The 144,179-nt window shown below is 45.4% G+C and overlaps 2 protein-coding genes across 5 annotated transcripts; one reads left to right on the plus strand and one right to left on the minus strand.

Moving 5' to 3' along the window:
* Nucleotides 1-18,892: 18,892 nt before the first annotated feature.
* Nucleotides 18,893-32,578, plus strand: Ecrg4 (ECRG4 augurin precursor). Its single transcript, XM_057751809.1, has 4 exons — nucleotides 18,893-19,193; nucleotides 26,296-26,343; nucleotides 27,640-27,797; nucleotides 32,258-32,578. Exons 1-4 carry the CDS (start codon nucleotides 19,115-19,117, stop codon nucleotides 32,417-32,419), a joined length of 447 nt encoding a protein of 148 aa, XP_057607792.1. The 5' UTR covers nucleotides 18,893-19,114; the 3' UTR covers nucleotides 32,420-32,578.
* A 17,913-nt stretch (nucleotides 32,579-50,491) lies between these two features.
* Uxs1 (UDP-glucuronate decarboxylase 1) lies at nucleotides 50,492-116,158 on the minus strand. Of its 4 annotated transcripts, none has more exons than XM_057751813.1 (15): nucleotides 115,996-116,158; nucleotides 98,622-98,649; nucleotides 96,807-96,855; nucleotides 96,501-96,544; nucleotides 86,375-86,435; nucleotides 81,472-81,652; nucleotides 73,035-73,139; nucleotides 71,687-71,746; nucleotides 68,846-68,967; nucleotides 65,939-66,058; nucleotides 61,180-61,223; nucleotides 57,743-57,803; nucleotides 56,460-56,517; nucleotides 54,703-54,806; nucleotides 50,492-51,306 (listed from the first exon to the last, which is right to left on the minus strand). In XM_057751813.1, the coding sequence occupies exons 1-15, from the start codon at nucleotides 116,087-116,089 to the stop codon at nucleotides 51,175-51,177; spliced, it is 1,263 nt and encodes a 420-aa protein (XP_057607796.1). In that variant the 5' UTR covers nucleotides 116,090-116,158; the 3' UTR covers nucleotides 50,492-51,174. The 4 variants fall into 4 exon arrangements, with proteins under 4 accessions (XP_057607796.1, XP_057607795.1, XP_057607799.1 ...); XM_057751812.1 differs by having other exon boundaries at nucleotides 96,807-96,870; XM_057751816.1 differs by having other exon boundaries at nucleotides 96,807-96,878; nucleotides 115,996-116,082.
* Nucleotides 116,159-144,179: the final 28,021 nt, after the last annotated feature.

Consider the following 144,179-nt stretch of genomic DNA (forward strand, 5'->3'; position numbering starts at 1 on the left):
ATGGGTGACAAAAGCCAGGGACGATGCTGCCGATCCAGGGAGGCCAATAGAGAAGATTCTAAACGGAACCAATGCTGCGCTGTGAGGTCTCTTTCCACCCGGGGACCCGGGCTTTCCATTCAGTTATTCTCTGTAATCTTTGCTTTTGCTTTTCAAAACTTTCCCAGAACTTCTTGGTAAACTTCATACAATGCAGTGTCAAATGAGTCTTCAAGAGTAACTAGAGCTCCGGCCCGGGTGCTGCTCCAGCTCTTAGAGACATTTGAGGCTGCTCCAGGTGTGCATCGGCTCCCCAGCCCGCTCGCGGCGTTTGAGTGAACTTGGCAAGGGCGATCTACTGCAGAGATAGGAGCAGCCTGACATTTTCCTCAGAGGAGAGCAATCTCAGCTTGACCTTTCCGAAGACGGAGGCTGCCTGAGGGTGGAGAACCTTCTGGGACTTCACAGACGTTGGACTGAAGTGATTGCTGCTGTGGATGGTCATACATGCCTGGTGCTACGTTGTTAATCTCCCCATCTCCACTCGCATTTCCTGGCATCATGTCCTTTGGAGGCTTCAGGAGGTGTCAAAAAGGGTTAGTGCAATTCAGACTAGGTTCAAAAAGAATTTAAAGTCCAGTTAAATTGCTTAAAAGCATGATTCTATATGCAACAGTGGGGGACCAGGCTGGGAATGGAAGACCTGATTAATTTTATGCGTGCCCTGACTGTGGGGCTCGGAGCCTCGGGTCCTTGCTTGGTGGAAAGACATGTCTAATTTCCATATTCACTGTAGAAAGTCAATTAGAGAATACACTTCCCAGGGCCTTATACTGTGACGGGGCCCACAGTAGAGGACCTAGGTCCTTTACCCCCCTCTTTCGCCTTTCCCCCTCCCTTGATTGCTTTCCTGCCTCCATCATTTTCTCTAATATTGACATGAATTATGCATGTGAACTCAGATGATTTCTCATTTGGTCAAACACGTGGCTGGCATATCTGATTTGCACATGTCAGAGTAACAATAACTAATATGTATACCATGTTGTCTGATCTAACATGGACTTGCAAACAATTATCTATGTTTATTATATAAACCCACATAAAAATTTCAGCATCACCTCATATCAAGCCCCCTCTTGAGAACTCTGCTGTGTGAATTAAAACCAGTCCCCATCTTTATGGATGGCACCAGGGAGTGGAATAAGAATGCGCCCCCCCCCCCCCGCCCCGCTCATAGATTTGAATGCGTAGCCACCAGAGAATGGCACCGTTGAAAGGATTATAAAGATTAGGAAGTGTGGCCGGGCTGTAGAAAGTGTGCCTCTGGTCGTGGGCTTTAAGGTTTCAAAAGTCCACAGCAGCCAGTCTCTCTCTGTGCCTCAGGATCAGGATGTCGCTCTCAGCTACTGCTCCAGCATGTGTCTGTGTGCCTCCATGCTCCTCTTTATGATGATGATAAACTAAATCTGTGAAACTGTAAACAAGACTCCAGTTAAATGCTTTCAAGTCAGACTTAAAGTTCAGTTCATCAGCACTGAGCTTTCCCAACTTTCCCAATATGTCTTCTTGGCTCAGGACAGAATGCCCTGACTCCCAGCAGACCCAGTGTGGCGAAATTTGTCTCTGTGCCCTTTAGTTCACTCCTGTATGAATCTCTCTATTCTGTGTCTGGAGAAGAAATAAGAGGTAGACACATTTGTGCTGGACTCGGTAGCCTAAATGTTAGTTCTTGCAAGGTGATTGTCTATCTCTGCCTCTTAGCCTTCTGTCTGGGGGAATTCAGAGTATAATTATGGGACTGTTCTTCATGCTTACTTTTTACTTATTTTTAGTTAACATTTTTATTAATACCTTGAGAATTGTATACATTGTATTTTGGTAGTATTCATCCACTCCTCTGGCTCCTCCTGGTTCATCACCTGCCCACCCAAACTCACACTCTTTCTTTCTCACCCTCCATTTTGCTCTCTCCCTCCCTCTCTTTTGAACACATAGAGTCCCATTAGTGTTGGCATGAGCCCTAGCCTCCAGTGTGGTTGAGAAACCAGGACTCACACCAATAGAGAAAACTGGCTTTCCATCTCCTGGTGGCTATCAAATACCAGTATCTCCTTGGTTCCTAGTGGACTTCCTAGCCAACTCCCCTCACCAATGCTGGGATTTCTGTCTGCCTTGAGCTCACGCTGGCCTCGTGTGTGCTGTCATAATCACTGAGTTCCTGCGTGCACTTTCCCAGTTGGGTCAGGAAAACGTTGTTCTGTTGAGAGCATCCACCACCTCTGGCTCTCGTAATCTTTCCACCCCTCTTCTGGGAAGGTCCCTAAGCCTCGACGAGAGGGACATGATGCAGACATCCCACTTAGGGTTGAGCCCTGTGAAATTTCCTATTCTCTGCACATTGACCAGTTGTGGGTCTCTGTGTTAATCATCATCTACTGTAAGGAGAAGCTTCTCTGATGAGGGCTGAGACATAGGTGCTCTGATCTTGAGTTCGGGTTTGGACTCAACATGTTTCCGGTTCTGCTTCCTAATTCTTTTTTTTTTTAAGATTTATTTATTATGTACACAGTATTCTGCACACCAGAAGACGACATCACATCTCATTATAGAGGGTTGTGAGCCCCCATGTGGTTGCTGGGAATTTGAACTCAGGACCTCTGGAAGAGCAGCCAGTGCTCTTAACCTCTGAGCCACCTCTCCAGCCCCTGCTTCCTAATTCTTCACCTCTTGTTCTGCAGTCCCAATTCCTCGGCCCCTCCTTTACACCATTTCCTACTTGGCGGGGTTTTGGATTTTTTTTCTAATAGAGTAGATTAGTGTTTGCTTGAATCTTCCTTTATTTCTCTGAGGATATAAATTTCATTTATCTAAAGCGCTGCTCTGTTTATTATCTCAGCTGCCCTGTGTGAGTTTTTCTGTTAAGTTTGATATCTCTCCTGGCGACAATCCCTTTCAAATTTCTGAAACTCTTTGATTGTAGAACAAATTTTGCCCCTGGGTTCCTTGCCGGATTGTTCTCTAGCAGGGAGAACGGGTAGACAATATGAGTTACACGTGTTTAGTGGAAAGAGGAGGGTGGCCTTGAGCTAGGGTGACCTGTCCTGGAAGGCTTCCCCAGACACCAAGTGAGATGCTTGTCTTTTAGACCCCATCACTCTACACACGATCATGCTGCTGCCAAGCTCATGCCCGGGAATGTGATGTCCCAGGGTAGGCCTGCTGACTGTTTCAGCTGCCAATCCCTAGCACACCTCCCTGGGCCTCCTCCCAGTCCACCCTCCAAGCCACAAGTTCCCCACACCTTGTTTGGACTCTTCATCATCTTAATATTTCTGAAGAACAGAGCTGTTTGATTTTAATGGACTCCGAGACACCATCCACTTTTCCCTAATGGTGATAACTTTTGCCTACTATCTAAAACGTCTTCTGTGTGTTCAAATGTCCTGAGAAAATTTTCACAGTTTATTTTATATTTTTAAAGATTTATTTATTTTTATTTATGTGGCTTGTGCATCTATACATGTGTGTGCATTTCCACAAAGGTCAAAGGTGTTATCCATTTATGTGTCTCTGTTTGTGTGCATCTATACATGTGTGTGCCTTTCCACAGAGGTCAGAGGCGTTGTCCTTTTTAAATTGTTGCTGCCTTTTAAGTTAGGACTATCCTAGTCAGCAACTGAAACTCCACTACTACCCCATAGCAGTTTGGTCCCAAGAGCCACAGCTTGAGAAAATTCTATTCCCTCGGGCACTGACTCTTTCAAAGCTACAAAAGGAGCTTATCTATTTCTCTGTCTCTCTGTGGCTCTGAAGAACTCAAGATTCAAAGGTTGAGGTAGAATCCTGTTCCCCAGAGAGGCTGAATAGCAAGCAGCTCTCCTAGCTCACCTCCCCGTGTCTCCCAAGAAGTCCTCCTGCTTCTCCTTGCCCCTCAAAAACTCTCATCCCTACAACTTCCTGTCAGTTGCTGAGTCAGCCTCCCAACTGCAGGTAAATTTTATTTAATCAAGCACATCTTTGTATATTAAACAAATGTTTCAGAGCATAAACAAAAGTAGCACATCTTAAAATAATATTCTACCTCACAGGGAAGGGCATCGGAACCCTTGGAGCTGCAGTTACATGCACTTGTGAGTGACTGGATGTGGATGCTGGGAACTGGACTCAGGTTGTCTACAAGAGCAATATAGGATGCCAACCACTGAACGGTCTCTCCAGCCCCCTAATATTTTAATTGCTTTACTCATGACTATAATCTACTTTAGGGCAACTGAAGTATTCACACACTCATACATACATGCATAGACACTCATGCACACATGCTACCAAGAACCAATTACTTACTGTGGAGTCATTTGTTAAAGAAAAAATTGCCACTTTTCTTCTCCCCGTTGAATTATCTCCACATCTTTCACACACCTCTGTTGCCTGATTCCAGATGCTGGTTTTGTTGTTTTTTTTTTTTTTTTTTTTTTTTTTGCCACTGATCTCATGGCTGCTCAGACACCAGCAACACAGTCTTGCTTGCTACAGTGTTGAGAAGCATCCTAGACTCAGGTGGAGCACATGATCTTTTGCAGAATTGTGTTGGTCGTCTGGATTGCACACATTGCTTTATCACTTTGGAGTCAGCTTACCGATATCCAGGGGGAAACCTCTGGGGCTTTTCTGGGAAGGGTTGCACTAGGGATCAGAAAGAGCGTGGTACTCTCTCAGTGCTACAGTTCCGTCCCTCTCCCCACTGTACGGACTGTTTATTTTTTTTATGTTAACACCTGAGCTTAAGCTCGGCAGTACCATCATTTTCATGATGAACTGAAAACTTTCTTTGGGGAAAAACTTGTTAAATAGTTTTGCTTTTTAATATTTGGCTCTTTTGCTCTTTGGTGGGGGCCTGCCACCCAGCTTCTAAATCATGACACATATGGAGTTCTATTCTTTTTTATAAATGCCTGGCCTTGTTTCTAACTACCTTTTCTTAAATTATCACGTCTATCTTTTGCCTCTGGGCTTTCACGCTTCTTCTGTATATCTTACTTTGACTCTTATTCTATGTTACTTGTAACTTGTGAGGCTGGGCAGCTGGCCCCTTCTTTTCTTGCTCCTGCTCTCCTTGTTCTCTCTTGCCTCCTCTTCACTGATTTCTTCTCCTATTTATTCTCTCTGCCTGCCAGCCCCACCTGTCCTTTCTTCTGCCTCGCTGTTGGTCGTTCATCTCGTTATTAGCCCATTAGGTGTTTTAGGCAAGGTATCACAGCTTCACAGAGTTAAACAAATGCAGCATAAAAGGTTACAACACATCTTTGCATCACTTAAACACATGTTCCACAGGATAAACTAATGTAACACACCTTAAACTAATATTCTACAACAAAAGAGATAATATATTTGCTTACTTCCTTTTTCTGGTGCCTTTTATTCCTTTTTACTGGTCTGGAATTAATTCTTAAAAATCTGAATGCTCTTTCTTAACACTTCTCAATAAAACATCTCAGCACTTGTTCATCTGTAGTGAACAGTGTCTGGATTTTGTTATCTTCTTTTAAAGAGCTTTGTGCTCTATTTTGACAAGCAATGAAGTTCCTTGCAAACTAATTAGATGGAAGCATCTTCAACAGAAAAGTTTGTTTTGCTTTGTTTTTAAGCATCTGTAGTCTAGAGTAGCCACTATGCTGGGGGTCATTTTAGTCTCCCACGGACAGGACCACTCTGTGGTGATTCTGGTGACTTTAGTCTCCTCCTTGCTGGGAATCCTCTGGGAATCCCATGTTCAGTGATCTCTCCCCATCTTTGCCTGCTCAGAGGGCACGTCCTTTTGTAGCCTGTACAAGCCCAGTGTTTTCCAGCGTGCATCTTCCTGTATCTCCCGGCATAGTCCATAGATGCTCACTTTCCATGTATACTACATATTCTGGGAGACTCGAAAGGACCTGTCCCCCACGTGGAGCCCTGTCAGGCTTTTCAATTTGTAGCTCCTACCTCTGAGGGCTTATCCTCCTGCCAGTGAGGTGGCCATCCTCTGTGGGGCTCTCCCCACTCCCCACTCAGGAAATGCCTCCAAACAGACAGTCAGAGTGGCAGCAGGCCTCCCCCACTTTACCGCTCTCATCTGCTGCTGGCTGTGGCCCTGTGTCTGGAAATAGTGGCCTGTCTTATTGTGTCCAGTTTTCCAGTTATTTTTGGCCCCTACCCCTAGTTCCATTTGAATGGAAACTAAGCATGAAACGGTTACTAAGGATTCCCAGGGAGGAGCAGCGCTTACTTTCTTTAGAGTTAGGCCTGCGTGTAGCTCGAGGCAGATGGGGTGCCCTGGTGGCTGAGTGCATTGTTAAGAGGGGATATATGTGTAGCTCAAGCCAAACATAGTCTCTGACTGCCATTCTTTCCTTGGGCATGCCTACCTCACCTCTAGATCGATAATTGTTTAGTACGTGCGTGTAAAATAAAATTTCACTGTGGTACACCCTCTGTCCTCACCACACTCTGTCCAGATCAGTTCGCGCTGCAGCTGAAGTTCGGATGGCCTACATCTCGTCACCTGATGACCATTTATCAATTCACAATCTTTGTCCCACACTGTTCATCCCTTAAGCTTTTGCTTTGGTCTTTTTCTTTATTATTTTTTTTATTATTTACGTTCTAATTTTATTCATAGTCATTTCTTTGGGGGGGGTCACTTTTGTAATACTGCCTGCTTTTGTTGCTCTTTCTCCAGTTTAAGTCCCACCATGTTTGGGTGTGGCTGAAAATATTTATTCGTTGCCTACTCTCTGTGTGTCCCTAGACTCTAATTCCATCTCCCCTGAGCTGGTCACCGGGAAAATAGATGAGTCAGCCCACTTCCCATCTCCTTGCCACACTCTTCTTCCTGAGACAGTCTTGCTTTGCGACTCTTTTTGGGACCCCCCTTTGAGTTCAGGCCTCTGACTGGACCTAAGCCACAGTCTTTTCTTCAGTCCTTCCTCTCTCATCTCTACCAAAGCTAAGCGCTATGTTCTTGTTGCCAGCTGAAATATCACCAGAGAAAGCTAGACAGACTTCACAGGGTGGTGACAGGGGGTGGGTTCCTGTAAACCTCTAGGTGTGTAGCTGGTTGAAGAGGAAGAGTCAGGGTATAAGAGGACCAAGAAAACAGAACCTAGTTAGTGAGGACCTGGGTTTCACTGTGAGGACTGTTAATTCTCGGAGCTTCTTTATTCCCGCTTCATCTTGCTTTATATATATACACCCCCTCCATCTTAGTGATGAGTTCAATAACCAACCAAGCCAGGGTGAGCTCCTGGGATGAATACAGGAATTCTAACAGTATGTCTGAATACTCAAAACGGATGTCCTCCAAATGGCTTAATATTTTTACGATTCTAAACCCTTGGCTCACTTGTTGCACATGAGGCTGCTTACATCAGGGAACACTCTTTAGATGTATCATTTCTCCAGGCAGGGGGTTTCTCTGTACAGTGCAGCCGGCAGAGCTTCCACAGCTGAAGTTCAGTCTCCCAATCATTTGCATGCATAATGGCTTGGAGGGGGTGGGGAAGCAGAAGGCTTTGCCTTGGTAGCGGTAGCCATAGTGGTCAGACACGTAGGGATGGATGACTAATGCCTTCTAGTGTGGGATTTTGGCATATTTGCCATCATTGGGAATTTTGATGACAAAACAGAAGTTTATCCACAAAGGAAATAATTGCAACAATGCTTTGTCAGAATGATTGGTCTTACTCAGATGCATGAGTGCTATTTAGTCAAAGGCCTTTTTATCAATCTGCCCTGAGCCAGCTAAGCCCTTGGCCCACATAAACGGTGGTCTTCTGTAGAACTAAAGTCAATTCTCTTAAATACAGCAAGTTGTAGCTGGTATATTTTTCTATAAAATCACCCCAGATGTTTTTGTGTTAGTTCCCCCCTATTCCCACCTCATACCAGAGGTAAGGGTGACTCAGGGCGCTGCTGGAGGACTTGAGAAAGCGTTTATCATCATCTGGAATAGTCTTATTCACACCATCTCTGCATACTTATGACCTTTGATTTTTACTGTGCTATGCAAAATATGACTAGCTCCGTATAACAGGCATCTACGAAGCTTAAGACTATCCTCATGAGCTGCTCAGATTTGAACCTCCAAGGAGACAGAACCGCTGATTATATTCACATCAGACCATGACCTTGACCATATAGATCTGGGTATTGTGGAGGGGGGGGCAGGAGATGAGGACAATACGGGGAAGAAAGAAGTCTCCTTGTTGGGTGCAGAGGGCATTAATGTTAAAACTGTATGAAGACCCTTGTCGTTCAATGAGAGCCTTGTTGCTCCTTATTAGCAGAAATGGTTGCTCTGTTTTTCCCCCAGCCAGATTCCAGCATTGCTGTCCGAACACTATTCAAAATATCTGAACCCTTCCAGATGCCAGTCCCTGTGGGTGTAAGACAGGAAATGCAAAGCGGTTTTGGTCCAGGCACAAAAATGTGGAGCAGAACAGAGAGTCTTCTGTGGGATGACCTCCATTAGTTTTGTGTCATTTCGGTCTAGGTGTTGACCAAGAGTGACTGGTTCCTGTGGAGGTTTTGGTAGGCCTCTTGTGCTAACTTCAGCAAGGACGTGACTTAATCGGAAATAGTGGCTGGTCACAGCAAACTCATCAGAACCCACCCAGATCGCTAACACCAGCTTCTGCAGCTCCACCATGACATCATTCTTGTCATGGTGTAGGTGCTTTTTCCATGTGGTGCTGAAGGGGGAATGCCCCCCTGCTCAACTTTGGCCACGCTGAGTCAGGTCAGAAAGAAAAACTAGTCACTATGTGTGGAACATAGGATTTGCCTCCCTCTGCGCTATTAATACAATTCCGGTAGGTCGCAAGCTTCCTGCGCCCCCTGATCTATCGCCATTTACACGGCCATCAGTTAATGGTCATGCTAAGGGCTGTGTTAGCCAGCTTTCTATCGGTGTGACTAGATACCTGAACTAAGGTTTATTATCTTGATTGCTTGACCACAGATCTTTTATGCATGGGACAAGGTACAACATCATGGGGAACACGTGACAGAGGAAACTATTCTTCCCATAAAGATCAAGAATCAAAGGGAAAGAAGAGGGGCTATATTCCATTATCCTTTTCATGGGCATGTCTCTCATGATATGACTTCCCCACAAAGCCCCATCTCCACCAGGTTCTGACTTCTTCCAGTAGGACCATGGCTAGTGGCCAACGCTTTAATGTGGTGACTTGGTGGCGGGGGGAGGGGGGACACATTCAAATCATAACAATTGTTAAAACATAGAAGACAGCAAGCAATATCCTACCCCATTGTAGATTTACTCTTCTCATCACTGTGGCAGGAAAGGGAAGGGAAGAAAGATTTGTTTGGGTTCCTAATTTGGGGGTTCATCAGCCCACCCTGGTCGGGAAGGCGTGGTTGGCAGCATGAGCTCAGCTTGTGGCATGGCTTCTTACTTTTTGGAAAATCATGAATCAAAAGGAAGGGAGCAGAAACAAGGTTCAGCTATCACCTAAACTCTTGCTTTTTAGCCTGCATCCACCAGCTATGCCTGATATCCAAGATCAACCCCACCACTAAGAACCAAGAGTTCATGTACACGGGCCTGCTGATGATGTTCAGAGTCAACTTTCATTCACCTGTGCTTCCTCTACTCTGGAACAAATAGAAATTTTTTATGGCTTTGTAGCATATTTTCCCATAGTCTCCCAAAGTAGAGACATGGCAAAAAGCATCTAAAATCTAGAATGCATGATTGCTCATCACAGGACAGAAGACTCATTTATCATGTGCTCCCTAACAATGTCCTGAATATCTAGATACCTTACAAACTTTTGGGAAAAAATGCTGTCAGGTATTGAAATCATGAAGGCAATGCAGATGCAGCACTTGGGGGGTAGAAAAGGGAACAGATGGTCAAACCCCAGAATAAGGATGCATATGGTCTGGAGTCACTGTGCCAAGAGACTCTTATATGGGGCCATGAGTAAAAGACTTTCCAAGCAAATCTGGAGCTGTGCACATGGACCAAACACCTGTAGGCATAGGGAATGTGTTTGTGGTTTGAATGCTCTGAGGTTCTGGAAATTTTATTGGATTTCTTTGAGTTCTCATAAGTGGTAACTCTATGAAAAGCAAGTCTGATACCCACGGTTGTGCTCTGACCTCCTCACATGTGTCCATAATCACATATATGAATGTACACACATATGCACATGCACATATACATGCTCACAAATGTAAATGCCAATATACATAAAATTCACCATATCCAAGAAGCTAGTGTCCACTGTCATGAGTTATATAGCTTCACACATGAAAATTCCTGCTCCCCTGAGATTGAGAGGTAGACCAGTTGTTAAGAGTGTTTGTCTAGCATGTCATGCCCAGCACTATGAGAAACTACAGTGGCACTACAGCCTATAATCCTGAAAATCAGAAATCAGAAGCAGGAGGTTCAGAAGTTTAAGGTTCTCCTCGGGTACTTTGTGAGTTTGAAGCTAACCTGAGTTATATGAAACTCTAGCTCAAAAGGGTGGGGCGGAGGTGGTGGTGGAAGGAGTTTCCAACAACGTTCATTAGCTAAAGGTATCTGCTGCCAAACTGGATGATCCAAGAGTGAGTCCCCAGGACCCTATGGGGGAAGGAGAGAACCAGCTCCTGAAAGTTGTCCTCTGACCGTCACACGTATCATGTCACCTTCCCTGCTCCCCCAGAAATAAATGTGAAGAAAATTCTACCAACAATACTCATAGACCCCTTCGTTCTGCTACAAGTTGCCATAGAGGTTTGCCTGGACGGACTCCTGCTTGGTTCTTTCCCTGCACACTGCTCAAGCAGGCTCAGGTCCTTCATTCGTTGAGCCTTCATATTCTAATGCTGGTGGGAGATGGTCTGGAGCCTTTAAGATGTAAGCCTGGGGGTGGGCTTCAAGGTAATTGGAGCGTGCCATTGGAAGGGGTGCTTCCTTGGCTTGACCAAGTGACCCCTCTCTCCTGCACACACGCTCTCAGCATTGCCAGCTGCCAGGTGGTGACAGCAAACCTCAGCCTGGCCCGCAATGTTTGGACTTTCAGACTCCAGAATTGTAAGCTCATAAATCTTCTTTTCTTGACAAAGTTAGTCTGCTTTGGGTATTTTATTATAGCAAAGAGAACCATACTGGCATAGTCCCTATTGCTTTTTCTTGCTCCTGTTTAATTATCTCTCCCCACCCCCACTCATTCTGTGTGTCTTCTTCCTAGGATCCTGCCTCACAGATGATCCACGGATACCCCGAGCCTAGAGCACAGCCTAGTCCTTGGTGGACTCAGCCCAGAAAAGGGCACAGTTGAGGCCACCTCCGACTACATAACAGAGGCATAGACAATGACAACTCATCGTTTTCTGTAACTTCCTGCACTGGGCAGTTCTGCTGGAAGATTTTCTTGTTGGACTCAGTCCAGCGGTGTCCTTAGCTGAGGCTTCGCTGGAGCGGTGGCACCCGTGAGGCCTCTTTTTCTGTGTTGCTCCCTCTGGAAGGCCAGTGGAACTTCTCACATGGTAGCTGCCCAAGGACGGAGTAAGCTGTTTGTGCTCAGGACCTGGGCTGGGAGGTCTCGGGGTGTTGTTTCTTCTGCATCCTGTTCTCACGGTAGCAGACTTTTTTCTGTAATGACCAGACAATATTTTAGCTTTGAGAGCTATGTAGTCTCTGTCCTGATACTCATCAGAACCAAAGAGAAGTAAAAACACTCACAGGTACACAGATGAGAGTAATTGAGTTCATGATCCTAGATACTCCAGTAAGTCTGCTTGAAACACGCAGGGTTAGTGTGCTGGTCCTCCCATGGGTCAAAGTTGCCCAGAGGGCAGCCTGTAGTTGAGGGGAGGAATGGTGCAAGCATGTCCTAAGGAAAGGATCTGATTGTGACTGTATGCAGTACAAGCCATGGGGACTTTGGACCAACAAAAGACAGAGGATGAGCCAAAATCCACCACAGCGCTGGGGTTTTGTGGTCTTGTAGATGCACTGTGTTGTTGGAGATGGGGCTGGAAAGGAGGGAGAGCTGACTTTTGTGCATCTTTGGTATCGTAACTCCACCAATAAGGGTGAAGGAGAGACGCCACGCCCAAAAGAAGCCTTGCCTGCCTCTGAGGCAACTGTGTCCCCAGCTGCAGATCCCTCCAACAACCCTGAGAACACATGCGTTGCATGCTGTGGAGGGAGGGTGGGCCCTGCACTGAGGGGCCATACAGACATGGTTTATGGGAGCCTCTGTGCAGCATCTCTCCTTCTACGTGTGGACATTCTTGTTTGTGAAGTGCTAAGCCAGCAGGTGCAGGAAGGCAAGGATTCACTGATTTGCCTGCCTCCTGGGAACTATTAACACACATTTACGAATGGGTAGATACCCCCCCCACATCTTCATTATCATTAAAGAGTTTTAAAATGCAGATAAACAAAAACTACTACATGATTCTGCTGCCACCCTCTTAGGGATCCACTGAAGAAATGTCTCCACACAAGGACTCGGATATACATATTTACCCCTGCTTTATTCATTAAAACCAAAACATATGCAGTAACTGGTGACTAGATAGACAAGTTGTGCTTGTCCATACGATACTGTCACCAGTGACACTCATTAAAAAAGAAGACGTGACTGACACAGCATGGAAAAATTTGAGGACATTATATACAAAGATATGAAATATAAAAGAGAACACACTGTGTGCTTCTGTTTGCGGGAGTTCCAGAAGACACAAGCTATACTGGTAGGAAGCAAGAGGTGAGGGACGCTACAAAAGGAACCAGGAAACTTTAGGGGTGACGGAGGCATCTGTCTGCAGTTGTGGTGACTGCAGCTGCCGACATCCGTTGAGTCACATAGCTTAAGAGCACACAGTTGGTCACACCTCTGTTCCACCTCAGTAATGGAACTGGAACATGTAGATGCGATTAGGTAGAGTCTTCAAGCTTGGGGCAGTGGAGAAGGCAAATCTGTATGTAAGTATCTCTTGCATGATCAGGGGATCTCTACAGACCTCCTCCAAGGGCTTATGTTTCCCTGACAACGGGTTAGTGACTGGTGCTCCGGCTCCATCCTGCAAGAAGGGAGAGAGAGAGCTGTGGGATTGCACACGCTCAACAAGTGACTGTGTCTTAAGGCAGCTGCCATTCATTCCTGCCTTGTTGCAGGGGCTCCTCTGCTCCTTCAAATAGAGTTGATAGGAAGAACCTCCGCAGCTGCCCCTGTGACACGTTATCTCCAGCTACTGGGGAGACCCGTCCCTTCCTTCATCACCAGGCAACTGTCTGAGGATGAGAAACATCAGCTAGGTAGTAAGGAGTGGCTCAAGTAATTCCGTGTGCATATCCACAGCCAGCAACTCCCGCAAATGCTACATGAAAAATGATTGTCTTTCTCAGCAGTACCCAGGGTAGAGAAACAGAACAGGGGCTAAATCTACTGAAGGCAGGGGTTGAACCATTTAGAATGATTTAGAAGTCTTTTGTCATTCTGGACTGAATGGCACTGTAACAGCCAACAGGAGAGAGAGTTCCTGAGTTAGTATCCCGGGTGAGATGCTTGGCAGTCTGAAATGGACAGGCATGTTTCAGTCTCAGTTCAGAACCATGTCTGAAGTAATGAAGTCTCTCCAAGACCCCGCATAGACTGTCGAATGGTTTTATAAGTCTTTGTCACTCTTATTTAAAATGGTGCTAATCCTGCTTTTTGGAGTCCTTAGCTTACACATTCTTGGGAGGTTTTCAAAGAGTTTGCAAAAGGTAATTACATGTTTGGTTTATGTGCTAATCCTCTGTAGAAGGTCAGCCCCCAGAGGACAGAGCCAAACCAGGGGCTGGCATCATTGAGCCTGCGTCTGAGGTTAACACAAAAATACAGACTGGGTTGATAAAGGTTTGCCTAGAAGGGAGAAACACTGGGTGAAGTCAGACTCTTCAGATGCTGGGAAAACTTGAGCGACAGGCAAGCCTGGACCCTGGGAGTTCCTATGTATAAATGGGGCTCTATCTTACCTGGGTGTTAAAGTGGAAATCATAAAGTGTTGATTAAATTATTAGCATTAGATTTCAGGGGCAGCCGTGGCCTCTTGTGGACCTGTGGGTCATTATGGATGCACTTGATGTAAGCGATGCTTCCATTGCCTCCCGCTCCAGAATTCTACTGTTGCATTAGCAAATTATGGAAGTGTCCTCTTATGTATCGCCTCTCATTCCTCATCTTAGTCACTCACCATCAACCGAGACTCAAAAAGATTACCTGGAAACATTCAGAAAGAAACGATGCATAGTAATTGGACGCCGATCTGATGAAATCTCGAGACATCCTATCCCATCCAGCCTAGGATCTGAGTCATCTCTGTCTAATGGATCTTGTCAGCCATTTGGTAGCTGTCTGGGTGATACCCTTACTGTTGTGACATCTCAGAGCTTATCATTTTTTTCAACCTTCATTTTGCTTAATACAAGCCCTCAGAGTACAAGAGTAGCAAATGCCGGCAAATCAGAGAAGCTGAAGAAGCCCTAAAGTATGTCCTGTAAGGGACGGAGTTAGCCACAGGTGTGCACAGTACATACAAAGTTCCGTGCTCTTTGGAGTTGGGAGAACTGTGTGGTTTTTCCACCGTGGTCCTCCACCTCTTGGAGGGAGGCATCCAGGGAAAACGAGATGAGGCTTGCAGGTGGGGAGAACTCTGCATCTCATCTGGAAACGATGTCCATCTGTTTTCAGAACCTGGTTCAGGTGTTGAAAATTAAAGTGTCAAGCAAGCTCCCGTTAAGCTTTCTTATGTCACCAAAGACCCTTGCATAGAAAGAGGTAATTCTCTGGCGCTTGTAGGCTGCCTCCAGGTCTCCTGACTCTGGATTCTCACTGACATTCACTAAGGGGCCTGGTCCACTACTGAGATCCTGGGTTCAGACACCAGTAGGTCAATCTGCTGGTAGATCCTGCGCTCAAACACTAAGAGACCACATTGGTTGGTGAATTCTTTGGTTTGGACATTAAGAGATCATATCTGCCCTTGGATCCCAGGTACAGACACTCAGGGTGGACATCTGCCTGTGGGGTCCTGGACACTGATGCTAAAAGACCAGATCTGCCTGTGGGGTCCTGGGCACTGACATTAAAAGACCAGGCCTGCTTGTGGGGTCCTGGGCACCTCTTCATGATCACCATTCACAGAACCCTTTTGTGAGCCTTCTACAATAAGGACTTTGTGTTCCTCCATATTTTTTTAGACTAAAGTGAACTTTTTCTCTCCACCTTTGGCTTCAGTTCATTATTTGAAATGGCAAAAGTTATTAAAAATTCCAGCGTGGAAACTGGCTTAACCAGTGGAAAGGGGTTTTGAGGTCCCATCACTAAGAAGGAAGTTTAACACTGATGCGGCTGGAGGACTGGCTTAGCCAGTTGCTAGGGCAGGTCTGTGGCAGGGCTCCTACCCCAGCTCTTGCTGCCTCCCCCAAGTCCTGAATACAGTGAGATATGATTGCATATCCCATATCCTTTTCTAGTATCAAATGGATAAAACCAAAACTGCAGTCAGACCAAAAGATCTCGTTTGTACAATACCAGCATAGTCTTGAACTCATGCACTCTTAGATGACATGCTTTTACTCTTCAGGAATTCGTAGTGTGGCTCCGCACAGTGATTGAAAAGAACACTGAGGTTATAGCTCAATTTTCAAGGGGCAAAAAAGAATAAGACACATAAAGGAATCTACGGGAGAGCAGGGAAAAGATCAGGGGTGCAGAAGGCTTGCAGGAACAGGAAGGGAAGGATGATCCAGCCTGAGGGGGAGGAGAGAGAGAGCCTCTTGAGTAAGCAGCACCTGAGCTCAGCCTGGAAGCTGGGTGAGTATGGCAGGTTAAAGACGTGTGGCTGCTTTGATATTTCTCCTTTGGTAAAGAGCTTCCCAACCCTTCACTAGACCCCCAAGCCAACAGAATACAATGGAATTGATTCGTGCCACTTTCCAGGTTAAGACAATCATAGCAGCTTACTTTTCTTGTCCCTGGAGGGCCCACTCTTGCAATGTTCCTTCTGGGAGCTTAAAAGCCACCATGCTTGAGGTGCCACAATAGGGCACCTCAGTGGAGTCCAGCTCCATGTCACTGACCAGGTGGGTGGAGCCATCTGCCTCAGTCCCTCTGCCATCCAAGCAATGCGAGAGACCCTCACCAGCACTTCACCGAACAGAACCACCTGCTTGAGCCCAACTCAGACTCCTGATCCACAGGACCATGAAGAATAAAGAATATGGTGGCTCTAAATCACCTTGTCTGGGACCATTGTTGAAGCAGTGACAGATGCCTGACTCGCAGAGATGAGGAAAGAATGCCAGACCAAAGTGTGGTAATGGTACAGGTCGACCTAGGAAACTGGAGAAGCAGAGATTAGATTCGGTGATTGAATGGCATGGGGGGGGGTGCATGTAGTTGTATATTCTATGGCTATGGCGTCGCATTTAAGGTCCTGTAGTTTAATGAATATTTGTAAACACATCCCAGAGAAGACTAGAGTGATACACTGATACCTTGCTTTCATAGGTCTAGCATAAGAGCATACCTTCTGAGCAACAGAAGTTGACAGCCCGCAGTTCTCAATGATGGCACACCCCAGGGCAAGGCAGCAGGAGGATAGATGTTTATTGAGAACTCAATTTCTAGTTTATAGGTGGCAGCTTCTCAAGCTATCCCTTGGTGGCCCGGATCTCACTGGAGGCTCTTTTTATAAGGACATAACCACAGCATCTCCTAGAGACCCATCTCTATTACCCTGGGGACTAGGATTTCAATGTATGGCTTTTAGGGGTACACATACATGCAGACCTAGGTCCTCCATACACATCACAGCTGAAGCCTCATGGTGCACACGGGTTCCTGACAAAAGAATTATCAATATCATTACTTTTTATTAAATATTTTTAAAGATCTGTTTTATGTGTGTGTGTGTATTTTTATGTACATGTATGCACATGCATTACATGTATGTGCACAGACAGCCAAAAGAGGGCATTGGATACCCTAGAACTGAAGTCATAGGTGGTTATGAGCTGCTGTGTGGGTGCTAGAACTGAACTAGGGTTCCCTGCAAAAGAAAAAATACCCTTAACCTCAGAGTAATCTCTTTAGTTCTTTAAATATTTTAGGGTAAACCTCATACATTGTATCATTTTGCCCATAAATCTCACAGGCTGCTGTTGTAAGAGCTAAGGGCTTTGAAAGGTTCCCCCAATACCATTTTCAACAACTTACAAAACTGGCAATCCTGGACCAGGGCTTATTCTACCATTGCATCTGTCTTGCCATCTTTTGTGACACGGTATTGGGTCACAGCTGCGTTAGATTGCATCTCTGTCACATGTGTTGTGTCCTTCAGAGCTTCCTTGTGGAGTGCTGGGCTGATGGCGCCCCACAGGGTAAGGGCACTTCCCCTGCTTCTCTGTCACCATATCATCTGAGAACCAGAAGTTACAGCAGAGGTCATCGCAGCGTGGCTCTGAAGGACATCTTGCTGGGAAGCATCTGGAAAGCCCGACAGACAGTGGCACTGGGGGTGCATTGGCCTCAATCCAGAATGACGGCTCCCGAGAGTCTGGCCTGGGCTGGAAGGGGAGGAAGACCATAGGCGACAAGGCACTGAGCACAGGACACAGAGGCGGGGGAGAGTCTAGGTGATGACAATGGTACCAACATTTTTGAGTGCTCACAGCGTACGAGTCTCTCCACATTGACTTCCTAACTCAATAGGGCAGATGCTGGGTCTTCCCCTTTACAGATATACATCAAAGAAAGGCAGGTGAGTCATCTAAACGCTTGTCTGGAATGCAGAAGCACACTGGAATCTAAGCCCTGGCCTTCACCACTGTGCTCAATCTCCAGATTGTCCTCCCTGAGGCCACAGGAAGGCCAAGAGGACAGGTGAGCTTCAGCAGTGGAATTTCTCTCTGTGCCCTCTGACACACACTCTCAGCATCCCTGAGAGCCTTAAGCAACGTTCAGATTGCTAGGCCTCACTCAGCATCCACTAGATCAGGTGACCAGCAGTATGCACTAGCAAGTTCCTAACTCCCTTTTGCCTGTGCCACGCCTACCAGCATTTACATAACTTCCGGGTTCACCTTTCTCTTCTTTTTTTTCTGCTGGCTAAACTTTGATTTTTCTCCTGCCTGCTGGAGAAACCCCTCTGCCTTACTAGGGGGCTCCCAAGTTCTCCAGGGACTAAGCACCTCTCCTTGATTTAAAACTGAGCGTCTCTGTGAAGAAGCAGCAGTCTGCGGAGCTCAGGCCAATCTTACTGGGGACAGCATCTAAAGGCAAACTTCCATTCATCTGCCAAAACAGTTTGTTCTTGCTCCCTGAATCTGCTGATAGGGGTAGAACCCAGGATCCTTGCAAGATGGTCAGGGCTGCACCACCTCCAGCTGGTCTTCACTTTTGTTGAGCACACTCTTTTGTGGCCTCTTTTGATGACCAAGCCTGCTGCTGAGACCATGAGTGTCCTCTGTCTCCTTTTCCAATAGCTCAAATGTCCCAAGATGAGAGCATGCACAAGGGACATGTGAACTTTGCTAACAGCTTTGCAAAAACATTAGTCTCCCGAAGGCTTCTACACTGGAGCGGCTTTAGTTGAGAGGTTTTCCTGGTCTGGAGCTCAGAACCCAGAGTTTTTCAAAATAGCATAAAATGAGGCTTTACAGGAGCCAACTTTAACTGCAGCTCAGGAATTAAGGACATTCCAAAGCCTACTTTATAAGGCAAGGCTTGAGCCTGGAGCCAAGGGCCTGGGATGCTAAGGGAGGGTTATGCTGCCTGAGAGGAACAGCTTCTGCAGCGGGGATGGGGAGCCAGCATTCCTTGTTGGTCTGTGCGTGGCATCTGGCTTGCCCTCACCCCTTTGGTCACGCGGTTTTCTGCTCCCAGCGTTTCGCCGCAGACCTGCAGGACAGTGTGCCTCGGTGGCATTGAACTGCGGGTTGGCCGGCAGCCTGCTGGCTTGTTGCCCACCCCGTGGGTCCCGCCCCCGGTAAAGACACCAGGAGCTCTCGACTCCGCGCCTGCTTCGCTGAGCTCGGGTCTCCGGCTCCAGTCCTCCCCCAGCCACTCTGCCGCATCCTGGCGCCATGGCCTTCTCGTCTGTGCGGCCTTCGGTCCTGGTCCTGGCCGGGCTGGGGCTGCTCCTTCTGCTGTGCCTGGGTCCAGGTGAGTGGCAGATGTTTGGCAGAGAGTGCTGCGGGGGCTGGGGAAGGAGATTGGAAGTGGGAAAGGAGATGGGGTACTGCTGGCCTGCGTTTGATCCCTCTCTTAGCCTGGACTGGACCGAGAAGACAGAGGAAACGGGTCTAGGATTTTGCACTCGGCATGAGACCCAAGAGGTGCCCTTGGGCAGGCAGTGAGGGTATCAAATTCGAAGGGAGCAATTGTAGACTAAGGAGCAGCCCTGGGTAAATGGAATAGGGGTCCAAAGGACCTACAAGAAATGCTAACTCGGGGATGGTGGAGGCTTGAAGTGGTTGGTGTAGGCAGGCAGAACAAGCTGCTCTCTCTCCCCAAGTCCCTTCCAGGCAGCAGAGCTGATGGTATTCCACGGTGCAAAGCAGCTGGGGCCTGATGATTTAGACAGGGCAGGCGCCAGCCTTTAAAGTTGAGTAATGCTTAACCTCTTCCACTACATTTAGCTGAATTAGCTGAACCGTCTAAAATCTCCTCCCAGTTCTGTTTCCATTAAAAGCGCATTCGCAGCACACCCAAAAGGAATCGCTTTGATGGATGTTCAGGCTTCTCTACCCAGAACTCCAGACTCCACCTTCTGAACCTGGAAAGGTATCTTTTTGTGTGACCCATTGGCGGTCACAAGTGACCTTCTTCCTCCTGCCTCCTCCGGCCGGCGCCCCGTGCGTAGGAGCACCTTTGGGGCTTACTACTCCGGGAGGCAGCAGCGTGACTCTAGATTTACTGCCAGGAGAACAGGAGCTGGAAGACTCTAAATCATTTGCCCAGCGCCTTAGATTGGTGTTTGTCCCAGTACGAAGGAACATCGTTGGGCATTGCCAAATGTAAAAGAAGACACTCTTGATTTCTCTGTCGCTTCATATTTGCTTTCTCAGAGCAGGCATGGTAAACCAAACTCCAGAGCGAGGGGAGGTAGGACACGGCGGGAGGGACCACGAAAATAAAGGGAAGCTTGTTCTAGGTAAAGGATTACTGTTGCAAACGTCCGCACTACGCTCATGTGAGCTAGCCTTGTGCTCATGGGCCTTTCGTTTTCAGCACTCATTTTATACAGAGTTAATACCAAGAAGTGAGTGATGGAATCCGTTACAGCATCAGAATCGTTGAGCTGAAATGTGAACTTTTTACAACGAAAGATGAAAATACATTGAATCTCAAAGATGACACACACACCCTTTATTTTATATGTATGGGTGTTTTGCCGGCACTGCATGTATGTCTGTGCACCTCACGCTGGCAGTGCCTGCAGAGGCCAGAAGGAGGTGCTGTAACCCCTGGTACTGGAGTGCCGGAAGGTTGTAAGCTGCCATGAAAATGTGCAAATCAAACTGGGGTCCTGTAGAAGAGCAGTCAGTGCTCTTAACAGAGGAGCCATCTCTCCAGCTCCAGCCTCCAAACAGGACTCTTTACGGTATCCGAGCACTTTTCATGAAGAGAACGCCCCCTCTTGGTCTTGTTAAGACTTTCACCTTTAGAGTGGGACATCGCAAGGCTCTGAGTGCGCCCAGTTCCTTGTGCGTTCTAATTCCGGGGAGCCAGATTTGATACATGTGTCCTGCTTTTCATCAGAGCCTGGAAACGACAGCTGGGGATGTTGTAGTAAAGGATACGCCGCTCTCCTTTTGTTCCTTACTCCTTCCCTCAAGCTGAGTCAGTGTGCTGTCCAATTATATGTACTAATATATAGCTGAGGGTACAGGGCTTGGAAGAACCACAGCATTCATAATTCATGGCATGGGACCTCTCCAAGCCTTTTAGTTCGCACAGCTGAGATCCGCCGTGGTGGAGCTTTCGTTCCTGAAGCAGAGATGACTCACGCCAGAAATTGCAGGCTTGCCGTATCAGCCCAAACTTCGTGTCTCTTTCAGCACTCGGCCACATTTCATTCATTAATTGTGAAGCCCTTCTACCGAAGGCAAACAGATGGAGGGCGGCGCTTAATTCTCTGTGTGCTGCCCTGTGACTTGTTAGAGACTGATAAATGTTGAGCTATTCATGAATGCCAATAGCAGAGCCAAGAACGCACCTATCCGCCTTGGCAAATAACGACATAGATTTCTTCATTGACTTTTCAGGTTGGGAGGGAAGTGCAGCATTGAGCATCGGTCTTGCCTTTTCTGTTCGAATCATCGTCTCTCCAACAGCCCAGCCAGTTCTCAGCTGTGCTGTGTTACGTTCAGAGTCCTCAAGTGATTCTTAATGGGGAATCTCTGGGGTACAGGCGCTCCATCTTGGAAGTACTGCTGTTTGCTATCCTAGTTGCTTTTCTATTGATGTGATGCATGAGCAAGACAGCTTAGAAAACAAAGCATCCAGAGCTCACATTCACAGAGGGTTAGAGCCGGTGGTGGTACACTGAAAACATGGCTGAGAATGAACTTCTCAAGCCACAGGCCGGAAGTCTAGGGTTTCCTCTCTCTGGGCTCCCAGGGACCTTCTCCAACAGCAGAGAAGTAGCCTGGTTAGAACAGTGACAAAGCAGCTATGGGACAGTTCTTTCTGGATAGATGCTGCCCATGAACTCCAAGATGCTGACTCTTGGATTTGAATACTGACTTTTTTTCTGCTCGATAACACAGTAAATCATTTATGCAAGAGTTCTTACTGAAAAAGTCTTTTTCCGGCCTTAGTAATGTGTTATTGACAAGCACAGAACAGATTTCTAGTTGTTTTACCACGCTGAGGATTGATCCTAAGCCTCGTCGTGCTGAATGAGTGTTCGCTGAGCTGCACTCAGAACCCAAAATTGGCATTCTTCATTTTCTTTTCCTTTCTTGGTTTTAAAATTATATAGAGTAATGGGTTTCATTCTGTCCATTTCTTCCATACTTTGGTCCTCTTTCCCTGCTTTTCCCCTTCCTGCTTTGATATCACAAGATACCGCTTCTATTGCTGTGGGGGTTTGAATGAGGATGGCACCCATAGGCTCGTATATTTGACTGCCTGCTCTCCAGTTGGAGAACTATTTGGGGGAGGATTAGGAGGTGTGGCCTTGTTAGAGGAGGTGTACCACTGAGGGTGGGCTTTGAGGTTTCAAAAGCCCATGCTATTCCCGGTTAGCTCTGTTTCTCTCTCTGCCTCTCGCTTGGGCATCAGATGTGAGCTCTCAGCTACTGCTCCAGTGCCATGCCTTCCTGCCTGTTGCCACGCTCCCTGCCATGGTGGTCACAGGCTCACTCTCTGCAACTGCAAGCTCCGCGAAATGATTTCTTCTCTAAGTTGCCATGGTCATGGTATTATGTCACATCAAGAGTAAAGTCACTGAGACAAACACCCTTTCATCTTTTACATTTTCTTCTTTTCCTCTCATCATTGCCTTTCTAGTTGTATGACTTACACCCAATCTGTATACATGCATGCATAAAACCACACGCATGTAAATGAAAATCTGGGATGTGCATGAGAAAGAGTGTGGTGTTGGTCCTTTCAGTTTCCTGGTTAACAGTAACTGTCAGGGTGGCACAGTCTAGAATCACTGAAAAGAGTCTCAACTGTCTTTTTTAGCTTGTTCCGTGGTCACGTCTGTGATGTATTATCTTGATTATTAATCAGCATAAGAAGGTCCAGTCCATCGCAAGCAGTGGTGTTTCCTGAGCAGGTGGCTCTGGGCTATATAAGAAAGCTCACTGAGCCTGAGACTGAGTGAGCAAGCCAGAGAGAGTCAGCAAACAGTGTTCCTCCATGGTTCCTGTCTTCAGTTTCTTTCCCTGAGTGTCTGCACTGATTTCCCTGGGTGATGAACTGTGACCTACAAGTGTAAGCCAAATAAACCCTTTCCTCCCTGAGTTTCTTTTGGACATAGCATTTGATAAATGCAAAAGGAACCGAACCAGAACACCCAGCCTGGCTTATCTCACTTAACATAATGGTCTCCAGTTTTATCCATTTTTCTGAAAATGACTCGATTTAATTTTCTTTATGGTTACATAAAACTCCATCATATCTCTGTGCCAGTTTCCCTATCCATTTCTTTGTGAGTGGACATCTAGGCTGGTTCCGTTTCTTAGCTGTTGTGAGTCACGTAGCAATAAGCACCAGTGTGTAAGTATCTCAGTGCATTTTAAAAAGAAAGTGCTCAACGTCCTTACCCACAAGGGGGCTACCAATTAAAACTGAAGTAACTCCATCTCACCCTACCAAGAATGACCATCATCAAGAGAACCAACAACAACACAAGCTTGGCAGGATGAAAAGAAGCAGGAGCCTTTCTTCACTGCTGGTGGGAGTGTACACTGGTCCAGCCACTCTGGAAATCAGTGTGCAAGTTTCATGGAAAACTAGAAATAGAATTATTATATGACCTAGTTTATCACTCGTGGGTGTACACTCAGAGCAAGTTCTTATTCTTGTTTGGGGCACTTTTGCCGACGCAAGCACAAGTTCATCCTTTTCCAGGAAACCCTGGATGGAGGGGTTAAGAACCCTGCTGGGAAGACAGCACCACTACCCTGATATGCCTTGCTCCATCATGAGTCCCCATGGCAGTTCCAGACCCCTGTAGATGCTCTGTTTCCTGCTTAGGATGCTGGGGGTGTTTTCTACAGGGGTTTTGGGTCTACCCTTCATGAGACCCAGTCTGTGTGCAACTTTTAGGGACCAGCTCGGTGAACGGAGGGTGTGTTCTTTCAGGATAAACATGCTATTTCCTACCAACTTACCAGGCAGATTAATTTTACTCTTTTACAGCTGAGTATATTTAAGAGCCAATGCCCTGTCCTCCGATAAAGCCTGAATGGAGGACAATCAGAGAAAGTTGCAAAGCCGCGAAGCTATTTTTAAGACGCAAGCATGGCATGTTCCTCAGCTTGCCATATAAGCCTCATCTCTGCCTGAGTTTGTCTCGTGGGGCTTCCCAGCTGTATGCATCCGCATCTTGGAATGTAGAGCCCAAGTTGAGTCCAGTGGGAAACCATTTTAAGATCCTTAACAAACCGCACCTGTCTTAATTAGGGTCTCTATTGCTGTGAAGAGACACCATGACCATAGCGACTCTTATACAGGAAAATATTTAACTGGGGTTGGCTTACAGTTCAGAGGTTTAGTCCATTGTCATCATGGTGGGAAACATGGCAGTGTGCAGGCAGACATGGTGTTGGAGAAGAAGCTGATGATTTTTTTTTTTTATATTCAGATTGGCAGACAGCAGTAAGAGAGGGACACACTGGGCCTGGTTTGAACGTCTGAGACCTCAAAGCCCACCCTTGCTACAAGTCGTAATATTTTACAGCAATTACTCAACCATCTTTTCATGAGGCGACTCATCAGAGCCGAAGACTTTGTTGAATGTTTAAACCAAGATGCAAGGCATATTGGAATAATTGCCTTGTGAATAAAGTGACTGTTTTTTTTTTTTTTTTTTTTTTTTTTTGCTATAGATTTTCACTGTAGCTGACTCCCCTTCTGTTACAAACTTGGGAATTAATTTCCACAGTTCAGACCTGTTAGATCATTTACTGGTTACTATCTTTCCTGTGCTTTGGGGGTTTACTGATTACATTCCCCTAGTTACATGTGAAAACAGTTTCCCCTGCCAGGCATTTGTTCCTCTCTCCTATGTAAATGCAGGGATCTGCCTTCCTGAAGTTATCTTTATTGACAGGCATTTGGTCAGCATTTAGGGTCCAGGCAAAAGCGTTCCATTTCAGATATTCCCAGATATCCAATTGGATGTCTATGGCAAGCGAGGATCTGAGGGTAAAAATTAACTCAACTACATTACCCCTGCAACCTCTGCTTTATTTTTCATGTGAGGGTAAAGTGAAGGGGCGTGGAGAAGAATAAGGGGTGATCTCCAAGAGGTTTTTGGTTTTTATAGACATAGTTGGGAAATTCCATAGGTGAAGACAATGATAATATGCATAGCAAAATCACAAAAAAGGGCAGGTAGGACCTGACAAAGCGGCGCTCTGGAACAGGAATAGGTGACACCAGTCAGGAAAGAGCCAGCATCCAAAGGGAAATCCCTGACATTCCACACCATTAAATAAGGTGACTAAATGTCCCTGAATCCTGGATTCACCCATTCTCCTCATCCAGTCTCTTCAGCTTTGGGGACGCCCAGATTTGTTTGTTAGCAAAGGTGGGGCATACTACCTTCCTGCTCAGTACCTGTCTTCTTTAGACATTTCTATGTGGTCTGTTATAACAGGTCATTTTGTGGGATTGACTTTATGTGAATTTGACTGTTAGAACAAAGAATGAATATTATCGCTCTAAGGCCTGATGGTGTGGGGGAATTGAAGCAAGGTCACTCTGTTGCCTGTGCAGGAGAAATTACACAACTGAGGTGTTGGGGGAATGAATCCCATTTTGAAGGGAGCATCATGGCTTCACAAGGTTTCCACAGATATAACAGCGACTTTTCCAAAAGACAAGTGTTCCCGCAGCTCTGCAAAATGGGGTACCTCTTGTCCGTTTGTAGGTTTGACTTTATGAATCTGTCAGCTGTATGTGCACTGCATAGGCTCCAGGAAGTTCCTCTCACTTATTGTGAAATCTTCCTTTTGAATCCTGAGGGGAAGCCTTAGAGGCTGGACCTTTAAGGCTCCCAATAGCACTTCCTCCAAAAAGGCCACACCTACTCTAACACGATCACACCTCCTAATAGGCCTATGGGGGCTATTTGTCTTCAAACCACCACAAAGACCTTGCATTCAAATAAGTTTACCTCCAAAATTCTCAAGTGGTTATTCCCAGGGTATTATGAATTCAAGGGCACTGTAGGACCTATTATACCATGAATATAATGTTTGCTGGGAGATGCATATGATAAGCAGCTGCCCTTGCAGTAAGGCATCAGGACTAAGATTACAAAGTTGTCTTCCAAAGTAGCAGCTCATGCAGTAATGCGCTTGCCGTCTGTGGTCACTGCCATCAGGATGAACCCCAGACACCATGCATTGTTTTCCTCGTGTGGCAAGTATCCAAAAACCGATTAGATACTTTTATACAGATCTACCAAGTCAGTGCAGGGGTCCACGGTGGTTACATCCAACTCTGAGTTTCGCACTCAACAAAGTCCAAATCCCAGGAATGATGGGCTCTGAAACTGCTTTCTGGTTTGTTTACGTAGGTGGCGTACGTGGAAACAAACTCAAGCAGATGCTGCAGAAGCGAGAAGGTAAGTCAGCCTTAGTGGGTAAGGGGTGTGTTCACTGCAAGGAGTGGACTAGCAGTGGACAGTAGCCTGGGGCTGGAGGTCTCCTGCTTGGAAGATCAGAAAGTGTTTGCTCTTTTAAAGGCTTGCAGTTCTGGAAGACTTATTCTGTGTGTATGTGGCGTGGCATTCTGCTTGATAAATATTACTGCCGATAGATGTTTGGCAACTGTGTTTCTGAGAGCTGCCAGTGGGGACTCAGAAAGAGTGGGACGGTGTTAATCAAATGTCAGTCCTTTTAGACTAGTGCAACAATCTGAGCTGCGGACACTAGCCCTACCTGGTGGAGTAGTTACAGAATGCATTGCTGGTACTCTGCCTATGCAGGAAGCTATAGGAAAAGGCATTCCCAATGGGGGATCTTTTCTATTGCTAACTTCTGCTGAAAAAACAAAACAAAACAAAACAGTTCCCAACTTATGTAGACAGCAACAAAGAGACATAGAAGTAGAACATTCTGGAAGTCACACAATGTGGGCTTTCAGTCCACGGTTAGCAGTTATCAAACAGATTCATGGTGCTGTCTAGTGAACATTGTCTTCATCTCCTTCTCTAAAACTGGGTGTCACAGAGATCCGGAAATATGAGCCAGGTTTCCCGTGTGATTGTTAATCACTTCTGCTTCTCCCTCGTAGCTTCCAGTGGAGCCTGAGGAGGGAGTGGAGTGGGGATGTTGGCTAACAAGCAGGCACAGGGGAGTAAGTTCTACCAGAGCCTTCTCACAGCAGGGTGGCTGCCGATCAGAGCAACCCAGTGCACATTTTATGAACTAGAAAAGAGTTTAAAGCTGCACAGCAGGAAGAAATGATAAACATTTAAGGGGAGGGAAATGCCAATTAATCCCGTTTGATCCTTGCATATGTATAGCATAAATATGTACAATACTTTGTGTCAATTCAAAACACAGGAATTGTTACACCGTGTCAGAAGTCTAATAATAGCCTGGGGCTGGAGAAATGCTCAGTAGTTAAGAACACTGATTGCTGGTTTAGAGGGTCAGGGTTTAATTCCCGCCACCCACGTGGTGGTTCACGGCTGTCTCTAACTCTAGTCCAGGGGGTCTGACACACCCTCTTATGGCCTTTGCTGGCACTGCATGCACATGGGGGCACAGGCACACACGCAGACAAAACACCCATATGCATAAATTTCTTAAAAAAAAAATCTTTAAAAACACAGCAGGAAAAAAATTTAATAGTAAAGTGAATATTGTTCTCAAAAAGAAATCATTGTCTGTGTTTTGGGAACTGATCTTTTCAGAACCTACTCCAGCCAAGATTAACGTGGCTGTGACCGAGCACACCGCAAAGGAATTCCTGGGTGGCCTGAAGCGCGCCAAGCGACAGCTGTGGGACCGCACCCGGCCGGAGGTGCAGCAGTGGTACCAGCAGTTCCTGTACATGGGCTTTGATGAGGCGGTAGGTAGACTTTCCTGCTGAGGGACCTTGGACACCACAGGGCAGGCTGTTGGGGACAGAGGCCTGACCTGGGAAAGAGGGCCTAGGAGGTTAAACTGTGAGTCTTATTTCCCTCTGTTGACTGTTGCGCTATCAAAACACCCGAGGCAGGGAACTTTCAAGAGTTCATTTTCAGCTTTTGGCTCTGAAGGACTAAGAATAGAAAGTCACCGTAGAGACTTTAGTGAGAACATCATGGCAAATAGTGTCACGATAGCAGGAGTATGTGTTAAGATAAAGCAAGAAGGAAGTATACATTTTCTTTCCTCATTTGTCTGCATCTGTCTATCTGTCTATCTATCTATCATCTATCTATCTATCTATCTATCTATCTATCTATCTATCTATCTATCATCTATCTATCGAGACAGAGTCTCATATAGCCTACTCTGGCCTCAACCTCACTATGTAGCCAAGGCCGACCTTGAACTCCCAAATACTGATGTTATAGGTGAGGACCAAGACACCCACTGGCTTGATTTTACAATTGCCAGTTTTGGGGAGAGCTTACCCACTCTGAGAAGCCACAGGGTTAGTCCTTTCAAAAGGTAAAAATCTCACAACCTAATTTCTTTGCATCAGGGCCTCATCTCTTAAAGATCCCAGCTCTCCAACACTGTCACACTGGGGACCAAGCCTAGGAACGCACAAAACATAGCCAAACCACAGTGCTTTTATCCCGACTGTCTGAGCCCACTCTGTGCTGCATGCTAAGCCAGTCATGAGGAGGAATCCAGGGACTCTGTGGGCTGAATAACTGCATCCCAGATTCCTGCTGAATCTATTTTCCTGGAAATGCCTCCAGCCCTCCTGTCCAGTTTCACCTGGGCATCACCAAAACAGCTCACTTAAACATGGTCATGTTTGCGCAGAAATGGCTGACGCAACAAGATGGGTCTATGGACTCAGGAAGGTCATGAAAAGAGACTTGAAATGACCTTTGAAGAGAGGTGGTTCTTACAGATGTTCAGGGGCAATTTCATCAATGCACTTACGAGTAAAGCCCAAGGGAGTTTGCAGCTCGGGTGGGTAGGGCAGTACCAGTGGGCAGTGTTGATAAGTGAACAGAGGGGACTGTTGAAAGTCACATATTGTCATCTGGGCTACAGGCACAGATAAGAGGCAGCAGGACAGGTACTCGAGATTCTACTCGCTGGAGACTGTCCACAGAGTAGTTGAGGAGTACAGGGTGGACCGCTTAGCCTGCCTCCCAGGGAGCATTAGCAATCTGGTAGCTGAGTGTGTTTTCTTAAATAGACATTTGGCTCACAGAGGGTCTTCCACATCCCGCGCTGGGTAGAAATGCTTCCTTTCCAATGCACTACAGAGTGAAGCATGAGCTGTCTTATCCCTTCCCTTCCCTTCCCAGCTTCTGCACGCAGCTGTCAGTCCCTAAACGTACTTTTGCTACTCAAAAACAAGTCTTCTTTTGCTGTGCAAGTAGCTACCTACTTAAGCCAAACTCTGTGTCAGGTGTGACGCAAAGTACTTAAACAAATATCTTTGTTTAACAATTTCCCCAACTCAAGGGACATTGCTATGTGTCAGTTGCTCCTTTTTAAGGTTCATGTTCTGCCTGGTGGAGTTACTGGTTCTTCTGATAGTCAAAGTCCTAAGGGGGAGTACCCATGCTCTAGATTCATTGGCAGCATCTTGTGTTTGGAATATTTAAGTGCATATATTTTTTTATTTGGTAGATAAAAATATCATACCTTTAAATGGTTTTATCTCTTTGATTATCACCATTAAAACATTTTTTAATATGGGTAAAAGACTAAAACATAAAGTTTGACAACAAAACCAATAAAAGATGAGGATTGAGGAAGGCGATAGTAATTAACTTTGCAGAAAAAGACCACAAGAAACTATGCTCAGATGCCACAAGCGGTGATCTTTGGCATTGGAAGGCACCATCCTGCTTTATCTTTGCCCTGGCTCATATTCAAACTTGAATGGTCAAATCTGAACCTGTCTTATTTTTTATACTCATAAAAATTTTTAAAGCAGATTTGAAATACATATTTGAAGCCAGAATCTCAAACTTTATTAAATGAGAAAACTCAGGCAGTAAGATTATTTTATTCTGACCCAAATAATGTAGCATTATGAAAAAAAAAACTAGGCTAAATATACAGGGAGGCAAAAATGCCTGCCTCCTCCTCTCTGAGGTGGAGGTTTTGGGGTGGCTCTGAAGATGAGGGTCTTGGGCATCAAACAGATGAGGAATCAGAATCAGTGGCCCAGGGTGAGGGGTACACAGGAGGGGTCTACCAGTTATCCAAAGTGGGTGGCCATTTGGTCCCAGCGTCCTTGTACATGGCCTAGCCTAGTGTTCCCAGCCTCACAAGGGTCTTAGGAGAGATGGCCCTCAGCCTAGGGTAAACTGGAGTCACTACAAACTAAAATGTCCCCAGCACATCTACTTTACCACCCTCCTAGATGAGACACATCATCAGAGGCCACATGGGAGCCCCGATTCACATCAGCATCCCCGAGAGGCTTATCCCACACAGCCCTGGCCTGGCCAGAGAAAGGATCCAAACCCAGAATCCACAGTGGTTCCCACCGAATGCACGCCATCCTAGGATCCAAACCCAGAATCCACAGTGGTTCCCACCGAATGCACGCCACCCTAGGATCCAAACCCAGAATCCACAGTGGTTCCCACCGAATGCACGCCACCCTAGGATCCAAACCCAGAATCCACAGTGGTTCCCACCGAATGCACGCCACCCTAGGATCCAAACCCAGAATCCACAGTGGTTCCCACCGAATGCACGCCACCCTAGGATCCAAACCCAGAATCCACAGTGGTTCCCACCGAATGCACGCCACCCTAGGATCCAAACCCAGAATCCACAGTGGTTCCCACCGAATGCACGCCACCCTAGGATCCAAACCCAGAATCCACAGTGGTTCCCACCGAATGCACGCCACCCTCCTTCATATTATCCTAACACAAAGACGAAAAACAGTGCAATTCAGAGTTGCTCCTTGTTTAGGGTTCTCTGGCCATTCCAGGAAAATGAAAACAGATTCCTGAGACCCAGTCACTAGAAAATTCAGTCCTGGAGGCTGGCAAGGCACCAGCAAATCTGCCTTTTTTCCCCCAGCCTCAGAGGTGTTCTGGTGCAGGGTCTCCCAGTCACGGCCTGCGGCCCAGGCTGCTCAGCCTGCTCCCATTCCTAATCTGCCTTGGTTACGTCCCCAGGGCCTCATCCTCACACGAAATCAACATGTGCAACTTGTCATCACAATTCGTCTTGCACTTTCACTAACACTTCAGAAACATTCTTCTCCCCTGTGAAAAAGCGGTTCACAGCAACGAGCAGCCACTGGAGGAGGCCTTATTAATTGCTGGTTCCTTCCCTTTCCCTTTTCATTTTTATCAACAGGAGCTGTCGCCTTTTATAATTCTCTCCAATAGACTGCAGGTTTCTTGTGAGCCAGGACTCTTTAATCTTGCTTTGGGCCTTCTTCGGTGCTGCAACAAGGCCTGACACCCACAGTCCACTTCACAACCTTACACAGTGCACACTCGTGCTGGTGCACACACAAACCAAGAACACAGGTGTGCACACCACCTGGGGCGTCCCAGATGCCCTCCCCCAGAGCTGGAAGATGCCAACAGTAGATTGAATTCCTATGATGGCAAGTCTAGGAACAGGCCAGGAGGATAGGAAGGCACCTGCCACGGTAATGTGGATGGTGCCTCAGGGCCAGCCAAGCAGTTACTGCGTAAGGCAGACACACATTTTATTTACCTTATAAAGAGAGAAATGCTCCGAGGTAGGGTGTGATAAGACTGGCATGGAGGAGATTGTCAAAAGCATGGGCGTAGATTCCTTTGTGCGGGGTGCTCATGCTGGTATCTGTAGTGGCATTTCATTTGTATTTTAATAAATAAAGCTTGCCTGAAGATCAGAGAGTAAAACAGCCCCACTGGTCAGCCTTACAGACCAGGCAGTGGTAACACACACCTTTAATCCCAGTAGCCACACTAGTTGCCAGAGAAACCGAGTAGTGCATGCCTTTAATCCAAGTGGTGCACGCCTTTAATCTCAAAACTAGAGAGGAATATAAAACAGCAGGAAACAGCTCTCAGTCTCAGACTCATTTCGAGATTCTTGGTGGCAGGGCCACCATTTCAGACTGAGATCAAGGTAAGAGCCAGTGGCTGGCTGTTTTGCTTTTCGAATTCTCCGGTTGACCCCAATTTCTCTCTCTGAGTTTTTATTAATCATGCACCTGGCATCCTAAGGCTGGATTAACCCATGAACAAAATGTTATACAAGCAGTTGTCGTAACACTGGTTTTCAATCACTGAAGAAAAGCCACTTAGAGAAGAGCTGTGATTTTCATGTGCTTTTAGGGGAGTGTGTGTCTTTAAATCCCTTCTTCATCACTCTCTTTTTTTCCAGAAATTTGAAGATGATGTCAACTATTGGATGAACAGAAATCAAAATGGACATGACTACTATGGTGATTACTATCAGCGTCACTATGATGAAGATGCAGCCATCGGTCCCCGCAGCCCAGAAAGCTTCAGACATGGGGCCAGCGTCAACTATGACGACTATTAGCGTCCCTTGCTGAGGTGCCTCAGAGCCTGTGCCTTGCTTCAGGAGGCCTTCTCCACCCACACTGTGTGAACACCAAGGGCTAAAGGAAGGAGGAATAGACATGCCTTTTGCATTTCGTGCATGCTCGTAACAATGTGTATCATTTAAAAATAGAAATAAAAGCATTTTTTAAAAAAGATAAGTATCAGAATTCGCTTGGGAGAAAATTGAGCCCTGACAATTCAAATTGCCTCTGTGTTTGAAGTTGGCATGTCAGCTGAGGGCCTCTCTAGTTCCCTCCAGGAATCCTGTCAGTATTCAGGCAGAGCAGGAGTGAAAGCCAGGGGGTTTCTGTTTGTTAAAATGCAGTCTGAGATAAATGCGAAATATTGATTCAACAGGAAAATCTAGTTGGCTATGACTTTTAGTTTTGGATACAATTTGGAGAACCCTGTCACTGGACAGGAAGTGGGGGTTTTCTCTCTTCCAGACTGCAGGCCAGAGCAGGGCTTTTTTTTTTTTTTTAAAAAAAAAAAAAACAAACGTGCAGGGAAGTGAACCAACCTGAAGTTTTGCAGATCTCAGAATCATGCTCACCTACTTTTTTTTTATGTGCCTAAATCAACAAGGAAAGATTTTCCCACTGAATGTAAACAACCCAAGTGAAGAAAGAAGTGGTGTTGGGATGAGGATGGAAGAAGGTGGAAAGAGAGGGATGGAGGTGGAGGCTGGTGATGGGAGCCAAGTGGTCCAGCCTGTGCCACACCCAAAGACCAATAGGAGATGGGCGGGCAAGGACAGACAGCATGGGAAGAGGCTTGTCAGTCATATTTTGGTTTATCACAACACTCTCTGATATCCTAATGAAAATAGGTTACTCTTTTCCTAAAAATGATATGCCATTTTCACATATCATCGGTGGAAGACTCTGACTCTCAAGATCTAGGTAGTAAGTTAGCTCTACTTAGCAGAGAGTCTCGCCTTCAGGATGAAATGTTGCTGAGCTGTTTTCTGAGCCACGGAGGCTCTTCTTGGAAAACATGACTTCTGCATATCAAAAGTGTGATAAATATGCACGACATAACATTTCTCACCATTGAGTGGGGTGGCTCATGTCAGTAATCCCAGCATTTGGAAAGTAACAAAGTAACAGAGTAACAAAGATGAGGCTTGAGTTCAAACAGTGTGAGAAGCTGTCTTAAACGAACACACACAAATAACACTTAGCAATTTCCAGGTGTCCATTTCCGTGGGCTGAAGCACATCTTCATTGTTTCATAATCACCACCACCATCACCTCCAGAACATTTTCATCATCACAAAGTCTGCCCCGGTAGGACAGCAACTCCCCATGCCACTTCCCCAGATCCTGACAAACCCCATTTTTTTTTATTAAGAAACAATGATAGCTTTCTTCATGACCTTTTCAAATGCAACCCCTTATGTTCACCCTCTCACCAACCGCCAATCCCTTCACCCCCCAAATTGCCTTTCTCTTTTTTGTGTCTCATATTACATTGATAAACTGAGTTCCTATAAGAAAGACAGACATATGTCCCATTCCCTTCCATCTCCCTCACCCTCTAGTCTGCTATCTCCACATAAACAGCCCCCTTCTATTTTCATGTCATATGTATTTTGAATCTAGATTCCGCTACGAGAGAAAACATACGGTATCTTCTTTGTTCCGCCTTAGTTCATTTGCCATGATCATCACCAGTTCTTTTCCTTTCCCTGCAAAAGACATAATTTTGTTCCTTTATATATGTGCCTGCATGTATGTATAGTATGAGTGTGAACATACACACATGTGGGTGTGTGGAGGTTCGTGATCAATGTTGAGTGTCTTATTTGGTCCATTTTCACCTTGTTTTTGTTGTTGTTGTCTGTTTTTCACATAAAGACACAGTGTCTTAGCCGGGCGGTGGTGGCACACGCCTTTAATCCCAGCACTCAGGAGGCAGAGGCAGGCGGATCTCTGTGAGTTCGAGACCAGCCTGGTCTACAAGAGCTAGTTCCAGGACAGGCTCCAAAACCACAGAGAAACCCTGTCTCGAAAAACCAAAAAAAAAAAAAAAGACATAGTGTTTTAGTTACTTTTCTATTGCTGTGATAATATTACCACCATCAAAGCAACTTATAGAAGAGCTTATTTGGAGCTTACAGTTTTGGAGGGCTAGAGGCCATGACCATCATGGTGGGGAGCATGTCAATAAGCAGGCAAGCATGACGTTGAAGCAGTAGCTGAGAGCTTGCGGCTTGAGAAAGTGCAAGGCAGAGAGAGCTCACTGGGAAAGATAGGAGCTTTTGAAATATCAAAGCCCACCCCCAGTGAGACACCTTCTCTAACAAGGCCACACCTCCTAAACCTTCCCAAATAGTTCCACCAACATTGGGCTAAGTATTCAAGCATATGAGGCTGGGAGAGGCCGTTCTCATAAACCTACCATGCAGGATCTCTCACTGAACCGGAAGCTCACCCATTAGTTAGTCTGAGCATTGAGCTCCAGAGATCTCCCTGTCCTTGCCTTCACTACTCCCCCCCCTCCCTTCAGCACAAGAGTTACAGACTTGCACTGCCAAACCAGGCTTTTACACAGGTGTTAGGGATCAGGAAGTCAGGCCCCTACATTTGTGAAACGGGCACTTTATTTACTAAGCCATCAACCCACACTCCTGTTATAGCATATGCAATTCTGCCTAAGTACCAAACAAGAATCAGAAGAGTCTTCCCTTGGACCAAGGGTAAAACCCAAATTTGGATTCTCCACTGCTCTCTCCGTGTCTTCTCTCTCACTCTAGTTTGTGGTCTATGGCCTGCTGGTTGTCTCTCTCACGTGTCTGATATCTTTCTTCATTGTCTCTCCCTAACAAATGGCTCTCCTCTATATTTATTGAACACCATAGAAAATACAATATAGGAAAGGGATGTGGCATTCTTTTCTACAGAAATCTTTAACAGAATTTTACAAGGGAAAAAGTTACTTGACGGACTCAGAGCAGCGCTCAAAACCACACACAGATGTTATCAGCAAACATCCACATGCTGCTTCCAACATGTATGGTGGATGTTTGTTTTTGTTTAAGGAGTCTGTCAACATGCTGTCTGTTTTCAGCAAATGGTTACCACAGCACACACATTCATTGTTCTGGGTCAGGGGTATAGAAGAGCACGTGGTTTTTAAAACTACGTATTTAGCTTAGGTTGTAAAAGCTATATACAGGAAACCCAGGCATGCAAGGCTGGTTACACTGTTTTCTTAAAGGCAAGTTAAACTCAAAGCAGGCTGATTACAACATAGGGAAACAGACCGAGGATAGTTTTAAATGATCTCCAGGCAGTCGGCAAGGTCTGCCAAAGTTCAGTTTCTGAAAGCAAGGGGTATTTTCAGAAAAAAAGACGCCATTGTATATTTATATAGCATTTTTAAATCAATTCTTCTGTTGATGGGCATTCCAGCTGGCTGTACACTGGGTCCTTGTGTGTAGTGCCACAGTTAACATGGATGCACAAGTGTCCCTGTGATATGTTGATGTAAATCTACGAGTGGTACATCTGGGTCTTGTGAAAGTTCTTGTTTGTTTGTTTTGCTTTGCTTTAATTTTGTTTTGGTTTTGAGGACCCTCCACTGGCTGCACTTGTTTATATATCCAGATGACACTTGTATAGAATTCATTGTAAAGGACCCCTCCTTCATCGTACACCCTCTCCGGCATTTGTGGGTGTGCACAGCTCTACTTTCGGTGTGTGTGAATTTGATTGCCCTAGCTACCTCACCTACATAGCCTTACTGTATTATGGTTTAAATATAAACTGTTTCCCACAGGCTCGCCTGGCCAAACGTGGTGCCTAGGTTGTGGTGGTATTTGGGGGTTTGTGGTAATTTTAGGAGGTGGGCTCCACCTGGAGAAATGGGTCCTTAGTGGGATGTGCCTTTGAAGGTTTTATCTGGTTCCCAGTCCCTTCTTTGTTCTTTTGCATACCAACCCCAGTTTCCCCTCCCTCCCCTTCTCCCACCCCCACCTCTCTCCTTCCAGTCTTCTATCCACTTCTCAGAGGAGGTGAGACCTTCCTTGGGGAGTCAACGATGTCTGGGATGCCAACTTGAGGCAGGACCAAGCCCCCCTACACCCATATCAAGGCTGAGCAAGTTATCCCAACATAGAGAATTGGCTCAAAAAAGCCAGTTCATGTACCTGGGATAGGTCCTGGCATGACTGTCAGTCCCCCCCCAACATATTAAGCCACGTAACTGTCACTCACATTCAGAGGGTCTAGTTCTGTCCCATGCAGTTTCTCCAGCTGTCAGTCCACAGTCTGTGAACTCCCAACTAGCTCAAGTCAGCTTTTTCTGTGGGTTTTCCCACCTGACTCCTTTTAACTCAGATAATCCCTCCTCCTTCTCTTTATCTGAACTCCAGGAACTCAGCCCAGTGCTGGATTGTGGGTCACTGCATCTGGTCAGTTCCTGGATGTAGGTTCTATGATGGCAACTAGGGTATTCACTAATCTGATTAAAGGGGCAGGTCCTTCCAGGCCCCCTCTCTACTATTGCTCGGAGTCTTAGCTGGGGTCATCCTGTGGATTCCTGAGAATTTCTCTAACACCAGGTTTCTCCCTAACCCCATCATGGCTCCCTCTATCAAGATATCTCTCTCATTGCTCTTCCCTCCACCACTCCCTGAACTCCATCTTCCTGATCGCTTATGTTCCTATCCCCTACCCCCTCCCTTCTAACCCCTCCCAGTTTACCCAGCAGATCTTAACTATATTACTTTCTAGGACCCTCTATGTGTTCCCTTAGGGTTCCCTTTTATTACCTAGCTTCTTTGGGATTGTGTATTGTGGCTTGGTTATCCTTTGCTTTACATCTAATATCTTCTTATGAGTGAATTCATACCATGTTTCCATGTTTGCCATTTTGGGTCTGGGTTATCTCACTCAGGAGGTTTTTTTTTTTTTTTCCATCCATTTGCCTGCAATTTTCAAGATGTCATTTTTTTTTAACCACTGAGCAATACACCATTGTGTAAATGTACCACATTTTCTTTATCCATTCTTCAGATGATAGAATTCTAGGTTGTTTCCAGGTTCTGGCTATTACAAATAATGCTGCTATGCACTTTCTCCTATTTTACATTATCAGTTTTTTTTTTTTTTTTCCTTTTTTCTTCACTCATGCTGGGCCGGCTCAAATGCAAGTGTAATGTTAAAGAGGAGGGAGGCTGGACCACCGTGCCAGAGGACACCTTTCTCTTTGTTCCTGATCTCAAAGAGGGTGCTATGTTTCTTTATTAATTATATTTTCTGGTTTTGGCAGATGTCCATATTAGTCAGAATTCTCTAGAGAGAAGAACCAATATGAAATATGGATCTGTTTATGTTTGCTGACACATTCCCAGGATGTTGTGAGGATGACTAGCCATAAGCTGAAGAATCGGGAAGGCAAGGACACAACTGAGTCCAAGAAGCCTGAAATCTTACAACCAAGGAGGCTGGCGAGATAAACCCCAGTCCTAGACAGAGGGTCTGCAGGCCCCTGGAGAGACACTGATATAAGCACCTGAGTCCAAATGAACAAGAAACCTGAGTTCTGCTGTCCTTGCTCAGAAAGCCTGTGTATAGGAAAGAGTTATTTTCTCATTTCTTCTCCCTGTCCCCCTGCCTGGACTCTCCCCTATCAAACAAACGGTGCTGCGTGTGTTCAAGGCCCATCCTGCCCACTTACATCACTGATCCCCGTGCCAGTCTTTAGAGACGCTGTAGGAAGGACAGTCTGCCAGTTCTGTCATTGTCCCCCAGGCCAGCAATGTTACATCACTGTGTGCCTGTTCCAGCCAAGAAAATTGATTCTCAAAATATACTAAAAGGCTTGAGGTTTTTTTTTTTTTTTTTTTTTGGTTTTTCGAGATAGGGTTTCTCTGTGGTTTTGGAGCCTGTCCTGGAACTAGCTCTTGTAGACCAGGCTGGTCTCGAACTCACAGAGATCCGCCTGCCTCTGCCTCCCGAGTGCTGGGATTAAAGGCGTGTGCCACCACCACCCGGCCAAGGCTTGAGTTTTAAAAGTGAAATAATATAACCTTTTCTTTAAAATTGGTTAATAGGGAGAATTTCATTAATAAGAATTCTAATACTAATCAAGTAAATGAATTAATCAGTTTAATTTGTGGGATAAATCTAACTTGGCTGTGATAGTTTTTGCCCATTGGTGGAACTGTTTTGTGATATCTGTTTGGAATCTCTGCGTCCTGTCTCACTCTTGGTTCTGCTGAATTCAGTTCCAATGTCAAGATTGCAGTGGACTCAAATGAATCAGGGTGGTTTCCCTGAGACTCTCCGTGTCTGAATAATAATAAAAAAGCTTCTTGCTAAAGAAAACGGAGAACAAACATCACACAAAACCACAACTGAACACAAAGCAGAAATCGCTGGACTGACTGGAAAGCCAAGCCCCGGTAGATGTATCTGCATCATAGTTCCTGACCTATGTCTCAGGGAACATCACAGAAGAGCAACAGGAAGACTCTAAGAGCCAGAATACCAGGAAGACTGCGGTGTAACAGGCTGCATAAACAAGACCGGAACGATGGCAGTGTCAATAGACATGCTAACACAGAAGGAGGGAATTTCCCAGGATCCCACCCCTAGACAAAAAACTGCAAGCAACTATTTATTGACTGCCAGAAGATGGAAAATTAGCTTCTCCTAGGGATGATCCCCCTTACTGGTTATCCAATGAAGAGTAGTCAGCCATGAAACTATGTACACACCATTCATAGAAATGGTCTCAATCATTGTATGTATATATATATATATATATATATATATATATTCATATACATATACATGTAACAGACATAATCAAGAAAATGAAGCTATCAACTTGAGAGTCAGGGTAATGAGAGAGGTTTGAAGGAGCAGCTGGAAAAGGTTAGAGAGAAGAAAGGGAGAGAAAAGTGGTGTGATTTTATTTCAATTAAAAACATTTTAAAAAGAGATGAATGTGACAAGCTGCAATGATACACATGTATAAAAATACCATGATGAAGCCCGTTATTTTGTAAGCTAATTAAGAGCAGATTTTTAACAATAAAAAATAACAGAACAGCCTGTTTCCCTAGTGTTTGGTAGCATTCAGAATAAAGTTGTTTATGTGCAATGAATTCTTCATGGGAAAATTCTGGTAATTGTTTTTGACTACTGACTTGACTCTAACTTTACAGCCAAGAGGACTGTTCTAATTGTGTGTTTCTTTTTTAGTCTGTTTGTCTTACTCCTGTCTTTCCAGGAAGCCATCTATGATCTCAGCATTCTGAAGTGTGTCACAACTTCTCAATATCCACTTGATCAGTTTTTCTCTGAATCTGTGGTTATGTTCTGGTCCACTGTATTTCATCCATGCCTTTACAGATGAATCACACCCTTTGAGATAGGAAGTTATGTTCTGGTCCACTGTATTTCATCCATGCCTTTACAGATGAATCACACCCTTTGAGATAGGAAGCTTTACTATGCGCCCTCTTCTTGTGTGGGTCTGTTTTCTCTCTCTCTCTCTCTCTCTCTCTCTCTCTCTCTCTCTCTCTCTCTCTCTCTCTCTCTCTCTCTCTTTCTTTCCAGTGTGAACCTCCAGCTTAGTTAGATGTCTACTCCATTCTGAGCTTTGTTGTATAAAGGCAAATACTCAATGTTCCAGACATTGTTTTCCAACAGTTTGAATGAAAAATTAGATGATGGAATCTTCTAATTTCAATTATGATTTGTTTGGACTTTGACAAACAGTATTGTTAAGTCTCTAACGAAATCAATTTTTCTGGTTATCATCGTGTCTTTGTGTTCAGGCCTCATTGGGGCAGATTCTTTGATGTGCACTGCAGTCAACTGTGGTGTGTGTGTGTGTGGTGGGAGAACTGCCAGCAACTCCACCTGTGCTTGGAAGTAAAGTTCTTTCCCACATGTTAGACACAGGGGCAGACATAGTTCAAATTCCATGAATTGACAGTTAAATTTATTTTCTTACTGGGGTTTTCGGTTTCTGCCTTTTGTTTGGCTGGTTGGTTTGGTTTTTGTTTGTTTGTTTGAGGTTTTTTTTTGTCAGTCTTACCTAGCAATCACTAAGAATTATGTTAAAGTCTACTGTTATTACGGCTTGAGTAATATGTCCGTTTAACTTGTTGGCTTGACTTTGTATATATTAGGTGGTATAACACACATTCAGGTACTAATACATGTTTAAATGCAAACATTTCCCAGTCATTGGAATGATCTTTTCCTTAGTTTGGGTAATGTTTCTGCCCAAACTCTCATTTGGTGTGAATATATATATATATATATATATATATATATATATATATATATATATTTGGTTTTTCCAGACAGGGTTTCTCTGTGGTTTTGGAGCCTGTCCTGGAACTAGCTCTTGTAGACCAGGCTGGTCTCGAACTCACAGAGATCCGCCTGCCTCTGCCTCCCAAGTGCTGAGATTAAAGGCGTGCGCCACCACCGCCCGGCTGGTGTGAACATTTTTATCCTTTAGTAAAATATTTGTTACTATTTTACTAGCCTGTCAGGTCTATTAGCTGATTTCAACTCTTTCTGTGTGCTTTAAGAATGCCTGTTGTAATAAGTCCATGGCTGGATTTTGTTTCATTTCTAAATTATAACAAGTCCTTAACCGGAGAATTCAATCCATTTATCCTTGCTGTCGTTGCCAATGGTTTGTTCTGAAATGGAACCCACGCCCCCCTGAGTACTGTGAATGAATCCTACCCTGATCTACAAGTCCAGCTCCCGTTCCCAATACCAACCACACTTGGGATTTCTGCCCCATTTTACTTATTTCCCACTTTCTTACTTCATTTGACAGTTTTGTTTTCTTTCCTGACTGATTTTTTTTTTTTAATTCTTTGAATGTCCACACTGGGTCTAATCTACCATCATTTGCTCTATCTAATACAGATGGACAGATACAGGTAGGGTGTGGTTGCTGTCTGTTCCTGGACCATGCTTAGGCTTGGAGCCTACCTACTCTTTACCCATGTGCTAGTGTGACTTGGTAGTTCAAGTGTAGTCTGCCTTAGTTCCCCCGTGGATTGCTTGCTAGGTCATCTCTACTCTCTTTGAATCACATCCCTCAGAGACTGCCTAGTGAGGGTCCCATTGGATAAAGTCTCGCGTGGCACTTTTCTGTGTGTGTAGCATAAAAATTCTCATAAAATTATTCAGTCGGTGCTTTCAAAATATTACTTCACTGCCTATGGTGTCTACTCTCGATGTTAATTGTAAATTCCAACTCTCGCCCAGTTGCCATTACAGACTCTATTGGCTCTTCTTTCTCGCTATACCAGCGGGTTTGCCCGAGTCTGCTAATATTGCTTGACTGAGCTTCCCAATCTGAAGATCTGTGTCTCCAAAGGTTTAGAAAATTCTCACCCATTATTTCTTGAAATGTCATTTATTTCTGGAGTTATCATCTTCAAGAGCACATTTCAGCATTTTCTTTCTTTTCCAAATGTGCTTGGCTATGTTTTCTGTTCCCCGACCAAGTTTCCAAGCTACTCTTTTATTTCCTTAAAAGCATATTATAATTCTCTATTTTCGTCGTTTCTTATTTCGTCATTTTTGTGGCTCTTTCTGAGTTCATGTCACATCAATTTGATTTTACATATTTTTTTAACAGTATTGAGATGACATTTTTATTTTTTTGCTATTTTATACACATGGGTGTTTTGCTTCGGTGTGCTGGCACAAACATTTAATCCCAGCACTCCAGAGGCAGGGGCAGAGATGGGATCTCTGTGAGTTTCAGGTCAGTCTGGTCTATATAGTGAATTCCAGAGGGCTTTGGATCCCCTGGGAAATGGAGTGACAGATGGCTGTGAACCTCTGTGTGGGAGCTTTGCATTGAACCCAGGTCCTCCACAAGAGTAGCTATTCTTAACTGCTGAGCCCTCTGTCCAGTCCAGATTGTATACAGCTAATAGCCCAAATTCATTTATTTTCTTTGAAGCCGGAGTTAATTCCCCCAGACGGTACCTGCATTTCCTTTCGCTAGTGGCTCAGGTGCCATAGGGTCCACCATACTGCAGCCACTTCAGATTCTGTCCTTGCGAATGGGAAGACAAGTCAGGCACCTTGTGCTTGCTTGTCTCCACCGACCTGTTCTGCAAGTTTGAAAAGCAGCGTCCACACCGCCCTCTTCTGTGGGATTCACTGCTTTCACAGGTGCATCAAGACACAGCCTCTCAGCTTGCTTTTCTGATTTGCTCCACAAGAGTCTAGCTCTGCCCCAAGCCCTCTGCAGCCTTCAAAGAAGGCGTGGCTCTGTAGGATTTGTTAGAGTCCTAAAGGCGATAGTTGGTTGATTTTGGTGTTGCAGATTCCTTACTTTTCTTCATCATCAGAGGGATGCGCCAACAAGATGTTACAGCATCTAAAACTTGTTGCTTGTTGGGGGAAATGTCCTATGTAGCCAGGCTCACCTGAAACTGAGGACCCTCCAGCTTTGGTCCCTTGAGTGTTAGTGTAGCTTGTTACCTACATTTACCGTTGAAAGGACTACTAAGCTTGAGTCGGGAATTTGTAGAAATGTGTACGTTTGATTCCCATCCCCATTAGTGAAATCCTTTATTTGAAAGACCTTGTACTTTAGTGTATCCTTGCAAGCTCCTGTGCTGCACACTGGAGGCAACAGCATTTGGAGGTGACAGGCGAGTCACTCCTGTTCTTATGAGTCTGTTGGCGCCGTCCTAGAAGTGAGTTTGTCAGGAAGAGTGGCTGTGTCCCTTTCTTTGTTCTTATACTCTCCTGCTCCTCCGTCTTCTGCCACAGGATGCTGAAGCAAGAAGGCCCTTGGTAGAAGCCAGCTCTTCGGGTTTGGGCCTCCCAATTTCCCAGAACTGTAACAAATAAACCCATCCTTTCTAATTTACCCATCTCTGCATTGAGACAAGAGACATCTGCTCTACTTCCTGTAATACATTTAGAGTCAGTACTCCTAGTTATTCTCAGGATGAAGACGCTGTGTGCTCTTGCTTGTCTCTTCAGCTCCCTCATTTCCCCATCCCTTAATTAGTATTACAGCCATCTCAGCTGTTCAGTCTCTCGACGTGCCAAGCTACTGTTAGCTTCTGGAAGGTTCCTGTGTGCCTTGCCAGCTTCCAAACTTGTTTAGCACTCGCTGTTGTCAACTTGTCTCCCCTATTTATCTAGGCCGGGTCTCTCTCCTCCCTTGAGAAAACCATGTGTCACCGATGTCACCAGTGTTTCTCACTTTGCTACACGGAGACCTTCCTGATAGGGTTCACGTGCATCTGCTCACTGCTGAACCCTCAGAGTCCAGTTCTCTTTAATATGTGCAGAATGGCTTGTGACTACATATAGGAGGAAGAATTGTTAGTCTCATTGTTACACATGAAAATCTCAGCCAGAGATATCTAACAGCAGAAAACTCCTAGGCTATCAAGTGAGTTAGGAACAAAACAGCCTCTTTCCCGTACAATCTCATTTCCTCCCCTTCCATCAGGCCACGTGGTCCATGTCAACTCATCTATTCCTCTCATTGTTGAGCCCTAAGTCTCCTCCTAAAGTGGATTAATTACCTTTCTGTTTGGGAGTCCTCAGCTCTCAGCTTCCAGCTCCTGTTTCCATCCTCCCTACGGTCATGCTTTCTCACCACGATGGTGTTGGACTTGCATCTCTCTGGAATCCTCAGCCCAGGGAAGCCCTCTTTTTTTCTCGCCAATGGCATGGGAAGAGAGCAATGTAGTGCTGCCCTCTTCTGAAGCTTCTCGCAGCTACTGCAAAGGAGCAGATGTGTCAGCTCCGAAGAACATGTGGAAGCTCCCCTGCTACAAAGGACTTGCCCATCGAGTGTGACTCAGAGCCAGGCTGCTGCTGCTTCTGATTTGAGATGGCCTGTCCTACCATTGTGATTTTTGGGCCCTTTCTTCTTGCTGAGAAGCAAATTTTATAAAGTAGGAAACAGGATATTCCAAATACCTTTGCAGAAGTGGCCCTGCCGGCTACTTAAGAGGCCCAGGCAGGAGAGTGACATGAGCCCATGGGTTTGAAGCCAGTCTGAACAAGCCATTAGTACTCATATGAATAACAACAAAGGGGGAAAAAGATTGCAAGCGAAGAATGCCAAAATGCGGAGAGGAATACTAACCGAACGTAGCTGGACCACACTGTCAACAGATGAGTTTTATTTAGCTCAGGCCATTTGACTGAGAAACTGGAAAAGAAATTTGATGAACTGTCAAGTCATGAACTTCTGGTGGGCGCGGTTCTGCTCTGGGAAGTAATGAAGAGACACCGTCACTCTCATTTCTCTCCACTGCCATTTTGTGACACGGGAAAGCTAGGTGTCAGTCACCTCTCATCATTTTCAGTCTGAGTCTTTGTGCTGGATAGTATTATGTCAACTAGACACAAGCTAAAGACATCTGAGAGGAGGAAATGTCAATTAAAAAAATGCCTCCACAAGATCTGGTTGCACACAAGTACACAGGGCATTTTCTTAATTAGTGATTGATAGGGGAGGGCCTAGCCCATTGTGGGTGGTGTCATCCCTGGGCGGGTGGGTCCTGGGTTCTATAAGAAAGCAGGCTGAGCAAGCCAGAGGGAGCAAGCTAATAAGCAGCACCCCTCCATAGCCTCTGCATTAGCTCCTGCCGTCACTGCTTTCGATGATTACTGTGAATGTTTTATTACCATTGGTTAATAAAGAAGCTGCTTCAGCCTATACCAGAGCAGAATATAGCCAGGCTGGAAGAGATATATAGAGAGAGTAGGCAGAGTCAAAGAGACACCATGTAGCTAGCTTTTGGTTCTGGGAAGAGAGAAAAGATGCATCTCTTATGGTGTCTCTGTTCAAAATGCAAGGTCAGCTGGTTGCCTCTTGGCTTCTCTGATTTAGCACGTTTTCACTTGCGCATCTGACTCCTATGTCTTTGTTGATAACTAGAATGATAGAGTCTAAATTTCAACCTACATAGTGTGAGACTAAAGCCTTGCCAGGCTGTGGCCTGAGTGGCGGCTGGTGGGCGCTGACCATGGAGCCATAGGGACACAGATGATAATTAAAACTTATATTTAGCTTCTTTGTCAAAAACCAGGTGTTTGTAGGTGTGTGGATTGATATCTAGATCTTCAATTAAATCCCATTGGTCCATCTGTCTGTTTTTATGCCAATACTAGGCTGTTTTCATTACTGAAACTTTATAGTAGAGTTTGAAGTCAGGGATTATGATGTTTGAGATGTCTTAATCTTTCCTTCTTTTAAGTATGCGAGTGTATCAGTTACTTTTTGCTACTGCGATGAAACACCATGACCAAGGCTTGTTTTGGCTTACAGTTCCAGAGGGGCTGAGTCCATCATGGTGCAGAGGGATGGTAGTAGGTAGGCATGCATGGTGCAGGAGAGGAAAGCTGAGAGCCCAAATGCAAGAGTGACAGAGGGAGCAAACAGGAAGCAGGGCAAAGCTGTGTACCCCTCCCACAGTGGCATCTACCTCCCCCGCTTCCCGACACAAACAGTGCCACCAACTTGGGACCAAGTGTCCAAATGCCTGATGCCTCATTCAAACCACCCAACCTGTAACCCAGTTGCTTTTTTAAAAAATACATTTATTTATTTATTATGCATACAATATTCTGTCTGTGTGTATGCCTGCAGGCCAGAAGAGGGCACCAGACCCCATTACAGATGGTTGTGAGCCACCATGTGGTTGCTGGGAATTGAACTCAGAACCTTTGGAAGAGCAGGCAACGCTCTTAACCTCTGAGCCATCTCTCCAGCCCCACCCCAGTTGCTTTTAGAAAGTAGTCAGATCTGGCCATGGAGTGCTCGGTACATCTGCTCCCCTGCTATGTAGTTTGGGATCTTCTTGTGTCTTGGACAGAGCGACCTCTGACTGAAGCCAGTGTTATAAGGTCCTGGCTGTGCTCTGAATACTGGTTTCAGCAGCTTCCTCGGACAGGGCTCTGGGGTTGGGGTAGAAGTCCCAACTCCCTCAGGCATCGATGATGACATTCAGCTGGGAGGGGTGGCTGCCTCTGCACTGTTCCCCTTGCTTCCATGGGTTACCTGTTGTGGTAACAGTAAAAAGCACCCCATGCAGCCACCTTTAGACATCACTCTAGCGGGAAGAGAGGGATACCCCAATGGAAGTCTAGGGTCCCCAAATGATCTCTCTGATAGCATAGTAGTCATTACAGCCAGCAGAGACATGTTCAATCTCACGTCTAATCCCTGCTTCAAGAAATGCTACAACATGGTTGAGAGTTGGAGGTGTTGGAAACCGCACCCCAGTATTTTTACCACTACTTCCTTGGTGCCAATGCGGTATGGGAAAGTGAAGAGCATCTTAAACATTATTTGCTTCTAGCAGGGCCATTACAGTAAAAACTGTGTTCTCCCAGGCACAGTGACTACAGAGGGCAATTTTTTTGCCATCCCCGTCCCCTCCAAACTGTCTTGTTACAATCCTGGCTTGTGGGTTTCTCCAGTTCCAAGTCTTGAATTCCTGAGACAAAAAAGAAAACCCAAGGAACTTACCACAAACACTAGCTTGTTAGGGTGGCTATAGATGTTGCAGGAGGCTAAAATGGCAATTTTCTTGCAGTGCTAGAGAATGGAAACCCAAGATAGGTGTAGGCACGGTAATGACTATGAGTCAACATTTAAGAGGCTAAGGAAAAAGGGTCATGAGTGTGAATGAGACTCCATCTTTAAAAATCAAAACAAAATTGCCAGCAGGAATTTTCTTGATACGCACCCCCCTCCCTGCCCTTGCCTGGGCTTACACATGGCTGTCTTGCTGTGTTTTCATAGGGCCTTTGTGTGTGCAAAAGTACGGTGCTTAACTTTCCCTTTGTAAGAACACCAGTCAGACTGGATTAGGCCCACCCTGAAGACCTCGTTACAACTTAACCAACTTTACAAAACATATTTCTGTATTCTGGGTTCCTGCAGTAGAAGGGAAAGCTTAGATCACATTAGTTTGGGACAATGCAGTACAGCCCCTACCACCAATACGTCCTTCACCAAGTCCTGAGGGCCCTGGGCAGCCTACCGTTTCTATTTATGTTCAGTTTGATGCCTGTTACACAGTCAATGTCCAAAATGTTTTACTGTACTTAGCTGGAAGTGTATGCTGGTATATCTACCTTGATCTCTTGGAAATGTTTCTTCCTTGCATTTTGAACATTTCAAATGGTGCAGAGTCAGGTATTTGAACTTTTAAACTGGGTTTTAGCTTAACTTCAAACATATGCCCAGAAATCAAAAAACGCAGAACCCAGCAAGTACCCAAACAGACTTTTAAAATCACTGGTTTGTATGAGTCTTTTGTTACCACGTCAAAACACCTGAAGCAGGTATAAATTTTCTTTATTGGGCTTTTACGCTGTTAAAATGCTATAGACTTGGGTGTCTTTTAAAGAAAAGAGGTTTTATCTGGACCCATCCCAGCAGTCATGTGCGGCTACAGCTTCCCAGTGCAATGGTTCATGGCTTTAACGGAGACAGGGAATATACGCTTCTACTGCTGTCTCCTTGGAACTGGAACTCATGCACGGGGCTGTGTTCTGATGACTGACCTCACCCTGATGAACCCCGGATGACGACACCTTGGAGCACCATCTTAGGCTTAGTACCTCACATGAACCAGCGAGCTACATTCCAGCCCCACCCAGTTCACAGCTTGTGTTTCCTGATAAAAATCTGTATTTTCCTTCTTACAACCCAGCTGTCGGGGAAAATGCAAACAGGACACAATCAAGAAAACGTGTGGGCTAACCTTGGTGATGAGAACAGCAAAGCTGTGTTGCCTCCGGATACTGTGGTATCAAATTCTCAGAAGAGCGGAATTCTCTAACACCCAACAAAGCTACCAACTAACCACCAAGAAAGGGTAGGTCAACTAAACATGGAAAAGTTAACTCACAAGTATTGTTTTAGAATAATCACTGAAGAACCTCCAAATCCCTCACAATCTTACTAGACAAAACTAACAGCAATTACAGGAGTAATGCTCCATTCAGCCCAGTTTCTGCCAAGGTCACATGACTGAGGACCACCATCTAGGACCAGGATCATAATCAAAGACAACGCCATGAGGTTCCACCTGGCTGGTAGGCTGGGCTCGGTATTCAATTCCACAGTTGCAATCCAGTTCAGACTATGGCTACATTGCTCAAGCCCACATTGACTGTCACTAAATTAACAACAGAACTGTAGCAATTTCTCCCCAAGAGCCATAGCAGTGACATCCTAACTGGGGACCACTTCCAAAATGCGGTTCAGGTTCCTCTAACAAGATACTATAGAATCAGTAGTTAATAAACAGTAAGAAAACATTGCTCATAGTCTGAGGGCTACAAAGTCCAAAGGCACTGACTGACAAGTTTTGGTGTCTGATGAGGACCATTTTCTAGTCCACAGACAGTACCTTCTCAGAGTAACAGAAGGCAAGCAGGAGCCACTGGCTCTCCTACAGGAAAGGTCCCCTTCTGGCCTCATCTCTCAACACTACTGCACTGAAGAGTAGGTATCTATATGTGTAGATCCAGAGGGTCCAAACATCTGGACCACAGTAGACACCTCCAATCCATCCCTCAATTTCATTTTCCTCTCTGCCCAAGATACTATCATGCTTACTTCAAAGCTCATGTTTTCCTTGACCCCCCCCTTTTTTTTTTTTTTTTGGTTTTTCAAGACAGGGTTTCTCTGTGGTTTTGGAGCCTGTCCTGGAACTAGCTCTGTAGACCAGGCTGGTCTCGAACTCACAGAGATCCGCCTGCCTCTGCCTCCCAAGTGCTGGGATTAAAGGCGTGCGCCACCACCGCCCGGCCTTGACCCCCTTTCTTAGAGGATATTATACACATCTGTTTCTCTTCCACTACTTGGAAAACATTCTATGGATACAAGAATGAGTCTTAAGAAGGATTTCAGATATTAGTGAGGAATAAGCTAAGAGAATTCTGGGTCTTTGGGCTACTGGATATTCCCAGATTATACTGGCTAGCTTAGCAACACAAAACTCTGAGCTGTTTCTGTCTACATTCTTCTTTGGCCCAAATGCACCATTACTAATTTTCAAGCAAGCTTCCATTTGTTCACTGTATCACTTAGTTCAGACCAAAAAAAATGGGAACTAAAAATAAGAAGGTGGGGGTGTAGTTAGTTGACTGAGTAATTGTGCATGTGTGTGTGTGCGCGCATGCATGCATGCATGTATGCATGCACACATATAGGTTATTCTTGATTCTTCTTTCTTATACCATGTTCAATCTTAGCCCCAGTTCCAGAATCTTAGGGTAAATTTAGCATGACAGAGTCACATGGATTCCAGGGCCTTTTAATCAAAAAACATTCTATTTCTTTTTAAAGGCCCAACATGGTTTTGAAGGACAGACAAAGCTGAGATACTTACCTTTATCTCTTGGGCATCTGTTGCCACCATGGAGGGCCAAATCAGTTTGGAGATAGGCTGCTTTTGTGCATTGTGTTGTTCTTCCATTCAAAGGGCAAAATTAAATCCTAGCTAGCATGACCCCTGAGAGAGTTCTGGATACCTCCCACGGCTTTCATTTCACGTAGCAAAGCTTGCTTGACTCCTACATCAGAAAAATAAAAGGTTTTGTTTCATCTGGTTTGTGCGGCTACAGGATGCAAAACTTATCCTAACCCAGGCTGAGTTCTGAGAACTTTACACCACAGTTAACAGAGCCTGAGTGCCCCTAAGCTCCACATTCCTGGGGCTGAAAGAAGACTCAGACTTCAGGAAGTTCAGGTTTCAGATTTAGGATGCTCAAGCTATACTCTATGAAAATATTCCCCAGTTAAACAAAATTTGAAACACTTGATCTCAAGCATTTCAGAAGACACAGAGAGTGTGTATCGTATGTCATAGCACAGACTCGGCCCAAGTAGCACACAGATGATTCTAAACACCACATGAAGTTAAGTATGGTGGAAACCAGACATGTGCAGAATTTCCTCAAACTAACATCTCCAGTGTTATTCTCGGCAACCCAACATCTGACGCAAAGCAGAAAGCCAAGCTTTGTAGCTCAAAGTCCATGACCAGCGAGTTTCAATATTTTATTAAAATAGCATATTTAACCAAGGTTAACCAAGAATACGTTAACATTGTTTCCCCACCCCACCCCAATATGCAGCACAACACAGTAGTGATTTCAAATATCCTTGATCAAGAACCAACAGAGATGTTTCAAAGTCAAGTTTGCAACTAAAAACCAAATCTTCAGATAATTCTAAATTAAAAAAGAAACAATGCTTTCCAATGGAGTTTTCATGTGTCCCCAAATAAACGCTGGTGCACCGCCCACCTGACAATACCACTAGGATTTTTATTCTTTATGCATAGTGTAACGTCTCATTTATAAGTACCCACTTTTATAAATAAAATCAACATTTCCCCCATTTAATGTTTCTTCTCAGCTTCACAAAGAAACCAGTAAATAAAACTGTCAACGACAGTTACAGCATACACTCTAACAGCAAGATAAAAAAAACCTGAAAATAGCAGAGATGCATCTAGGCTGTTGTACATAAAAAGACAGATTTAAAAAGTGCAAGGCAAAGTCTGCAGGTTTCAAGGGAGCTTTTAGGCACATCCATGTCTTTAAAGCAAGCTTCAGAATGAAATTCCAGTTTGTTCTTCATGACACCTGTTTAAGTCTTTAAAAAAAATCCCACAAAAGTCCATTTCATTAAGTGTAAAACGGAGTCTCAGGTCCTTAGGCTAACTCAGCTGTGGCGCGTCCGGCCCTTCTTCACTCTGGCGGGCTTAGGTTTGGGGATGTACTGGTTATTGGCCTGATACTCCAGCTCCTTCCGGAAGTAGTGAATGGCTTTGTTCAACCCTTCCTCCAATGGAACCTGTTGGAGAGAGTGAGAACAAGGAACAAGGTCCCATCAACAGAAAGGCTTCCTTGAAGCAAACTGAAGCAGAGTGCCCTGGAGATGAGAGTGTGCAGTCAGCTGCCCACTGCGCGAGGACACTCAAGGACTCACACCGGCCAGGAGTACATCAAGGCCACTTTGGAGAGGCTTGACTGTCTTTAGAGCTACTTTCAGAACACACTCTGTAACTTAGCAAGTGACACTATCAGTCACCTCAAGTTCCCAAAGCCCCTGAGTCCCCCTTGCAGGCATGCCTACTCAGTCAGCTGCAGAGACCGTTTCTGAAAAGTACGTGGGCCCACTCTTTCGAGGGAATCCTCCAAGGACTGAGGGGAGATGCTCTGAGGAGGCTTCTCCACCCGCCTCACTGGGCTTCCCCCATCACACACTCGCACTGACAGCATAGGCAGGGAAGGACCCACGAAAGGTGACATTTGAGGAACTCTTAACCTGAGCTGGAAACAGGAAACACTCAACTGGCTGCTGAGTCATATAGGCTAAAGAGAAAGCTGAGGAGGGAGGCCCTGCTGAGAACTCCAGCAAATTTGCTGGTGTTTGTCTCTCTTGATTATGGTGCTAGTTTTATAGGTGTCAAAACTACAACACATTGTATTATATGTTTTAAAAATGGAAATTTAGCTATTTATGCATTACATAAGACCCTAAAAAACAGAGGAAACATAATTAGACAAATTAATTAAACTAAAAACCTTCTCTCAGTAAAATAAAAAGGCATGCAGAGATAACCAACAGAATGGAAGAAAATATTTGTCAACTATGTATCTGATAAGGAGTTGACAGTAAAAGCATATAAGGACCACAATTAAAAAAATAGATTTAAATAGGCATTTTTTTTTCCAAAAGAAGACACAGAAATGGTTGATACATTTATGAAAATGCTCAGGATCACCAAATATCAGAGGAACACACATAAAAACACCTCTTCCCCAAGTTCAGATGCTTTCTCTACCTCAAAAGTTGTCCCATTCACACGCACACACAATAATCCTGGTATCTTTCGATGAGACTTTTCCTATCAATTAAGACTCATATTACAAGGAAGCTAACGGCAAATATCTCATATTCTGTACCTCTATGTAACATACAACTTCTAAACAAATATCCTGGCTCTACATACACCTCCCAAACCAAGAGTGTATATTTAGTAAATATACATTGTATATTTTCCTAACACATTCTGTTTAAAACACATGCTTTGGTGACAAACCCACAAATGACAAACTTTCAAAAAGTTTGAGAACCCGAGGAGCGACAGAGACGGCTCAGCTGTTGAGACTACTTGTTGCGCTTGCAGACGACCTGAGTTTAGCTCTCAAAACCTACGGAGTAGCTCTCAAGCACCCGTTACTCCAGTTGCAAAGTTCTGATGCCCTCTGTGGGCACTACATGAACACAGCACACATGTATACAAGCAGGCAAAACACAAACATAAAATACATGAATAAAAACAAAAACCATGGAGAATCTCTACCTCTGCTTCTGAAATTTGCTCTGTTTGGATGGGATGAGTGGATTTTAAGTCTGAGCATATTCATTTCTATTTCACATACTAATTTTCTATACACAGTAAAAGAGTTGGACTAAAGTTCTAATATCCCTTCAGATTCCATCAGTTAGAGTCTCCCTCCTCAGCATGTGCCATGCCTTTGTAACAGGTAAACTGAGCCTGGGCAGCACTCTGCTCCTGGGGGGGTCCTCAAGTGCCCCCCGCCCCGCCCTATGTTTATCATCCTCCTGATAAGGTTTTGCTTCAGCAGCAGTGGTTGGGATGGCTGTCATGATAAGAGGGAAAGTCACTCTCTGGAGGAGCAGAGCAGAGAGCAAACAGCTAGACACAGTAGATGGACAGAGGCATCTTGTTCCTGCAGCCTGGCCGGCCAGGAGAATTTTCTATAAGGAGGTGAGAATTTTCTATAAAGGTCAGACACTTGAGAGGCTACACACCGCCCTGGGACACTGGTGTTCACAGAAAGGGGAAGAGCTCTCCGCCAAGAGACGAAGGGGCAGCGACTGAGGGTTCAGAGTGCAAATGCAGTCTAGCAGTGAGGGAGAGGGCGCAGGGCAGATTTAGTGTCTAGTCCAGTCGTTCTCAACCTTCTGAATGGTGCAGCCCTTAAATTATTTCGTTGCTACTTCATAACTGTAATTTGCTACCATTGTGCATTGTAATGACATGCACATTACATCTGACATGTAACCCCAAGGGGGTTGGGCCCCACAGGTCTGGTCTAACAGGTCAGCCTGTGGAGAGCCTGACTGTCTAGGAGCGCCAGGAAGGTACGGAAGTCCACCTTCGTCCTTGTCTTTCAGTCTTCATGCTTTCCAGCTGGGGTTCCATCAACATGGCGACTGATATGGCCAGATGAAACCTCACTCAGTTCAGCCCTGGACACCAGGACCCTGCATCGAAAGCTGCTGCCATTTTCTGGTGTTCTGAATCTGAAATGTCACCCAGCTCATGGCACTGGGTCGAGGCAATGGAGTCCTTAGAAGGTGTGACCCTGACAGCAGATGTAAGTGCTACGGCGGGCCTTTGATGGCGATACCTACCCCTGGTTCTACTTGGTTCTGTCCCTGCATTACATGAGGCCACTGCCATGGACTGCAGCTCTGGCTGCCACGCCTTCCCCCCGCCCACTGGGAACCAAAACAAACCTTTGCTCCCCTTTAAGCTGCTTTTGTAAGCATTTTGTTACAGCAGGGAGAACAACTAATGCACCCCCTTAATCCTGCCTTTAGATAGTGCTGTATGTCGGAGTTAACAGTAACTGTCAACCTGACAGAGTAGAAACCCCTGGAAAACAGACTCAATGCAGCAACTGTCTTTATCAGGTTGACCTATGGACGCGTCTGGGAGACATTGCCTTGGTTGTCTTTACTGATATGGGACAGTACAGCCCACTGAGGATGGGGCGGCTGCCTAGGCAGGCTATTATGGGACGTACAGGAAAGTTAGCTAAGCATGAACCAGGAAACGGCACTCCTCCATGGTACCTGATTCCGGGTTCCTGCCTCCAGGTCCCTGCCCTGACTTCCCTCAGTGAGAGACTATGACCTGGAAGTGTACCAGATAACCTCATTTCCTCAAGCTTTTGGTCAGTGCTTCATCACAGAAACAGAATGGAAAGGGGACATGTTTATATACTCTCCTGAAACCAACTCATGGGAGGCCTACGCCATTTTCAGCAACAGAGGATGAGGCACCATTAAATAGAGAAAATCTTGCAGCTGCCTGGACACTCAAGCCCACCCTACTTTGCTAGAAACCTGCCAGCAAGGTCACGGCTTGGGAGGAGAAAGCCATGGGATGTTGGTGTCTCTCTCCTGAGGCAGTGACCTCCTCATACTCACCACAGGCTCCCACCCCAGCATCAGCTTTGCTTTCTTGATGTCTGGTTTTCTTTTTTGTGGGTCATCCTGGGCTTCCGAGAGAAACTGAATTTCACTTCCACTACCTGAGTTTTTTAAAAAGAAAAAGATAAGGACATGTGAATCCTTTATCACTAGGGGGCACTGTTTTCCCATCTACGCAAGAAGAAAATCATACCTATGGTAGAACAAGAGCAAGGACCCAACACAAGCCACTCTGACAAAGTCATAGGACAGTCCTCACAAATGTAGGTGTGCGCCTGGCCATTACCAGACAGTCACGTGCAGAATGGTTCTGGGCCCACAAGATCCTCCCACAAGAACAAAAGGGCTTGTGTCAAGAACAAAGCTCCACATCAGGTAACAAATGCAGATGTGCCTATGGGGCACAATTCCTTAAACACAACATATAAACGTGGATGGGACCACCCTGAAGGTGGATGCTCCCAATAGGCCACACCTGGGTATCCAGAATCTAGGAATCCCCTCCTCTGGAAATCCGATAGTCTATACCCCACTTAACCTATAGCAAGCAGAAGGTAACTTAGAGCCCATGATGACCTGACCATCAATGCTCTAGCCAGAACAAACCCAGAGCCAACACGGAAGATGTCTGCTCTGCTGCTGGATGAAGCACGTAGATGACAGAAAAATCTGGTCTACCTCCCTGAGGTGAGGGGCTTGACCCTAGTGAGCACAACAGAAAGCTACTACAGTGACTGCTATGCAGACCTGGGGAAGTGTAACATGCAGTCCCATAGTAGCAATGTGGGGATCCTAAGTCCTCCTCAGTGGGCAGGCAGGGGTTTCCTAAACTCTGCAGTGCACATGGGTCACTGTGTGTACTCTCATCTGGGAGGCCAGGGCTTGCATCTACAGTGCCATTATAGCAAAGCCTCCGACCCACGGTTTCACCTGCACAGCAAAGGTTTCAAAGACATGGTGACTGGAGGCACACGGTGACCGAAGCAGGCCCTGCCTCATCAGTGGGACCGCACAGCTGGAAAGTGCATCTGCATGGGACTTATGTGGCAGAAAGACTGTCTCCACTGTCTGTCCCACAGAACAGGATCCCAGCTGTCCACAGCTGCTCACCACAACCCTGATCCAGGAATGTCAACATGGAGGAGTCCATTCAGCCAAGGGGGCAGCAGGGTCAAATGAGAGCAGCCTGCAGCACACGCTTATGATGGTCCAGGCCAGACTAACATGTCCTGAACTCACATTCTGGCCTGGAGACAGACTTCCCAGAGCTCCAGCAAGCCTGAGGATGAGGCCTGGGCTACCTCCTTGGCACTTGTAACCCAGAGGCCGGGCCAGACCAGGAACCTCCTGGTGCTTCATGGGACACTGTTCCAGTGCCACACGGGCAAACCCAGCACGGACAGAACTAACATCACTCTTTCCTTGCTCCTGGAATTTGGTCTCAGTGGGGGTGGTGCCCAGTTACCAGTAATGGTCACCTGTGCAGGATGTGCTAACCTAACCGTTTCACACCTGGAGGACAAATCTCTGTCCCACACTCCACCAGACCTGCAACTAGACCTGGGAGCCAAGCTCATCTCACGCCATCCTCTCTAATCCCCCGCTCAGAGGAGCTGGACATGTTCCTCATAAACAATAAGGCTCTGGTCCAATCAGTTGGCAGCTTGTACCAGTTCCCTACTTTCTAGGGAAGGTACTACCAATAGACACAGTAAATGTAGACGAATTCATTCAGAGTGGTTGAGCATACTTACCAACAAGGTTTTTAATTAACTGGGCAAATTCCAGGATTGTGTGTTCTTCTGGGTTTCCCTAAGGAAGAAATGGATTCTTCTATAAGCATCTGACAATGGCATTACTCTCCTGCTTGGGCTACACATATGATTTCAGAGACATGTTCTGCACGAATTATCATCAGCCCCCAGACTAGCCTGCCTCCAAATAACTTCACCCCAGCTTCTTGTGCCACTGAAGCACTTTGGATGGGTTTCATTCTAGCCAGGTGCAAACCTATATTACCTTAGACCTTTATCTGTTCTGAAGAATAGTCTTCAGGTAGGACAAGGTCATTTAAAGTGGGTCCCATACACTGGGTGAACTTCCAGGACAAGTAACTTTTTAATCTACTCTTTTCCCTGTCACTTTAGTGTTCCTCTGCATGTTTGGTTTCACATTGCTGGCTCTGCTAGGACAACAAACCTCCTCTATGAGAATGGTGCCAACACCTTTTAGGGTGCAGGATCAAAGGTAAAATAGAGAAAGCTGCAGCAGCAATGGATGCTGTCACAGACCAGCTTACTGGGGTTGGGTAGAAGAGTTGCTAAGCAAACCCATCCCTTCCATCACATTTCCTGACAGTTTTGCAATGCTGGAGATGGAGCTCAGGGCCCTGCCCACACCGGGAGCCACTCCACCTCTGTTCCAACCTATCACTCTTACCCCACGAGGACCACAGAGGAGGCACAGACCACAGAAAAGCCTGGCAGCTGTAAAGTTTAAAATCCCCCAGCTCCCATTTTCAAAGCTAACCTGGACCCAGAGATCACAGTGTCAGGAAGGCCCGGGCCCAACTGTAGGCAAAAAGAAAGGCCCCAGGTAGCAGAGCAGGGTGATAGAAGGAACATAGGAAAAAGGGGCTGTTGGAGACGCCTGGCAGACACTTTTCTGATTTGATGGAAGACAGTTTTAAGTAGATACAGTTCCTAAATGCTCTTGTGCAGAAGTTTCCTAAAAAGAGTAAAGCAATAAGATGCACAGAGAACATGCAGACATAAACAATGAAGCAGGGCCTTTTATCGTAAGCCTTTATCCATTTGGAGCTTTGATTTGCCTTACAAGTGTGATCTTTACACAAAGCCCTTTAGGCAGAGGGAGTTCACACACTGCTCACGCATGCCTTGCAAGTGTTGTTTTTCAATCCCTTTCTCTGCTTTGTTTTACTTCTGTACTTAGCAGATGCCCTACACAGTCGTGAGCAGGGAAAGCCTTCACCAAAGACCCTGCAGCTGGTGCAAAGGAGAGGCAGAACGGAACTCACCAAGTTGACAGGGCTGCTGACATTGCTGTTCATGAGTGCTACCAGGCCATTCACCAGATCACTGGAAAAGAGGGAGACCTGGGTCAGGCAATGCTCACCATAGAGCAGGAATGCTGAGGGCACGCACCAAACCTCCCCAGACAAAAATGAAAATCCAAATGGAAAACTGAATGTGGAAACGAAACCCTGTGAATTAAGATGGTGTCTTTAATGCTAGCATGTTCATGGATGAAATGAGTCCTGTCACGCTGGGATTTGCTTTCGGTGGGTGTAGTAGGGTGGTGAACAGGGCGGAAAGAATGGGTTAAATCTACCCTTTCTGTGCATCTCTGAAAATCAAGGACCAAAAGTAAGTTAAAGTAGGTATAAACTCCCCAAGATGGCAACTGCAGAGTCTCTGACAAAGCCCCACATTTAAAGTGAACCTACGTTAGTCAACCAAAACAAAAGCTACGACTGTTTCATAAAATAAGCTCCACAGAAATGAATGGACTTCAGTATGCAAACTCCATACTGGCAAATCACAGCGAAAGCCAAACAAACTGAACACTGAAATCAATGCGCGCTGCTGCCCCCTCCCCCAGTCTCCAGCCCACCCTTAGCACATCCTATGAGCTCGCTGTCGGGGGCAGCTGGATGTTTCCGATGGATTGTGATTGGCTGAGCCATGAAGGTGAAGAGAGAAGTAAGCAAACTTCGGCTTACCAAGGTTTGGTTCTTAGTTTCAGAAGCGTTAAAGTGTGGCTCTGTTAAAGAAAAGTTACTTCGTAAAAATGACACCTCACTGGGAATCTTAAGCGCTTGTTCTACGCCCATGTGCAGCAGCTACGGTTCTGAATGAACGCCCACGTGGGAACCTCTCCCTCTTCCTCCAGCTTTTCCACAAGGCACAAGCCACTACGGGCCATGATTGGCTTCCAAAACAAAACCCAAGATAGTTTTTCTTTTCTTTCAATTGGAATAAAAAAATATTTTTTTTGGTGTATCATTTAATAAGGTTGTTTCTGCTTTTCTAGCTTCAACAATGAGGATTTTATATAAGTATGCTTAATGTTCTGTTCTCACAGATCAAGTGCAAATGCAAACCACCATTGACCTTGAATGATTTCTTTTCTAGGAGAAACTGGCAAAAAAGTCACTTCATCACATGGCAGTAGTTGCTACATCTACCACGCATTCTTACGGCATCCATCTGTGTGTCTGTAAGGAGACATTAAAAGCTGCCATTCAGTAGCATCCACAATGGCTCCTAACATTGGAAGTAAGGGCAGGGTCATGTGGAGTTGGAAGACGGCTGGTTCTTAAGCAGTCATCCTCTTTGGGAGAGGAGGGAAGGAGGGAGGGCCGTGCACCTTATACGTAACAGGTAGGCAACTTTTAAAGTCAAAATTGTGTAAGTCATACTCATTCAGCCTGAAGCTCTTTCAAAGTGTCATTTTGACAAAGTGACTTTTAAGGAATAAATAACATGCCTTTGTTATGTGAATGAGGACAGAACCCAACCATGAAAGTCTCAGACACGTCATGCCAGATGTCAATGTGGATGACCATGTAGGCCTTGGGTCCCTGCACTGCTGAGGCAACTGTGGCTCTGGGGACAGTTAATCCAGGTCTGTAGCTACAGATCCAAACCCTCTTACAAAGTAAGGGACTTTCAGTTTCTTAAAGGGGTAGGAGGTATGTTTAAAACAACAAGCCCCTGGTCAGTTCTCTGTGGAGACATGGTGTACATCAGGAAACTGACTCACAATGTCCCTAAGTCCTGTGATCTCAGATGCCACCACAATGGCAGCATTACAGAAAGGGAATCTGCTGAAAGGGACTGCTCCTATGAACAGGGAAACGACTTACATCCTCTTTCCAAGGTGTCAGATAGTCTGGGAGGTGACCATGTGCAGGTCATAGTAACTAGGCGTGTGAGCTGTGGCCGTGACAGGCCTGATGCCATGAGTGTGTTTTGTGCTAGGCTGGGTTAGCACACAGCATAGGCATTACTGAATTCTTAAAGTATTCTAACCATCTACCCCCTTTCTCCCCACCAAATGTATCTGAAGCTACTCAACTTAATTTCATAGGAGCTGCCACCGAAGCAGTGTGACCAGAGAGAAGGCAGGCTTCTAACCATGGCCATTTTTTAAAAGTCAGATCTTATAACGGTGGAATATAAGAAGTGGGCCCAGATTATATAGTTCAAGATCGAATCTGTGTACTTGAAGACATTATATCTCCTTGGAAGTGCATGACTGGGGAGGGGGTGAGAGGGGATGGAATGAAAACGTAGTGCTACTATTATTATGAAGAGGGGGTTCAATACAAGCCCAGTCCAGAGACAGAAATTCACCCCAATATATTTCTCCAAGCACACAGCCTCAGCTCTATACGCTAAAACAGAAACTGTCCCGGGGGAGGGATGGCCACTTGTGCCCGTGAAACCGTCTCTTGAAACTGTGAAGTTAACCTATCTGGACAACACATGAGCAGCTAGGTCTCCTTTTCAGGCTTTTGGCCCCGTTTGACAAGATAATGCATGGGTAAGGAGAAGCAAACACTGACTGTGATATGCACTTATTCACAGCTCCTGGATCACATGTAAGAATGTATATACTTTCAGGAAAAAAAATCTATACTGATCGTTTTGACTTTGGGGGAAAATTAAAGCAGCATTCCTATTTTACTAAGTGGCTTCTACTGAGCTCCTCAGCTACTAAGATACGGCTGCTACTCAGACCCACACCCCACAGCTAACATCTTACCCTACAGTACCCTTGGATGGCTCTAAGACACCTGGGACAGCATTTTCTGGGCAAGAGGCATTTGGGGTATTTGCATTTAAAAGCAAAAGTACATGGTGTCAAAATCCAGATGTGGGTTTTACAGTGATCAAGGGTGTGGGAAACGGCCATGGAATTTGTAATTGTTACCCACAGGCAGACGATACTTCAGCGTTGTAACCGCTTATTATTTCTAACCGCATTGACCAACAAAGCCCTAGGTAAGCTTCCAAAGACAAAAACACAAGTCCCCAAGTACATGAGCCCGCCTCAGCTGCAATATGAGGTCGCCGTTAAGAAACTCTGATCTCATATTCTTACAGACTCTCTCCATGCTAGAGAACTATGATTTAAAACATTGGCTGGACAACTGAATCTGAGGTTCGATGGGTGATTAATTGGCCTGCAGCATTAATTACCCAAGGCACCCTCGCAGTGCTAGACAATGTCGTCTATGCAACACTGGGTGGCAGTGAAAGACTAGCCAGCAGTCACAGAAACGGTGGGCGAGACCCAGCTTCAACAGAGAAGCAAGAGGTTCCTAGTCAAATATTGGAATGAACTTACTACATAGTTGAGCAGCGGAAATACTCAGCATGTACAATATACACTGAACTCTTACTACGTTCCTCTCCTCAGAACCCAGGCTAAGGACCGGAGCCTTACCTGACATACTGGAACGCCCTTGTCTGAGACCCGGAACCATACACCTAGAAGGAAACCAAGAGTTAGACCTGGGAGAGACACACTGACACTAGTAGTGGAGCTCCTTGGAATTCTGTGGGTCTGACTTCAGAATCAATCCTTGACAAGGCACTGACAGGCTTCCGTCTTGAGGTTCACGAACCCTCTCTGCCTGATACATGTGACTATGATCCTTAGTAAAGAAGCTTCTCATTGCAGCCACAGAACCATCACAGAAAACCACGACTGGTCAAAATACAGAGAACTGAAGAGATGCTCAGCCTCAACAGATGCGTTTACAACACAACTCCTGAACCCAAGGCTCTAGGAACATATGAAAAAGGGCGTGGAAAGATTTTGAGAGCCAGGGGAACAGGAAACCTGCTATGGTATTGAATGGTGTCTCCTGGAGATGACTAGGAAGACACAACCACAATACTGCAACGATATGGCTGATAAACAAGACTCAAACAATGACACACTAATAAACACATTAACGAGACCTCAATCCTAGAAAAAGAACTATAGGCAACTAACAACTACCGAGAGAGGGAAAATCAATCTTCCCCAGGAATGGACCCCTTAGCTTGTTATCCAACACCAAGTGTTGAAATCATATGCACATAAGCCACACTGAATGGGCTCAGCAGGTGTTAGGCTTCTGTGTTTGTGTTGCGACAATAATAATCAAAGGAAATGAGGCCATCAATCTGAAAGGGGGGAAAATGGGAAGTGTTGGAAGTAAAGGACACAGGAGGGGCTGAGGAAAGGGGAGGGGGAGGAAACGAGGCAATTATATTTTAATCAAAACAAATTAAGGAAAACGAAAACATCTCAAACTATATCTCACACTCTGTACTTCAGCACTGATACTTAACATGAGCATGTGCAGCTATATCAAGTTTTTCCTCAGAAGACAGAATTCAAGAACTGGCTTCTTGAATTAGGGTTTGTAGGATCTATGTAAAACTTGGGGGCTGTGATCCTGGAGTCTAGTTGTATAGCATACACTAATGTGAACAATATTTAGTGGGGGCTACACACATACATGTACACACAACAACTGTGAACAATATTCAGTGGGGGAGCTCTACACACACACACACACACACACGCACACACACGAACAACATTCAGTGGGGGCTCTCCACCCTGGATGCATTACAAATGATAGACTTCTGCCTAATAGATCAGTAAACTACGAGGCAGGCTTCTTCATAGCTGTATAGCTGGCTCCTCAGGAATTCCAAGTAATAGGATTCAGAGGTACAGGTTTGGAACACCCGAAGTCCCACTGAGCCAAGAACTGAGTTAAGGGTCCTCAATGTTCATAAAACGTCCAGGAAGACAGAACTCAGCAGTTAAATATCAATTAACAATGGGAACCAGGTGGTCCTAGCTGGTGGGATAAACTATTTCTTGTGTGGCTACCAACCTTTCCTATCTGACTGCGTCTGTACAGTTGTATTCCTATTGCCCCGAAAGTAATGCCTGAGCACCAGCCACAGCTGGATTGAGATTCTGTGGGGGAGACAAGTTTTATAATCCTCAAGCTCCTGCAGACTCTGAGGTGCAGCCCAGGCTCAGAACTACTTAGCAAACATCCGGAGGCTTCCCAAATCCCAGGCTTACGAAAACATATGTTTCACTTCTGATCTGCAAGATCTTGGGAGCCAAGCCTGAAAATTCACCTTTCTGAGACTTCTGATGTGTGGTACTGATGTTCCTGGGTTCACAATCTGAGAACCTTTGCACTAAAGGACATGAATATTTACAAAAATTCCATAATGACAGAAATGAAGCTACAATACCACTGTGATGATGTTTGTCTTGATTTTTACATATTGAATAATGGATACAAGAAAATGCTGTCCCAAGCATCTTAGGGTCATCCAGGGGCACTGTAGGGTGAGGTGGTAGCTATAAGGACACGGGCTGCATAGATCTGAGCAGCCCTCCATCCTGTCTCAGTAGGAAGAACTATGGAGCTTTTTTTCTGCTTAAGTGAGGGGTCTGGTAGAAATACCCCAGAAAAAAAAATGAAAATTGTACTTAAAAAATCCAAAAGTTCTAAGAACCACTGTAGATTTTTCTGGAAAGTAAAGAATAGTTGATCTGTCTAGACTGTCAAGCTGTAACATGCCACATTCAGAGATCTGGGCTTTCAGCTTCTGCTCAGGAATGGAGGGCAGGTGAGGAAAGGGAGAACAGCACTGTGTATGGAGTGGTCTGCTGACAGGATACAAAAGCCACAGGATCAAATCTCAGCAAAGGCGCACCCAGGACAGGATCTCAAGAAGCACTGATTCGGGGTGAGCGTGCCCTTCTGGCTCACTGTCACGCCTGCCTGGGGATTGGAGGTTACCCCATGTCTACAGGCCAGGTAGAGAGGATGCTTAGCCACACTCATGAGTCTGTACAGTCCCGCACTCTGGCTTCACTTCACAGGATGAGAGAGAGTCAAGGAGATTCTGGGGACGCAGTGCTGTCTGTGTTCAGGTCACAGGAGTATTGTGACCCAGGAGTCACCAAGATGTTTAGCGAGCAGGGGTGACAAGAAGCGCAAAGGGAGCTGTCACAGCACTGTCCTCTGCCAGGTGCACTAGGTACTTTAGCTAGGTACTTTAGCTACGACAGCCTCTGATGAACAAGCTCCAGAGTCTCCAGAACGTCTAGGGCCAGCGGGCACTTCTCGTAGAACTGTGTTAACAAAAGCTCTGCTTAGTGAACCCAACCCTCATAGCTGCCTGGATTTCTCATCTCTCTCCAATTTCTCAAGCCGTGAGGCCACCTGGCCTCCCTCAGCAAGACTCCTCTGATGAATTCCCCTCCCGAAATGCTTCCTCCTCTTCCTTTTTTCTCTCCACAGACTCACTCTGCTCTTGGCTGGGATTCCTGCTTGCTCTCTCGGCTAAGGCTGCGTTTGGTCTCCAGCATCTCTCCCCACTCTACCCCGCTGACCTCTGCCAGAACCACCTGTCAAGGGAGGAAACGCTTTCTCAATCCAAGAGAAAAGCACCGGCAGTGCATCAGGTTCTTGATGGGCACATATTCTGTGAAACAACAACAACAAAAACAACGGAAAACCACAAAACACTCTAAACGGCTCCTCAGGCCTTCTGCCTGGGTGGCTAGGAAAGAAGGAAGTCTGGCAGGCTCCGGATTAATGGCATTCGGATGGCGCCAGTGATCTCCCCCTGGATCTCTGGCACAGAGTCATGCCGGGCCTGAAGACAACATGAGAAATGACCTCTGCCAACAATGTGTGCATTCTTGAGGCTGCCAGAGGACTTACTTTTCTCTTTAACATGGGGCCCTTGAAGCCGCCAAGGAGCCAATAAATTGAAAAGCTATCTCTTCGAAGGCTGCTAAGAGTTTTCTCTGCAAACAGTCAGAGCTTCAGGGGTGTCTCCCTTCCCAATAGAGATCACTTGAACCCCTAATATAACTGTCCCCCAGTTTCCATGCAGATTGGCTCCAGAACACTCCACAGATATCAAAATCCAGAATGGTCAAGAAATGGTTTAATATTTGCATATAAGCTATGCACATTCTCATACAGGAAAGCAACATCTGTCTGCGTTATCACAGGCACCACACTTTCTAACATTTCCTACTGCAGCTGGCTGAATCTACAGCTGGAAACCTGTGGAGAGAAGCCAGGTGCAGCAAGAGGGGAGCTGAAAGGCAGGTTCACCTGGCAGTTAAAGCTGCAACTGCTGGCTTCTGTGGCTAACCACTGAGCCACTTCTTACTCGCTACGGCAGAGGGCTGTCACCACTTACCTGGTCATTAATTCAATCATCACTTGCCTCACACTACCTGCTGGGGCCAGGGACACAGCTGGACACGGAGGGGACAAAGGGCCTGGTTTCCAGAGCTAATGCTGTGCTAGTGCCTGGAACTGTAGTGTTTCAGGCGGCAGAGAGTGCAATGCAAAGAAACGCATGGAGACTGGAAGCCAAACGGTGCATTCGTACAGAGTACTCTGGCTGGCACCGGCTCCAGAGAATGGGGAAGAGTGCCCAGGAAACACTCTCAGAACAGGCAAGACAGTCTGAGGAGTGGGAAGTGGGGAGGGTAGGAGCAGCCATTGGAAAGGTCCGTGGCATATGCTGTTCCTGAGATGAGGGATCTTTGGGTTTGTCCTCTTCAGAAGGCTGACTCTAGGCCAGGCCAAGAGAAGACAGAACAAGGAGGGAAGTGATGCAAAGACACTATGATGGCGGTGTGGACCCAGAGCCAGGCCGCCAGGATGAGCTGCTGGAGTCCATAAATGGTATGGAAAGAGAAGCAGGTGTGACTTCAGAACCTTCATCAAGGGGCAGCAAGGAGCCACTGAGGGAGAGGAGCAGAATGGGCTTGGCCTGTTAGAACGCAGAGCTGAGGTCTAGAATGACATCTTTTCTGTGATGTACTTATCAAAACTCACCAACACAAACCTGCGCCTTCCAAGAACCACACTCGTTCACTCCCTGGCCTGCACTAAGAGACTAAAAAAACATTGGGGGCAGTTTAAGCAGGCCAGTGGGCACAGGTGGAGTTCAGGAGTACAGGGCGAATGCAATAGGCACCCAGGCTCGTTAGAAGGCCATTCCTGGTCTGTGTTCTACCCATTTACTTCTATTCCTTTCATTCAGGTAGCACAGATAACATGAATATGAAGAATCAACTCTGGAAACCCAAGTCCCTGAATCAAGTCACCCTTTCTTCGCTGTATGCAGCCTCTGGGCAGACCTACCGTGAGCGGCTCCCCCTGCAGCGCTTGCAGGATGAAGTTGCTGACCACCCGCCCATCATTCATGTGCATTCGTGGCCCGAAGGTGTTGAAGATCCTCGCCACCCGCACTTCCACACCTTCCTGGAACAGAGAGAAAGGACGTGAGGCACGCGCATCCGCAGTGGGCAGTGCTCATACATATCCAGTGCCCTGCATGGATGGAGAACAAAGACTAGACCTCTTCTGTTCTGATTCTCTCATGTGCTCATCACAAAGCAACTGGGAGCTGCAGAGCTACATCACAGCCAAAACTGCCTCAGATTCACTGCGGGAAGGCCAGGAGGATGGGGAAGCTACGAGACGGTTGTGTAAGGGTAAACTGTTTTTATAAACTGTTCTCCAACAGGTACCTATTTTCCGTGGAGGGGGGTTCATGCCCTAAAATTTATTAGCGAATTTCTGTCTATGAAGCCGATGACAGTAAGCAGACATATGTTTATTATGCACTTCAAGTTACAGTCATGGTGCATGCCAAATGTCTGGGTTAAGATGGTAATGGCATTAAATTACACCATGCAGGCTAGTCTGTGGTTTTGGGAATCCACCATAGATAGATCTTAGCGCCTATCCCCTGAGGATGGCAGGGATGATGAAATAACGAGGGGAGGAAAAGGAAAAGCAGGGATGCTGCTCTCGTCAGAGGATAACTCAAAAGTGTCCACTTGCATTTAGCTGACGAGAAAGAGGGTGATCAGAATATGGCATTATTCTCTGAAGAGACTGGAAAACCTCAGCGATATTACAACACTCAAACAGGCATTCCCAGCAGAGGGGAGCTCAAGTCAGATGCTCTTGCCCTCTTGATCTCCTTTCTCGGGAACGAGCAACCAGAGCATGGCCTTATGAACTGACCTCTACAAACAGTTACTGCTCAACACATAAACAGGCAGCCCTGCTGATTTTTCTGTCTGAACCTTAAGCCATTAGGCAAGCTAACTGGAATCAGCTAAAGATTCTTAAGAGCTCACATGAAGCACTGAAGCGGTTGTAGCCACTGTTGTTACTCCCTCTGCACAGCAGCCTCATGGTGGGTGGGGGAAACTAAACTGAATGCTGGGAGAAAGAAGGAGGAACGAAGAAGAAGCCATGGAGCCACCACCAGAGACAGACATGGGGAGCCTTGCCGGTAGGCCACAAGCCTCATGGTAAAATATAAAATAATAGAAATGGGTTAAATTATTATGTAAGAGTTAGGCAATAAGAAGCTAGAGCTAATGGGGCAAGCAGTGATTTAAATAATATAGTTTCTGTGTTATTATTTCGGGGCTGAGTAGCCAAGAACCAACAAGCGGCCTCCCTCCAACAGACTACTAAATTAACAAGTAGACCCTCTTATAGTCGCTATGCATCAGGTTATACTGACACCACTGCAAAGTCAGGAGGGAGTGGGTACCACACTGCAAATGCCTATGTGGGGTGGCAGGATGTGGCCAGTGGGCACCCTGGGAACAAGGCCAGAGCCAGCAAACACAGCAAGTCCTCTAGGGAGAGTTTTATCCATGGAACACTGGGCTTGTTTGGCTGCTTATTTTCTTTCAATTTAAGTGTAATATACATAGCAACTAGTATGCTAATGCCAAATGAAAGCCATGCCCTCAAGGTTACTGCCCCAGACGACTTCTGACTTCAAGTTCTCCTTCTGCTCTGTTGGTCCATGGTTCTATGAATGGCGGCCTGTTATGCAGACCCAGCTGAGAGAGTGGGTGGGCCATGACTTCAGAAGCAGACTCACAGAGGGCTAGGAGGGCAAATGTACCCTGAGCCCTGACCACAGCCCCAGGGCGAGCCCCCACATTATAAAATCTCCATCCCACAGGCACACAGAAAACTAGTTCCTCCCTGACAAGTTCAAACTATTCATGAAGGACACTCTGCTCTGTCCTTTGATCTCCATAAAACATGTGCAGTGAAATAGAACTTTACACTGAATCTATTAGGTAGTTCACTAACTATGAGAATCATGGAAAACAACCTTTAAGAAAATGCAGCATGCCCTCTGCTGCTCTGCCCAACGCTACAGGGCAAAGCCACAAGCCCACATCAGAGGCCAGAGGTAAGAAGTGAGTGCCCAGCCATCTCCAACTCGTGATACAGTACAGTCAGCAAGGGAACCTTGGCCTCTTGGTCTGTGTGTGGGATGAAACAGCCATGATGGAAGCGTCCAGTGTAACAAAGAATAATAAGGCGGGTGGGAGAGGGAGGTGAAACAGAAACTCCCCTGGAGGTCCACAGTAAAGCACCCAGGAATTCCATTCTACACTTAAGAGACGATGAGACGATGATTTAAAAATTCTACCGAGGCTAGCGAGGTGGCTCAGAGGGTGAAGTGCATGCTGTGCAAAGATGGAGGTCAGCGCCCCAGACCCAACATCAAAACCCGATGGGCAAGGCAGCCACCATAACACACTGGGAGGAAACAGGATTCCTGGAGCAAGCTGGCTAGCAAGGCCAGGTGATCTGCAAGTTCCTGAGACCTCCACAAAAGTGCTCCTGAATGCAAATGTACATGTGCCCCCATACATGAACATAAATACACATACATAATAAGTATTAAAAATTAAATAAATAAAGATTAAAAATAAACCACACCAACTCTGAGGCCTTTGTAAAAGAGGCAGCTGTTAGTTGCTGATGGGGTAAAATGACACTAGGGACACATGCTGTTCCCAGCCCTCTCAGAGTACCGCAAACAAGTTCATCTCATTTTGGAAATGGGGAGCTATGCAGAAAGGTTGGCAGTGCTATTCATCTGTAACGGTGGATACCAAGCCTGTCCAACACTGGCTGGTGTCGTTGGCCCTGCGGTTGACCCTGCACAGAGAGTGCCTCACACGTGTCTAGAGCATCAGTGTGAGTCTCGACCAATACCTGCTTCATGTAGGCATAGCACATGGTCTCCGCAACACGTTTGCCCTCGTCGTAGCAGGCCCGGGGCCCTATGGGATTCACGTGGCCCCAGTAGTCCTCACTCTGAGGGTGGACCTCAGGATCTATGAGAAAGCACGAGACAATAAGACTTCACTTTTCCTCCCCCACGCAGCTCCCATCTCATGTCTAGGAACAATGTCTATTTATGATGGGCCTAGGAAACCATTTACATCAGAGAGACATGCTTGAGGGAAGCTGTGCTGTGACCCCGTCCTCAGTTCCAGGCCCTCTGGCATCTCTCTGCTTCAGTAGTCAGGACAGCAGCCCACTCATGAAAAAGCAGAGGGTCAGGGTTTCTGATTTTGTTGTCCCTCTATTCCCTAAATTATGTTAATTCCCTAAGTTATGTTTGACGTTTGGATGGTGATACAAACTGTGGAAGACACAGGGCAGGGTCTTCTGAGGATGCAGTGAGAATAAAGCGGACACTCACAGGAAGGGTCTAAAACAGCCTTTCTGTGGAGCGTGATGGTTTTCACACTGTTCCTGCCCAACAAATCTGAGGCCCGTGACAAAGACGATCCTGGGGCCCTGTGCAGGGCAGGTACTGGGCCAACGGATCCACAGGCAAACAATACTTTAAGATGTATCCAAGGAATAAACTATTTAAAATAATCAAATAACAAACCCTTTAACTCCTGTATTTGTAGAATATGAATTATTATCTACTTTAACTAGTGCACCAAGACCTTCCCACATATATATGTGCATCCAACCATGCTATAAAATGCTACAAATCTCTCCCAAGAAATATAGACAAAGCCATAAGCAACTCTGTGTTATAAATCCATAGCTGATTTATTTTGCACATGGCTTGATCCTAGACTTGTCAGGAAAAGGGAGAGGAAAACAATGTATGGGTGAACCCTCGGCACATGGACCTGAGTCAGCTAAGCCTTCAGAAGGCAGCTTTGAGTCTGTAATCTTGTAAGGTGCAGAGCTAGGCTTGAGTCTTGAGGGATAATTCCCCCAGCAAGAGGCAAGTTACATATGAGAGAAGAGGTCTAAGGCAAAGACTCCCTAAACAAGAAAACTAATGACTTACATCCATAAAGAGGTGACCAAGATCACTCTTTCTCCTGGCTTCGGACAGGCCAGATCCCAGAGGGTGTGCCCAGACATTTCTGGCACAGGAGGAAGCTGGGCATAGTCATTTGGGCTTGGCATCATTGCCCAGGGCGTCAAGTTTCTCAAAAAGCTCCTTCACAAAATCACTTCAGAAAACTGTGGGGGCGGGGACGGGGGTGGGGGCAGTGGGCATTAAGGGCCTGGAAGGTGACTCAGTAAAGTAAACAGAAAAAGGCTGGGCGTAGCAGTACCCACCTTGTAATCTCAGCATTGAGGAGGCAGAGTCGGGTAGATTTCTGGGGTCTGCTGGCCAGGCACCCTACCCTACTTGGTGAGCTCTACTCTAGGTGATAAACACTTAGGAACCAGACTCCAGAGTATTCTCTGCCCTTCACAAATGCATGTGCACCTACATGCACATGGAATACCTAGATGTGATCATACTCCTATCATGTGTATGTGAGCATGTATGTACCCGAAGGTTTAATAAAGTGATTCTTTGCCAGGTGTGGTAGCGAGCACCTATCATTCTGGCACAAGTTGAAGTCAACCTAGGCTACATAGCACACTGGAGCCCAACTGTTTCAAAAGACAAAGCAGAATGAGGGAAAGTTTTCTGACCTTTGCCCTCCTCATCCCCATTCTGTGAGGCTGCCAGCATAGGCAGATGCTCCACTCACAGCACCGGTGGAGAAAGTGCCAAACCACAGGAACCACATTTCCTAAGACTCCCAAAACACAGCTCTTATCAAATATGCAGTAAATGCTGGTGAGGAAGGCAGGGTGTCCCTTGTGCCTTTTAGACAGAGATGGGCAGGGGCTAGGGCACCTACTTTGTCCTTTAATTGCCCAGAACCTCAAAGAAAAGGAGGATGTGCTACCCTTCCACGGCAGCCAGAATTACTCTCTGTGGAATTTCCCTACGGCTATATGGTTGCTCAACCTGGCAAAGTTACTTCAAAAGTGGTCTCTTTCAACTTTACACCTTAACATCCTCATTTCCCTTGTTCAGAAGAATAATGTAAAAAGAAAAAAATACACCAGGTCAGGGTCAGGGGCCCCATTGTTCCAGGTGGAGGGTCTTCCACACCCTGTAGCCACCTAGTTTTGGACTGTGTAGGAACCAACATGAATTGAAAATCCAGCCCCCTTCCAGTTCCTGACCCAAGTTCCTGGGTGTTGAAGCTCCAGAGAGACCACGAAGGTGGTGGCGAGGTAACATGTGACCTGGCGTTTACTGGCACGATCCAAGTTCCCGAGTGTTGAAACTCTGGAGAGACTGTGAAGGTAGTGGGCAGGTAAAATGTGGCCTGGCAATTATTGGCACTAAATGTTCTTTCAGTGATCTTTCTGTAACAGGTGAGACAATGAGCAAGTGTGCATCACCAGCTCTCAGGTTACCCTGCAGGTGGTTGGTGGCTGGCCAGGCAGCACTCACTGCTCTCACTGAAGAATAATGTGCCAGCAACAATGAAGAGCGATTTCATGTTGGTGATCTCTGACATGTTTTCAGAGCAGAATGGAGAAAATCCACCTCCTCATCATTGGACAGCTCACCTGACCCAGGCCTCACAGAGGAGGCACCAAAGAGAGGCTGTGTCGACAGGTTGAGCCTTCTAAATAGAATCCTGGACTCTGATTACATCCTACCTAGGATAGGACGCAAACAGCCCCATGGGTCAGTGGGCATCTTTTAGGGGCCCCACCACTCACCTCCATATACCTCAGATGTGGAGGCCAGGAGCAGACGGGCACCCACGCGTTTGGCCAGTCCTGCAGAAAGTGTACACACCATCAGAGAAACTGTCAGCTTACACGGGCACTTACATTTGTGTGTGCGTATGTGTGTGTGGGGGGGGCAATTTAAACAATATTTTCGTCCTGCAGGTGCTGAGTCTCCCCCAGCTTACCTACTCCTAGTCCATCTGCTGTGGAGCCACAAGGAAAACTAAACAAAAACAAAAAATAGTAACAAGAAAAATGTAAACGGACCTTAAAAAAAAAAAACAGCATTTAGGTGGAAAGTGGGAGTTCCAAGCAGGGCCAGATCTAGACCGCTGAGCACAGTGTGGCCCCAGGAGCTTCACACAGATGGTCTATGCTCCAACAGCGCTACAGGAAGAGCACTGCACTTGATTTGCCTTGACCATCTATCTCTGCTGGGCTTCGGGCCTTCCTGAAACTGTAGTTGATATACCCAGTGAGGATCCACTGGGGAAAAGCAATTTTTCCTTTGCAAGCAGATGCCAGCCGGAGAAAGCCTCTTTGTTAGGAGTGGGAGCGCAGGCGCATCTACTGTGCCCTCTCAGTGCTGGGAAGCTGTCTATCTGTGCAGGTCCTGTATGTGCTGCCACAGCCTCTCTGAGTTCACATGTACATCAGTCCTCTAGTGTCTGGAAGACTGTTTCCTCTGAATCATCTTTTGTGGCTACCCTATATTTTACTAAGTGACCAGCCTGGCAGGCTACATAGCAAGACAGGATGCTTCTCATCCTACTCCCCAAATGGCATACCTACTACCTCTTCTGCGTACCCCACCTGGGCAACTACCTGCATCCTTCTGCTGTCTTCCAGGCTCCATACACAGACATGTTTTAGAATGGAGCCACCACAACCCCAAGTCCTGCCCCAAAGCTACACTCAGCACCCACGGACAAGAACCAGACAATCACCAAGTGTGGGGTCAAGCAAACATGGAGAGTCCTCCGAACTTTTCCAGACTCCCAACATAGAGGGGAAAGCCCATCACCTTCTCTTAACCCTGCGGCTTCCTACCCTCAGGCTGAGGTGAAAAGAGCTACAGTAACAATGAATCTTCTATCGGAATACTGTGAAGAAAAAGAAATATGTACTGGCTTTACTGGTAAAGCAAACTACACAGGGTTCAAGCGCTGTCTCCACACGGAAAAGGGACGAAGTTACAGGATTTCGTACAATCTAAGTTTGAGCAATCAAAGGGGTCTTGGAATATATGTTATGGATGGAAGTCTTGCTACTGTGTACATTTGGAATTGCTTAAAATAACCCCAGAAAGAGAGAGAGAAAAAGACAGCTTACTGACCCAACATGTTTAGCGTTCCGATTGTATTAGTCTTGAGTGTCTTGATGGGGTTGTACATGTAGTTTGGAGGGGAGGCTGGAGATGCCAAATGGTAAATCTGGTCAACTAAAGAGGCAAAAGAGAAGTGTATTATTTCCAAGAAAAATGACTTTGTTTCTAAATCAGAAACTCTTGGGCACTATAGTATAAACGGACAGCGCCAGTTTTTCTTGTGCTGAAATCCTCCTTGCTAATATATTGTTTCCTATAGATACCAATTACATCCTTAATAACTTCAAACAAAGCAAACACTAATAATAATCACAAATTTATCTTAGAATAATTCTTTAGTATATGCATAATTGCAGCATTTATTGAAGATGAAAACAAATCTACACTAAGGGGATGGATGTTTTTTACTTTTACATAAAGAATATAATCTTGGTTGAACATTGCTACCGCAGGGCTTAAGCACCTTAATGCTTTTTCAGAGCTGATGGAGATTCCCACGTCAGAATCATCCACGCTGAGAGCATCACTTCCTGTAAGTGTGCAGTTCAAACAGCAGAGTGTGCTCAGGACGGTTCAGAAAACTTTGGAAACTCTGGCTATTTCCAAGTTAGCAACCCAGATAGCATTTTTAAAAATCAAACTCCGTAACATAAACACAGTTCCTAAGACACAACAGTCTCAAATCTGAGCACAGCACCGCAGGAAATGCATTGTGCATGCAGTGCAATGTGCAAGCTATGTGTTCAGTTCAAGGCTACAGTGAGGATGCACAATGAAACATGGGCGAGTACTGCCAGACATGCCTGAGTCATTACAAATTTGACGTTTCATTTGTTTGTTTTCCATTTTTTTTTTTTTTTTTTGACAGAGTCTCACATAGTCAGGACCCTGCCTTGCCTCTAATTCCCAAGTGCCTGGATTCCCAGTGTGTCCCTCAGCTACATAACAAGCTTAAGTCAGTCTGGGCTACATAAGACCCTGTCCAAAGAGGGCAGAGCCAGGGAAACCAAGAGGGAAAGTGCCTCTTGTGAGCCCACTGCACCTCTCTGACCTCAAACAGAAGCCATGAAGCTCTAACCCCCCTCCTGTCCATCACTTTAGTCCAGCAAGGCTCACCCTGATGCCATCATGTACGGGAAACTTCCTGCTGCCCTACTCAGAAATAATTCCTCTTGGGCTGGTCACTCGTTAGCTGATTTATCTGCTGCTAGCACGTGAACTGATCTATCTGCCCAGCAAACTACAAGCTACTTGGGCACTGTTTTTCCACCTCCACTCAGACAGGACCACAGACCACAAATGTAGAGTCTCACGGCCACTGCAGTGATCAGCACAATCTCTTGCTGACCTGGAAACAGTCAATGGGAAGGAAACAAATAGCTGTCCACAGTGCCTGAGCCCCGGCCCTTGGGAGCAGCACCGAGAAGAGAGTAGTGAACGAGATATGAACTAGGTCTTTCCCACTCCCTCCCCACTTAGAGCTAGGCTATCTGGTTTGCTTTACAGCCATCTGACAGGTTGGCCCTCCGATTTCCCTGGAAAGATGAGGGATGTCCTGCACAGTTACATCAGGAACTCTTCTGAAACAGGACTTGGGTGCAGTGGCCCAGTTAAGGAGAACCTGGACACTGCATGAACATCCAGGTTCTACAGAGCCTGTTTCCTTGTATGCCCGTGTTCTGCCTGAAACACTGCCCGCAATACCCCTGCTCCTGTCCTAAAAAGGACATTGCATGGACTGTTGACTTAATTAATCTGCTGAGGAATTATGAAGAGGAAAGGAAACTTTAGAGTAGGGGCAAACAAGTTCAAAGGTTATATGCCTCGAGCAATATTCATAACTGACTCTGGAATGTAAATAAAGCTACAAAGTTAACAGCGCTCACCATCCAGAGAAAAAGCCTGACAACATGTCAGCCGTGAGTTCAAAGCACAGTAGAATGAGTCTAACACTCAGGCTGGAAGTGGGAGTGGCCTGCCGACTCATCCACTGCCCCCGCTGCTCTATGGCATCTCTGGATGCAGGCTGCCAGTGCTGCTGCCCTGATCCTTTTTCATTTACAAGGCTATGGGCTGTGATCTTAGCTAGAAAAAGAAATCTAAAGAAAAATCCCTTGAGACTTTCAGTCATCAGGCATGCTTCCCAAAGCAGGAACCTGCCTGCAGGCTGGGAAAAGTGGAGCAGGAGGGTACTGAGGCTTGCCAGGGGAGGGGGGAAAACTGGTACAAGAAGGGGGCTTCCCACATTTGCTGCAGGTGAAGAACTCCCAGAGCCATTTTCAGAAGCCACCAGAGAAATCAGGAGTTGCCTTCCTCCAGACACAGATCCCTATGCGGCCAGCTGCAGAATAACATGCTCTCCTGCTGTCCAAGGTGGCACTAAGATTCCCCTGCGATGGTGCCCGTGCTATGAACAGCACTGGTACACACCAGTTAAGGACTGCACCATGACACTGGTATCACTAGGAGTCTCTCTGGAAAATGTGCATAAAGAAAGCTTCTGTAAGATTCTCTTGGCTACAAGTCAAAGACTGCAGAAATGCAGTTAGCCCAGTTTTCACAGGATCTATATCCACAGACGAGACCAACCGTAGATCAAAGCTATCCCTAGGACTGCATCTATATTGAACACATGCAGCCTTTCCCTGCCATGATTCTACATATTGCGACTATGGTGCATATGAGACTATGGATGCACCTGCTTCTGTGTGGGACCGGAGCACCCATGGATGCTGTAGCCATGGGGATCCGGGACCGTCCTCCACAGACACTGTCTTCTCTAGGCTTTCTACAGCTGTGATAAAACACTATGACTGAAAGCAACATGAGGGGAAAGGTTTATTTCATCTTACACTTCCATATCATAGTTCATCACTGAAGGAAGTCAGGGCAGGAATTCAAGACAGTAATCTGGAGCAAGGAACTGTTACAGAGAGCATGGTAGAACTGTGCCTAACTGGATTGTTCATCTTCATGGCTTTCTCAGCTTGCTTTATTATAGCACCTAGGCCCAGGGGTGGAACTGACCACAGTGATTTGGGACTTCCAATATCAATCAAGAGAATACACCCACAGGCTTGCCCAAAGGGCAATCTAGTGGGGCATTTTCTCAGGTGAGGTTTTCTTTTCCCAAACCACTCTAACTGTGTCAAGCTGACACAATGAAGCAGCTAGCACTGGCACTCAGGGAGGACTGCTCTGGATGTGCGCCTAGCACGGGGCTAAGTAGCCCCTAGCCCCATTGGTACTACAGTATTTGCAGGGAGAAGCAGGGTTCTAGGACATGGACGAAATTTCACATTCCTCTCAGCTCCATGGAAGAGTGGGACTGGGCCTTGGTTGCTGCCAAACAGAACTCCAGGTGAAGGCTACACATGCCAAGGCCTGGCTCAGCCGGGGGCTGGGACTTTTCAGGGCTCTCTTCCTCGTGTGCCCACAATGCTGTGCATGAAGGCCTCTGTTACAAATTAAACAGACAAGACTTCTGAGACCTACCACCTCCTTCAGGATATATTTGTACTTGGGCATAAAAAGCAAAGTTGAGACATTAATTCATAATTACAGTTAACTAAAATATTCTCATGAGCACATGTCCCTAATGTTTATGTCACCAAGGATCCAAGCCCCTCCGCACACACTTTCCCAAGCCTGCTTTTCACCTGGGAGCCCATGAGAGGCAGCCCAGCATCTCTTACTCCCCCCCACCCCGTGTCTTTTCCCAGGCCTCTCCCAGCACTGAAGCGTTTGGGAAGGGGTTACTGTGACTCAGTGTAAATGAGGGTTCACTGCTGCCACGTGAACACGGGAAAAGCTGAGCTTGCCAAGGGGACAGGGTGGGGGTATTAGTGCTACCAAGCACTCTCACCCCTTCTCCCCTAGGCTCTTTCATGGATGCTGCTGCTGTCTGAGCGCTGCAGAAGTGCTGGTCTCCACATCTGTGTTTAAGCAGATGCTGGAAAACCCAAACAGAAGAGTTCCCAGCAAGGCGCAGGCTTTTTGCCTCAGGAGCCTGCACCAGAGTCCTAGGACGGCCATGACAGAAGCACAGAGAACGACTTTTGAAGTAGCTTCTGACAGCTTCAACTACCAGCGCTCTAACACCCAACAAAGCGAGGGAGACTACACTAATGCTGCAGTGGGAGAAGTGTGTCTTTGCAGAGAGATCTGGGAAGCCACATAACAGAACACCAGGTACCTGCTTAAAACAAGCAGTTTTCTATGTATGAAACAGAATAGCCCACTGAAGAAAACGAGATGCAGGGCTACACCATAGGCTGCTTTCTGAGAAAGGAGAGCATGGATTTCTACTTGTACTAGGTGATCACTAACAGACACTGCCAAGGAAAAATATCCGTAGCAGTTTCCAAGGTCCAGTTGGGACTAGAAACGTAGAAGACTGCTTATAGCCTTTATTCTTAATTTTGTACAAATGAGACCTATTTAACTTCACTGCCCACTACACCTGATTTTAGAATGGTTGGATGCAAAATTCAACAGATTCATTTCTGAAATGAAGATTCAGGGTAGTTTTCTTTAGCTTATGATTTATTTCCAAATTTCCTTTAACATATATTTTATTTTCATCACTAGGAAAGAAAGAATAATCTTTTTTTAAAAGAAAACCAACATTTATCTCTCATTTAATTCTTTATCAATTATACATAAGCAAGAAACTAAACTTACATTTAATCCAATAAACTTGTATGTCTGCTGAATGTAGATATACGAACATGAGTGTGCAGGTGTGCAAGCTGTGTAAGTGCATGCAGAGGCCAGAGTGGCCCTAGCATGTCTTCCTATACCATGCTTCATCTTACTGCCTTGAGTCAGTCTCTCACTGAACCAGGAGCATGCAGTCTGGGCTAAGCTGCCTGGCCAGTGAGCTTGGGATTCACCTGTCTCCATGCCCAATCCTAGGGGCAGAAGGGTATGACTCACACCCAGGACCTCAAGTCTGAAGAGCCAGCCATCTCCCCAGACCCAGTTAAATGGCCCCTATGTTACACAGATGAAGGTCATTCATCTTTAAGAATACAGGCTTCCCAAGTTATCTTTCTGCCCTGGACTCCTGGTTCACTTTCAGTGTAATGTCACAGCACACTTCATGGATTTTCTGGGCTGTGTTGTGCAGAATGCTATGGAAAGGGAAATAGGAAATGACTGATCTTGCTGAAGGTTGCAAGCGAACTTGTGAAGAATGTGTTTCTGCAGCTGTTGGAAGAGTGAAATGGAAATGGGTAAGGGAACAAAATTACCATAACCTGGAGGAGCTCTGGGTTGGCACCTAGGCTTTAAACTATAAAGTGGAGGAACAGCTTCAGCTTCTCAGTATTAATGACGGTCCCAGCAAAGGACTAGGGCGGCCATTTCTGTGACTCCCCTCGAGGCCAGCAGCAGTGAGTTGGTGACTGTCACAGGCTTCCAGGGCTTCTTTCTGCAGGTACCCTCCTGGCAGTTCTTCTTTCCCAGTCTCCCTGTGTGACCATTCCACTTTCTCTTGCTGCCCTTCAGGTACTCGGATGACTGGAGGGCGAGCCTAGACTGTATCTCATGGTCTGCATTACGCAGACAGTAGGTTCATGGCCTAAGGCAGCAGCAGAAAGCCTTTCAGGGGTGTCCTCCTGTGCCTGGAGCTGAGTTCTAGCAGACTTCAGAATCTCTACCGCTAAGGCTTTCCTCAGCTAACCCACAGTCACCTACAAGGAAACGGGGGTGGGTGGGGGGGTGGGTGGGGTTGGGGCGCACGGGACAGGTCATCTGATACCTGATCCACTCTGAAAGAACTACGGTCCAAGCAGGGCAGTGGTGGCACACACCTTTAATCCCAGCACTCAGGAGGCAGAGGACAGCTGATCTCAGTGAGACTGAAGTCAGACTGCTCTATAAAGTACGTTCCCGGACTGTTACACAAAGAAACTACAGTCTAGTCCCAAACCCCAGGCCAGCTAAACAAACGAAGAGCTTTATAATGACACTGGGGTGGACGGACCCAACAAAGAACACCATGGGAGTGCTTTAAAAACACTACCGATCACATAATCCCGCCGTCTTGAGATGTCACATGCTCCCTTAGTACCACAAGTACCCATTACACAATTCCAGGTCCATGCTAGCATCCTGGCTCTTCTCACCTCTTTCCAACTCCTCTAGTACACAGGGTACATGCCTCCCACCCTCCCAACTAGAAATTCTTCTTAAAACCCTGATATTGCAGCTCTGCCACCCTCTTCTGCCCACCCACTCTTTCCCCTGGCCATCTCCACTTCTCCTACCCTGTTTCTCTGCTTCTTCCACCCCATGTTCTGCTCCTGTCTCTCTCATGGCCAGGCCCAGTCTGCTGGCCATGTTTAGCCTACTATTTTTCTGTTCTGGACTCTTCTAGATGCCTATTCTCTTTCTCATATTTACAATAAAAACCTTCCCCTTAACCATACCATGGAGCAGCCATGTCGTCTGCACTAAGGAGATGCACTCTCACTTGTATGACTCATATTTAAACAGCTGTACTGGAGACGAAATTCCAACAAATGTATTTATGATAAAACACACAAGGAGACCCTTACACAAGATTACATAAATGCTTATAGGGTCAACACACTTCTTCACAGGCAGCAATGTGAAGGCAGAAGCTTGCACTGTACAATCAGTGGTGGTGGGAGTGGGTGTGGCTAAAGAAGCCTTGGGCTCCAACAACTCAAGCAGAACTCTACTGACTGTGGCAGGCTCCAGCTAGCCTGGGGTTGCTGTATCCTTAAGGGAGGCAGAGTGTGACATCATTTAGCTCCTATGCTACTGTTAGATTAACAAGAGCATGATGCTAGGTCCCCAGATGGCAGTTCTCACCAGCACACCATGGAGGACTTCAGAGGATGCTGTCAAGGTTATCTAAGGTCCCTGGACCATTCCCTTTGATAGATGTGGCTGATATGCCATAACTCAGGGGTAAAACACCAGATGTTTACTTTCATGCAATTCTAGAAACCAGATGTCTAACACAAGGTTCTGGCTGTCCATGCACAAAGGCTCCAAGTGCAAACTTCCTTTCTAGAGCTGGGACTGCACAATGGCACCTGGCCTAGACCTTCGCAGGCCCCTTTCCCCCAGTGTCTGTGTCCTTCCTGGTTTCTACTATAAGGACAGCCCCCACTGAAACTGAGAGCCACACTGTGACTCTCAATCACCTATGCAAAGACACACTTCAGCAGAAGAGCTCACTGACAGCTTCTGCAGGTGATGACATTTGCTGAGCCACCATCCTGTCACTACTGCCCCAACCACAATCTTATAAAGTGGTCAGGTTCCCTGAAGGCTTTATACATTTAAAACTGAGATTTTATTATTCAATAACCGCGTTCTAGCTGGGTAGTGGCAGTGCCTTTAATCCAGGAGGCAGAGGCAGGTGAATCTCTGTGAATCCAGAGTTTGAGGTCAGCCTGGTCTACAGAGGAGTTCCAGGGTAGACAGGGCTACATAGAGAAACCAAACCTTGTCACAAACAAAACAACAAACAAAAAACCCTCTAAAACAACAACAACAAAACCCCATAGCATTTTGTCACTGTATCAAAATACCAAACATAACTAATTTACAAGAGAAAAGGGTTCTTTTAGTTGACCGTTCTATAGGCTATCACCCGAAATCAGATGGCTTTGTGATCTAAGAACCTTGAGAAGGAGCCACAATATGGCACAAGTGTAGACTGGAACAAAATATTTTTATGACAAACCCTGAGGTAGAGAAAGAGAATTCTTTCACAGCCCCACAATTCTCTTTAGGAGTATACCCCTGACAACCTAAGGGCTTTTATATGCCACCCACCCCAAAGGCCCACAGTACTTGCCAATAAAGCGAAAGTTTTATAGATGGATCTTTGGTCCATTTTATAATAGCCAGTTTCCTCTAAAATACTAAAAGTAAGGACACGTAAGCACCAAGCATTGGCCTTATCAGAGAGTAGAGATGCTGTCTTAGTTCACTCAGCGTAGTATAAAGAAACGCCATTTTGCTGCTGGCGTGTAAACAGAAGAATCCATTTCCACACTGGAGGCTGGGAAGTCAAAGAGAGTGGTGCTTGACGATACGGAGTCTGGGGAGGACACACTTCTTAGTTTATAAATGCTATCTTCTCATTGTGTTCTAAGGGTGGTGGTGCTTTTAACATTTTTAAAGGGACTAATCCCTATAATGAGGGAATCATCCCATGAACCGACCATCCTCCAAAGGCCACACTTCCCAGTACTATTACCCTGGGAATTAGAACCTCAATATGTAACATTTAGACCATAAATGTTGTACACCACACAGGCTATATCCACATGCCAATATCATGGGAAGCCACATGACAGCGAACAGGCATTCACCTGGCGCTACCCACCCTTCTTATGGAAAGTAGGATTGCACCTTACATATGATAAAAACATCAAAAATGAAATGTGAAAACAGTCACCTTCGATGTAGAGAGGCTCCACCACATCATGGTTAATCAGCTCGAAGTTCTCATGGCCGATCCAGTGTTCCACATTTCTCTTCCTGCCTGTGAAGAAGTTGTCCACCACGGTCACCTCATGGCCATCCATCATGAGTTTGTCAGTCAGATGGGAGCCCACGAACCCCGCGCCTCCAGTGATCTGTATTGGGACACCCCCAGAAAAAACAGTGATGGTATGGAGACAACGCTTTGGCATACAACTGCATCTCTGGCAGCAACTACCCTGTCGTGTTCTTCCTCCACTAGGACTCTAGTTTACTGATGTTCTCATTCCCCTACAATATTAGTACTGGGTAGGCTGAGGCAGAAGAATTAAAAGTGTTTTCAAGTACTGAGAAAATATCTGATTCAAATGCGACACACTCTAGTACCTGACTCAGGATGAGAGCTCATTTCATTTAATCTCTTCTTTCGGGAGTTCTGGGGGTTGAATCCAGGACCTCACACATGTGAAGCAAATGTTCTGCCTCAGAGCTGTGCACATCCAGACCCATGACCATCTTTTGCTTGCTGTTTTCTTTTCACTTCTGAGACAGGGTCTTGCTACATTGCCTGACCTCACTTTGTAGTCCAGGGAGGCCTTGATTTAGAAATTTTCCTGTCTTGGCCTTCTGAGTAGCTAGGACTGCTGGCCAGAGGGGCTATCAGCTCCAGCAAATTTTCAGCTGTTTCACCCAGTACACTTTCTCAAGAGGTCCATGATTACAAACTTAAAAACTCTCACTGTTTTGACTGACACTACACATATCACTGAGCGAAAGCTTCTGAAGTGAGCTTCTCTATGGTGCTCTAGCGTTTCTGCAGCAAGAAGACCTGCAGACACCCACGGGGGCAGAAGTACACTGGCCAACGACACATGCCCGCTTCTAACATTCCCACACCCTCAGCAGGCAATTCTTGGAGGCATCGTGTGCAGCAAGGACTAACGTGCACTAGATTCCGTTTGTTTCCTTCTTCAGGAATAATTCCTTCTGGCGAAAATGACGAAGGGCTTTTATAATATACATATGTATGTTATAATGCTCTAATTGTAAGTTTTATCCCGTCAGACAACTGTTTCAAATGGAAACACCAGCAGAAGTTCAGCCTTTACAAAGCTTCCCCAGGAGGACCACGGGTGAACCCGAATGTGGCACAGCTCTGAACTTACAGCTCATCTCAACGCCGTGGGCTTCTTGCTTTTCTGGGCACTAATGGGTCGCTCAAATAGCCTTGGTCAAGGTGAGCGTTTAACTTATGCTGCCCAGCAAAATCAACAAAAAGAAATATCCAGACAAACTTTCTCTGTGTATAAGGCTTTGACCATTATGCAAAAGCCTTTAGGTTTTAATAATACGTCAGACCTGGGCCCCAAATGATGCTGAAATGTCCTTAACCTATGAGCTGGCAGATGTACCAAAAATTCTAAGTACATTTGTGGCAGGAAGGTATAAAGAGAAAGAAAATCTGCAAGAAAACCTTGGCAAGACCACGTGGTATTTACCAGTGTGTCTATGCTTTGAGTCCACCAAAGTCCCCTTGTTAGAAATTCACGTCATGAGGCAACTATGATGGGAGGTGGAGCCAAGGCCCTCCTGGGTACACTGCGAGAGTGGGGTCCTTATAAAAGCAGAGGCTCAGCCTCTGTCTTCCCTTGCTCTCTACCTCTGCCGGTGTATGACATGGTATCTGGGTCAGATGCAGGACCCTGGTCTCTAGAATCATAAGCCAGGACATTTCTCATCATCAGAAGCTATCACTCTGTGCGTGGAAATTATGTGCAAGGGAAATCACAGCAACACAAACACACAGCTGCAGACCATCAGATCTGCGGCCAGTCTGCCATACGGCAACAGGCACACTAGAACAGCCTTTGCTACTGGTACCCTGAAGAAGGCCAGAACAACAGAAAGACATCCACGATCCATCAAGGGTAATACAGCCTAATGTTAAGACAGCAAGATGGTCCAAAGTGAGCTTCAAATTTAAGTTTCTACCAGAACCACAGATGGCTTTCAAGGGAAAATTTGATAAGCGATCCTAAAAGTTTTAAGGAATTGCAAAGGAGTCCAGAATAGTCAAACCATCTTGGAGAAAGACACACACACACACGCACATGCACACTTACACACTCACACACAAGGAGGGGGATATCAAAGTGGTATGACATGCCGTTTAACTTCAAAACCTATTACGAAACCACAATAACCAACACTGATTTATAAGTCAGTGGATACAACAGTCCAGATATAACTACTTATGTTCAAATGATTTTCCCAGCAAAGGTACTGGACTGTGAAGGACAACTGAAGCAAAAGAAAGAATGCCCCACACTTAACATCACATTCAGAAATTAACTCATAATATAATTGTCAGTTCCAAAAAAAACCTCAGGACAAATGGCTAACTGTAGTTCCTAGCAGCGTACCAAAGTGTTTGCTGGACTCCAGGCTCACCCAGTACCCGGGGCTCCTCTCAGTTCTTCTCGCTCCACCCCTCTACCCCAAACTTCTCCAGCTCATGGGCTTCCCTCCCCCCAGCTTCTCATGCCTATATAACCCTGTCATTTGGCCACGTGCCTTCTTGGTCCTTTAAGCTCCACCCCCGCCCTCTCTCCTCTTTGCTCTTCCCCTCTACCTTTCCTCTCGTGGCCTGCTCCAGTCTACTGGCCTTGTTTAGCCACTATGCTGGGTCTCTCCCTGCTCTGGATTCTCCCAGGTGCCTCTGGCTGTGCTCTCCCTCATCTACAACAGAAACCTTCTCTCACTTTTTATAATAATACAGATCTAGAGTCAAGTTTCAACCTAGAAAACTCTTAGAAACAGACATGACAAATCTTTGTGACTTTAGGTTGGACAGTAACTTCTGAACTATACCATTAAAACACAAGCAACAAATTAAAAAATTAAAATAAAGCACTTGAAGTAGAGTTGATAAGGACAGACACAGAGACAGACAGACACACACTTTTATGCATGTCTAACAAAATGAAATTACTAGTCTACACTATCACAGTTTAGTAGAAATCTTGCATTACGTTTTATTGCTGTGCTGATTTCCACCTGCTGAATAAAGCCTCTACTCCTTATCCGGGGAAGAGAAATACTTGCCAGAAACTGCTTGGAGCACAGGTGCCTTCTCTGCCCTCCTCTGTCCAGCTACCTGAACAGAAGTCTTATTGTGGTCCGCTGGCTAAGAAAGGCACACTTTTATTGCTACCTGCTACATCTGTGCCTTCACCGCTGCTGGCAAACGTTCTGCGTGTGCATTTATTACTACCTTTAAAACATCAGCCAGCAAAACATCTGTTCCTGCCATTTCTGCTCCTGTAAACAGGCTTCACTGCGAGGACAATTCCTTTTGGTGGGCAGGGGACCCAGAGACTACTCTTGGGTGGCCACACTGTCATTTGACCTATGAAGGCTTTAAGAAATTGTGGAGGGTGTTAGACTTCTCCAAGGCATTAGCTGAGTCACAGCCCATGCAAAAAGAGCAGCTCTTCCGTCTCTCCAAGTGCTGATTATTTGCTGGTTATAATTTTCACAAAATGGGAAAACAATATGCAAAAAATCTGTGGTAAAGAACATATTAAAAATATACAAAATCTCTACTTTGATCCAGCAATAAGAAGGAAAACCTTTAAAAAAAAAATACCCAAAGATACAAAGACAGCCAGTGAGGCCAAGAACAGTCCCAATGAAGCATGGATGAACCTTGGAAACACGCTAACTGAAAGGAGCCATCACAGCCAAGCCAACATGGCACCAGTCTATCCGTATGAAGAAGCCAACTGGTTGACACAGGCAGACAGGGACGTGAGCAGCTTCCCAGGGTTGCCGCACGGTAGCTCTGGGGCATCATGACTATGGTAAGCTGGATCTGGTGTGGGTTGTGCTATTTTGGGATTACAATAGAAACCAACAAATTATACTTTAAACAGTGAATTACATGTTATGTGTACGGTGCCCCAATAAAGGTGTGACTTTAAAAGAAATATAACAATAAAATCTCTGTGTAGTGCCCTACAAAATAAGATATGGTTTTTCTCCTGAAGAGCTTGAGTTAATATTTATCTAGGAGACTCTTACCCAGGGAAGCTCCCAGGGTGATCACCACTGTGGTCCAAGCACCAGAGAAGGTTAAAAGCTGCAAGGGTGAAGTTTCAAGGATTTCTATATAGACTGCACCCTTCGACTCTGAACTCTTTGGTTAGTTCTAGTAATTCTATTTAAGGGAAGCCTTTAGGATTTATACATATGAATGCGTGTCTTCTCTAACTATATGGCCTTTTCAATGTAGATTTCTTTCATCCCTGAGTACACAAGAAAAAGCAACATGTCTACACAACATCACCTATATTCATAGCAATACGGTTCACAACAGCTTCAGAGCAGAAACCGCTTGAGTCCATCAGCTGAGAAACAGACAAACAAGGTCGGGGGCATCAATAAGGCACAGTATTGTTCACCCATGGAAAGAAAGGTAGTGGATAACACTGGAAACATCACTCTAAGTCAAAGAAGCCAAATCCAAGAAGCCACAGTGCATCCCTGCAGCACATGAAACATCTGAATGGGGCAAAGCCCTGGGGACAGACAGCAGCCGCAGTGGATGCTGGGAGCCAATGGAGAAAGGGAAAGCAACTGCTAATGGTACGAGGTTCCTTGTCAGTATGTGATGCCACTAAAGCAGTGCAAACAAAATACAAAACACTGCACTGGATATAAATACACACAGATCATATATATATATATATATATATATATATATATATATATGCTCCAAATTTGTATTTTTAAATGAAAAAAGTATAAAGCTTCATTTGGGGAGGTAGAAGAGCAAATTTCTTAATAACATAAATGAAATCTGTATGCAAACTTACCAAAATCCTTTTCCGGTCCTTTTCTGATAAAAACTTTACTGGTGGGTATTTCTGGGTGAAACTATAATATGAAGAGATTAAAAGGGAAAGTCAGTCCAATGTGATTCCCGGGTCACTCCCCAGGCTCTGTACAGATGGCACAGGGGAGCACTTCTCAGAACCCTGCGGACAAAGCCTGGCTTGACAATCCATGCAGGAAACATCACTCCACCGAGGTGTGCACCAGCCCTGCCTGTTTGGAGACAAACAGCTTTGATCCTTTTTCTCTACTGATAAAGGAATGCCTTGTTTAAAAGCATATATACATGTATATCTTTTTGCTAAAACATCTCAGTTGAGTATCTTTTTCTATCTGTTCTCAGAGCATGGCTGCCACTCCTTTCCCCTCCAGAGAGGAAGAGGGGACAGCGGCTAGTTTTAGGGTGAGAGATGCTCCTTACCTATCCCTGTTTGGATCCCACTGGAGACAGACCAGAAGTTAAAGGAGCTGCTGGCAGATGAGAAGCACTAGCTGTACTCAGCCAGGTAAGGTCATGGAATGCACTAGACATGGTAGTACCACACACATTAATCCTTAGCCTGCGGTTGGCAGAGGAAAGAGGATCAGCATTTCCAGGCCAGCCACACACACACACATACACACACACACACACACTGGCAGTACTGTGGGGGTGCTGCATCAGATAAAGCACAAGAACAATGTGAAGTCACAGGTCCATGTGGAAGACTGATTCTCAAGACAGCAGAGGCAGAATAAAATCTCCTGCTCTAGAAGTTCCTGCAGCTCCTTCCTAGCCAGAGTCCCTGGCAACGCTTTAATGAATTTGTGCAGCTTTGTAGTTACTGTTGTAACAGGGGAGGGGTGGTGCTGTCCGCAATTTCCCCATCCCGCACAGAGCTGGTACAAAGTGCACGCGTTAATGGTCACTGAACAGAACAGAGCAGCACACTCATTATCTGGGGGCTGTGCCCTGAGAACAGGCAGTTGGGCTGAAACGGAGCAGAGGCCTTGCTTGTACAGTATGGAATTTCCCTAGGAAGAGCTTCCATACTCTCAGAATGGCAGGCTCCCTTGCACGCTGTAAACACAGGCAGACAGAGGGGCAAATGGAGACAAGAGTGGCAATCCCAGGCTCTCAGTTCTGTGGCCTCCAAGCTGTGCCAGGCAGCTGTGTAGAGCTCATCACTTTCTGCTTCACCCAGGGCCTGCAGAGGCCATCCCAGTCACCAACTGTCTTTGTCAGTTGCTTAGAGTCAGCACTTGTGGAATGTTCTCTGTGCTGTGGAGAGCAAACAGGGGTCTATGCCTTCACAGGGGAGGCTACGTTGGAAATGCTGGAAACGTTGGACAGACACCCTACTCGCCAAATGGTCCTCTGCTAACCTGTCTCCTTCATTCAGGCACGTGGGAGTTGGTGTATAAGTCAGTTGGTCTAGTCACACCTCGCCCATTCCTCTCCAGCTTCTCAGTCGGGTCACAGGTCACCTTCTTTTCCCACACTGGACTGAGAGGAGGTAATGAAAGAAGCTACCAGCTGCCAGCAACAGAGAGCAGAGACATGGCCTCTGCTAGGCAGGAAAAACTGCGGAGAGAACTGGACAGGATGGTGGCTCCTTCCCTTCCTGCGGCTTCCTCTTCAAGACTCTCTCTACTTTGTTGCTGTTGTCACAGCTGGGTATCATCTAGTCAAGCTCTCTATACTGCTGAACTACATCCCCGACCCAGGAGTTTCACTCTCTGTCTCAGGGGAGTGAGTTGGCAGGTACACACTGGAAAACAAAGGGGAAGGGGAGAGACATGGTTCAGAGAGGACCAGAGGCACAAGGCTACCAAGCAAATGTCAGGAGTAAGCATACCCATCAGTCATAGAACAAACCGAATCTAAGTTACTAACTAGCTTTGGGTGCGGTGTCCTCCCTCAGCATTCCCAGGGGTTAGCTCTAAGAGCCAGAAGACCCTATAAGGGAGGATGCTTAAGCCCCTTACACAAAGGAGCAGTACTTACACAGTCCTCACATGACCCCTAGTATGTCTTCCCCTGTGAGCTTGCTGTGTGTGTGTTCCCTTACCTCTAACAAAAGCCGGCGGATCTGTGTGAAGTGTCTGTGATTTCTCTGCTGTAGCTGTGTGCTGCACTCAAGATTCCCCTGCCTTTAAAGTGAAGAGAGAACGAACCTAATCCAGACCCTAGGCAGTAATGCTTTGAATCCTCTCAAGTGACTTCTGACACCAGAACAAGGTATAGGCTACGTCAACAGTCACTACTCTGTAGTGTGGGGAAAAACAACCAAAACCTCTGCTCATGCTCACTACATATGAAGTTTCTCCCCAAATATTGTCAAACTATAGTTGGTTGAAAGCGATGCGGAACCTGAGGACATGGAGGGCCAACTAAAGCCCCTTGAAAGGAAACTTGTTGTATTATTTATCCCAGGAAGGAAATGGCAAGCAGTCTTCTCAGAGGATATACTTTTAATTTATTCTTTTTTTATTGATTTTATTGAGCTCTACATTTTTCTCTGTTCTCCTCCCTTCCTCTCCACTGCCCTTCAACCCTCTCCCATGATCCCCATGTTCCCAATTTACTCAGGAGATCTTGTCCTTTTCTACTTCCCATGTAGATTAGATCCATGTATACCTCTCTTAGGGTCCTCCTTGTTGTCTAGGTTCTCTCAGAGGTTATACTTGAGAACTGAAGCGGATGGTGTACACACCTGCTAACAAAGTAGTACCTTACCAGAAAGCAACTAGGACCCAACTATCACTTTATCAGTTTTTAAAATGCTTCTAGACCTCAGCCTTAGGGTTTTAGGCCACTCATAAGAATAGGAAGGTCTCTCATTAGGAATCTAAGCTGTCACTGGGTTAAGAATGCAGCTTAGCAGGAAAGCGCTTAGCAGTGCCTGCAGAGGCCCTGGGTTCCATCCCCTAGACCACAATAAAAGAAAATAAAATCATCACCACTACTCAGGATGTTCAAAGAATACTTAGAGAAATGGAGATGAATTAAAACAACAGCATGCAACAGGCTTCCTGAGTTCAACCAACTGCAGATCAGAAATGCCTTTTGTGTGTGGAGTAATGGACACATTCCTCGTCAATACTTCCTACTGCACAGCATGGTTGTTGACCAAAGCGAATCTTTAGAGATGATTTAAGTGTTCAGTTTATGCAACCTCATGTGAGGAAAAGCTGAGGATTTACTTTTCCATGGAAGGTACTAGAACCACACCAAACACCAAGACTGACTCCAAAATCAGTGTTAATAAATGGAAACCAATGTGCGGGCTCAGGATAACATGAGCTACAGTGTGAGTCTGTCTGCAGAGAGGAGGGGAGAGAATGGGAGATATGTGGGGGAGGGAAGGAAGGATGTGAGGGAGAAGCGCAGGACCGGTTGTGATAGGAAGGTCACATATACCTCTATCAGCTGTGTGCAGAACCACCGCCTCACATACTTCCCTATATGCAGTCATTAACCACCTCGTTTCTTATAGGCCATTTTGCACAAAGTAACAAGCCTATTAAAAACAAAATCAAAAAAAAAAAAAAACAAAAAACCCACATTATTTCCAGAAACATTCTTATCTCATCAAAAGGATGTTCCAGTTGAGCAAGTGAAACCAGGGGTCCAATGAATTCTAGCACAAAGTCTCCTTAGTCACATCTGAGCTATTCTCGGGAAAGGAAGCTCTTCCCACAGGCCTGGCTCACCAAGGAAAGCTGAGCTGTTTTAGCAAGAAATCAATATGGAGACCCAGAGGGCAAATGTTGAGCCCTGCCTGTTTTTTTAAGACAGCTCTGTCTCAGACTGACAAAACTGCACTCGTGGAAATGCTCCGATGTCTCTCCCAGTTTAAAAGCATGAAGAACATCATGAAGGTGTCAAAGGGAGCTGACTTCGGAGGGATTCTGTCTGCAGACCGTTGCTGCTGGGAAGCTATCTCGTTGAATTTTACATAAGTTAACCAGTGGGACTGTTTAAAGAAACGAAAAGCTGTGAGCGGTTATTTCTTCCCATGAACAGTTTATTTGTTTAAAAAACCATGATTAAAATATTCTAAGTTATGCAGTCTTATTGAAAGGAAGAATTTCTGGCTTTTAACCAATGAAAATGTAAACAACAATAGAATTTCTGTACAAAACCATGGTAAGGGATTTTAAAACCACAAATAATGTCGTATTAATTGGCTGAGGAAGAGCCCTCACTCTGTACTTCATTGTGCCTCTGCTTCCTTCCGTTTTATGCTCTTCGAAGAATTTGTTAGCAATGACTTATTCAATAAGAGTTCGAAGTAAGAGTTTGCCTGACTGCTCAGGAGATAAGAGGAAAATGAGTGAACAGGCTTGTTGGGATCTCCCTGTACTCTTATGGCCTGTGAGTCCTTTAAACATTTAGAATCAAACAGAAATGACTCTCCATTTCCTCCTCCTTGCTCTGGACTTGGTTACAGAATGTGAACACAAATAACTAAAACATCCCAGGAAAGAAAAACTTTGTATTAGCGTTTCTTTTTTAAACTTCTTAAGATTCAATCATGACTTTTTTATGATTTATTTTTATTACAAAATTAGTATGCATTGATGTGTGGATATATGTATATTAGAGTGTATATCCATAGTACCCAGAAGAGGGTGTAGAATCCCTTGGAGCTGGAGTTTCATGTAGTTGTGAGCATCCCAAACTGGGTGCTGGGAACGGAAGCTGGGTCCTCTTCACAAGCAGCATGGGCTCTTAGCACAGAGTCATCTCTCCAGGCCCTCAGCTGTTACTCTCGTCACACAACACAGAGGGACTAAGTCCTAGGGCCTGAGATGTGACCGACTTAGAAGTGCAAGTGATAAAGGGAGATTGCTTGTATGACAGACTTGTGCACTCACAGGAGATACCGCCAAATCAAAGGGACAAGGAAGACATCTGCTGGAACCTGATTCAGATGGAAGCTTCTGTCATTCAATTCCCCCCTTCAGTGTTAGATTGCTCATCTGAGAAGACCAGTCCAGGTTTTGAGACCCTCTAAGGCAGACCACTGCAAGATCCACCACTATTACTGCAGACAGGGGAATCGGTCATGTCTTTGAGCATACCTACTATTCCTATCCTCTAAGGTCACTGCCTATGTCATTCTCGCCCTCAGCAGACTAGTTTCTCGAACACTGTTCTTAGCTGGCTGAGAACCTGCAAGGACAGAGCTGTAACACTCTCCAGTAACCTCCTGGTTGGTGTCTCCAGACCCAGACCCACAAACAGGTAAAGCTGTAATGGTTGCTAAGGGATCCTGTTACCAAGCACAGCTTCAATCTCCACTTTCCTTTTAAATTGGTACTCTCACCTGCAAAATAAAATCCCCCCCCCCCCGTGTGCTGATCCCTTACTCTATTCTGTGAAGAAAGGTAAGACAACTCCTTATGATACAAAATGAATTCAAGAACACATCACAGAGATCATTCACCACGGTCAAGTCAGGCTTCTTCCAGAGATGCAGGGATGGCTCAATACACAAATCAATGTAAATGTAAACTGTAATATATAATGCCAATTGACTAAAAGAACTCAAGAACATCAATCACATGGTCATAAATGAAAAAAAAGGAGCCTTTAGACAATATCCAACATCCCTTCATGTTAAAAAGTCCTCAAGAAACACAGACTAAAAGGAACATGTCTCAACATAATAAACACTGAACATGATAAATACACAAACATACAGCTGGTTTAGTAAACAGAGAAACGCAAAACATTCCACTCAATCAAAACAGGGGTGACCACTTTCTCCACACTTACTCAAAATAGTATTAGAAGTCTTAACCAGAGCAATAAGACAAGCAAAACAGAAAAGATGGAAACAAATAGGAAAGAAAGATGTCAAAGTATGTTTATTGGCAGATGATATGACTGTAAAAGATGAAACCCTAGCCGGGCGGTGGTGGCGCACGCCTTTAATCCCAGCACTCGGGAAGCAGAGGCAGGCGGATCTCTGTGAGTTCAAGATCAGCCTGGTCTACAAGAGCTAGTTCCAGGACAGGCTCCAAAAACCACAGAGAAACCCTGTCTCGAAACCCCCCCCCCAAAAAAAAAGATGAAACCCTAAACCCTCCATCAGAAAACACTTAGAACTGATAAACACTTTCAAGTAATCAGGATACAAAATCAACAATCAAAAACTCAGTATTGTTCCTATATATCATTGACAAATACACTGAGAAAACTGGGGAAACAGCCACATTCACCACAGCTTTAAAAAAAACAGCCAAAAAAACCTTCCAATAGACCTAACCATGGATGCAGGAAAACCACGATGGAAAAACTTTAAAACTCTGAAGAAATCGAGAAAGCCAGTAGAAGACGGAAAGCTTCCCATGCATATGGATTGGTGGAATTAATACTGTGAACATAGCTAATCAACAGATTCCATACAATATCAAAAGTTTAATGATGTTCTTCACAGAATTAGGGGGAGGGGGCTTAAAATTCACATGGAAGCAAAGACCCAGATAGCCAAAGAAATCCTAAACAAAAAGAGTACTCCTGGGGTAATATCATCCCTAATTTCAAGTTACACTACAGAGTCTCATAGTAAAAACAGCATGGTACTGGCACAAAAACAGACACAGAGATCAGTGAAATAGAATGGAGGACCCTGACACAAGGCCACAAAAGTACGGCCACCTGATTTTTAACAAAGATGCACACCAGAGAAAAAGAGCATCTTCCACAAATAGACCTAGGGAAGCTGGCTATCTGCATGCTGAAGGATGAAACGGGATCCTTAATTCACCCTATTCAAAAATCAACCCAAGGCCATTAGAGTGGATGCCTGGAGGAGAGCCATGCTAAGAGCCACACAGACTGGAAGCCCAGGCCAAGAGGCTTCAAAAAAGGACAATATTAGCAAATGCAATAAAAACTGCCTTTGTGATACTGTGGCAAAGAACGTGAAAGCTTTGTTTGTGTCCCAAGAACTTACCCACGGTAAATTTAAAGGTGATGGATTTATTTCTTTGGCAAAGGAGATTTCAAGAGAGCCCAAAATAGATCCTGAGGCAAGGTTATTAGCAATCACTCTTATGTGGGTCTACAATAAAAAAAGCTGTTGGGGCAGAAAAGAATACAAACTGCATAGTTTGCAGAGAAAAGGGATACCGACAAGCTTAAAATAGTACAGAGGTTGGTAGAAAAGAGGCTGCAATTGTTCAAGAGATGAACATGTTAAGAGAGAGGCCTCCTCTGAACTGGACAATGGGAAGGGTGAGATCCCATGCAGGTAAGCTCCAAACTTCTAAAAAACAAAACAAAACAACCCCCCAAAACAAAAACAAGCAAGCATAAGGGCATAAGGTGTTTTCTGCTCCTAAAGACAACTGCAATCAAAAGCTGCTCCTAATGTGGCTGCAGGTGGCTGAACTTGACAGTACTGCCTGTATGGTGCTATGCAAGAGTGAACGGGTTACAGCAGCATCTGCTGCAGTTTCAGAGAACATCCACGGCCAGGCAACATGTGTCAGGGGAGTCCCCATGTCATAGCCCTGGGAAGTCACTGTGTGAAGCTACAAAAGCACAGTCTGGGTTGTGTTGGAGACCATGAGACATTAGAAATGCCAGAGCCATGAGGTATCTGCCAAGATACCAGTCCAAGGGAGGTGTCATAAGTTGGAGGGACGGCACCATCTAAGCCCTTTGGAACTATAGGCTATAGTTTGCCCTGCTGGGCTTCAGTTTTGCTTACTCCACCATTTCCTTACAATGCCCTCATTCCTCCATTTTAAAATGGTAACATATCTTCTGTGCCATTTTATGTCAGAAGTATATAATTCGATTTTACAGGTGGTAGCAATTAAGATCCTAAATGAAATCTCAGAAGAGACTTTGGCCCTTTACATGGTGTTGTGACTATAAAAGACTGCAGGGACCTTTGAAGTTAGGACAAAATGCATTTTGCTTTACAGAGGCCAGAGAATACAATGTGATAGTTTGAACGTAAAATGAACCACATGTTCCAGGCATTTGAATTCTGGTTTTCCAGTTATTGGTGCTGGTTGTGGAGGCTTAGGATGTGTGGCCTTGCTGGAGGAGGTATATCTATCACTAGAGAAACGTTTTGAGAGTTAAGAGATTCACCATTTCTAGTTCTCTAGTTCTCTCTCTCTCTCTCTCTCTCTCTCTCTCTCTCTCTCTGCTCCTGCTTGACGTTTAAGATGGAAAGCTTGGCTTCTGTTCTGCACTATGCCTACCACTTGTAGCCATAATGAACTCATCCCTCTGGAACCAAAAGCCCAATACACCCTTCCTTTTCTAAGTTGTCATGGTAATGGTATTTTATCACAGCACTGCTGACCAATACAGGTGCCCTGCATAGAAGGACAATGATACTCCTAGCAATCATGGATAACTTAATTAAAATCTTGTTGCCTATGTGTTACTGATGAGGAAGGTCCCACGGCGCACCAAATAATACAAGCTGTCACCACTGCACCATAACCAGGTGCCAAGACTGCCACTGAAGACAGAAGACACTTGGGTTGCTGAACACGGAGAAACCAGTCTAGAACTGGTCTGATAACTTTGTCCTTGCTGGCTAGCCTTTATAGAGCCAAAAGGCACTGTGCCAGCGCTGCGGAGGAAAGTCTCCACTGGTAGAGCCAGAATGCTACAGTACCAATCAGCAGTCAGATGTACCCACTAGTGCAATAGTGGTAAGAGGTTACAGGAAAGTTAACTGCTTTTGGATTAGTTTGAGGTGCACTCCACAGGAAGGAGTTCAAGCCTGGCGCTGTACACCTGGTCAAAATGCTGTCGCTGGGGAGGTCCCAGGTCTCAGGGAGGAACATACAAATGTTGACTTACTATATAGACACAATGTCAAACTACCTCAAGGGTGTATGCGTGGGTGATACATACATACATACATACATACATACATACATACATACATATATATACACACATATATATATACACACATGTACATAAGCATATATATACACACATACATATATCTCCTCATGGATACACACACACACACACACACACACTTAGATTAGTGCTTTCTTGACCTCAGTCAGAGTCACCTTTGTTAACAGTTGGCAATAGTTAATGAGCAGACTCATAATTTGACAGAGTGCTGAGAACAAGTGACTGTTTTGTGCTTAGTGTGAAGTGTCAGCCCACGTCACACCCCTAGGCTCTTTGGAACTGCAGAAGTGGTAGAAAGAATCAAAGAGCTCAAGGATGGGAGGAGATGCCGTGAAATACTGTCTGGGGACTTGACATGGCCGCTGCACCCAGGAACTCACGGCAGCTGCGGTTACCTGCACAAGACTGAACAACATTCCAGCCGGCATCAGAAACTGGACTTAGTGCATCACCAAAAACTGACAACAAAAAAGTGAGAGAAGGTGTGGTGGGGACAAGAAGGTATGTGTGTTGGGGTTGGGGGGATGAATCATGGGGAAAAGCAGTCAAAAAAAAAACCAAAACAAAAAACAAAAAATTAGTCAGGAGGATCAACTGTCCCACCAGCACTGCAGGAAATGCACATCTATGGGCTTCCGTGTGGGCTTGGGGTTCCGAACTCCAGCCTCATTCTTACAGGGTAAGCACTTTATCCACCGAAGTAGCTCCCCGGCTGATTTTTAAAACTTAAGATCTCTTGTCAAGATTTTTATAAAAACCACAGTAAAAATTAACTTCAAATCACAAGCAAACAAAATCTCCCTTTTTGTTTTCTTAAAGGAATTCTATTGTTTTCAAAGGAAATCGTCCTTAATGACAAAGGGTTTTTAAAAACACCACATCCAACACCTGGTGTGGAAGTGCAGAATCTGGAGGACTAGGTAGGAGGACTGTGAGCTAGACTCGAGACCAGTGAGGATCCACTGAGCTCCAGGAGACTGCACAACACAGACTGCCTCTCAACCATCACCACTATGTTCCGACTTTAAACACTCAGCTGCGTAGGGAAGAGAAAGGTCTCTCTTAAGAATGCCTTAATTTTTTATATTTTCTAAGTTCACACATAACTTTCTTATACAATGAACTCAACTGAGATGAACATTTTAACACTGATATTTCCTGTCACTCACCTAAGACATTTTCTTACAGTCAAAACAAAAAAGGGTGCATACCTTTTTTCCAAATCTCTGATTTTCTCTCTTAATGGTTCAACAATCTGGAACAAGAACAGAAATCAGTTGTAAAGGAAGCAGGCCTTTTATTACTTTTGCCCTAGCTTAACACTGGAGGGAACAGATTTTAATAGGGTAAATGGTCTACAGACAACAAGCAGAAAGTCCCCATATGGAACAGAATGATGCTTCAGTTGCAGAGGCACCAAACAAAACGCATGAATCTCCCTCCCCACCCCATCCCACAAGGAAGGTGGGTTGACAGATATATGAATGGGCCAGGAGCAGAGCGGAAGAGACACTAACCTCTTCGATCTTGCTTTCAAGCTTTAGTTCACTGTTTTCCTGGAGAGACCTGTTGAGCAGAAAGCTGCAGAACTGAGATCAGTTGAAAGACTTAGTGCCTTCAAGATTTGTTTTTGAACCAATTACCCCAAAGTAAATCCTACTTACAGACCCTCTGCCCATCTTGCTCAAGTACTGACCCCGACACTTCCAGCTCTCCCCAGCAGGGGGCACAGAAGAGGACAATGAGAGAGTGTGAGGCAATCTCCTCAGGTCTATGAACACTTGGGATTTTCCCCCCAACAGATTGGTTCAATTAAACTAAATGATCTTACTTCCATGTTACACCCAACACGAAATTTTAAGATGCAGGGTGTAGCATGTCTATAGGAGTCTGTGTTTGTCTACCGGGCTTCCTCAGGGATTTAACACAAAATTGTAGTTATTCCAAGGAAAAACAGAGTACCTTTAAGAGAGACCTGACCACCCCACCCATCCACACACAGCCGCCTTTGTTAGGGGACACACTGGCAGTGGGAATCAGATCAACACAGCCCCAGCAGCCTTGCAAGCAAAACCAACTCCACAAGAAGAGGCTGCTGGGGGTGGGGAAGCCAGCTTGTTTCTTGTGTGCAGCTTGAAGATCCCAGTGCCAACATCCCCATCAGGAACAGCAGTGGAACTCTTCCGTCTCCTGATAGCAGGAGATAACAAAGTGGAGCAAAAGTCCCCGAAGGCAGACAAGTGCACTATTGTAGCAAACCTGCTTGTAAAATGAAAGCTTGTTACTCTTCAGTTGGTTTTTAGGTGTTGTTTTTTTTTTTAACCTGCTACACAAGGATTCTTAATCTTACTAGAATCCCTACGGCCTATTAAAAAACAAACTTTAGAAGGCCAGACTGATAATGAATGACTATAATCCTAGCAGTCGGGAGCCTGAGGTGGGGAAATCATGGACTTGAGGCAATCTGAGCTACACTGTAAATTCAAAGGTAGCCTGTGCGACATTGTAATACTTTGTCCCCAAACAAACAAAGCAAAATAGGAACAACAACAAAACAGGTACACTCAAGCTAGAGGGTCCCACAAGCCTTAGCCCCAGACAGGAAGGAGGTCTAGACAGCCACATCTAGTACAGGCAAACATCCCAAACTGAAAATCCAAGCATCTAAAATCCTAAATACTCTGAAATCTGAAACATGGCGACACCAACAAGAAAATTCCACAGCTGACCTCAGGTGACGTCAGGGTCAAAACACAGGCCGACCAAAAGTATCTATAAAGTCACTTTCAGGTTATGAATGTGTAAGAAACATAAGTGAACTCCGTGTTTAAACATGGATCCTACCCCATGTTTCATTATACATGCATAAATGTTCTAAAACATGAAAAAAGGAAATAAAAACCCTGTAAAATCTGAATGTCTCTGGTCCCAAGCAGTTTAGAGGTAGGGAAGGCTCAAGCTGTAGCTGGCTCCCCGAGGCAAAAGGTTAACCATGATTTCTAAGACATCATCCTTCTGGAAGAGCTGTGCAAGAGCCACCCAGAATGCACTGTGCATGTGAGTAATAGAGGCTAGTGTCAGCTGTGTACATCTACGAGGGGAGGCAGAGGGAGGCAGGCAACACAGTGGCCATCATTTCCAGCTGAACTTCGCTGGGATAAATTCTAAGATCCCTTGCCTCCCTTGAGAATACCCATTGGAGAGATGAAACACCCAGATGTGCAATAACATAACAGCTTCATCAAAAATACTCAATTAACTCATGATCAAACTGAGTTACAACCGACACTATAAAACCCAACCACAATGCCCAAACAATTAAAAATAATTACCTCATGTTAATAAGGTTGCCCCAAACAGCTGCAAGAAAAAGAAGAAAAAAAAAATCAGTATTTACATCTATAATATTCAGGGATTCCAACTGATCAAATTTTAATTTTTATATGCTTTTTAAAATTCACTGGAAAAAAGAATTCACAAAAACAATAAAACATACACTGCTTTCAGAAAAATCATAAGACGTGGAAAATAAGATTCCTATGTACATCTGCAGTTCTGACATTTTGTCCTCAACATTCTGGTTTAAGAAAGATTCATTCCTTAAAAAAAACAAAAAGCAGAAGTCAAAGAATTGCACAACTTAAAGAAGCCGGGTTCAACCCCAGCTCTCCTCTGAGCCTGATGATACAGCGGAGCCCAGAGAAGCTCTCTGGGCCTGAGTGGTGGCCCTCTGCAGGGAATCCATTCCTTCAGCACTTCCCTGCCTCCTCTACAGCAGGCACTTGTCAGCCCTCTCCCTCTCTGGGCACAGGCACCTGACCAGCAGCAGGCTATCTACCAGGTGTCAGATCACAGTTACTGCTAGGAACTGCAGAGAATCGGTCCTGACCCAATAGTGGCATCTTATAATAGATATCTAAACACATCAAAATGTTGAGAATTTCTAATTCAGAATCTGGCATCTGAAATGTGCCCAAATCTGAAGCTGAGCCTTGGTTTGATACTATGACAATCCGGAAATTCCATGCCATGAAATTCAGTTTCATGCTCAAAATTATTTGGAATATTATATAAAATTATCTTTAGGCTGCAAGTATAAGAAACACATGAACTTTGTGTTTAGAGTCAGTTCCCTTCTCAAGACAGCTCAAGGACATGCAAATACTCTTTAAAAAAAAAAAAAAAAAAAAAACCTCTGGAGGGCCTGAAGAGATGGCTCATTGGTTAAGAGGACTGGTTGCTCTTTCAGAGGACCCAGGTTCAACTCCCAGAACCCACATGACAGCTCATAACTGTCTGTAACTGCAGTTCCAGGGGATCTGACACCCACACACAACACACATAAAATAAAATTAAATAATTTTTTTAAAATAAAATGATAAAAACCTCTAGAATCTGAAACACGTCTGGTCCCAGTTATTATGGACAAGAACAAGGGGTTGTTTGGGACTACAGTTCCAGAAGGGTAAGAGTTCCATCACGGTAGGGAAAAGGAAAGCATGTTTTCATGCTACGCTGAGAGCTCATGTCCTTTACGATGGGCATCAAGCAGAGAGAGAAAACTACAGGTGGCACAAGACTTTCCAACAAGGTTCTTCAACAGAATTTCCAACTGGAAACCAAGTACTCAAATGCCCCAGGCTATGCGGTGCGGGACATTCTTACCACACAGGTGAACCCAGAATGCCCTTGTCCCATATTACTGAGCAGGCTGGTGGAAGAACCCTCTGCAATAAGGCTCGGCCACCACTTCTCTGGTCTCATCACCAGGGCACCGCACAACACCAAATACTCTCTTCCCAAGGGGCCATCAATCCTTTCTTCCCCTGCCTCTGGCCTTCCCAGATCCTGACTAACTGGCCCCTCAGATGCTCTTTTGGGGTCCTTCCTCTGTTCCACTGCAGAGCCCTCATCTGCACCGGGAGGACAGTCCCTGTCCTAACTACCTGCACATACACAATGTAGATTATAATAGCAAAGAATGAACTCGGTGTGATGACTGCTTTTAAATGTCAATTTCCCACAAGTGTGAATCATCTGAGCAGAGTGTCGCTTGAAGAACTGACTTGATTGCCCTTGGCTGATGTAGGAAGGCCCATCCCAAATGCAGGCAACACCTTCAGGTAGCAGCCTAGATAAATAAGCCATGGCAAAAAGAAAATCACCTGCCTTTTGATCAGTTGGCCTTGCCTCTTGCTACCAAATTAATTTACTTTGTGGCTGCTGCTGATTCTTTCTCAGATATTTTAACCAACATCTCCTGCCTTTGAATGTGGGCTGAGGACCAGCAGCTCTCCAGGAATCCTCCAGGTCTTTGGCATAGACAGGGACTGCTGAGGCACTAGTCTTTCAAACGAAGCAAATACCAGACTCTTGGCTTTCTCTGGTATAATGCAACTGTTGTACTATTTCCAGAGTATTGATTAAACTCTGGTCTCTCTTCAGATTGCAGAAATCTTTCACCTTTAACTAACAAATGTGTATGTGCACACATGTGTAAGTGCATTCTATGGTGTGTGTGTGTGTGTGTGTTCTATGGGCTGGTCCTCTAGGGAACTCTAACTAGCTGGGATGGCAAGGAGAACTTTAAAACAGCTGATCTTGGAGCCCCAAGCAGGCTGTGAGCTAGGGTTCTATTACTAGTCCTGGGTGCTGTAAGAACCAGTCGGCAGGAGCAGAACTCTGATGCTGAGCTCCTATGCAAAGGCTTTCCGTCTTAATGAGGACAGCAGGATGTACATGTACCTGAGTTCTGTGCAACCATCAGATGAGTGGGATATGCTCTGCAGAGAAAGCTTTCCTCCACATATAAAGATGGCAAATACAGAAAAGCTGATGGTCTAAAGCCACCAGCACATTAAATGTGTCTCAATGTTGTTTAGAGACATGGGGTGCAAACAAATCTATTTGGATGACTCAGACACCTTTGGGGAAGGCAACTCGGTTAGCCAGAAGAGGAAGAGATGCTCCAAGTGTCCTCGATTATTTGAATATTGACATTGTGAACCAGCCATGGTGAGTCATGCATATAATCACAGCACTTAGGAGGCTGAGACAGGAGGACCGAGTTTGTGGCCAGTCAGGCTGTATAGCAAGTTTCTGGGCTACAGGGAGAGACTCATTCTAAAGCAAACAACGGACAGCTGACTTCACAACTATCAAAGAAACAAGCACGAGGTGATAAGGAGTGTTACTCTCCACGGCACCTCAGCTACCAACAGAGACCTGGGTGCTTCAGGAAATGCAACCACACCGTTTCTCTGGTGTTTGCTTGTTAAACGGATGTAGGATGACCCTAAGGACAATGTGGCAGTATTTTTTCTCAAAGAATGGAAATATACCTTCCCTGACGCTACTAAAGGAGTGTTATCTCTTTAGATCTTCTTATGAAAACAGAGTTGTTAAAAAGAGAGCAAGAAAGGCAGAAACTCTCCCCAGTACCCCAGCATCAGACCAGGCAAAGTTGTTAAAGCACCACTCTCCCCATTGTTCTGGAAGCCACGAAGCTCAGGTACCATCGGGCCTCATCATTCGAGGGTGCAAACTACAGAGACAGCAGCGGAAGGCAGTACTGGGGACCCCGCGCAGAGCAAGCCACGCCAGCCTGTTTGTCGGGTTGCTGCCTTAAATTTTTGAATGGTTAAGTCAGTCTTTTCATTGAGAGTTCGTGGGGCCAAAGAGGGCCAGCATGTGGGGAAGGGATCTAAACCAAACGCCCAAGGGCACAATTCACACCTGTCCCTCCATCCACAAATATGACACTCAGTGGGCTGCACCCTACCTGAGGAAGCACTCAGGACTCATTTTCCACAGGGGGAGCCATCAGGGTGGGCAGACTCTCTGTGACACAGTGGTTTCTGGCGGTCAGGCTAACAGTGTGCCCCGGCAATCATTAAGTCATGGGGCGGGGTATGGCAGGCGGAGTCAGGGATGTGCGGAATAGGACTCTGGTAGTGAAGGAATGAGACCAAGAGAAAGGCATGGAGAGAGGAGGGGAGGGATGTGAGCAGTGGGAGAGGGGGCTGCAGGTGGGGGCTCGGAGTAGAGGGGACTGCAAGTGTAGGGCAGAGCAAAGAAGGCGGGAATGGGGGGTGGGTGTCTCTGGAGGAGCCAGCCATGGAAAAACACAGCAGGTGTGTGTATAGCAGGGTAGGCATATACAGTAGATTTAATAATCTCTTCAAAAAGCAGATTCAATACCGCCATGCTCTGAATAACTGGGGGCCCGGCAGACAGTACACAGAAAGAGATCACTATTGTTTGGTAAGCTCAGAGAACTGGTCTAGACAAAATGACAACTGACCACCTAGGACCGCCACAGTGTGCAGCCCTCTCCTTTCAGCCACATCGAATGTCCAATGAAGGAAGACAGGACGCTGCTGGATCTCCCACCAGTAAGAAAAGGGCAGGTGGAAAGGAAAATGCCTCCCAATTCAATCCAGCCAAATCCAGTTAACCCCTGGTACTCATGCCAAGGCTCCAGGACTCCTCTCCGGCAAGAAAAAGTCACAAGTGCACACGCCCCCCCCCCATCTTGTATTTGTATGTAACCTAACACACACTTGAAATCACCTCTACACCACTTCCTACAATACAAATACTATGTAATATTATGCTTATGCTTTTGTTTAGGGACTAAACAGAAGAAAAGCTCTGCATGCTGAGTACCATTTTTAATATCGTCAGCCCGTGGTTGGTTTGATCTCTAATAGGAACCCGCAAATACATATACACCCCTCTCACACACATATTATCTGCATCCTATCAGAAACTGCAGCAAAGCAGCATTTCTTGCAAGACTTGTCTCACGAAAAGCTTACACACCTACCTCGGGCCCACGAGAAAGGCTGCCATGACAAAGAATGAGCTGTGGGCTGCGTCTCCAGCTCAGTGGTGGGAAGAACACAGTGTGGCTGCTGTGGAATAAAAACTTAAAGCACAATTACCATATGACCCACCCGCTCTGCGTATAGAGAGCAAAGAACAGGGACCAGAGAGATGGCTCAGGAGGTAAAACTGCTTGCCATGAAAGCTCCGGAGTCCACTTTAAAAAGTCAGATGGGGTGGCATAGAGCTATAATCCCAGCACTTGAACAGAAAACTTGACCAGAAAGCTCAAGGGCCAGCTAGCCTGAAGTATACCGCACGAGAAACTACCAAAGAGGCCACTGAAACAAGGTAGAATGAGGACAGACTCCTGAAAGTAACCCTCTGACCACCACACTCAGGCCACAGATCGTGTATACAACCACCAAAATAAAAACAAATTAGAGGAAGGAGTAGGAGGTGAATATGATCAAATATATTGCATACATGTATGAAATTCTCAAAGAATTAGTAAAAAGAATTGAAAGCAAGGCCTTGAGCTATGATTATACCCAGGCAGCATCATTTTAAATAGTATGAAGGTGGAAGCAACCCGAGTACCTATGATCAGATGAACAATAGGCAGAGTGATAAACACAGTGGAATATCACTTAGACTTAAGAAGGAAATTCTAATACATGCTACAATGTGGATGAGCCTAAGTAAAAATACTAAGCACTCACACACAGACACACACATGCACACATACATTTATGCACAGACATACATTCACATATACACATGTGCACGCTCACACACACAGGCACATACACATGTGCACACACAATGTATGAATATATGAAGAAGTTTTCACTGTGGTCATATTCATATGATAGAAAGCACAATAATCAGGAGCTGGAGGGAAGGCTGGGGGAGCTATATAATTGGTCCACAGCATCAGATGGGGAAAGATTAAAATATTCTAGGGACAGGTTATAAAATATACTTGGCATTTCTGAACCATATACTTAGAAATGTTTAAAACACTGGCTGGGAGAGAAACGTGATACAGTACATATTAGCATACTCAGATACACACACACACACAGAGAACACTAAAGTGGTAAATTTTATATTATGTATATTTTATCATAATGTTTAAACAAAGAATAAACCTAAAAGCTAGCAAATGTCATAGGAATTTTTTTTAGTCCTTGTATGACACAGCACAAACTCACTGCAAAATTAAACCAGGGCAAAATATGTAACTGTTGTACACCTCAGTTTCCCCATCTATAAAACAGACCACAGCTCAACTCCTCACTGTAGGACAGCCAGGTGACCCAGGAGGCCTCCACTCCTGCTCCAGTACCCACTGCTGCAGCTGTACTAGTGAGTGGGGATGGGGTAGAGAACACAGGCAAGTGGGGGCCTGAAGCAGGCACTGTGTGTGTGGTGATGGTGGTGGGGTCTCCTGCACCACACTCAGAACCTGGGTACGTCACCTGTAAGTAATTAAGGTGTACTGGAGTAAAGGGAGGAGGGACTCGAAGTAAACTACACAATCGCAAAGGAACTAAGAGGAAAACAGAAAAGACCCCACCTTGGCAGTCTCCTTCAGAGGCCCCCCCCTCAGAGGTCACGGCCATCCCAGAAAGCCTGCCTACTAGTAGCTCCCATGGGCAGCCCAGGTATTGAATTCTTTCTCTTAGAGCTGAGCCGCCCCCACACCTCCGATCTGCTGCTGCTGCTGCTGACATAAACCAGCTGCCTGCTCACTTCTTTAAAGAAAAACACAAATGAAACCCAGGCACCTAGAGTATTTACATCAACGAGAAGTGGCGTGTTCTGTTTGCATTTCTGAAAATGCTATAAAATGCTCAAAGATACTCAGAATAGCACTGCGAGGTCTCAGCACCCTGACAACATGGTTTTTCTCCCCTAGCACATTCAGACTCCCTCTGAAAAGCAGGCTGTCTGAAGAAGGCCAAATGTTTTCTCTTGCTGTTCTACTTTACTTATTTATTTTGGTTACAGAAACTCAAAATAGCTAAACCAGGAAGGAAGAAAAAAAAAATCCAAGCAACAAAAAAGCGGTCAAAAGATCTGAAAGGCACTCTGAAGAGAGGTTCCACTGCCCTGCTAGCCTGCAAGGAAACTCCTGCCTCAGCAGTTTGTTTCCACGTTCTCTACACACACTGGCCTTTCTGCACAGTAAGTTTTAAGTATTTATATCCCTGGAAAGCAGAGAGCATAGACGCTTCATTTTCTAAGGGAAAGAGCAAGGCTTGTCCCAAGTTACAGTTTCCTGAAGAGGGACAGATGAAACCACTCTATCCGAAAAGATAAGGCCTGAAGTGACTGCTCCTTGCCTTGACGCTTGTCTGTTCTCTGCGGTGTTCTTAAAACTGTCACATTTGCAGAATGGAAAGACATTTTTAAAAAGCAAAGGTGGCATGGATGTGGGCCCAGGGCACACAGAGAACTGTGACTCGTCTCAGCAACTAGACGCTTACCATGAGAGCCACAAGACTTGACAATAAACATTCCTGGACTTGTGTGAGTCACCTCAGGCAGCTGTGACCAAGTTCCAGACTCCGAGACTTACAAACAACCTAACTGTGCTCCATCCAATTTGGAGGCTAACTGTGAGGACAAACAGGCTTTTGTCTTGTGAGAACTTACAGGTTTGTGGATGACACATTCTGAACAAGTGGTTGCTTGGTAGACTTACAGACCAGCCCTCTGGGGCATTAATATTCACGAGACTACACCGTGACCCAATCAGGGCTCCATTTTCTCAGCATTTGAATTCCAAGCCATGGTCAGTCCACAGCGCTGGCATGGAGAGAATATGCCAGGGCTAAAACCTGCCAACATGTCTACCACCAACAGGCTGCACCCACGAGAGGCACAGAGGTAGCATTTGGGGCAGAGAGGCCAACGTGAGGTTCTGCCCAAGCCCACTGATCTTCATTCATAGTCTGCTTTTTCTGACTTCAGAACTCAGTCTCCTTGTACCTGTCTCCTGCCACTCTGGCTCATGCTCCCCTCCACCTTCAACTCCAATACCCAAACGTTGTCTGCTGTAGGAATGCCTACCCAGTAGCCTTTAAGTTACCCGCCCACGTGGGCGTGGCCTCTTACACTATATACGCTGATGTAAAGCACTTATCTGGCCTCTTTCCAGGCTGCTGGATTTGGTTGCTGTTCCCCATTCGAGCAGAGGATTGTGATCTGTGAGTCTACCCCTAAATAAATAACCTTTTATTATCCTCAACTCTGAGCTAGTGTGGCTTCTTTTTTAGCGTCCTTCTTCAGTTGTCTATCAGCTGAATGCTGCCCTTGTTCCTTCAGATTCGGATGGCCTGTTTCTCGAGGTACTTGCCACTCTATCTTGAACAAGTTGTAAGGAATGGCACGAGAAACAGGAAACTGCTGACAACGGAGATCCTAAGCCCTGCTTCTGATATAGAACATGTGGACTTTTCCCACACCAGGAACCCACTCACCAAATCTCTAAACGCCAGTCTGGGTTCCCAACAAATACACTCACTCTGCCACCAAGACCTCCCAGGCAAAGGGCTTTATACCATGGAGCTGTTTCCACCTGAGAGACCAACTGCACAGCTGGAATTCCTGTGGTTCCCGCCCGCCCCCCACTGCCCACTCAGTGCTGGACTAGATACAGCACTTGAGGACAATGCTTAGAATTCCTAGTTGGTCTGTTTAGAGAGGATGTAGCCGGAAACAGTCAAATGAAGCACCAGCATACGCCAAGGTCAGAATTAGGATAGCGGCTATGCCCTTCCAATAGCTTCACCAACCCAATCTCACTGTACCAAGGTCTGTGGCCAGAACCCCAAGGTCCAGGGAGTGGGGCTGACACTTCCAGTTTGATGGCAATCTCCTTGTGACAGCCTGGGGCCCAGGCTAACCCAGCTCCCCGGCATAAACTTGAGTATTTTAAGAAGGGGCAGAAGACATTCCCATCACTCAGAATATTACAAGGGTTTAGGACAACTGTATCAAGAACCCAGAGCAAAAACTAATTTAACCTTGTATTCTACTGAACCAGGCTTGAGACACTGTCATTTCCAACGTACTCCCAATAAATGAGAGGAAAGTATACGAAAAACTCAACAGAGAAAAAGACACACCAGTAGTTTCAAACGTTGGAGGGATGCTCAGCCACTCAAAAAGAGAAGTAAGGAAGTACAGATTAAACTGTAGGGATAGTGTTAGGTCGTGACTGATCACAGATCTACTGCTGCGAAGAGACACCATGGCCAAGGCAACTCATAAAAGGAATAAAGTAACTGGAAGCTTAACAGTTTGAAAGGGTGACTCCATGATCATCACGGTGGGGAACAAAGCGGCAGACAGGCAGACAGGGCACTGATGCAGTAGTTGCTAAGAGCTTACACCTGATCCCCAAGTGGGAGGCACAGGGAGCAAGAGGGAATCTTGGGTTCAAAGTCTACCCCTAGCAAAACACCTCCTCCAACACAGCCACAATTTCTAATCCTTCCCCAAACAGTTCCACCATCTTAGAGACCAATCATTCAAATATGAGCCTACAGGGGCCATTCTCATTCAAACACCGTAGGTGACTAGCCCACCACTGGCGCAGCATTCCTGCAGGCAACAGGAGGCCAACAGAAGAAAGGCTGAGCCCCATCTCTGGCTCTTGGAAAAGACACTGCCTTCCAAACTGCCCCAAAATTATATATTACAAAGACACTGTTGCTTGCTCGTCAATCACCTGGACAGACAACCACCCATTCGTTCATGAAAGCTGACAACAGTAACTAACCCTTGAATGAGATATATGCACACATGCATCCCAGAGTGCTTCCCTACACATAGGAGCTCACTCAGACTCACTGCTGAGCCCTCTACACCACAAGCCTGGCAGAGTTCTACCTCAAGTGTAGTTTTCCCCCTCTCTGATTTTTTTTTTTTTTTTTTTTTTGGTTTTTCGAGACAGGGTTTCTCTGTGGTTTTGGAGCCTGTCCTGGAACTAGCTCTGTAGACCAGGCTGGTCTCGAACTCACAGAGATCCGCCTGCCTCTGCCTCCCGAGTGCTGGGATTAAAGGCGTGCGCCACCATCGCCCAGCCCTCTCTGATTTTTGAATACTGGCCAGAACCCTAAGCTTGCAGCAGGGGCAGTCTGGGCACTCGCACTGCCGCTGAAGACCCTGCCCCTGCCCCCTCACTCTCTCAAGCTGCTTCACTGTTTTCTACACTCTAACTCATAAACTGTGACTCTCTTTCCACAGCCCTGTGCTGCACGAGTCCTCTTCTCTAGCCCTTCTTCCCAGCAGCCGTGGGGATTTACAGCTCGCCTGCCCTGTTGTTTTCCTCTCTCTGACAACATGGTCCTCGGGTTTCTGGTGTGGGAGGTCCTTTCTGCACTTGTTGCTTTTATTGGTTTATGAATAAAGAAACTGCCTTGGCCTGTTGATAGGGCAGAAGTTAGGTAGGCAGGGAGATGGAACTGAATGATGGGAGAAAGAAAGGCAGAGTCAGAGAAATGTCATGGAGCCACTGCCGGAGATAGGCAATACACAAATTAATGGAGATGGGTTAAATTATTACGTAAGAGTTACTCAATAAGAGGCTAGAGCTAATTGGCCAAGCAGTGATTTAATTAATACAGTTTCTGTATGACTATTTCAGGTCTAAGTGCCCGGGAACCAACAAACGGCCTCCTCCAAGAAGTTTCTTCTCCTTTTTTTCTTGTTTTATTTATCAAGACAGGGTTTCTCTGTAGCTTTGGAGCCTGTCCTGGAGCTAGCTCTTGTAGCCAGGCTGGCCTCGAACTCAGAGATCCACCTGCCTCTGCCCCACGAGTGCTGAAATTAAAGGTGTGTGCCACTACCGCCTGACCTAGTCCTCAAGTTTCTTTGCGTGTCTGTTTTTAAGTACTTCTGTCGATGAATCTAAGAACCCACAAAAGGGGACCCCAACTTCCCTTTTCTCACATGTGTACAAAATAAATATTTGCAAATACATTCTTTAGCGGGGACACTTGGCATGAGGCTGGTGGAAGCCTGTACAGAAGTCTATCCTTTGCAGGGGTGTCTGGAAAGCACGGCCCCTCCCCATTGGATACTGCTCAGAGGATCACTACACCGCAAGAAAACAGGGTGGCCTCCACAAACCCTCACACATCTCAGCAAGATGGCATCCATACAGACGCACAAGTGTCTGTATTTGCAAAATCTAACGGAGAAAGGAAAAGCAAGCTAGTGACGGGAACTTCATGGTGAGGCAGCAGAAAGAGAATTCTGGTAGTTCTTTTTCTGTCCCATGTGCATGGTTGACACACAGTCAACACTCATCACAAACCAAAAACGCCAGCTCATGCTGGCCGAGCAGCACAGCGTCTTATCTACCGTGAGCATGAGCAGCTTCCCCTCAGGATCCAGAGTGTGGGTGCCATAGGGCTCTGTTTTGCTTTGCCGCTACCCAACAACACTTGAGAATTCTAGTGCATATTACTAGCCTGGAAAAGGATCCAAATTCAAAAATCTGAAATCTGGTTGCTAGCAAATTTGAACAGTTTTACCAACACGATAAAGCTGAGAATTTATCACTGAAACATCATTAGTGTTTTACCTGTAGACAGATCAAATGAGTTAAACTGTTGATGCTGGCCACAAGACTTTCACTGAGGGCAAAAGGAAATGACAGTGTGAAACAGGGGAGGGAGGGAGGGAGGGAGGGAGGGAGGGAGGGAGGGAGGGAGGGAGGGAGGGAGGGAGGGAGGGAGGGAGGGAGGGGGGAGGGAGGGGGGAGGGAACCAGCCACACTGAAATTTATATTGGAAGTTATCACCAAAAACTCACAGAAAAAAATAGCTGCATTTTCCAGCTGTGCAGAGTGATAGACTGAGGACAACGATGGCCATCAGTGAAGCACAGGGCTGCGGCTCCACTGTGAGGAGCAGGGATCCTTGGAGAGATGGGTCATCCCAGATTCAGAACACAGGAAGAACACGATGAGCCCAGAGCATGGAGAAGCCACAAGCGTTCAAAGACAATGCATGAGTACACAGTGCTCTTAGAAAGAGACCATAATAAAGATGATTGAAAGAAAGGTCACAAAACGTATCTTGTTCTGACTGCTAGAACTTACATAGACTTACCGCAGATGTAATTAAGCATCTCAAGACAAAATGATCATTCCAGATTATACAGGTGTGTCCTAAAACCAGCGATAAATGTCCTCCTAGAAAACACCATGAAGATTCTACAGCTGGAAGATGAGGAAGCCATGTGATCTGGTGGAGTGATGCAGACACAAGCCAGGACACCTGGAGCTCTGAGAGCTGGAGGAGGAAGCTCAGGCTTGACAACTCTGATGTCAGAATATATTTCTCTTATTCTAAAGCCCATGCACTTGGGCAACAGCAGTACCCACCAGAAACTAATACAGAGAATGAGAAGAAAAGGGAAGGATGGAGAGTTCTTTTCAGATAGCAGTAAGAGCAGATGGATTAACTAAATTAGAAAAATCACCACCTATAATCCCCCCACACAGAAATACTGCACCAGGCAGGAGGACCAGATACATGCAGCCTCAAGAATCACTCTAGAATTATGCTTGGGGCATGCACTTGTAAGAGAAGCAATGTGACAGCTAGCCCTTCCAGTCCATCAGGTTTGGCATCACCAACAGAAGAAACAACTCAACATCACTTGTCTCCTGATGTGATATCAGTTAGCAAGCATTAATTAAGAAAATTGGTTTTGATGCTAGACAACTACAATGCCACTTGAATTATATCCCAAGTCTGTAATAGAATGTACGCCCAAATTTAATAACAATGAAGCAATCAGATAAACCCAAAATGGGAATGTTGTGAAGACAACTGATGTAGGCTTTACATTTCAAAAAAGATAAATATCATGAAAAACATGTATGTATATGTACATGCATGTGTGTGAATAAGGCTATTCAATCAAGAAATTTATGAGATATGGCACCCAAATGAAATATAACATATACATCTTTGCTGGATTTTATATTTAAAAAAATAAAAACAGACTGAGGAAATGGCTCAGTGGGCAAAGTGCTTGCCATACAAGAATGAAGGCCCCCAGCACCAATGAAAAAAATCTTACACAGCAGTGCAGGTCTGCATAATCCCAACACTAGGGAGAGAGAGAAAGGAGGGTCTGTGGGCTTGTTGCCCAGCCAGTCTAGCCCTATCGGTGAGCTTCAGGTTCAGTAAGAGAGTCTCAAAATCAAGATGGAGAGGAACTGAATAGCTCCATCACCTTACAAGGGCTAATTGCCAAGCCAGAGGAAGAGAAACCCACAGCAACAATTTAGCTTGCTTTCACAACAGAACACCAGTCCAAAGGTGAGGATTGGCATGCCTGTTCTGTCCCCAGCAGGCTGTGAACACAACCATTATTCAAGGTCACCAAGCAGAGAGAAGGTGACACCAAAGAAGGGACAGTGGACTGGACACAGTGGCAACTAGGTGCACAGGGCAGAGCCTGACATTTTCCAGAAACACTAGAACTGGCTTCACGCTTCTCAAACACTACAAGTTGGGAAGGAACGGAAAATGCTTCCAAATCCAGAAAAGATGCTTTTCTGGAATTCTACCTTCATTCAATCCCTAAACATGAATGAAGAAAAGGCACTGTGGATAAAGTGTCAAAGTGCCTGATGGTAGGCAGAGCCACACAGATTTTGAAGCTGGCAGCCCATCTCCAGCCACGTCTCTGGAAGGTGCCAACACAAGAATGTCATAACACTTAGAAGCAGCCTGGACAAAGGCAACTAGGAAAAAAGAAAAGAAAAAAACACGTTGGCTCAGTCACAATACAGAGAAAGAAAACACATTTAAAAGGGGCAGGGGAGATAACCAAGAACACAGGGCATGGCTCCCATCCAGCATCATTTAGTCATGCATGTAAACATCAAATGATCTCAAATACACCATGTGGACATGGGGATAGGGTCAGCCAGAGCATGGCGAAGGGGAAAAGAAAGCACACACCTGATCACTTTCCAAAGAAGTCAGAGTTACAGTCCATCTGAGAAGTGAAGAAGCGTTAGATTCAGAAGGAGAACGAGGCCAAAATGATCATAATCATGAGCCTGCAGGTCAGAGCTGTGGACTGGTGGCAGAGGAAACTGTTGAATAACACACCGTGCAGAGGTTATCTGACCACAGACCTTGCAAAGACTCATCAGGTCTTCTTCCATTCTGTCCAGGTTGAAAACCAAAAGCACCACTGGTAAGCATTGTGAACCTCTGCCATCTATGTGGAAGGCTGTAATGAATTTCAACTCATTCCCTTGGGTACTCCCAATGTGTAGTCTCAAGTACCACAGGGGCTGAGGCAAAGGCAAGGGACCTTCGTGCAGATAAAAACATCTATTTGCATGAAAAAGAAGTGTGACACTGGAGTCAGTCTAGGGTAACACACACCCACAGCCCTGACATAGAAGGTACAGGAGAGGGAGGACAGCAGATCAGCCACAACAGGCACAAAGGCTGGGGGAGAAAGACTATTTCTCGAAAGCAGACTGAAGGCAAAGGTGTCATAATTGGGAGTATTTGTGTATTGCTACACATAGGTGGTTGTGATGTTCTATTGTAACGGGGCAGGATTATTAATGAGGAGTGAGATTAGGATTCACAGGCTCGCCAGAACTAGATGATAAATCTTCACTGCTGAAGACAACGCACTTTGGCGGCAGGATGTAGGGAAATAAAGCTGAAACCAATATGAAAACGTACTCCCTGCTGACTAGCTTTCATTGTAACAAAAGGTGTTACACAGGCCACTGGGGGTGAAAGGTCACAGATGGCATCCTCGCAGTAACCCTCATGCTAAAATACCAACCTTCCAGCAAAGATGTGCCCTGTGTGGCAATGATGTCACAAAAGTTACAGAGAGCAACCAACTGCTTTGGATTGGTCTGAAGCCAGACCCACAGGCAATTCAGACCAAGAGCTATGAAGCTGGTTAAAAGCCCATGGCTCAGAAGGTTGCACGCCCCAGGGCCCAACCAAATACTGTTGTTCTGTTCTGCTAAAGAAGAGACCTGGTCAAAGCACTGACATCAGTGTCTACCCTAAACAAGGCATCGATATAACTCTTCCAACCAACACTGAGGGAACATCTTAGGAAACAGGAGGAAAGAGCAAACCGAAGGCCTAGAAGATGGGAAGGAGTGTTGTGAAATGCTATCTTTCGCGACACAACCACCGTACCCATGAACTCATTGCTACCATGGTTACCTACACAAGATCAAGTCAACATTCTAGCAGGCAGCACTGACTGGACTTAGTGTATTGCTAACAACAAAAAAGAAGACATAACAGGGCTGGGGTATCTAGGAGAGAGGGGGTATATATGATCAGGATATATTGTTTATATGTGTGAAACTGCCAAAGAACAAATAAAAGGTCTTCAGGTTAAACAGAACTCACAGGTGCTGCCATAGAATACATTTCCAGCATCCTCTGATAGGACCAATCAGAAGCCCTGTAACATTCCTGGCAAAGCAACTCTGATTTACCAGTACCACTCATTACTAATACAGTCTCCGACCTAGCCTTTAAATCCTCATAGGTAAACTCAGCACCCATTCTCTGAGCTAGTCCAAGACCTCGCTGGTCACCTAGAGCTTGCCTGTCTGAGTAGCTTCCTCATTGTGCTGCCATTCCACACTCCCAGAACACTGTTCTTCCCCGTGTATTATCAGACTACTGTTTGTCTTCCATGCCACAGGGTCTCTGCAAGTGCTGCTGTTTCTGGAACGCACCCCCTCCTGTTAGCTCCTAGGTATCCTTCTTTCTGGCTTCTCAGGGAAACCAACGTCCTTGACTGCTCTCTCTTGGGCGTCCCTGCCATAAACACCGAGCATTCTCCTGTCACATCAGTTTGTGAACTTAACCTTATTTGCAGGAGTACTGGATCCTTGCCCTTCCCTCTCCTGGCAAATGGTTTTCCAGGCAGGATCTCCCTCGGAAGGACTTCTGTGTTGCTGAGAATCTAAGGCCATCCTGGACTCAGGGTCAAACCAAACCAACCAAACAAACCAAACCAACCAAGCCAAAAAAGATTCTCTAAAACCACATCAAAAGCATCTTAGAAGATATTAGAAATGGGAAAGTTCCAGGCACATCCCAGACTTGTCAAATATAAAACAAAGTGTTTTAAAACTCCGCTGAGTGACTCTGATGCACTCAAGTGTGCGAACCCTGTGCTTGAACTACTGGGTCCAGGTTCTGTACCCACAAAAGAAAAGCCTGATGCTGGGGCACACCATGCTGTGCCTGGCTGCCACCTTCAACAACTGCCAAAGTTCAAGACTGAGTGAGATGTGCCAGAGAACAGCTGTTAAAAGCTCTTGCTATGTCTCTAAAAATTCTCTACTTATTAATTCTAAACACCGATGCCTACCTTAGAAGCCCTCTGTAAGAAAATCAACACCAAAACTGTTGTCCAAGGACTGAGTTCTAGTTCCAGATCAAGGCCTTTTGGGGACTAGAATGAAGCCTGACTCAGACGAATAAAGGTGCTCATCTCTCATGCTCTTAATTTTCTCACCCATAAAATGGTAACAATAATGGTATTACCCACATCTTAAGGTACGTGAAATAACCAAGCGTGGCAGTTGATGAGTCATACCTACACACAGTTAAGAACTCAGCGAACTCAGGCATTGCTATTATCACAGTAATAATTACTCAGCTGTAAGGGGTATTTCTCTTGAATATGAGTTCTTTTCGAAACAGATCCTCACACTTGAGGCTAGTTCTTCCCTGCAGAAACCAAACCAGACCTAAAACTTCTCCTAGCAACCAGAAGCCTTTCCAGAGCGTCCTGGCTCCTCCTCCTGGATCAGCTGAGCAGTAGCAGGCAGGCCGCATCCTACTAGACCCTTCAAGCCATCAGCTAAACTCACTTTCCCAAGTGTCTACTCACCTGTGAATAGAGTCTGGAAACTCAATCACTTAGCAGGGCTTTTTTTTTTGAGTATGTCTGCTAGGGTGGCCAAGATTTAGAAGGCACTCACTCTGAGAGCTATTTTTAGCCCAATTTTGGTACTCGGTAAAGTATTAATAGCAGCTATTATATCCCCACCGCACAGTTCAACAACAACAAAATAAAATAAAATAGGACTTTGCCTCCTCTGAGAAGCGGAGGGTCCCTCACCTGCCTGCGCAGTGGCTTTACCCCCTCTCCAGATAGCCAGACTGTGAGGACTCAAATGACACATGCCCCGCCCGGTCCTCTATGGTGTGCCTCCTTCCCGGGCTTGGCTCTAGTCCCGCCACGCCGCCGGAGTTGTACCTGGCACGGAATGGGGGGGCGGAGGGGCTGAACACTGGAGCATGGCAACACAGGACATCCACGGGGGATGGCAACACTCGGCTCCCCCCAGAGTTAAATGCTGAGTAATTTTCCTGCGGAGCAAACAGAGTAGGGATCCTGCCAATGGCTACAGTATTTGTATCCTTCTTAACCAGCACCGTACCCAAGGGTGTCCCCGAGCGGCACTCTCCAGGATCGCTAGCCGGGACCGAGCGGGTTCCCCAGACGTCACGGACACGGTGGCCAGTACGAGCTGCCGGAGAGCAACGAGGTCGGTCGAGCCCGCCGTATAGTGTCTACGGTTCAGGGAACATGACCACCGCGTCCGGGGCAAGGCCCCTCCACCCGCCACCAGGTCGGACGCCGGGCCTACGCGGAGACGGGCTGCAAGCAAAGCAGCAGCGGCTCCACTGCACAAGTTCAGCCTCGTGGAAGCGGGGGACCCGAATCCCGGCCCTGCACAGCCCGCCACTCGGCCGCAGAGCCCGCTCCCCGCCGCCGCGCGGGAATGAATGGGCTCCCGCCCACCGCGCGTGCACTCACAGGCAGCGTAGGCGAGCAGCGCGATGGCCAGCAGCAGCTTCATCCTCCTGCGGTTGACTGAAGAGACCAGGCGCAGCAGCCCCTTGCTCACCATGCCCGGGAACCGCACGGGTCCAGGGCCTGCCGCGCCGGCCAGCCGCTGCACAATGCGCGGCGGCCCGAGCCCCGCCCCCGCGCGCCCGCCCCGCCCCCGCGCGCTTTGCTTCCTGCCCGCTGAGCCACTGCGCTCGCGCGGCTCCGTCCCGGCCTCCGGCCCCGCCCACAACCACGCCCCTCCCGCCTCCTCCACCTCTCCCGCAGGCGCAGTGCGGTGCCTGAGCCTTTTAAGACAATGTCAATCAAGACGGGAAGGGCGGGTGCAGCGGGTAGTGCGGAGCGCGCATGCGCAGGCCGGTGCTAGCACTCGTCCTCCAGTTAGTGTTAAGCCGTTGGCACACACTGGTTGCGGAGGTGCGACCGCCGCTCTCAGGACATTTGCGTGTCCTGTGCCGCCGGCAAGGCTGTCCAAGATGAAGAGCTGGCTTGTTGTATGTAGTTGGTGGGTCTGTAAATGAGTAGTTGCGTTTCTGTGAATGCGGTGCCCAGGAAGTTGCCCGGCCTTCCCAGCTGTTGTTTTTGCTTAAGTTGCAACAGGGCAGGAAAGTGATAAATCCCAAACACTACCAGTGAATCGGCAATACTTTATTTAGCATCGACCGCAGTTCCTTTTAAAGATAAAACGCATATTATCATAAAGGTGTTGCTAATCATAGGAATTGGTCACAAACCATGGTCAAAGGTGACGTGGAGGCAGAAGACGGACCATGGGTTTGGAGGGAGAAGATAGCGGTGGCTATGATCGAAGTGTACTGTATGCATGTAAGAATATGCCATAATAAAGGTCATTGCAATTATCATATGCCAATAAAATTTCCAGGCTAAAGGAAGAAAGTGGTAAATAGAATTGAGTCTTGCCAGAGAAAAAACAATCTTTGTTGTGTGGATAGTGGTGCTGTGTAGACTGCCTGTGAAATACCTGAATTCGTGTCTTTGCATTGTTTATGTGAGGTGGGGTCTCGTTGTAATCCAGAATTCAGAATCCTCCTGCCTCAGACTTCCAAGCGCTGGGATTATAGGTGTGCATCTCAGCCTTCTAGCCTAAATCAGTTACTTAGACAGATATTTATTGAATGCCTACCGCAAACAAATAGGTCATAGGGTCCTCAAGTATCAAACTCGCCCCTGGATTCAAAGAGAAGTTTGGCTGTATGGGAGGTGCTGATCTTCAGACTTCCCCGAGTCTCAGGCTGGAGGGAGCCGAAGCTCTGACCTCTTACAACTATTTCTGCTAAACTCAGCCATTGCACACCCTCTTTGGCTGTATTAAAATCCCCCAAGACAAAGCTGGGCGTCCTGAAGCACCCTTTAATCCCAGTACTCAGGAAGCAGAGGCAAGTGGATCTCTGTGAGTTCAAGGCCAGCCTGGTCTACAAAGTGAGCTCCAGGACTGCCAGGGCTATTACACAGAGAAGCACAGTCTTTAAAAAAAAAAAAAAAAAAAAAAAAAAAGGTCCAACAGGCACGAAATCAAATAATAGTATATTAGTCAACTCAAATATCATCCCCTAATGGTCCCTCCCTATAACTCATTCATAATCTTTACGAGACCAGTGCCCCTAAGGACGGTCATCTGTTGTTATCCTTGTCTGCTTCTTGCAAGCCTAATAACTTGCCTTTGAGGTAACCAAGGATTCTGCCCCTCGTCAAAATGCCTGACATGGGAGCCTACTCCTGGGTTCCCAGGGAGACCATTTTTTGCAGCACTCACTTGTTTTTGAGTATTACTTTCTCTATTGATATTTAGGGTTTGGATTAAATCTGTGGTTGTGTGTGTGTGTGTGCTTGAGCACCGTTGTGTGCATGTGCCAGTAGAGGACAGACGGGGGCATCAGGCGTGGAAACCAAACTCCAGTCCTCTGCAAGAGCAGCAAGCTCATTTGAGTAAACCATTTCTCCAGCCCCAAATCCATAGCTTTTCTTTTTTCCTCAGAAAGCATTGGGGGGTCAGAGATCCCCCCACTCTATTAGGTTCCTGAGGTTATAGATTAAAGGTGAGCAGAGAAAGGTGAAGAGAGTTAGTTGATATGTGCACTAGGCAGATTTCAAGTTTATTCAGTTGTAAGTGGGGTTTACTTGATTGATATATGTCCCTTTGAATAGACCAGAAACTTTTATACAGACCTCATTAAGCCGATTTCTTCCCATTGAGTGTTTCTCTTACTGCCGGGCCCTATTGCCAACTTGTAGCGGCTTGGGCAAAGTGTGTGGAAATACTGTTAACATCACCATCACTAAAGTTGATACTGTTATCCTTATCACCAATCCGAAGGTGCTGGTGTCCCAAGACCTTGGTGGCACTCAGTGTGTGCCCAGTGGAGGTAAGAAGGGCTGAGGAGAGGAAGATGACTAAGGATGTTGAACATTTCCTTAAGTGTCTTTCAGCCATAAAACCATCTTTCTATGTAAATCTCATTACCTCCCTTGCTTCTCATCCCTCAAATAACATCACCAGGATAGGAATCTGGTGTTTCTTCTAAGACAGTGGAATAAGACTGTCAGTCACTTGCTTGCTCCTTCAGACAGGTAGACTGTCTGGCAGAGTTGCTGCCGGATGTCGGAGGCAGGCAGCTGCGACATTGCAGTGGGGACAGCAGGAATGAGTGAGAATCAGAGTACAAAGTGTGCTGTGCAGGAATAATTTTAGAACAATAGATGCTTTGCCTGATCACAGTTATCAGGAGGGAGAGAGATTGCTCAAATACACTCTTGTGTCATAGTCTGGGGATGGCTTCTTCTGGGGCATAGATCAACGAAACCAAAGGTTCTTTTCTCCTCGGATGTTTGAATATTAATGAGGCTTGGCGATGGCAGAGAGATCCACAGGATAACAACTCTGATAGAAGATAGAAACATGAGGACTTTGGGCGTCATGGGAAGGGTTGCCATTGTCCATATGGTGTGAGTATACTGTGAGCCCGCATGCTTGAGGAGTGTGGTGGTTTGAAAGAAAATGACTTCCCAAAGGAATGGCACTACTAGGAAGAGTGGCCTTGATGAAGTAGATGTGGCCTTGTTGAAGGAAATGTGTCACTGTGGGGGTGGGGGTGGGTGTTGAAGTCTCTTTTGCTCAAGCTTCACTCAGTGTGATCATCAGTCTACTTCCTATTGTCTGCATATCAGCATGCAGCAGCTCTCTCTCCACCACCGTGTCTGCCTGCATGCTGCCATGACCCCTGCCATGATGATAATGGACTGAACTTCTGAAACTGTGAGCCACCGCCCCAATTGAATATTTTCCTTTATAAGAGTTACTGTGGTTTTGGTGTCACATTACAGCAATAGAAACCCTAACTAAGACAAGGAGGAAGGGACATGGACAGGAAATTGTGACTCTCTCTGGGTTTTCATGTCTCCATCTATAAATCCTCTTCAGTTCAGGAATTTCCTCGTGAGTTTTAAGAACTAAAAACTATCATTGTCAAAAGGGTAAATCGTGAGCCAAAGTTCTAAATCCTATCATATAGGTGACCTCTTTCTTGTCTGGTCTACAGCCAGTCAAAAGTAACTATAGGAATGGTTTAGAGCCCAGAGGTCCCTGAACCTGATCCATGGCTTTTCTCTGAGCAACAGTTATGGGAAATGGGAGGTGATCGTTGATCTTGGACTGTATCAGCCAGCATTGCATTATACCTATCAGACTGTATATCTAAAGGGAAATACATATCACATGCAAAGGGTCTTCAGAAGCCCAGGTCCTGCTAGGCCTTGGGGTATTAGTAAAGAATCAGAAAAGGCCCCCTTTCCTTAAGACACTTTATATCACCTGTCATGAAGTTGTCATAATAAATATATACTCTATTGTCTGTGATGCTGTGTGGACATACAAGTGTAATCATAAGTGTGTCCAGGAAAGGAAATGAGTTGAGTGATACCATGTAAAGGAAAAAGAGAAAAGGGAAAGAAACTACCTTCCCTGGCCTCTGGAAACCATGGAGCTGGGTAGCTGAGTATGCTCTAATGGGGTTTTCTGGAGCACAGCCAGGCAATGATTACTAAGGCAGCTCCAAGGAAGCAAGCTGCTGTAGCATGAAAAGCATCCATAAAACAGTCTGTGTCCTTGTGTCCTCCAGCTCCACTCCACTCAAAGATTCTGGTGATGGATGTGAATCATAGTCTCACGATACTGTGGATGTTTTTAATGCCACTCAACTGTCAACTTAGAAAGATAGAAATAATAGCTTTCATGTTACCTATATTTTAAAATAATAGTAACTAAAAGGCCCCCCCTCACCATAAAATGATAGGGACTTGGGCCCTGTAGAACTGAAACTCACTAACAACAATGTTAATCTACTTTGGCCAGTTTCTTAACTGTTACATTGCATTTTTTATGCGTCTCTTTCAAAAATAAAGCAACATTAAAATCTCTGTTAAGATCTTTTCTACAGCCGGGCGGTGGTGGCGCATGCCTTTAATCCCAGCACTTGGGAGGCAGAGGCAGGTGAATCTCTGTGAGTTCGAGACCAGCCTGGTCTACAAGAGCTAGTTTCAGGACAGGCTCCAAAGCCACAGAGAAACCCTGTCTCGAAAAACCAAAAAAAAAAAAAAAAAAAAAAAAAAATCTTTTCTACAGTGTCATAGTGAAGCCGGCATGTTTTGTGCAGCACCAACCCCAGCCCATGCGAAGTGAGACTTAGAACTCCATCTCATTCGGCTTAATTCCCTCTGTGGAGTTTTACAGAATGAAAATTTACAGCGTTCTGATTGAGCTGATTAATCACAGGCGCTCTCGCAAGAAGTCCAGCATCAGATGCTTCCTTTGTCCCCAAATGTCCTTTTGATAAGTACCTATTGCTGAGACTGAAGCCCCCGAGTGCACTGGTGGTGCCAGGGTTTTTCTCTTCACCAAATAAATACTTGTGCCGTCTTCGGATGTGGAGAGATGCTTAAATTCATGCTGGCCTAAGAAAAATATGCCCTGTGCGTCTTTCAATGTTTTGACTACAGTTTCATATAGCAAACATCAGTGTTTTACCCAGAGCATGGCAAGCCACCTTGAGGCAGAATAAGCAGTAAATGGCACAATACTTAGCATTCAAGATTGCATGACTCAGATGCCGAGCCCAGACCAATGGAGCGCTGGCCACATGACAGCCTCCTGGAACCTTCATCTGTAAAATTGACCAAATAGCACATATCTTCCCGGATTACTGCAAAATCGGGGGCAAAACAAATAAAACTGTGCAGGCCCTGTCACCTAATGGACACTAAATAAACACTAGTTACTGTTCCTGTTGTTGGTGTTCATGTTATTACTCCATGCAGAAGAGCAGACAGCAGTAAGTGTATACTGGTAAACAGTTTGTTTTCACATCATTGGGGGATATTAGGAGATCGAGAGTAAGACAACTCTAACAATTAGCATCGTCGGTTGACTTCAATGATATCTTTCTCACGTGGTCTTGTTAATATTGAACTTTGTTAATATTCTATCCCCCTTATCTGTTTTCAGAAACAAAAATATCACACAAAAGGCAGTATTAAGGCAAGCTGACAACTGGTCTTCTTTTTATAATTTATTCATTTATTTGTGTGTGTGTGTGTGTGTGTGCGTGCACGCGCGCGTGCATGCGTGTGGTGCACTCAGAGACCAGAGGTGTTTGGTCTCCTGGAACTGGAACTACAGACAGTTGTGAGCTTCCCAGTGTGGGTGTCAGGAACCAGGCTGTGGTCCTCTGCAACAGCAGTATGTGCTCTTAACTGTTGAGCCTTCTCTCCAGCCCCACAATGGTTTTATTTACTTATTATTGATTAGCAAAGGAAGAAATGCCCGTTTTAAAATTGTGTCACATTACCTGGTGAGGGCTGTCACAAACAGCGGATGCTGTAGAAAAGAATACAGGTTATGATTTAGCGATGAGGTGCCAGAAGTCACTCACAGTACCAGAGGTGTCCCTAACTCCTCAGCCTTTTGTTAGATTTTCCTCAGTCATGGTAATGGAGCCCTCAGGTGTGCTGTTCTTGAAGATCTGACACACACGTTGCCCCTGGCTTGCCCTCGGTTTGGGGTCATGTAGAGGATTATTTCCAGTTTCCAGAATAAGCACTTGCTGTCCCCGACTATAGTTTTTCTTCAAGCTTCCTGACTTCCCTTCAAAGTTTCTTACTGTTCATTCTAATTTGCTTTCTATTGCTGTGATATGATAAGCATCATGGTCAAAAACAACTTGAGGGTTTTATTTACTTCATCTCGCAGCTTTCAGTCTGCCATGAAGGGAGGTCAGGGCAGGAACCCTGGCAAGCAGGAACCTGGAAGCAGTAACTGAAGCCGAGCCCGCAAAGGAATGCTGCTTACTGCCTGGTCAAGCACGGCTGCTCAGCTTGTTTTTTTCAGTCAAGGACTACCTGACCAGAGATGGCATTGCCTACAAATCGTTGGGCTTTCCTATATCAGTGATCAACCAAGAAAATGCCCAACAGATTTATTCACATGCCAGTCTGAGGGAGGCCTTGTCTCAATTGAGGGTTCCTCTTCAAAGATGAACCTAGCTTGCATCAAGTTGACAAACAAAACAAAAACCAACCAGCACACTGATTTCCTGACATTTCCTGTATTTCACCTCCCTGGGAGAGAATGGAGCACAAAAGCTTCTAAATCACATTGGCTTATCCACACTAATGCATTTACACACTTTACTCCCATTTCGTTTATCTCAGTTATTTTATTCCAGCAAACCTTTAGGTGGCAGAGGAGAAATTCCATTTACCCCAATCATATTCTACCCTGCCCCCACTGCACATCAGCTCAGTGGCTTACCAGTCGCAAAGCTTTTTTTGCAGGTTTTTTTTTTTCTGTTGTTGTTTTTGTTTTGCTTTAGCTCAGGGATACAGTGTTTATGAATGAAAAGAACTGCATCAAGTCCATTATGTCCATTATTAAACACTGAATTGCTCTGGGAATTACCTTTTACACAGGCTTGATAGTTTCTTAATGAATCCATCCTAAAATTACAGGGTAGAACAGCACTTGCATTCAAAACTCAGCCGGTTGGGAAGCGGCTCAATAACGGCTAATGTTTCATTCATGGTTTGCAAAGCTGCTTATGCACGACTCATACTGCCACATTTAAAAGAAGAAACAATGTCTCTACTTCCACGGAAGTCACAGTGGAAACATATCGTGTCCGGCCCGTCCCGTGTGTCCCTCCCCCCCCCCCCCCCCCCGAACTGAAGTTCTGGTGTTTGCTGTACACATGAAACCTCAAGGCAAGGGAAACAGAGGCTCATACATTTCAAACTCTTTAATAATGCAGCCAAGGAGCTTTAGTTTAGAAACAGCTAAGCTGAAATTTGATATGCAAAGTAGCATATTCCAACACAAGAATCTGATAGGCTTTGGGGCATGGCTCCTGAGCAATGGGTGATCCCAGTGAAGTCATGTGCTCGTGGATTTATGTCAGCATTTTGCAATACCTGTCAGTATAAAAGTATATTTTAGTGATAAAGTGCATGTTGTTATCAGATAAGCATTTGCAACTGAGTCTTTGTTTGGCTTTAAAGAAAGCAAAAGAACTCTGCTACTCTCCTTGAGAAGCCTGTTGTGATAAGGAGTGTCTAACCAGAAACTGCAAGATGGTTCAGCAGGTAAAGCCACTTGCCACCAAGTCTGATGACCCAAGTTCAATTCCTGGGACATACTTGGTGGAAAGAGAGAACCAACTCCTTCAAATTGTCTCTGGTCTCCAGAAGCACTTCTGAGGCTTACACACATGTATGCACACACAAATACATGGAATTAAAATATAGCATAGAACTATAGAAATATGAAATACAAAACACATAAAAAGAGAAGATCTAATATACAAAGAGTTGCAGAAGAAGAGAATAGCAAGAAATAAAAGTGGTTATGAAGAAGTGATTACTTACTATTTCAAAGTGAAAAGTCATTTTATAAAAAAAAAAATTAAAAAATGCCAGCTTGGTGATGGTTGCTCATGCCTTTAATCCCAGCATTTGGGAGGCAGAGGCAGGCGGATCTCTGTGGGTTTGAGGCCAGCCTGGTCTACAAAGCGAGTTTCAGGACACAGAGAAACCCTGTCTCAAAAAACCAAAATAAATAAATAAATAAATAAATATGTCTAGAATGAGCTTCTTTTCTCAGAGAAATCACAGAACATCAAATTCCAAGAGAAAATTTCAGAAGCTTCAAATAGGTGAAAAGATAAAAATTAGACTCCAAGTAAATATATCCATTACAAAGGTAGACACTAACAGGACACCTAAGGGAAAAATATCAACTAACCTAAATTCGTTCATTGTGGGCAAGTTTTGTTTCTTTCTTCCCCTTTTATCTTCTGTATCCCCATTCTTCTTCTTCTTTTTTTTTAAATCACCGTCATATTTTTAGTAGTATTTTCATTTTACCTTGCTTGCCAAGGTTTTGTTCATTTTTATTTTTTGTTATTATTTTTAAAAACACACCCACAGGCCGGGCGGTGGTGGCGCATGCCTTTAATCCCAGCACTCGGGAGGCAGAGGCAGGCGGATCTCTGTGAGTTCGAGACCAGCCTGGTCTACAAGAGCTAGTTCCAGGACAGGCTCCAAAATCACAGAGAAACCCTGTCTCGAAAAACTAAAAAAAAAAAAAAACCAAAAAAACAAAAACACCCACATTTTGGGACTGGAGAAAGAACTAATAGTTAAGAGCAGTTGCTGATCTTCCAGGGGACCTTCACACTGGTCCCAGCATCCAAACTGGGAATGTCAACAGTCTGTCCTTGTGATGATCAGCAATGACCACATCCTATGTCCCCGACCAGAAGACAATCTCTTTCTCCTGCTCCTTACAGTCATTTACTAGGAAGGCTCATCTAGCATCAAGTCGCTACAGAGATTTGTAACATGGAATGTGATGCCAATTCAATTAGTGTAGACAACATCTAACTCTGAAAAAAAAAACCTTCAATAATGTCAGTTTAGGGTGCTAACAGAGGCCACCTAAGAAACCATTTAAAAACAAAACAAACAAACAAAAAACGGAAGTTCACTTGAGAAAGGCTAATTAATGGCCACTGGACACAGACTTTAAATATCAATTAAGAAAGGGATAGCTACAGCACTTGGGAGGCAGAGGCAGGCGGATCTCTGTGAGTTCGAGACCAGTCTGGTCTACAAGAGCTAGTTCCAGGACAGGCTCCAAAACCACGGAGAAACCCTGTTTCGAAAAAAAAAAAAAAAAAAAAAAGAAAGAGATAGCTATTAAAATTTTGAGACCATGACAAGATGAATGAAAAAATAATCTTTGTCAGTCATGAAGTGGAAGTGTGTGGTTTCTTTCCCAGTTGGCATGTCAAACGGAGGCAGAGTGCCACACCCTCTGTAGACCAGAACCCAAAGTCATGCACTTTAGAATGCTTATAAGAGGTTCAACGCTGTAGGCATTATAAAAATATATACCTGTGGCCAATAGTCACATAAGAGTTATGTAAAAGTGGAAACAAAAGTAGAAAATTAATATTATCGAATGAATACAATATTGCATGCATGTTATGATGCTGTGTAGCTGAGTCAGTACATACACTTATTAATATTATTGACTTAAACATTAAAAATCAAATAACTTTAAAATATTTATGTGCTCGTGTGGGTGCATTTGTCTACTTACACACACAGGTCTGTGGATCAGAGTGCACATGAAGAGGTAAGCGGACAACATGCAGAAATCAGTTTTCTTCTTCCACAGTATGTATTCCAGAGCTAGAACTCAGGTCATCAACCCCCTGAACCAACTCACTGGCCCTAAATGAATTGTTTAAATCTATACTTATATTCCTCAAACTTCCTATACTCAAGTTGCCTAGAAAACAAAACAAGGATAATGAATAGCTTGGTTCATTTTTTTTTTTTTTGTAATTATAACAACATGCCAGAGACTGGGTACATTTTAAAGAAGATAGGTCTGATTGGTTCATGGCAGTGAAGGCTGGGAAGTTCAAGAACATAGCAACAGTATCTGATGAGAGCCGTCTTGCTACATTCTAACATGAAGAGGGCATCACACAGTGAGACAGAGCAAATGTGCTAGCTAAGGTTTCTCTACTTGTCCTTGGACAGCCACTTGTGCCATCATGGAGATTCTACTCATGAGCACATCTAAACTGAGTTACTGGGCGCCTATTGGACACACTGAGCAAAAGCTCTGCTTCCTACTACACAGCAGTAGATGCTTTCTTGCTTTGAACGGAAGAAACCTTGCTCCATCAAGACCACACATTTCCTGACCTTGAAAAGCAGGAAAACTGGATCCCAGCTTCTTTCCTGCTCCTTCCCTGAAAAGGAGTATTGTACCTGTGAGTAACAGTTACTTACTGTGCACAGAAAGCGAGGGAGCGGTCAGGTTTATGGTCACAATAGATGCTGTTTAGTGTACCTGTGCAGGTGGCCCTCCCAGGAGATGTCTTCAGGAAGAAGTTAAAAACAGACAGCAATGAAAGTCATTATCTCTGGGTTTTGTCTTCTTTCTTTCTCTGGACAACTTTTGGAAGAGCAGAGGCCAGATCAAAGACAAGATGGGGAAGGCTCTTGGTGACCACTGTTTGACTCTGTGCCACCTTGCCCACAGTGACCCTGTCAGATCGTACATGGGCCAGACTAATGGATATTGATGAATCATCCCCTAGATTCTGAACATAACCTTGTCAGCTTCCTTCGTGTTTTCCTGAAAGCTTTCCTCCCGTGGTCCTCTACATCATGCCAAACGTGAGCTGTGATCTGTCTCTGAGATCTTGCACTATCTCTCAGGGATAGGCTGTTGTCTTATGAGCAGGTAATGAACTCTGGTTAATGCTCATGCCCACAGCTGTTGCAGCTGCTCAGTATTAATTATTGGCTATCTGACTCCCAGGAAGCACATTATACAGGGACAGCAACTTTTCAATTTGTTACTTCGTGAAGTTTGCACTAGCAAGCATTAAATTAAAGAGTGTGATTTCTCTGGAGCGTGCCCAGCAATTAATTTTGCATCAGCAAATTAGGAGAGCAGCTTTAGATGCACATGTTCACTCTCCACAGTCTGCTTCTGAAAACCGTCGTCAGGTGCAGTTCTTTCTCCCAGTCATCTTGATCGACTACAAATCTGTTCATTACCAGAACCCAACTCATTCTAAGCACATTAACTACTAAATCATGGGCCCAGTGGTGATACTGGACAATTGTATTAAGAGTGAAACCTCATCACCCTTACCAAAAAAAGTGCTACTATCCCATCTTGGGAGCTCTCATCACCTTCCCTAGGAAGGCAGGTGGAAGTTATCTGAGCTGGTCATGGTTCTACAGCTCGTTGGAGAAGGTGGTATGCTACCCAGAGGCTTTCATTATCACCCAGACTGCAGATTGGAATATTTTCATGTGGGAGGATGGTCGTGTAAAATCCATGTGGGTGAGCACGCTCACACCTCCAGTCCTTCAGCTACAGAACTGATCACATCAGGAACAGGCTACGGAAATGGTGCTCTGGAGATCTGCTCACCTGGAAATGGTTTTCCTTTTAAAATTAAAGTCATTGAAAAAGTCTAATTTTTACTTTAAAGTATTTTATTTGTATATAATAAATATTAAATTAAAATTTCAAATGTTTTTTTAAACTTTATCATAAAAATTTCAAATAAAATAAACGCCACAGATGAACATTTGTTTAAAGGAATTTACTGTATACAGTGTAATTAATACCTTTCTCAGGATTAGTCTTTCATTGTTATCTCATAATGTCAGATCAGTTCAACGGGGGCCCCAGGAGTTGCTCTCTGCACTGTCTCCCAGTAGTGTTCTACTTAAGGTGTCCTGGACAGGAGGTGACTCCAGAGAAGAGACTTCTCCAGGATTGCTGCACCTTCTTAGACAAGTTCATCGGGAAAAAGCATCAACTTTAATGAGGAAATGAGGCAGTAAGGATGAGGTGTTCGTCAGCCTGAGGGTGCTCAGCTGGAGTCATCTTGGATAAGGAGCACTGTGGAAGTAAAATAGAAACAGGGATCCTGACAGAAACAGGAGGCAGTTGGATGCTCACACACATCACCCACCAACAGTCTACCATGTCCGCAATCTGTGCATGCCCTTGCTGTCGTTCATGATGGACTCTAAGCTATAAAGTAAAAGAAATTCTTTCTCAAGTTGCTTTTGCCTGTGGTGGTTATCACAGCCAATGAAAACAAACTAGGAGTTCTCTTTTCGTTGAGATTTGCTTTCATTGTGGAATGTGAGTGTTCATTGCCATCTAAGGGTTGCCAGTCCTTTGGGAAGTTTCTCAATCTCAGATGATAGCGTTGGGCACCGAGTGAGAATGGTCTTTGTGACTTGGGGGTGTTCACGGTAGCGTAAATATGTTTAGTCCATTGTGAGTCTTCTCAGGCTCGGCTGTGTGAGTTCACTATGGTGTGATGGAATCCAGTTTGGGGTGATAGTTTTCAGTGATGGGAGAGGCAGTTTATTCTGGGGTGACAGTATTGATTTCTGGCTGAGTGTATTCAGTATCTGGCGAAGGTGTGTATTGTGAAGGTGCTCAGTCTTGACTATACATGTTCACCATGGTGTGAGGGTGTTCACAGAGGGAGCAATGTGTACACTACATTGTAGCATTGCCTCATCTTATTTGTGGATGTTCAGTGTGGGGAGGGGACTTGTAAGCTAGGGCGACAGTGCTCATTGTCATGTGAGCACGTACAGTGGAGGGTGCAGGTAAGGTTTGTCAGTCTTGGCTGACCATGTTCACTGTAGTTTGAGTGTTTGAGTGCTGAGTAAGGTATTCAGTGAGGGACATGAGCGGCTAGTCTTGGTTGCAGAGTTTAGTGCTGGGTGAGGCATGTTCAATAAGGATAAAGTGTATGATCCATAGTGAGGTCGATTAGTCTCTGGTGAGCTGCTCAGTGTTGGGTGAGTGTGCCAGGTTAGAGGGTTCTTTTGGGGGAGAATGTGTTCAGTTAATTGTGTCAATTGTGTGCTCAGTCTTCAGGGAGGGCAATTAGTTCTGTGTGACTGTGTTCAGTACTGCTTCCAGGTTTTCACTAATGAGTGATGGTTTTAGTTTTTTTTTTTTTTTTTTTTTTCTGTGTGGAGCAAGGGTGTTCGTTGCTGAATGTGTTCGGTTCAAGGTGAGGTTGCTCAAAGTTTGTTGGGTGTGAGGTGAGGTTGTGCATTGAGGAGTGTGTGTGTGTATGCATGTGTGTGCACATGGATGCATGCATGTGTGTGTGTGTGTTCAGAGTGCGATGAAGGTACCAGTTCATTATGAGGTTACATATGGGTGTGTTAGTTACTTTTCTACTGCTGTGAAGAGACACCATGGTCAAGATGATTTATAAAAGAAGACATTTAATTGGGGACTTGTTTACAGTTTCAGAGGGAGAGTCTATGAATATTAAGGCAGGGAGCACAGTAGCAGGTGAGCAGGAATGTCACCGAGCGAGTAGTAACTGAGAACTTACGTATTATATACATGCAGCAGGTAGGAGGGGCTAGGATTTACTGGCTTCTGAAACCTCAAAGTCCATCCCCAGTGACACACCTCCAAAGACATACCTCCTAGTTCTTTCCGCCCACTAGGGACCAAGCATCAGATATATCACCCCATCAGAGCGATTCTCATTCCAAACACCACTTTTCACTCTCTGGGCCCCTTAGACTGTGGCCATATCATCACACAAAAGTCCTCACAGTCTTTCATAGTCTCCACACTGTTTCAAACCCCAATGTCTCTTCTGAGACACAAGGCCATCTATCAATTGGAAACCCCTGTAAAATAAACTAGCAAATTCCAACATAACTCCAACATAAAATGGCATAGAATACCATTTACAATAGATGGGGGGGGGCAGGGTGAGAAGCCCTAGGAGGAGCCATGGGTACTGAGTAAGACCTGTCCTGGATTTGAGATCTAACTCCCCAGCTTTTTGTTGATGGTAAGGTGTGAAGTAGTATCTTCTATAACTACTTCTTGCTCAAACTGGGACATTAATGTCAGGGCCCAGGAAGGCTGAAATGATGGTCAAGGGATAGGAAGGGTGAGAGGAGTGTGTGTGTGGGGGGGCACATCTGTTTCACATGCTGCCCACCTGGGACTAGGGTTAGTTCTGTGCATACCTCCTTTTATGTATGGGCTGTGCTGTGTTCTCTTTGAATTAATGTGTTGGAGCCCTAATCTCCATGGCCTTGAAGGATGACAGTATTTGGAGATAGGGCTTTTGATTAAACTAAACATTGCCATTAGGGTTGGAATGTAATCTAATCTACGTCCTTGTAAAAAGAGTAAATCGGAACACACAAGGAGATGCTCACACAGGAAAAAAAATGCCAAACAAGGACACAGTGAGATGTGAGATATGGCCATCTGTAAGCCAAACAGAGGTCATAGGAATGACCATATATGCCTGCATCATCACACTGAACCTTCCCCTCTGTAGCTGTGAGGCAGGAGATGTCTGTTATTCCCCCCCCCCCCCCCTCAGTCTTCAGAACTTTCTTATGACAGCCCCGGAAGACTACTAATAAATGCCCTTTGAGTTAGCCCTTAGCATAGTCATTCATGGCAAGTACTGCGGTCTCAGATGGACACACAGAGGCATTTGCATGTAGAGTGACCAGCTTTAGATTACCCAGCTGACCACCTTAGGCCCCGTGGCTGCAAATCCTCGGCCCTTGCGCATGCTCTCCAGCGGGTGCTTGGTTTTTTCTATGTGCCAGCCCCAGGTGGGTTGTAAACCAGCGCTCATTACCACGGCGTGCCCCATGACCTCTCACCCCTGCTTCCACTTTTCTTTTCTTTGAAAGCCTGATCAAATAAGGACAACGTGCGTGTGTTGGGGTGGTAGTGGGTGGGTGTGCGTGTGGGTGTACATGTGTGTTTACCTGTACTTGTGGAGGCCAGAGGTCAACACTGAGGTCTTTCTTGGTCACTCTCAACTTTATTTTACATTGAACTCACTAGTTTGGGTAGGCAGGCTGGCCAGGGAGGCCCCAAGATATATCTGTCCTTATTCCAGGGCTCTGGGGTTCCAGAGGTCTACTACTATATCCAGTTGTGGTGCTAGAGCTATGGACTCAGATTTTCATGCCTATGAAGCTAGAATGTCACCTACTGAGCCATCTCTCCAGCCCAAGTCAAGTTTTTGATAGACAAAAGTTTGGGCCAATTTTCAGTACCCTAGTATACTAAAAGAAACCCACAAATCAGAATGCCACTCTCCAGATCACTAGAGGTTCCTGATTCTCATTTTCAGTGTTGGTGAACTATTTAATAATTTTATTTTATTTTATTTGAGATAGGGTATGACTATGTAGCTCAGGCTGGCCCCAAGCTTGCAATCCTCTGGCCTTGGTCTTTTGATTGCTGGTATTTTTAGGTATGCAGCATCACACCAAGCTAGACTCACAGATTTCATTCTGGAAACTTCAGGGTTTCTGGGCAAATGGGAAATGGGCTGAGGGAGGCTAACTAGAGCAGCCTTTGTTAGAATGTATTTTCAATATTCAAATGGCTCTATGTCTCAACTCAAAGATGGCTAATGTAGAAAATTGTGAGGTGATAGATGGCCGGGGCAGGCACATGGAGGGCCATCAGAAGTGCAGTTCAACAGAGTGAGCAGCAGGGAGCTGTCTGTCAGCTCCACCGTTAGCCATCCCTCACAGCGGCGTTGTTTCATGCAGGGGCCAGCAACCCCAGAGTTCCCCGTCACTTCCAAGATGTCCTTGTACTCACAGCTTCATAAAGCAATTAATGTTTACGATGACCTTGAGCCATCAAGAGGAGCAAATTATACTCTGTTTACTCTGATCTAAGGCAGGCGCTTACATAATACACTCAATTAACATTAAAAATCACCAACACTTACAGAACTCTATGTGCCAGGGTTTGTGCCCCATGCTTTATAGGGATTATCTCATTGCAGAAATATTCCCATATAAAATGGCTTTAACTAAAAATATTTTGGTGCTTAAGCTTCAGTTGGCTGAAAATTGTACATATATGGAAAACATTCACTAAGGAGGCTTTGATTAAATGATAGCTTCCATATTCTCCTTTTCGTAAACACAGAGAGTTTGGTTAGTATGTTCAGTATGTATTTTTGTACTCTAGGGATCCTTCAGTGGTGCTAGTAGTCCCTTGACCATGGATAAAGCATGACGAGACTCCAGTTGAAGAGCCTCAGTTCCTCCAGTGGGCCAGCATCAAACCTTGTGCACGCTATTTTTCTGTACATGAATGTTGATAATAAAGTTTAACCTATAAACTAGACACAGTAACAGGTTAATAACAATATTTATATCTTCTCCCTTAAAATATTACATGCACTATTCTTCCTGTGGTGATGTGAGAAGGCAATCTCACTCCACAATGCGTTAAAAGTAGATCAGACAAACTCTGTGCTAGCAATAGGCTTCTATGGAAGGGTTATCTGAACATAGAACTGCTAACTATGACAGTAGACCTGAGACAGAGGTAGCAATGGAGCCAGCCATGCGTGGACAACATATGCAGACTAGATACAAGACAACGGGATGATTTCCATCTTAGGTGAGACCAGGAAAGACAGCACGATGTTGTTTTCTGTTCTTCAGCTAGTCAGTCATATTTCAGATCTCACACAGTCTTCCAGCGCCACCCATACTGCTCAGGCTACTGTCCGCATTCACCCCGGCCCCACTTCTGCCCTTCTCTAGGCTCCTGCACTCCCCACTTTCTGTTCATTGTGTAAGCTACCAACTAGTGCTGCTACTCATTTCTCATGCTGAGAGCCCTTCCTTCTCTGGACCACAGGCAGGCGTTCTGTCTCCTCTGTAGACTTCTCTGATGCTGGTATGTCGGTCCTCTACCCATCTTCCGAGAGCGTCACTTTTCTCTTGCAGGCAATAAGGGTTATTCTCCTCATGTATACATGTATACAGCATCATGTTGGCTGATCTGTGCATTTATCTAAATAATACACGAAGAGATCACTGCACAAATGTTACTTATCTGTAGCGCATTTTATATAAGAACCAATGTACTAAGATATGGTGTTCGTATAACTTTTCTTTTTAAGTTTCTTGGCAAAAATTACTAATTTTTATGTTTGTATAGTGAATATACATGTTATGGCACATGTGTGAAGGTCAAGACAACTTTATGGAGTTGGCTCTCTCCTTCCACCTTTGTATGAGTTTGAACTGAGTTCCTTAGGTTTATGCAGCCAGTGCCTTTATTCTGTGAGCCGTGTTGCCTGCCCTCACATAGCCTAAAAGTATATATTTATTTAGTAATAAACATAGAACAATCTGCCCAACCTGTGCCTTGAGCAGGGCCCATGTGTTGCTTCTACATTGGCTTCATGAACCTCTGAGCCAGCCTTCTCCAAAGACCTCAACATTCAGATTTCTTTCTCTACGTTGAGACGGAGCCACTGAAATCCTAGATACTCTGTGCTGCAGAGTGAATGTTTATGTCCTTCTGAAATCGTGCATGGTAACTGGGGTTGCAGAGGGATGTGACTGCGAGGGGTGGCCCTGGGAGGATTGTCAAGTCACAAGTACAGAGCCCTTGTGGAGACCCCATAAGTGTGATTCTGTCATCAGAGAAGAGACCCAGAGAGCGCTGTTATCCCCTGTGCCGTGGGGACGTCGCAGGAAGATTGCGGTGAGTCTGGAAGTGGCCATCTGTGGACCTCAGCAGACACCTAAGCTGGCATCCTGACTTTGGACTTCCTGAATTTCCAGGGTTTCTGAGCTGCATGATCTATATTACTGTGTAACAGCGACAGACACTCTCTGTTGGGTTCCTGAAATGGAAATGCACATGTAACATGCGACATCTGTGAGCAGTCTGCAATGACATGCGGATGTCAGCTTTGTGAGAACAAAGCCCGCATTGGATAACTAGCAAAGACCAGTGCCCACATGGTCCCGTAGAGGTGTAATGTCCTTTTCCCCACTTTCTTCTTTCTGGATCTACTTATTCTAGTAGCCCTCTTCTCACATGGGAAGGCTCTATTTTTCTATAACGCTTTCTGTAACTCCATTTCTGCTACTAGTACCTTCCATCAACTATTTTCTTTAAATCAAAAGCACATCCATGTCTTTTATCTTTGATGTTCTAATCAAGTCACATATTCTGAACTCAAAAAGAAAAAGCCAGGCAGTGGTGGCTCACGCCTTTAATCCCAGCATCTGGGAGACAGAGGCTGGTGGGTCTCTACGAGTTCAAGGCCAACCTGGTCTACGGATCTAGTTCCTGACAGGCTCCAAAGGCTAAACAGAGAAACCCTGTCTCAAAACACCCACCCAAAAAAAGGGGGGGGGGAGAAAAATGAGACAGTAGCAGGAGACAAATGCTTTTTTATTACAAAGAGCCCAGCTCCCCTCCCAATCCAAGGCACAAGCAACTAAAAGAACAGTCACATTATATGTTCTCCAGAATTACTTTCATGAGTCTGAAGTGTCAAAGGAATGCCTTTGGCTTTCCCAAACATGTTCTGTATTTTACAAGCCCTAGTTACTGGTACTTGTAAAATAGGGTAGAACTAGCCTTTTCCAAGAAGTGGGTGGGGTCAGGCACAAGCCTCTTCGCTTTTCCGCCTTCAAATCCCCAACCTTCATTTCGCTTTCATGTTCTCGGCCTTTCCGCACACTTTGGCACTGTTTACAATGATTTGCAATCATTAATTTTATGAGAGCTGCTCTCGCTTGAAAGCAGTCCCTTCCTCTCCTTTCCCTCCCCGCCCCCACTTCGTCTTTTCCTTTCCTGCTCTTTTTGTTTTCTTTATGAGACAGGATCTCAATAGGTAGCTCAGGCTGGCCCCAAGCTCTCTCCACTCTGCCGCTTAAGCTTCCTAAGCTCCAGGGATAGAGGCATGCCACGCCACATGCGTGTATGACAACCTTTTCATTCAAACGAATGCTTTTCTGCAGTAGCAATGGTGTCTCTCTTGTCTATAGGTTAGGGAACCTGCAGGCCACTGGCACCCACACTTCCTTGTTCTTTCTTCTTTATCTGGACTCTCTCTCTCTCCTCCAGGTCCTGCGATGTCCTGTGAAATCTCCCACCCTCTCTCTTGCGTCTTCTACACTCTCAGCAGAGTTTTGGCATGCCTGTCCCCAGTTTGCCACTCTCCAATTCCATCTGCTCTGTCCTCTGCCTTCCTCAAAGGCCTGCCATGTCTTCCTAAAGGGACCTGGAATGCCTTGTGTTTGCATTTGCTCTTGAAGCTTTGTAAGTCATGGTTGTTTACAAGTTTTGCTGTTTTGCTAGATCTGGGAAGTCACCAAGTATTGTTGTTGAGAGAACTAGCCCCCAACTCTGGTCACAAATGTTTGGATGCCAACTGCCATGTCTGAGATGGTTCAAGGGTCCCCCAAAGTTTCCCATGAGGGAATTTTGCTCCCTAATTATGAGAGGTAGTGGGACCTAGGAAAGTGCTGGAATAGTTCCTGTGAGACCTCTGCTAGTTTTCACACGAACAGGTTGCTGTTACTTGAGGCTACCTCATGCCCTTGGTGTCTTCTACATGCAATTATTTTTCCTTTCCAGCTGCTTTGCCATGTCCTGCATATCTAGGATGCTCCTCATCAGAGACCAAATAGCTAGTGGCACATTATCCTGGATATTTAGGCTCATGAACTATGTGTATGAATAATGTGAACATTTTTACTTTATAAACGACCTAGCCTATTCAGGTGCTGGTGGCGCACGCCTTTAATCCCAGCACTGGGGAGGCAGACGCAGGTGGATCTCTGTGAGTTTGAGGCCAGCCTGGTCTACAAAACAAGTTCCAGGACAGCTAGGACTGTTTCACAGAGAAATCCTGTCTCAAAATACCAAAAAAAAAAAAAAAAAAAGCATAGCCATATAGCCTTAGGTATTTTGTTATAACAACAGTAAGTGACCTAAGATATCAACTCCATTCAGTATGTGTTTTTTAAGATCATACATTTATGTGACGATAGTAATAATAATAAGAATAATAATAAGAATAAGAAGAATAACTAGCACTGACATTTTAGGTTTTTGTAAGGATAAAATGAGATAATAGAAAGTATAGTGTGGACCTGGCACATATCCAGGGGTCCATGGTAGCTTTATTGTCACTTAATATAAATCCTTGGGACTTTATTTAAAACTAAGCCCCAGAGCATTTATTCCTGAAGAAATCTAGATAAAGGGAAAGGATATTTCATTCCTTTTTCCATGTGGAGATTTCTGGAGTTTATAGTTTGGTATACAGCTGTTGTCCCTAAGGTTTTGTCTTCTCGGGATCTGTCTGTGTTATTTACTTCCATCCCATGATCTTTTCCTTGTCAGAAAGCCCGGCCGCCATCACACAGATTCTTAAGCATGGATGTGCACAAGGTATCCAGGAAGACTTGCTAAAACTCCCCATCCCGGGTCTGCTTCTGTAGTCTGAGGACAGTCTGGTCGATATGCATCCCCCCTCCTTTCCTTTTTCTGTTTTAGCAATTTGCATTTCCAATAGGGGATGCTGGTGCCACTGGTCTGGGACCCTTCTTGAGAATCAGGGACCATTCCCAGTCCCCGGGCCGGTTGTGTATCTTTCAGGACTTTAACGCTTTCAGTTTCTTGGAGAGAAAGTGTTCACGGGAACAAAGGAAGCTCACATCTTCAGACATGACTAAGGATTATGTCACTAACTCGTAGTGACTCAGCTGATAGTCTCTCAATGCTTTTAAATGATCAAGTTGACCTCTTAGGCAGAAACGTTCTAACGTGACACTAGACACACGCTGACTTGGGAATTGCCAGATTACTGCATCTCCTGAACTTGATGCACTACTGTTGGGCTTGGTGGCTAGGCTCGCCTATCCAAGCTCTGAATCTTTCAGATGCAGGTGTAGGCAGACCCTCCGGGAGTTGGTCCTGACTTGGTCACTGGTGTCAGTTTTCGCCCAAGGAATAGCTCTCACTCTTGTCAGTGATACTGGCATGTTGGGATGGGAGACAGAACCCATGGGACAGCCAGGAGGTACTAGATGTTGTTCCTTGCCATCTGTGAAGGAGCTACTTTCTCTGGGTTGGGCATGCCAAAGCAGGACAGTGGCTCACGGATCACAGCCCTCTTGGGAGTGCTTGCCTCAACCTTAGCTCTGTAGATGAGGAGACTGATGCAGTGGAGCGTGTTCAATGTCATCCCAGGGATCTCAGGTCTGAGCGGCAAAGCTGGGCTATGAGCCTTTTTTCAGCCCTGAACAATGAGCAACAGAGCTGGAGAAATAATAGTCTCTTCTTTGATTGTCAAACCTCCAAGTCAGACACCTTGTGGGTCCATTCATTTATTTATGCATTTATTAGCACCCTCTATAGGCCACCTATTGTGTAAAGCCTTATACAAATGAGAAGCTGAACTTACCAAAATTGGTTGCTTTGAGAAGCCAGCCTTTTTCTCCCTAAACAGAAGGGTTCACACATATATTATTGAACCAGCCTATTAGTGCAGCGTGATATGAACATGGGAAGATTCAGTGTTTTCCAAATAAATTCAAATAAGAATCACTCTGACAGTTTAATATGATAAGAGCCTGGTGCTTAATACCACATATATAGCTTTCATTTAAATCCATTGAGAAGGAACTCAAGCTAGTGATGGATCATAAGAGTGGAAGTCTTGGTTATGCCCATTACTTGATAAGGAATACCTTATTTATTTATAATGTATAAATGATATTACATTACTTATTAGAGGAACAAAGGACAGAAGTGAAGAGATTGGGGTGACAGTAGATCAAGGTTAATGCAGAAGTGTATTCATTACATTTGATTGTCAAGGACACCCAGGGTCATAGGGAAGAAGCTCTGTTATCAGGTGAGATGAAGCTGTGTGAGAATAATCCCAATTCAATGGATGCAGAGGACAATGGGTGTCAAGATCCCTAGAAGTGCAGAGAAAGGGCAAGACTCAGCAGGGGTTCCCTGCTCTCTCTGATTTTATTAAAGACAAGATGTCTCTGTCCTCATGCTGTGCCGTCTCTGGATGGACTTTGTCCAGGGCTAAATACCAAGAGGACAACATTCAATCTTGACAAAATTGACTGTGGATGAGCTGTTCTCCCTTGTGGACATTTTAGAGCACTCAAGTAAAGAAAACCTCCCCTAAAGATTTGAGAGCAGATATCCATCCCTTCTGCCTGGTCGAGCATAGTCCAACTTTTGATAAGGGATTGTCAAGTCTAGTGAGGACCTGAGTCTCAGAGCACACCTGGGGTTTGTCAACAAAGAAGTGGCTATCTAGATAATAAATATACCTATGTCAGGGTCATGGCATTAAGGTTGCCCCAAAGGGGTGTGTTGTAAAATAACACATAAGGCAAATGGCTCTGAAGGCAACCCCCAGTGCATTGCTTATTTTGAATAAAAATAGCAATGCTGTCTTCTTGCCCGTGAATCACTGTGTCAGGCACTTACATCCTCTCTCTGCTTGTACCAGACTGCAGCTTTTAGTGGTTCATTTGAATAGATTCCCATCAACTTCCTGGAATCCATTTCTGTTTCAAATTTAAAAAAAAATAAAAAATAAAAATAGATGACAACTGACAGGAACCCATGGGTTTATTTCTAGTAATTGTGTTAGAAACATTTTATAGCAGGTGAGTTCTGGGGGCTAAGCAGGGAACGAGACGACATGGTGGAGGACACAATGCTCTCACATTTACACCAACACAAGATCTACACCATGAAAATGTTCTGGGTTGCTTGTGGGAGAGTTGGAACCTCTTATTTTTCTGCCCGGGTAGACCTGATTGATAAGAACCCTCATGAAGTTTGGAAAGGCAGAAAGGTGTGGCTCAGACGTGTCAGGTACGTGGGCCTTTCCACACTGCCGGCTGCATGCGCACAGAAGCTCTGAGGCTTTCCCAGGAACCCTCACTCTGTGGACAGGGCAGAGTTCTAGTACTCCCTGCTGTTAGCCTCTCTGACAGTCAGACAACTGTCTTGGCACTTATGCTCCTTGTGAACTCTGAATGGGAAGAATGACTCCTGTTTTCCTCATCAAATCCCTTAATCTCTTTGCTTCTATATCCAAATCCACTCTACAACTCTCTCTCTCTCTCTCTCTCTCTCTCTCTCTCTCTCTCTCTCTCTCTCTCACACACACACACACACACACACAAACACACACAGAGACATGTACAGATTATCTCTCTCACACACACATATACACACACACAGATGCACACACATATTCTCTCTCTTTCACACACACACACACACACACACACACTCACACCTTCACACACTTTCCTGATTCTGTGAGCCTGGTGTCAAGTCAGCTCCAAGATCTCTATGACTCACTCTCTCTCCACCGTGTCGAGGTTACAGACATTTCACAAGCCTGCCTAGTCTTTAGGTGGGCTCTGGGATTTGAACTCAGGTCCTCATGCTTGCACACAAAGCACTTTACCCACTGAACCACCTCCTCTGCCCTTTTAATTTGTTGACCTCAGACAAAAGCCTGACAACCAAACCAAAGCCTTGGAGACTGTTTCCTTCCACCAGCAGGGCAGCTACTGATGGACCGGCTCAAACAAGTTCAAGACAGGATCAAGATGTGTTTACCCAACAGTTGTGGCCCGGTCAACCTTCTTATCTTTCTTCAAACTGAGCAACCCTGAATTAGGGGAAGAAAGCTCTTCAGGGACTTAAAAAGTCCCAGCCATCTAGAAGAGATTGGGCGTTTGGCTTTCTTAGTTGTCATCACCATCCCCCGTTCTGCTCTGCAGAGGGTCTTTTTCTCTGTGCGTCTGCTGTGTACTTGTGTTTCCTTAACCCCAGCAAAGGCCTTTCTTGAACTACTGGTTCTGTCTGCTCTTGCATGAGGCGTTGGAGACTTTTCCACTGCCACCTGCTGTGCCTGACGTTTTCCCTGCCATTTATTTGATTCTTTAACTGGCAGAGAAAGGGAAGCCAACAAGACTCTTAAACAGTAACATTGAGATGTGGCTTACCGACCTACTCACCATGGATTGCTCAACCTGCTTTCTTATAGCACCAAGCACCACTAGGTCAGGAGCTGCCTCACCCACAATGCTCACTAATGAAGAAAATACCTTACAGGCTTGTGTACAGCCGGATCTTATGGAAACATTTTCTTAACTGTGGTTCCCTCCTCAGAGATGACTCTAGCTTGTGTCAAGTTAACATAAAACTAGCCAGCACACACATTTTGACCGATAACATTTCTGAAGAATAATCTGATAATGAAAATCTGACTTCTTAACTTCCAATCTTAGGGACTAAATTTATCATTTTTAATTCATCATCCTTGGCTCTTAGCCTGGAACTCTTTCAGGAAGGGATTTATTAATAATTTTTAGTAGCTTAATGTTATATTGAGCCACATACAATTAACGTTTTTGAGTGTTAAAAGTGGTTTAATATGTATAATGTATGGCTCATGCTAATACCAAAGTACAGGAGACTTGGTCTACATTGATTGAATAGTTATTGTACACACAAGGCTCCACGTAGGATTAGCGTTGATGTTGGGATATTATAAAGACATCATCTACTATAAAGAATCCATGGTAATGAGAGCAAATGACTAGCTTCCTGGGTCTCTTGTTGGGAGTTGAACTGCTTCCATCCTCACAGATCTGCCGCACCAGGGCCAGTGTCAGTCTGTTCTTTTTTGTTTCCCCAAGGGTAGGTGATGACAATAAAGTAGTCCCACACCAGCTCAGAATGGAGTATAATAAATGGTTCTTTATTTAGGGGTAGACTCACAGATCAATTGTCTTCTGTATGAGCAGGGAACAGGGATAGAATACAATAGCCAAGAGAGAGAACACACACTTCTACATCTGTTTTTATGGTACCCAAGACCATGCCCAAAGTGGTCCAACGTCTCAAAGGCCATTGGTTGAAGGAGTTCTTCCAGCACCACCACCTTTTGTCTAAACAAGGGAGTTTCAAACCCAATACAAAACTACATACATAAGAACAGATATCAAGTTTAAGAATTAGAATTACTGGATACCAGAAAATGGAAGGATCTCCCTTGCTCTTGGATTGGGAGGATCAACATAGTAAAAATGGCAATTCTACCAAGGACAATTTATAGATTCAATGCAATCCCCATTAAAATCACATCAAAATTCTTCACAGATCTTGAGAGGACAATAATCAACTTTATATGGAGAAACAAAAAACCCAGGATAGCCAAAACAATCTTATATAATAAAGGATCGTCTGGAGGCATTACCATCCCGGACCTCAAACTCTATTACAGAGCCTCAGTATTAAAAACAGCTTGGTATTGGCATAAAAACAGAGAAGTCGATCAATGGAACCTAGTAGAAGACCCTGATTTTAAGCCGCAAACTTATGAACACCTAATTTTTGATAAAGGAGCTAAAAGTATTCAATGGAAAAAAGAGAGCATCTTCAACAAATGGTGCTGGCAGAACTGGTTGTCAACGTGTAGAAGAATGAAAATAGATCCATATCTATCACCATGCACAAAACTCAAGTCCAAATGGATTAAAGATCTCAATATTAGTCTGAACACACTGAACCTGATAGAAGAAAAAGTGGGAAGTACTCTACAACATATGGGTACAGGAGATCACTTCCTACGTTTATCCCCAGCAGCACAGACATTAAGGACAACATTGAATAAATGGGACCTCCTGAAACTGAGTAGCTTCTGTAAAGCAAAGGACACTGTCACTAAGACAAAACAGCAACCCACTGACTGGGAGAAGATCTTCACCAACCCTGCAACAGACAAAGGTCTGATCTCCAAAATATATAAAGAACTCAAGAAACTAGACTTTAAAATGCTAATGAACCCAATAAAAAAATGGGGCACTGATCTGAACAGAGAATTCTCAACAGAAGAAATTCAAATGGCCAAAAGACACTTAAGGTCATGCTCAACCTCCTTAGCGATAAGGGAAATGCAAATTAAAACAACTTTGAGATACCATCTTACACCTGTCAGAATGGCTAAAATCAAAAACACCAATGATAGCCTTTGCTGGAGAGGTTGTGGAGAAAGAGGCACACTCATTCATTGCTGGTGGGAATGCAAACTTGTGCAACCACTTTGGAAATCAGTGTGGCGATTTCTCAGGAAATTTGGGATCAACCTACCCCAAGATCCAGTAATACCACTATTGGGAATATACCCAAGAGATGCCCCATCAAATGACAAAAGTATCTGTTCAACTTTGTTCATAGCAGCATTGTTTGTAATAGCCAAAACCTGGAAACAACCTAGATGCCCTTCAATGGAGGAATGGATGAAGAAAGTGTGGAATATATACATATTAGAGTACTACTCAGTGGTAAAAAACAATGACTTCTCGAATTTTGCGTGCAAATGGATGGAAATAGAAAACACTATCCTGAGTGAGGTATCCCAGACCCAAAAAGAGGAACATGGGATGTACTCACTCATAATCGGTTTCTAGCCATAAATAAAAGACATTGAGCATATAATTTGTGATCCTAGAGAAGTTTAATAAGAAAGTGAACCCAGAAAATCATATAGTCATCCGCCTGGAGAGGGGAAGTAGACAAGATTGCAGGGCAAAAACTGGGAACTTGCGGGTGAGGTGGCATGGGGCAAAGGGGAAATGGGATGAGAAACATGAGAAGGGGAGGATGGGAGGAGCTTGGGGGATTGGGATGGTTGGGATATAGGAAGGGAGGATATGGGAGCAGCGAAGTATATATCCTATCTAAGGGAGCCATCTTAGGGTTGGCAAGAAACTTGACTCTAGAGGGGTTCGCAGGTGTCCAGGGAGATGTCCCCAGCTGGTACCTTGGGCAACTAAGGAGAGGGAACCTGAAATGACCCTATCCTATACTGATGAATATCTTGCATATCACCTTAGAACCTTCATCTGGCGATGGAGCGAGGTAGAGACAGAGTCTCAATTTGGAGCAACGGTCTGAGCTCTTAAGGTCCAAATGAGGAGCAGAAGGAGGGAGAACATGAGCAAGGAAATCAGGACCACGAGGGATGCACCCACCCACTGTGACAGTGGAACTGATTTATTGGGAGCCCACCAAGGCCAGCTGGTCTGGGACTGAATAAGCAGGGGTTGAAACTGGACTCTCTGAGCATGGCGGACAATGAAGGCTGATGAGAAGCCAAGGACAATGGCACTAGGTTTCGATCCTAATACATGAACTGGCTTTGTGGGAGCTTAGCCTGTTTAGACGCTCACCTTCCTGGACATAGATAGAAGACCTTCGTCTTCCCACAGGGCAGAGAATTTGGACTGCTCTTTAGTGTCGAGAAGGAGGGGGAATGGGGTGGGGGGAGGAGAAGAGGAGTGGGGATAGGGGGAGGGGAGGGGGCAATATTTGGGAGGAGGGGAGGGAAATGGGAAACGGGGAGCAGGTGGAAATTTTAATTAAAAAAGAATAAAAATAAAAGAAAAAAAAGAATTAGAATTACAACCAGCATGAACAATATTAAGCAAGAAACATATATTAAATGTTTTAACAAATTATCCCATCCTAAGGAGTCTTAGTCTTGTATTAGAAATGGCTTGGCTGCCGGGTGGTGGTGGCGCACGCCTTTAATCCCAGCACTCGGGAGGCAGAGGCAGGTGGATCTCTGTGAGTTCGAGGCCAGCCTGGTCTACAAGAGCTAGTTCCAGGACAGGAACCAAAAAACTACGGAGAAACCCTGTCTTGAAAATTAAAAAAAAAAGAAAGAAAGAAAGAAAGAAAGAAAGAAAGAAAGAAAGAAAAAGAAATGGCTTGGCTAAATGATGAGAGGAAAGTAACTATGACTATCTAGTCTTTAACCCCTTTGAAGACCTGAGAAGGGAAATAATATTGCTTGAGTAAATAGGAAGGGCAATCAAACAACTTCCAAAATGTGCAACAAATGTCAGAGACAACTGGATACCTGGGCAATTAACCAAAGTCTCATCTCCAATATTGAAGCAACCAACTTTGGCTAAGGCCTAGAGTAACTGAAAGACTATTTTCAGAGGCAGGAAAATTTTCAAAACTGTCTTACCCTGTCTTGGCAAGGTTTGACAGTTTTTTTTCTTGTATTCTGCTTGTCCAGTCTGGACACCAAGCATTTTGTTAGTGGTTGAGGCATGGGCAGTTCTTTGCCCAAAGGCCAGTTTTGCCAAGAAGAAAA

Source organism: Chionomys nivalis, chromosome 19 (genome assembly GCF_950005125.1).
Source record: "Chionomys nivalis chromosome 19, mChiNiv1.1, whole genome shotgun sequence".
Taxonomy (NCBI): domain Eukaryota; kingdom Metazoa; phylum Chordata; class Mammalia; order Rodentia; family Cricetidae; genus Chionomys; species Chionomys nivalis.

Bases quoted from the DNA above. Each gene is read 5' to 3' on its own strand.
- Ecrg4 (XM_057751809.1), top strand. From the start codon at position 19,115: ATGGCCTTCTCGTCTGTGCGGCCTTCGGTCCTGGTCCTGGCCGGGCTG. The intron at 19,194-26,295 runs GTGAGTGGCAGA...TTGTTTACGTAG, and splicing joins TCTGCTGTGCCTGGGTCCAG to GTGGCGTACGTGGAAACAAA. The intron at 26,344-27,639 runs GTAAGTCAGCCT...TGATCTTTTCAG, and splicing joins GATGCTGCAGAAGCGAGAAG to AACCTACTCCAGCCAAGATT.
- Uxs1 (XM_057751812.1), bottom strand. From the start codon at position 116,089: ATGGTGAGCAAGGGGCTGCTGCGCCTGGTCTCTTCAGTCAACCGCAGG. The intron at 98,650-115,995 runs GTGAGTGCACGC...TTTTTCTTGCAG, and splicing joins GCTGCTCGCCTACGCTGCCT to CTGTTTGGGGCAACCTTATT. The intron at 54,807-56,459 runs GTAAGTATGCTC...TAAAAAACTCAG, and splicing joins GTTAATTAAAAACCTTGTTG to GTAGTGGAAGTGAAATTCAG.